We start from the raw sequence: 144,179 nt of genomic DNA, 5'->3' as shown, positions 1-144,179 counted from the left end.
GAGTAAAATACAAGTGGAGTGACATTATTACATCATAAACACGTAAGGGAATGTGTGAGATTTTTACCACTAACATTCTTTTCGTACAACACATTATGATGTCTTATAATAGTGACTCAACACCAAAAGGGAGGGCAGAGAATTCATTCTTTGTGTTGCAGTCCATGTAACAAAAGTTTGAAATTTTAAATTTGGCGTTGGGGGAAGTGAGGAATAGGATAGATCAACGAAGTGCATTGATTAGAAATCTGCAAAGTGGGAGATAGGAGGAGACGTGAGCCTAGTATTGAATATGAGTATAATAATGAGGAGTATGGCGAGTCTCTTATTGTCAGGCATGCTCTCGATACACAAAGTAAGATGGATGATACAGAGCAGCAAAGAGAACATTTTTCATACTAGATGCCACAATAACAATAAGGTATGTATGATCATTGATGAAGGGAGTTGTACTAATGTGGCTAGCACTACTTTAGTTGATAAATTGAATTTACCTACTTTGAAACATCCTAGACCATACAAGTTGCAATGGTTGAATGATTGTGAGAATGTTAGGGTAAATATGCAAGTGCTAGTTTCTTTTTCAAATGAGAAGTACAAGGATGATGTGCTGTGTGATATAGTGCCTATACATGTTGGCCATATTTTGTTGGGAAAGCTGTGGCAGTGTGATAGGAGAGTGATTCATGATGGGTTCAGGAACAAGTACAGCTTTGAAAAGGATGAAAAAACAATCAAACTTGCTCCTTTGACTCCAATAGAGGTCCATGAAGACCAACTAAATCTGAAAAATAAGGTTGATAAAAACAGAAAGAGTGAAAGTAAGCTTGATCAGAAAAGAAAGAGTGAAACTGAGGTCGATCAAAAAAAGAAAGAAAGTGAGATTGATAAAAAAAAGGAAGAGTAAAAGTGAGGTTGATCAAAAAAGAAAGAGAGAAACTAAGATTGATCAAAAAAGAGAGAGTATGTGATGAGCCGCTTTTACGTGTATTTTCACTGAAGGGTTGTTTTTAATTTAATTAATATATTGGCTATTTATTTCAAATTATTTTATTTTAATTTGTTTTTAATTTATTTGATGTTGTGTTTAATTTATTTAGTCGTTTTACGATTTTTAATATCGTTTTCGGCGGACCTGTTTTGGTTTTCGGAGTGAGGATTAGACCTCATTTCTTTTCCCTTATCTTTTCTTTTCTTTTCTCTTTTTTCTTTTTCTTTTTCCTTTTCTTTCTTTTTCCTTTTTTTTCTTCCTTTTCTTTTTCTTTCTTCTTCCTCCTCTCCCGCGTGCGCACAGCAGCCCCTTTTCTCTCCTTCCGTCGCCTCTGGTTTATCAGCCCGGTGTGCCGCCATCCGGCTGCCGTGTAGTGCACCACCCCCACCATTCTCTTCCCCTCCCACCAGAGATCATCCCCGCCAATTTTGAGAGCCATCGGACCAACCATTAGCCACCACGAGCCCCTGGAAGTCACGGCACCTGCCTGTTTTTCTCCCCTGTCACCGATTGCTTTCGCAGCCCAGAACCGCCGCTCACTGGTGGCGTGGCGTACACCACCCACCTAGTTTTCTTCCCCTCTCACCGGTGAACATCTCCACCAAGTTTCACCTCCATCCAAGCCACCGTTAGCCACCACAAGCTCCTCCTAGCCATATAGTTTTTCACCGATTTCGGCACCGTCGCACCACCTCCAGCCACCATCTCTTCACAGCTTCTTCCCCTACCTCTTGCCGACCTCAAACACCCATTTCCAGCCTTGATCCATTGTCGGAGCAGCTCCCACGAGCTCAATTTCGTTCAGCCCCTTTTTGGCCTTCGACGACCATTTTCGCCACCACCCACGGCCAAAACTCATTTCTTTTAGCTTCATAAATATCTCAAGACCATTCCCTATCAATTTCGTGCCTTGGTTTGTCCCCGTTCAAAAGTGGGTAATTTATTACCCACGGCCACAGTGTAAATTACACTGTTACGTTGTTTTTCTTCCGCCGTTTGCAACGCTGCGAGCTTTCAAAAAATACCGTATAGCGCTGTAAGTATTTTCCAAATTCTACATTTAGATTTAAATATATTTTGCTCATACAATAAATATTTGCTGTTGGTTGACTGATTCTGGACTGAGTCCGAGGAGTTCGGGGGTCGGATGGATTGAGGATGAAGTTGCTTGATGTGTTGATTTGGATTGGTTGGTTGTTTTATGCCTTGAGGTTGCTTTATATTGCATTTATGCGCATTTGATTTTAATTGAGAAAATCATGTTTTGTTGGCTTAAATGGTTTTCAGGTGCGTGTGTCTCACGAGCCCAAGCCGGGATGGGTTATTATCTCGGTGGAGCTCCTCTGGTCACTCAGGAGTGGATAATACTGAGTGACATCCCCTGGGTTGTTGCAGGGCGACGACTGGATCGCACGATACGGTAACGCTGTCGTGTTGACTCCGTGGTCCTTAAAGTGGCGGGGATTAGAGGATGGCCTGGCCAGGTACGCGCTGGGCGCGAGTCTGGATATCGCTCATTTAGGTGTCACATGCGTAGTCGTTACCTGTGGTGTGGCACAGAGTCAGGGTGTGCGGATGATCCCTAGGGGAGATCATGGTGCATGCATAATTGGATCATTTTTATGGTTTTCGGATGCGGGTCATTTTCTGAAAAAATGGCGAAGTTTAGTTTTGAGGCTTTTGATCCATTTTTTGGGAAAATGGTGGGTTGGGCCATTATCTAGGATAATGGTGAGGCTTGTTTTTAAGCGATATGTTTTTGGGTTAAAGGGGTTTTTGGCGTGCGTGGAAAAAATGGTTTTACGGGATGTGTGCATTGGTTTTTCTTTTATGCATATTATTTGATTTTTATATGTTTTTATTTAGTGGTGTTTGGATTTTACTTACCTGCGGCACCATTTTTGGTTCCGTAGATTTTGGTGCAGGGTTCGAGGAAGAGAGGAGGCTGAGCCCGAGGATGCGGCTCCGCCGGAGTTCTAAGTTAAAGTTTAAGCTTTGTTGTTTGGTTTAAAACTATATTTGTGATTTGTAATATTTTATTATGTATGTTTTAAACGACTTTGTATTAACTTAAGAAAAATTCTAGTACATAGTTATTGACTTTGCTTTCCGCTGCGTGTTTCTCGTACACATTTGTTGCACACACACACACTTGGCACACGTCGATAGGGTGGTGACCTGTGATGTCATCATCCAGACGTCTCGATTTTTCTGTGTCCGTGCGTGGAGATTTGGGGGCGTCACATGTGGTATCAGAGCGGTTTGGCTTTGGGTAAAACCATATGTCCCGTAGGTAGTACCAGTATGTTTTTTAAAGTTGTGTTTTAAAAATTATGTTAAGTAAAGTTGCTATTTGATTTGTTTGAACTTGTTTGCTTGTTTTTTTTATTTATTTAGTTATGTTATTGCATGCTAGTTTCTTTTGTTTCTTGCTATGTGGTGTTGGTTTTGATTTTTGGTTTTATGTTGGTTTTTTTTTTCTTAATGGGGGTCAGAGGTTGTGTTGTGGCAGGAAAAAAAATGGTGAGATCAAGGAAATCTACTCAGGAGCCACAGGACGATACATCGAGAGATGACTCCATAGCCTAAGCAATACGGCAGATGACGGAATTCATGCAGCAGAATTTTAGGCCAGAGCAGGCAGGGCCTTGGCCACAACAAGGAGGACCTTGGCCACAACAAAGGGGTCCCTGGCCACAACAAGGAGGGCCTTGTCCACAACAAGTAGGGCTTTGGCCACAACCAGGAGGTCCTTGGCCACATCAGGGAGGGCCTTGGCTATAGTGGATCAAAGACTTGGAAAGAACTTTTGAGGTGTGTGGTTGCACCGAGGCACAACAAGTACTCTATGCTAGCTATCTGTTGCAAGGCAACACTTCTGATTGGTGGGATACCAAGAGGGTAATGCTGGAATCAGAATTGGGATCTTTCGCCGCTGTGACCTGGTAGCGCTTCAAGAAAGAGTTTAATGATCGCTTCTTTCCTGCTTCTATAAGGAAGCAAAAGGCAAGAGAGTTCTCAAGTTTGGTCCAAGGGAGCATGACAGTGGAACAATAAGCCCGAAGATTTATAGAACTTGGGCGATTTGCTCCCCACCTCATCGCCACAGAGGAAATGAGAGCTGAGCGTTTCTAGGAGGGACTACGTCCTGATATACGCCATATGGTGGTCAGTCACCGGATATCCACTTTTTAGGACTTAGTGGATGTGGCCACCCTTGTGGAGCGAGAGAATAATCTGAGTATGGGCTCCCTTCCGGGACATAAGAGGCGGAGTTTTTCTGGTGAAGGAAGCAGCTCGGGTTCACCTCATAAATTTGTTCAGCGGACCGGAACTCGACCGCAAGCATCCTCAGGTGTTCGTAGGGGAGGACGTGTGCCAGTTTGCGGAGTTTGTAATAGAGCCCATGTGGGTGAGTGCCCTTCTAGTGGGGCTCGATGCTATAATTATGGCTAGCAAGGTCACTTTGCCTGTGAGTGTCTGGGGCCAGTTCAAGGAAGCCGTGGAGGTAGACGCAGTGGAAGAACAACTCCAAGACAAGCAGTGCAAGCCCGGGTTTATGCTGTCACACCCGGAGATGTGGATGATGAGGCACCAGTGACCCATGATGCTAGAGTAATTACAGGTATGGATTTAATTTAATTTTATGTTGGATTTGATTTTTGGTGTGTTTTGATTTCTTTGTGTATTTGGATTTCATCAGTTTATGTGTTTGGTTCAGGGAGAGTTCGTTTATATGAGTTTTATGCTTACACTTTGTTTGATTCAATGCTTCACAGTCATTTGTATCTTCCATGTTTGCTTGGATGTGTAATTTGGTCATGAAACCTTTGCCGAAGTCATTGGTAGTGGCTCTACCCAATAGTCAAAGGGTGTGGTGTTTCAAGGTTGCTTTGGGATGCCCATTAAATTTTGATGAAAGGTTCTTGGATGCTAATTTGGTGGTGTTTAAGCTGTTGGGTTTTGATATCATCCTCGGGATGGATTGGCTATATCGATATTCTGCGAGTATTAATTGCAGAAGTCAGGTAGTTAGCTTTCAGCTTCCAGATGGTGATTGTCTGGAATTTGCAGGGTGTAAGCTAAAAGAAAAGCCGGTAATTGTATCGGCAATTTAAGCAAAAAGAGAGATTGCATGGGGAGCGGAAGCCTTCTTAGTTCAGATGGTGTCTACACCATCTGAGAAGAAGTCTTTGGTAGACATTCCCGTTGTGGAAGAATTTTTAGACGTGTTTGTTGATGACTTGCCTGGGCTACCCCCTGTTCGAGAAATGGAGTTTGTTATAGACTTGGAACCTGGAGCAGCTCCTGTACATAAAGCTCCTTACCGCATGGCACCGACTAAATTAAAAGAGTTGAAGACTCAGTTGCAAGAGTTGGTAGATAAGGGGTTCATTCAACCAAGTACTTCACCATGGGGTGCGCCAGTTCTGTTTGTTAAAAAGAAAGATGGAACCCTCCGTATGTGCATTGATTATCAGGAATTAAATAAGGTGACCATCAAAAATAAATATCCTCTCCCATGGATCAATGATTTGTTTGATCAGCTTCAAGGAGCAGCTGTGTTCTCGAAGATAGATTTGAGGTCGGGATACTACCAGTTGAGGATAAGGGACAAGGATGTGCCCAAAACTGCTTTCAAGTCGAGATATGGGCATTATGAATTTAAAGTGATGCCGTTTGGATTAGCCAATGCCCCTGCTGCTTTCATGGATTTAATGAATCGAGCATTTCGACCTTATCTAGATTCCTTTGTGGTAGTATTCATTGATGATATTTTGATTTATTCCCGAGATGTTGAAGAGCATGTGTATCATTTTCGTCTAGCTCTTGGGAAATTGAGAGAACACCAATTGTATGCCAAGCTCAGCAAGTGTGAATTCTGGTTGGAGGAAGTCAGATTTCTTGGGCATGTGGTTTCTCGAGACGGAGTGGCTGTTGATCCTAGTAAGGTGGAAGCCATTTTGTCATGGCAGTGTCCGACTACGGTGCACGAGATCCGGAGTTTCTTGGGACTTGCCAAATATTACCGAAGATTTGTGGAGGGATTTGCTCGCCTATTCGGACCTCTCACAGCTTTGACTCGGAAGAATGCAGAATTTGTTTGGTCAAATAAGTGTGAGAGAAGCTTCCAAGAGTTAAAGAACAGGTTGACGACAGCACCAATGTTAGCGCTTCTAGAACTGCATAAGCCATTCGTAGTCTTCAGTGATGCGTCTAAATTTGGAATGGGTTGTGTCCTTATGCAGGAAGGACGGGTTGTTGCCTATGCATCTCGTCAGCTAAAGGACCATGAGAAGAATTATCCGACGCACGATTTGGAATTGGCTGCGATCGCTTTTGCTCTTAAGATCTGGTGGCACTTTTTGTATGGGGAAGCTTGCGAAGTATACACTGATCACAAGTGCTTGAAACACTTGTTTTGTCAAAAGAATTTGAACATGAGGCAGAGATGATGGCTGGAGTGAATTAGTGACTACCAGTGCAAGATCAAGTATCATACGGGGAAGGCAAATATAGTTGCTGATGCTTTGAGCTGAAAATCGCACTTGAAAGATGAAGCCGAGCCGTCAGAATTGGATTCTTTGCTTTATGGGATGAGAAGGCTCTTTATTGAAAGTTCACAGCAAGAAGAGATTTTATCTTCAGTTCTTGATATTTGGGTAACTGATTTTGAGGAATTGAAGACTTTTCAAAGGAAGGATCAGAAGCTGCTGGATATTAGAAAAAGATTCAGAAAATCTCGAGGGCCATCTATAGTATGGATAAAGATGGAATTCTTCGATTCCGAGATTGTAGGGTGGTCCCCAAAGATTCAGAATTCAAGGAGCGGATCTTGGCAGAAGCTCATGCGGCCCCTTATTCAGTTCATCCCAGCAGTACAAAGATGTACTGGGACTTGAAGAAAAATTATTGGTGGGATGGAATGAAGAGGGATATTGCCTTGTATGTTGAGAAATGTCACACATGCCGTCAAGTCAAGGCCGAGCATCAAAGACTTGCAGGTATGCTCCAACCCCTTCCTATTCCTGAGTGGAAGTGGGATGACATCACGATGGACTTTGTAGTGGGCTTGTCGAGGACGCCTAGTGGAAAAAATTCTGTTTGGGTGATTGTTGACCGGTTAACGAAGAGTGCTCATTTCTTGCCTGTTAATAACACCGATTCCTTGGGTAGGTTGACCCTTTTGTACATCAAGGAGATAGTGCGGTTGCATGGTATACCGAAGAGTATAGTGTTGGATCGAGACCCAAGGTTCACGTCTCAGTTCTGGAAGAGTTTGCAGGCAGCATTGGGTACTAAGTTGAAGTTCAGTACTGCATATGACCCGCAGACAGACGGCCAATCAGAGCGCACCATTCAGACCCTTGAAGACATGTTGCGAGCATGTGTCATGGAATTTCAAGGGAGTTGGGAAAACCATTTGCCGCTCATAGAGTTTGCACATAATAATAGCTTCCATGCGACCATTTAGATGGCTCCCTATAAAGCTCCTTATGGGAGGAAGTGCAGATCGCCTTTGTGTTGAGATGAAGTCGGGGAGAGTAGGATAATTGGACCCAAAATAATTTAAGAGATGCAAAGCCAAGTTCGGATCATCAGGGATAAAAGGGCGGCAGCTCAGAGTCACCAGAAAAGCTACACTGATACCAGGAGGAGAGAGTTATCTTTTGAAGAAGGTGATTGGGTTGATCTCAAAGTCTCTCCCATGAAAGGAGTTAAGCGTTTTGGTAAGAAGAGGAAACTGGATCCGAGGTATGTCGGCCATTTTCAGATTTTGGAGAAGGTAGGGTCCGTCGCCTATAGAGTTGCTTTACCAGAATATTTTGAGGATATTCATGATGTCTTCCACGTATCATCCTTGAAGAAGAGCTTTGGACAACAAGAGCCACGCTTTGTCGACCTAGAGAGTATTCAGTTACAACCGGATCTTACTTATGAGGTTGTTCTGTCACAGATCATGGATTGGAAGGAGCAACAGTTGAGGTCCAAGACGATACCTTTGGTTAAGGTGGCATGGGGAGATCCGTTAGCTCAAGATTTCTCTTGAGAGCGAGTAGTGGATATGAGGGAGCAGTACCCATACTTTTTTGTAATGACGGTATGTTTCTTAATCTTGGTCATAGGTGGTTTTATGTGATATTATGTGACTTGTTTCAAGTTGGTGTTTGATCTTGCAAATTTCGAGGACGAAATTTGTTTTTAAGGGGGGAGGATGTGATGACCCGCTTTTACGTATATTTTTACTGAAGGGTTATTTTGAATTTAATTAATATATTGGTTATTTATTTTAAATTATTGTATTTTAATTGTTCTTAATTTATTTGATATTGTGTTTAATTTATTTAGTCATTTTACGGTTTTTAATATCGTTTTCGGCGGACCTGTTTTTGTTTCCGGAGTGAGGACTGGACCTCATTTCTTTTCCCTTATCTTTTCTTTTCTTTTCTCCTTTTTCTTTTTCTTTTTCCTTTTTCTTTCTTTTTCCTTCTTTTTCTTCCTTTTCTTTTTCTTTCTTCTTCCTTCTCTCCTGCGTGCTCACAGCAGCCCCTGGAAGTCACAGCACCTGCCTGTTTTTCTCCCCTGTCGCCGGTTGCTTTCACAGCCTAGAACCGCCGCTCGCCAGCGGCGTGGCCTACACCACCCACCCAGTTTTCTTCCCCTCTCACCAGTGAACATTCCCACCAAGTTTCACCTCCATCTGAGCCACCGTTAGCCACCACAAGCTCCTCTAAGCCATATGGTTTTTCACCGATTCCGGCACTGTCGCACCACCTCCGGCCACCATCTCTTCACAGCTTCTTCCCCTACCTCTTGCCGACCTAAACCACCCATTTTCGGCCCCATTAGCCGCCATGCTCAGCTGAAGTCCACACCTCATGGCCAGATCTGGCTCCAAGATAGACCGAGTCTTAAAGATCCCTTACAAGTTAAAAATGGGGCAATCACAAGATCTAGAGGTAAGAAGAGCAAGGAAGCAATGCAAGGATTGGTGCAATTTGAGACATGTCTTGCAAGAGCCCAACTTTCAAGATGGACTTGAAGAATGAAGATCTAGTTTTAATTATTTTGATATAAGCTATGGAAGAGGGCAATGACATGACTCAAAAGCTTTGTGCACTTTAAGGCGTTCAACTTGTTTAATTCATTTAAATGACTTATTTTATTAGTTTAGAATAATTAGGTTTATTATGGGAAGGACATAAGGGCATGTTGGGAAAGTTATTATTTTGTTGAACTAGGGTTTCAAGAGAGTTACTGTAGCTGAGTTACTGTAGTATGGTACTGTAGCTGTGACACTATTCACTCAGAAGACTTTTTGGAAGATAGGCTTTATTTTACCTAGGATTTTGTGAGGTTTTGGTTTAAATACTCTTTGTAGCCTCATTTTAATAGATATATGAAAGCTTATGAAATTGATGAATTTTATTCATTGTGAGTTGAGTTTATCTCCTCTTATTTTTAATTGAATTTTTGAACTTGTCAAAGGTAAATCACAACCTTTATGGCGTTCCTCCTTTGTAATCTGGGTTCTTGAGACAGGTTCTTCAACGGGTATAGATTTTAATATAATCTAGGTTTTTGAAATGAGTTCTTTAATGGGTCCAGATTTTCTATCAATAGACTTGATTTTAGCTATCTTGGGTGAGTTTTCAAATTGATTGTGGGTTCAACGGATTCTAATTCTACAGGTTCACACCATTTGGTATTCAAAGCTCGATTTCCAATCAGGTCTGATTCTATATTTTAATTTTTACATTACTATTAAAAAAAAAGGGCAGAAATTCCATCTTGTTAAGGCTGCTATGATCTTCATCATCAAGTGTTTCATTATTCCCTTATATTTCTTTGTCAATTTTTATGTGTTTGAAAAGAAAGGAGATGAAAAGAAAAGAAAAGGAAAAAAATCTGATTTTTTTCTTATTATTGAGCCTTATCATCAAAGGGGCTGCATACATCATTATAGTTAGTATCTTGTCTTATAGTTACTCTTCCATTCCTATTGTTCCCTTGCGATGGGTCTCAAGGTGGACCAAGTCATAAATATCCTTTACAAGTTTCAGATGGGGCAATTACAAGATCAAGAGATAGGAAGATAAAGGAAGCTATGCAAAGGATGGGTGAAATCCACTTAAGACGTATTTAGCAAGAGCCCAACATTTAAGATGAGCTTGAGAGGAGGAGATCTAGTTTTCATCCATGTGATACACTATGGAAGACAAGAATTGGGCCTATTGTTATTGAAGGCCTTGGATTTATTTATTTCATTGAAAGAGCTTATTTTATTAGTTTAGAATAAGTGAGCTTAAGGATGCTTAGCCCATATATGTCTTACTTCTAATGAACTAGGGTTTTAGGGAAGGCCTTGTATTTTGGCCAATGGCTTATTTGGAAAGTTATTATTTTATTTGAACTAGAGTTTTAGAAGTTATTGTAGTGTGGCACTGTTTACGCTACAGTACCCGCAGCACTATTCACCTAGGATTTTGGGGGATTATTTATTTAAACCACTTATAGCCTCATTTAAGGATTCTAGACAATATTGAATTTTTACTGTGAGTTGAGTTTACTCCTCTTGTTTTTTATTGAACTTTTGAACTTATGAAAGGTAAATCACAACCTTTGTGGCGTTCCTCATTTGTAATCCAGGTTCTTGAGATGGGTTCTTCAATGGGTCTAGATTTTAATATAATCTATGTTCTTAAAACGAGTTCTCAACAGGTCTAGATTCTCCATCCATAGACTTGATTTTGGCTTTCTTGAGTTGGTTTTCCAATATTGTTGTTGGGTCTCAAAGCGAGTTGATTGGGGTTCATATCATTTAGTATTCAGAGCAAGGTTTTCAATCAAGTCTGAATCTATCTTTTATTTCTTGCATCTTAAATTCTAGGGCTTCATTGTTCTAGGGTTGCAAAAAAATAAAATAAAATAAGCGCAGAAATTCATTTTTCCTAGGGCTGCCTAAATTTGCACCATCTAGGATTTCATTGATTCTGTTTTATTTCCTTGTCAATTTTTATGTGTTTGAGTTCAATTATTTGATTGTTATAATTGAATATTACTGTTTGTGACTGAATTGGTGAGAAAAGAAAAGAAAAGAAAAGAAAAAAGAAAAGAAAAGAAAGGAAAAGAAAAAAAAAATCGAAAAAAATTTGAATTTATTTATTTTATTTTATTGAGCCTTTATCATCAAAGAGGCTGCATATATCATTATAGTTGGTATCTTGTCTTATAGTTACCCTTCCATTCCAATAATTCCCTTGATTCCCTTGTCGTTTTATTCCTTTCGTATTTTTCTTGTTCTTGTTTCTAGAACCTAATTACTAGTTGGGATAAAACAAGGTTGTATTGTCTTGATTGAGTTTAATTTGGTTCTTAAAGACCTTGAGCGGGAAAACTCTTAAGGTAAAAGGCAAGAGAGTGCGAGATCATTATCAAAAAAAGCCAATTAAGAGTGAAACACGAGTGGAGTGCCATTATTCAAGTGTAAATATGTAAGGGAGTGTGTAAGGTCTTTTTCTACTAGTAGTCTTTTTATGCAGTGCATATGATGTCTCATAAAAGTGACTCATCACCAAAGGGGATGGGAGATAACTCATTTGTGTTGTAGGCCATGCAACAACAATTTGAGCGGTTGAACATGGTGTTAGGGGAAGTGAGGGATACGACAGATCATCAAGAAATAGTGAGTAGAAATCTGCAAGATGGGAAAGATAGGAGAGGATGTGAGCCTAGTATTGAACATGAGTATAAGAATGAAGAGTGTGGTGAGTCCCTTGTTATCAGACGTGCTCTCAATACACAATTTAAGATGGATGATACGGAGCATCAGAGAGAGAATATTTTTCATACTAGATGCCACATCAACAATAAGGTATGTAGTATGATCATTGATGGAGGGAGTTGTACTAATGTGGCTAGCACAACTTTAGTTGAGAAATTGAATTTGCTTACCTTGAAACACCCTAGACCATACAAGTTACAGTGGTTGAATGAATGTGGGGGAGATTAGAGTAAATAAGCAAGTGTTAGTTTCTTTTTAAATTAGGAAGTACAAGTATACGATGCTTTGTGATGTAGTGCCTATGCATGCTGGCCATATTTTGTTGGAGATGCCGTGACAGTGTGATAGGAGAGTGATCCATGATGGGTTTAGGAACATGTACATTTTTTAAAAGGATGGAAAAACAATCAAACTCACTCCTTTAATTCCAACACAGGTCCATGAGGACCAACTGAAGTTGAAAAGTAAGGTTGATAAAAAAAAAAAGAGTAAAAGTGAGGTTGAAAGAAAAAGAAAAAGTGGGAATGAGATTGAGGAAGAAAAAAATAGTGAGATCGAAAATGAGAGAAAAGAAATAGGGGTGAGGCTAAAACCTCAAGAGAAAAAGAGAGTGAAAAGAAAAGTGAGAGTGAAGAAAGTGAGAGAAAAACAAAGAGAGAAGTGAGTTTTTATGCTAAGGCAAATTTTACTACTAACAAACTTAACAGACCTTTGCCTAGTGTTGTCTCTTTGTTGCAGAGCTAAGAGAACAAGATTCCTAGTGGTGTGTTTAGTGAATTGCCACCTATTAAAGAGATAGAGCATTACATTAATTTTATGCCAGGTGCGAGAATTACTAACTAACCTCTCTTTGAAGAACATGAGTCCTTGACACAGTTGAAGGAACAAGGTAAGTTGTTGACTAGAATGGATGCTAAGTGGGAGAAATGTATTGAGATTTTTCCGAATGTAATCAAATACAAACATGGTAAGGAAAATCTTGTGGTTGATGCATTATCAAGAAGGTATGTCATTGTCTTCATTTTAGATGCAAAGTTATTGAGATATGAATATGATAAGAAATTACATGCTAATGATGATGGCTTGACTAGCGTGTATGGAGTACATGAGAAAGGACTGTTTGGTAAGTGCTATAGACTAGATTAGTATTTGTTTCGAGAGAATAGACTTTGTGAGCCTCCTAGTCTTATGCTTGAGTTGTTTGTGCAAGGGTGTGGTTTGTTGGGACATTTTGGTGTAAAGAGGACTTTAGACGTGTTGCATGACCATTGGTAGGAGTATTACTTGTCATTCAATGAGTTTGCATATAGTTGGAATGGTCACTTTGGTGTAAAGAAGAGTTTAGGCGTATTGCATGAACACTTTTGGGAGTACGGTTTGCCATTCATTGAGGTCGCATATAGTTGGAGTGGTCATTTTGGTGTAAGGAATATTTTACATGTGTTTCAAGAACGTTTGTTGGAGTATCATTTTCCTTTCATTAACTTGTTGCATGAACATTTGCGGGACTATTGTTTGCCCTTGTTAGAGTTTGCATATAATAGAACCATGCACGCTGCCATTTTTTATTCTCAACTTGAGAATGTATATGGTTTTAATCCACTTACTCCTTTAGTATTGATGTTTTTGCTTGTTGATGGCAGGAGTGGCTTGGATAGACCTTTTCACATTCTTGAGAAAATTAATGATAATTCATATCAAGTGGATCTTCAAGGTAAGTACCATATTTCTACTACTTTCAATGTTTCTAATATTTTTTCCTTTGATCCAGGTGGAGATTAGAGGTCGAATCCTTTTGAGGATAGGGGGAATGATGGGCCTCAAGGTGGACCAAGTCATAAAGATCCTTTGCAAGTTTCAGATGTGGCAATTACAAGATCAAGAGCTAGGAAGATAAAGGAAGCTATGCAAAGAATGGGTGAAATCCACTTGAAACGTGTTTAGCAAGAGCCCAACATTCAATATGGGCTTGAGATGAGAAGATCTAGTTTTCATCCATGTGATATGCTATGGAAGACACGAATTGGGCCTATTGTTATTGAAGGCCTTGAATTTATTTATTTCATTGAAAAAGCTTATTTTATTAGTTTAGAATAAGTGGGCTTGAGGATGCTTAGCCCACATGTCTTATTTCTAATGAACTAGGGTTTTAGGGGAGGCCTTGTATTTTGGCCAAGGGCTTATTTGGAACGTTATTATTTTATTTAAACCAGGATTTTAGAAGTTACTATAGCGTGAACAGGTGACACTATTCACGTTATAGTACTCTCGATACTATTCACTTAGTTTTGGGGGATTGTTTATTTAACCCACTTGTAGCCTTATTTAAGAAGGTTAGACAATTTTGAATTTTCATTGTGAGTTGAGTTTGCTTCTCTTGTTCTTGATTGAACTTTTGAACTTATCAAAGGCAAATCACAATCTTTGTGATGTTCTTCCTTTGTAATCCGGGTTCTTGAGATGAGTTCTTCGACGGGTCTAGATTTTAATATAATCTAGCTTCTTGAAACGAGTTCTCAATGGGTCTAGATTCTCCATCCATAGACTTGATTTTGGCTTTCTTGAGTTGGTTTTCCAATATTGTTGTTGGGTCTCAAAGATAGTCGATTGGGGTTCACATCACCTTGATTCTCATATCGTTTTATTCCTTTAGTGTTTCTCTTGTTCTTGTTTCTTAGACCTATTTACTAGTTGGGATAAAACAAGGTTGTATTGTCTTGATTAAGTTCAATTGGATCTTAAAGAATTTGAATGGGAAAACTCTTGAGATAAAAGGCAAGAGAGTATGAGATCATTATCGGGAAAAAGTCAATTTAGAGTGAAACATGAGTGGAGTGCCATTATTCTAGTGTAAACACGTAAGGGAGCGTGTGAGGTCTGTTTCCACTAACATTTTTTTGTACAGCGCATACGATGTCTCCTATAAGTGACTCATCACCAAAGGGGATGGCAGATAACTCCTTCGTGTTGTAGGCCATGCAACAAATGTTTGAACGGTCGAATTTGGAATTGGGGGAAGTAAGGAATAAGATGAATCAACGAGATGCATTGATTAGAAATCTACAAAGTGAGAGAGATAGGAGGAGACAAAAGCCTAGTAATGAAAATGAATATAAGAATAAGGAGTATGGTGAGTCTCTTGTTGTCAGGTGTACTCTCAATACACAAAATAAGATTGATGATATAGAGTAGCAGAGAGAGAAAATTTTTCATACTAGATGCCACATCAACAATAAGGTATGTAGTATGATCATTGATGCAGGGAGTTGTATTAATGTGGCTAGCACTAATCTAGTTGAGAAATTGAATTTACCTACCTTGAAACACCCTATACCGTATAAGTTTCAGTGGTTGAATAATTTTGGGGAGGTTAGGGTAAATAAGCAAGTGCTAATATCTTTTTCAATTGGAAAGTATCAGGATGAGGTGCTTTGTGATGTTGTATCTATACATGCTGGCCATATTTTGTTGGGGAGGCCATGGCAGTGTGATAGGAGAGTGATCCATGATAGGTTCAGAAGCATGTACAGCTTTGAAAATGATGGAAAAACAATCAAACTTGCTCCTTTAACTCCAACACAAGCCTATGAGGACCAACTGAAGTTGAAAAGTAAGGTTGATCAAAAAAGAAAGAGAAACTGAGATTGATCAAAAAGGAGAAATTCATTGGGGGGTGTATTGTTTCCCATTCATTGAGTTTGCATATAGTTGGAGTGATCACTTTGGTGTAAAGAGTAGTTTAGGCATACTGCATGAACACTTTTGGGAGTATGGTTTGTTATTCATTGAGGTAGCATATAATTGGAGTGGTGATTTTGGTGTAAGGAAGACTTTAGATGTGTTTTATGAACGTTTGTGGAAGTATTATTTTCCATTCATTGAATTGTTGTTTGAACATTTGCGAGAGTATCATTTGTCATTATCAGAGTTTGCATATAATAGGACAATGCATACTACTATTTCTTATTCTCCTTTTGAAATCATTTATGGTTTTGATCCACTTACTCTTTTAGCTTTGATACTTTTGACTGTCGATGACAGAAGTAGCTTGGATGTGCTTTTCCAAATTCTTGAGAAAATTAATGATAATTCATATCAAGTGGATCTCCCAGGTAAGTATCATGTCTTTGCTATTTTCAATATTACTGATCTTTTTCCCTTTAATGCAAGTGGAGTAGATTCGAGGTTGAATCCTTTTGAGAAAATGGGGGAATGATGGCCCCAAGGTGGACCAAGCCTTAGAAGATCGATAGCTAAGTAGAACAAGGATGCAATGTAAGAATTGATGCAATCCACTTGGGATGAAGCTAGCAAGTGCCCAACACTCAAGATGGACTCAAAAGAATGAGAACCAATTTTGATCCATTTGATACAAGCTATGGAAGAAGCAACATGACTTTAAAGGTTTTGGACACTTGAAGGCTTTCAACTTGTTTAATTCATTTAAAAGACTTATTTTATTAGTTTAGAATAATTGGGTTTATTATTAGAAGAACTTAAAGGCATGTTGGAAAAGTTATTATTTTGTTGAGCTAGGGTTTAAAGGAGTTACCGTAGCGTGACACTATTCACGATACTATAGTGCAGCACTGTTCACTTGAGGGTATTTTTGGGAATGGGCCTTATTTTGGCCTAGGGTTATTTTTGTTAGGGAGTATTTAAACATCTTTGGTTGTTCACTTCAAGGTTAGACAATATTAAATTTTCATTGTGAGCTAAGTTTATTTCTCTTATTCTTGATTGAACTTTTGAACTTATCAAATCTAAATTACAACCTTTGGAGCATTCCTCCTTTGTAATCTAGGTTCTTAAGATGGGTCTTTCAACAGGTCTAGATTTTAATATAATCTAAGTTCTTGAAACAAGTTCTTGACGGGTCTAGATTCTCCATCCATTGACTTGATTTTGGCTTTCTTAGGTGAGTTTTCAAATTGATTGTAGGTTCAAGGGATTACCATCCAGTAGGTTCATATCAAACTCAGCTTGTACAAGAAGCCTCTTATGTCTATAATATGGAGAGGATGCCAAAAACACTATTCTTTTTAGCTACTTGGAGGATTTTCTCTTGAAGCTTTAGTCCCAACTTTTCTCTCCACTTTCCATAACTTTCTCACCATCCAAACCCCATCCACACTACACTTCTTTCTTGCAAACACCATTTTAAGTGCAAGCAAAGTTGAAGAATACTTTCTAAGGAGGGAGTCACCTATGGTATGAAGCAAAAATAACCTTTCTTTACACCACACATATAGCCATGTGAAGCAAGTTTCAGACTTGAAAAAGTTAACCATGAACTCATGCACAAGCATACTCATGCACGACCAAGAGAAAGTTTTTGAGTTTGTGGAGTTTCCCACATGAGCTTACACATATACACACGGCTAGATTAGGGTTTTTTTTTTAAAGGGATGTGGACTCAACCTTACTTGATTTAAGCTTATAAGCATGATATTTTGAGCAAAGAGGGCCATGACTTTAGTTTTTGTTTGACCTAGGGTTTTAGTTTATGCATGATTCATACTTAAGAGAAATCTGAATATTGGGAGCTCTTTTCTTGGAAAAATGTCCAGACCACAACACTAACTCACATGGGTTACTTTTTGAATAACTGATCCTAGTGATTGTTATATATATATATTTTCAGCTTGCTCACTTATCAATTGTGGATTTTTGTATGTATATTTCTCAATTGTACTTGATATTTTATGTATATTTCATGTGAACTCTCTTGTTGCTTGATAGTATGATGGTACTTGGAAATAATGATATTCTTCTATGTGATATAATATGTTCCTTGTACGATTGCTAAACATATGATTGAAAGGATTTATTAATGTAAGTTTATACTACAAAATGGGAATGAGAGGCCATATTTAGGGTTCAGATTGCATAATTCTTAACATGTTCATAGAGTTTTGTTGCATTACTGAATCTTTTATAGGATTAAACCCAAGAAATACTTGCTTTTCCATAAGTATGCTCACTTGTATGTTTTCGGCTACACATGTAGGTTCATTGATAAAGTTTTATTAAACAATAAGAAGATTCTAAGTTCATGAAAGTTGGTGTAATTCATATTCAAGAAAGGTAGGTTTCGGCCATGACCATAGATGAGGGGTTTGCATGATGTGATTAAAGTTTTAAAGGTACAAAACAAATTCTCATATATGCTAGTGTTTATATGTTTCAACCATTGCATAATACATGTGAAGTTGTAAATGTTTGCTTCTTGCTTGTTAATCAAATGCCTTAGAATTTAAAGAACATGGTCGCATGTTCTAATATTTTCAAGCCGTAATATGAAATGTTTATGGTTTTGCATGATTTCTTGATATATGATTATGATTAAGTCTCGGCATTAGTATGTGTCTCATGAAAGCATAGTCCATATTACATTCATTGAGTTTTGTGAAATTTTTCTAAAAAGAAAAGAGTCTTTTAAAGTTTTTCATGATCCCAAATGCAAGGGTAGAGGAATGCCTTAGTGGAACTCTTTTGTCCACTAAGGAGTGATTAAAATAGAGTGGTAACCCCTAGGTCAATACAGTATAGTCAGCAGACCTCGAATGGTTCCTAAAAGAAAGGATACCGAAGTAAGGTTGCTCCAAAAACTAGTGGGTGCCCTATGGTGAAGGCGAAAGGCAAACTACCATAATAAGTATAATTAAAAGTAAGACTTAGTCACTTTGGTCAAAGTGGGCCAACGGTTGATGCGATAACTAGTGGGGAACAAAGGGTGCATAGGGGAGCCGTGAGGTATCCAATTATATGTTTAAAGTCAAAAGAATAAGGCATTGTGCTCTAAGACAAGTTATGTTGTGTTATATGAACAAGAACCCGAGCTTATATGTATGTTTTAAATGTACAAGAATTAAATGATGAAAATACATTTTATGAAAAAGTTTATAAAAGTTCTAATGCATGTGGTATTTTCAAAAGTCAAATGCATAAGTAAAAGTTCATGTTCATGCATTCATTTGGTTTGCTTTCATATGCTTATGATATATGTTATACATTAATTGTTTACTTACTGAGATTTCTCGAAATCTCATTGTGGTAGTTTCGACTACCATTCCCTAACCCAAAATGGTAGAAGTTATGATAGGAACTCAAGAGGAAAGTCATGGGGAAGCACAAGAGACTAGCGAGACTAGCTCCCCAAATCCCTAAAGAGACTCTAAAAAGACATGGGGTCTCTTCAGAGCCATCCATTTTGGAGAAGCTGGAAGCCGTTGTGAGAACCTAGACTTTGCCAAGTCCCCATTACTATTTTTATTTGGAGATGTATTTTAGTTATTGGAAGATTATTAGTGTTGGAAGGAAAAGCCTTGGAGTATATTGTATTTTTGAACCCTAAGAGTTCTGGAAAAAAAAAAAAAATAGAAAGTCCATAAGAGATGGGAGAAGGAAAACCCAACAAGCTCATGTGAATTTCGGCCAACTAGGTTGAACTTAGGGCTTGGAAGCCCAAATGTGATTTTTGGGTCTAGGTGCCACATGGCACAAGAAGGGCCATTTAGTCTTTTCTAGAAAGAAACCTAGGGAAGAGGCAAGGAGTGATACTTGTCCAACTTGCAGGGGGTTCTAGAGGGGATAGATGATACCTACATCCAAGAGCTTCAAGACTTCATTTTTGACCACCTCCTTCATTGTAGGATTCAACCTCCTTTGCATCTCTCGAGTTGGTGACGAATTCTCCTCCAAGAAAATTCGATGTGTGCAAATGGTGGGGTTGATTCCTTTGATGTCGGCAATCGACCATCCAAGTGCTCCTTTATGTTGCTTAATAACCCGTAGGAGTTGCTCCTCTTGCTCAACTGACAAAGAAGATGAGATAATACATGGAAAAGTGTTAGTTGGCCCAAGAAAAACATATTTCAGCGATTCAGGTAGTGGTTTCAAAACCGGTGATGGAGGAACTTCATCCGATGGTTGTTAGTGTATGGATTGAAGTGGCAGATCTTCGAACTTAAATTGCCACAATGAGTCCATTTTGCTACGTGCACCAGAATTTACTGCATTAGTATCCAACAATTCACTATTTTCCAGGTAAAACAAGTTCCATTTGACTCTCTTGCTCTAAAAAAAATTCTTCAGCAAGTAAAGATTCCAAACAATTCATTTCCTGGAGTTCTTTCAAATCTTGTGGTTGCCTACAAGTGTTGAACACATTTAACTCCAACATCATATTGCCAAAAGTCAATTTAAGGATGCCACTTTGACAATTTATCAAAGCATTGGAAGTAGCCAAAAATGGCCTCCCTAGAATGACGGGTGCCTGAAAAACAGAATGACGAGTTAGTTGAACATCTAAGACAACAAAATCAACGGGATAATAAAATTTATCCACTTGCACCAACACATCTTCTACCACTCCCCTAGGCTTTTTAATTGAACGGTCGGCCAATTGCAAGATAATAGAAGTTGGTTTCAACTCTCCTAAACCAAGTTGTTCCTAGGTGTTATGAGGAAGCAAATTGACACTAGAACCTAAGTCTAGTAGTGCTTGGCCTATTTTGGAGCTTCCTATAACACAAGCTATTGTTGGAGAACCCGAATCTTTATACTTAGGAGGAGTATTGGATTGGATAATGGTGCTGACTTGTTCCGTGAGAAATGCCTTCTTTTTCACATTAAGTCTTCTTTTAACCGTACACAAATCTTTCAAAAATTTGGCATATGTGGGGATTTGCTCAATGGCATCAAGAAGAGGAATGTTATACGCACTTGTCTAAAAATGTCCAAAATCTCAGCATGATGTTTATCTTTATGTAAAGGAACCAATCTTTGAGGAAAGGGTGCCGGAGGAGTTACCTTTGGTTCCAAAGAAACATCAACATCAGAATTTTTACCTTGTGCATTAGAAATGGAACTTTCACCTTTCTTGCCAGCTTCATTACCCAATGTTTCAACTTCTTTGCCACTTCGGAGAGTTATTACGGCCTTGCAAGTCCTGACATTTGCTTCTGAAGAAGATGAAGACTCTATGGCAGCAATTTGGACTTGAGGATTTGGTTGGGGTTGAGACGGGAATTTTCCTTCTCTTACACACTCAAGGTTGTGTTCAGCTTAGTCAAATTATTCCTTACGTCATTGATGGCTTGAGAAGTTTGGTTATTTATGGTAGTTTGACTTTGCATGAACTGCTGAAGAGTAGAAGCCATTTATTGAAATGGGTCATCCATGGGTCTTCTAGGGGCTGGAATTAGTGCATTTTGCTGGGTATGAACTGGATATTGAGGTGCACCAGCTCCCGGATGTGCTGAATTTGTGGGATGATCATTTCTCCAACTGAAATTAGGATGATTTCTCCAACCTGTATTATAAGTGTTAGAATATGGTGCAGGAAAAGGTTTAGAAATCATGTTAACAGGATAAGAAGCATCACACAAAACTTCTTTAAAAGCTGGAATAGTAGGACATTCAGATGTTACATGGCTAATATCCTCACAAATGTTACATTTTCCTTGTTTTGGAATGCCCTGAATTTCATGCACTTTCTTCAACTCAATTGCCTCCAATTTTTTTGACAATAAGGCAAATTTAGCTTTCAAATCATCCTCCTCATTTAAAACATATTTACCCCCCCACTTATGGTCCTCAATGGTTCAGCTCTATCATAGACACAAGAAGTGTCCCATGATTGAGCATTTTCAGCCAAGTAATCAAAATATGCAAATGCTTCTTCCAGTTCCTTATTAAAGAACTCTCCATTACACATGGTTTCAACAAATTGTTGCATCTTAGGTACCAAAGCTTCATAAAAAAAACTAATAATGTGCCAATTCTCGTAACCATGGTGTGAACAAGCAATTAAGAGATCTTTGAATCTTTCCCAACTTTGATAAAAAGTTTCATTTTCCTTTTGAGAAAAATTCTTGATTTGTCTCTTTAAAGCATTGGTGCGATGCATTGGAAAATTTTTTTTAGAAATTCAGCTTGCATTTCTTGCCATGTTCCAATGGATCTTGGCCTCAATGTATTCAACCATGTTTTTGCTTTGTCCTTAAGAGAAAAAGGAAACAACTTCAATCCAACAATCTCCTCAATACAGTTTTGATCCAAAAATGTGAAGCATACTTCCTCAAACTCCTTGAGGTGCAAGTAGGGATTTTCAGAATCCATTCCATGAAAATGAGGCAATAATGGTATCATTCCAGGTTTAAAATTGAAAATATGAGCATTCAAAGGTGTGATGATGCATGATGGAGTGGTGGTCCTAATAGGATGCAAATATTCTCCAAGTGTCCTGTTGGGATTTTCCATCTCCCTATTATTGTGTTCTTCTTCTTCAGCCATGTTACTATGAGTGTCAAATGATGATTCAAATACTGAATTAAGAGAAACAGATGATGCACTCGATGATGAGGTCGATGATTCAGTCCTAGCAAGTCTATATGTGCTATCTCTAGCCCAACCAGACATGCAACTTCAGCACAAAACAAGATAAAAGTAAATAAGTAAAATGAGAGATAAAGATATCACATAGGTTGTGAAGAGGTTCACAGCTCCACAAATGTCCTCTCAGGAAAAAGAGAATGCTTTGACAAACACCCTTGTCCCCGGCAACGGCGCCAAAAACTTGGTCAGCTTATAATTTTGTCTTCCAAGCGTAGAAGTTGTCAAGGTAATACAAGGATAAGTCCAGGATCGTATTCCACAAGGACAAAGAGTTATCAAAGTGTTCGTGAGATTTCTTTTGTGTAAAAGATGTATCGATTATAAAAAAAATGAAAATGGATGTGAATCTATGTTTTTAAAGTTACCAAAACTAAGAAGTTTAGAAAAAATGTGTAGCAAATGAATTAAACTTGTAAGAAACAATAAAACAAACACTTCGGATACAATTTTCACCCACTGATTTGGAAATAGATTTACTTCTTTTTTCACATTCTCTTAACCATCATCCTATTCCTATAAGTCATGGTCGGATAATATAGCAATGAACCACAATTCTTGGCTTAATAAAAATACTTGACAGATTATATAACAATTGTAAAATAGTGAAAGAAAACCATCAAAGTCTTGTTACTTGTTCAAGTATTAATTGTGCTTTTACGTCTACAACTAATCTAAACTAAGAACAAAGAACTTCGATCCTTTCTAAAAGTAAATTGAAATATCATCTACCAAGTTAATCATTGAAATCACATAGCATTGAAGAAAATCCACGCCAAAATAGTTATAGGTTACTCATTGAATCCCAAGCTCAAAATCTAGCCTATAATCTCTAAATTAATAAAATGCTCAAAAATAATAAATCCTAACATTTCAAGTTACTGTATGAAAATAAATATAGGAGAATAAATAAAACAAGCTGAATGAACAACTAAGAAATAAAACTGAGGAACTAAAAAAATAAAAGCTAAATGCGAGAGAGTTCTGTCCAAATTAATCAGATTGAAAACGTAAAGCTATGAAAAAAATAATATTAATACTAGCCGACTTCACTCCAAACGAAAAAAAGTAAAGTAAAACTAAGCTATAAAACCAACACTAGCCGCCCCTGTCCTCAACGAAAAAGAAAAGAAATAGAACTAAACTACTCTACTGCTAGGTCTAAATGAAAAAGTAAAGAGAATAAAATATATTCAGCTGCCTCCCATCTAAACGAAAAAGTAAAGTGCAAGAAAAAAAAAACAAAAACAGCCGCCTACGTCTAAAATGAAAAAGAAAGAAATAAGACTAAGGACTACTCCTTTGCTGCTGCTTCCAGTTACCCGAACCAAAACAAGAAGTAAAAGAAAATATAACAATCAGCCGCTTTCTACTGTCTAAATGAAAAGGAAAGAAAAATTAAAACCAACACTAGCCGCCCAAGGTAACCAAGAACTACCTTGCTGCTCCTCTAGCTTAAACAAAAAAGAATGAAAATAAAGTTGTAGCCGAACGAAAACCAAAAGAAAACAACAAGAAAGATAAACTGGCCGCCCAGCGTCTTAAACCAAAGAAAAAGAAAATAAAACGAAGCACCACCCTACTGCTACCAGGTCTAGAACGAAAACAAAGTAAAAACTCCCTCTCCTCTACTGTTGCTACTAGCTAAATAAATAACTTATCTCCTGCATGTCCAGCTACCCGAAAAAGAAAGAAATAAGATAAAACTCTGCTACTGCTGCACGTCCGAGTGGTCCCCAGGTGTAGAACCGAAAAGCACTCCAGCATGTTCTTCTTTGAGTGAAGTCCAGCTCTGTCAAAGTTGAGGGCCAGCAATTTTATTCTTCTGCTGACCTGCTGCACGTCTGAGTGCTTCCATGTGATCTCCTGCAACGTGCCTAGTGCTAAGTCTGTAACGCAATTCACATGCCAAAAGCTGAAACCGAATAATCCTCTATTGTCTGAGTGCCCCATACTTTGTCATCAGGATCTACACTTTGGCTCCCATCTGGATGAAAGTAGCGACGCATGGGTGGGCCTGTACCCTTCCAGTAAGGATCAAGATTTTGCCAATCATAGTGCTCCCTAATTTTGCTTTGCCAACAATGCTAGTGACAGTCAAGAATGTCCCTCTATTATAACATTTCTCTATACTTAAAAAGGAATGTCAGCAACTCATGTATTTCTTTCTAAAAAGAAATAATTACCCTGCACCGTATAAACATGATATGAGAAGAGTAAAATTAAGATATTTATTTTGATGTGAAACAATTGCATTATCAATCTTTTTAAGCACAAAAAAATATCAGAATTTATTAATGGACTCAAGTATCATGATCTACTACATAATTAAGTACTTAAATCATTTTTGGTTAAACAATTTATTCACTTAAGTATCTTAATTATGTAGTTTTATCATTTCATGAGATTGCTATAGGTGGATTGATCTTGATGGGTTATTGGATTTCTTAGATTGTTTTGATATGTAAATCTGAAAAATGTGACTTGATGGCCTTTATGTGTAATTTTCTTTGGTATCTTTCATTGTTTTGACATGAAAATTGTTAGGGACTAGCAATGAGTGAGTTGGGGAGTGTGATGAGTGTGCGAAAGTGCACTCTAAATACCCTATTATTAGACTAAAATGCTAAAATATGAATAGAAATCATAAGAATTCATGTGTATTTTTAAATGGAATTTCTATTTACGTTGGGATACTCCTAAACAGTTTTTTTATATTTAATTTCATAGTTTCTAAAAGAGCAAGTCAAGCCAGTCAAATTCAAAGGAGGACATTCATGGGGTTTGAGAGTAATTTGGAAGAAAAGAAAAAGAAAAAAAATCATAAAATGAAACCACAAGAAGTCTAAGTCCGAAATTCGCTAGGAGACAGTCTGGACATACTTTAGTCTTTTAACTGTATCTTTTTACTCACATATCAGTTTGATGCAATTCTTAATGCATTAGAAAGCTATATTAACGAGCTATAACTTTTTCTATAATAAGGATTTCCAAATTCAAACTCCTGAAGGCCGTACGTGGTTGCCAAGATAAGTCCTAAAATTTAGGCAATTTTTTTATGCGAAAATTAAGACGACATTAGAGTTTCTTTCCTACCCTATATGTGATGACCCGCTTTTGAGTGTATTTTCGCTGAAATAATTGTTTTTATTTTAATTAATATATTAGTTTATTATTTTAATTTCTTTACGTTTTAAAATTGATTTTTAATTTATTTGATGTTGTGTTTTATTTCTTTTAGTTGTTTTGTGAGTTTTAATCTCTTTTTGGCGGTTTAGTTTCGTTTCCCGGAATGAGGATTGGACCTCATCTCTTCCCTACATCTTTTTCCTTTTTCTCTTCTTTTTCCTTTTTCTTTTTTTTTTTTCTTTTTCCTTCTTTCTTTTTCCTTTCTTTTCTTTTTTCTTTCTTTTCTTTTTTTTCTTTTTCCTCTTCCCGCTCGAGCACCCCCCGGTTTCTCTCTCTCCTCTCTCCCTCACGCCGGATCGTTTCTCAGCCCAGACCCACCGCCGCCGGCCACCGTGTGGCACACCACCCCCACCATCCTCTTCGTCTCCCTCCGGCGCACCTCCCCACCGGTTTCCACCCCCATCTGGCCGGCCGTTTGGCCGGAAAAGCTCTCCAAAGCCTCCACGGTTTTTCCTCCGATCCGCCGCCGTCGCTCCACCTCCGGCCACCATTTCTTCACCACTTCATCACCGGTCCCTTGCCATCCTAACCCACCCATTTCCGGCCTCCAACGACCACCGGAATAGCTCCTACGAGCTAGCTTTCCTTTTTGGGAAATCCGGCCTATTTCCGGCGATTCCGCCGCCACCCACGGCCAACCACCACTTCCAATAGCTTCACAACCATCCCTAGACCATTCCCTATCAATCCCAAGCCCTAGTTTGTCCCCGTTCAAAAGTGGGTTTTTCACAACCCACGGCCACAGTGAATTTTCACTGTGACGTTGCTTTTTCGCCGCCGTTTGCAACGCCTCGTGTTTTCTAAAATTGCCATATAGCGCTGTAAGTATTTTCCAAACCCTATTTTCAGATTTAAATATATATTGCTCTTTCAATTATTTAATTTGCTGGTTGGTTGATTCCGGACTGAGTCCGAGGAGTTCGGGGGTCAGATGGATGGAGGACGGAGTTGCTTGTTTTTTTGTGTTATGTTGTTGGATTATCTTATTATGCTTTGTTATGGCATTACATGGTTCATGCACGTGTGTTTTTGTTTATGTGTAAAAAGCCTGTGTATTGGCGTAAGTGGTCTTACGGGTGAATGTGTATCACGACCCCAAGCCGGGATGGGGTATTATCCCGGTGGAGCTCCTCTGGTCACTCTGGAGCGGAATAAACTGAGTGATGTCCCCTGAGTTGTCGCTAGACGACGGGAGCGGGGGCTAGGGGTTGCTTGGCTACGAACGCGCCGGGCGCGGAACCGGGCATCACTCTACGCACTGACTCCGTGGCCCTTCGCTGGTGAGGGCTAGAGGATGCTTGGCTACGAACGTGCGGGGCACGAAACTGGGCATCGCTCGTTAGGTGTCACATGCGTGGTGGTACTCTGCGGTGTGGCACTAGAGCCAGGGTATGCGGATGACCCCTAGGGGAGGTCATGGTGCATACGGATAAAATGTGACTTTGGCGTGTTTTCCGGAAAGGATGTGTTTTTGGGCCAAATAGGTTTTTGGCGTGTGTGGAAAACTGTGTCTTTGGGTTTTGTGCATTGGGCATGTTTCATGCATATTGTTTGAGTTCTATGTGTTTTATCTGGTAGTGTTTGGGTTTTACTTACCTGCGGTACCATTTTTTGGTTCCGTAGCTTTTGGTGCAGAGTTAGAGGATGAAGAGGAGGAGGCTGAGCCCGAGGATGCGGCTCCGCCGGGTTGCTGATGCTATGTTTTATATTTGTTTAAAACTGTATTTGTGTTTTTGTAATATTTTATTTATGTATGTTTTAAACAGCTTATATTACGTTAAGAAAATTCTGGTACTTAGTTATGACTTTCGTTATCCACTGCGTGTTTCTTCGTGCTCATATGTTGCTTTTACACACCCTTGGCACCCATCGATGGGATGGTGACCCGGGCTGTCACCATCCGGACGTCTCGATTTCCCCGTGTTCAGGCGTGGGGATTTGGGGGCGTCACAGGTGGTATCAGAGCGGTTTGGCTCTGGGTAAAACCACATGTCCCGTAGGCAGTACTAGAATGTTTTTTTTTTAAGTTGTGTTCTAAAAATTATGTTAAGTACAGTTGTTTTATTTGTTTTATTTGTTTGAGCTTGTTTGTTTGTTTGTATTTATTTGGTTATGTTTTTGCAAGCTGGTTTCTTTTGTTTCTTGCTGTGTGGTGTTGGTTTTGTTTTTGTTGGTTTTATGATGGTTTTATTTGTTTTCTTAAAGGAGGGTCAAGAGTGGTGTTGTGGCAGGAAAATGGGGAGACCGAGGAAATCTACCCAGGAACCACGGGACAATACCTCCAGGGATGACTCCCTAGCCGAAGCAATACGGCAGATGACAGAATTTATGCAGCAGAGTGTGAGGTCTCAACAGACAGGGCCTTGGCCACAACAAGGACCTTGGCCACAACAAGGGGGTCCTTGGCCACCATCAGGAGGGCCTTATCCACCATCAGGAGAGCCTTGTCCGCAACAAGGAGGGTATTGGCCACAACTAGAAGGTCCTTGGCCATATCAGGGAGGGCCTTGGATGTATCCAGGAGGGTCCAGTAGCATGGTGCAAGCCGGATGCACCTATGAGCGCTTCCTGACGCATAGGACTCCACACTTCACGGGAAATGAGGATCCACTTCAGGCTGGAAAATGGATCAAAGATCTGGAGAAAACGTTTGAGGTGTGTGGATGCACTGAGGCACAGCAAGTACTCTACGCCAGCTATCTCTTGCAATGTACGGCTTCTGATTGGTGGGATACCAAGAGGGTGCTGTTGGAATCTGAACTGGGATCTTTCGCTGCGGTGACCTGGCAGCGTTTCAAGAAGGAGTTCAATGACCGCTTCTTTCCCACATCGGTAAGGAAGCAAAAGGCAAGAGAGTTCTCCAATCTGGTCCAAGGGGGGCGCGACAGTGGAACAGTACGCCCGGAGGTTCATAGAACTTGAGCGGTTTGCTCCTCACCTTGTCGCCACTGAGGAGATGCGAGCAGATCGTTTCCAGGAGGGGCTGCGTCATGACATACGCCGTATGGTGGTCAGCCATCGGATATCCACTTTTCAGGAATTAGTGGATGTGGCTACCCTTGTGGAGCGGGAAAATAATCTGAGTGTGGGTTCCCCTCCAGGGCATAAGAGGCGGAGTTTTTCTGGTGAAGGAAGCAGCTCGGGTTCGCCCCAAAAGTTTGTTCAGCGGACCGGAACACGACCTCCAACGTCCTCAGGTGTTTGTATGGGAGGACGGGTGCCTATTTGTGGAGCTTGTAATAGAGCTCATGAGGGCGAGTGTCGGATGAGTAGCGGACCCCAGTGTTACCGGTGCGGCCAAGTGGGACATATCGCTCGGGATTGCTCCGTCAGAGTTCAAGAAAGCCGTGGAGGTAGACACGGTGGAAGAACCAACCCGAGACAAGCAGTACAAGCTCGGGTTTACGCTGTCACACCCAGAGAGGTGGATGATGAAGCACCAGCGACCCATGATGCTAGAGTAATTACAGGAAGAGTCCGTTTGTATGAGTTTTATGCTTGTACTTTGTTTGATTCCGGTGCTTCACGATCGTTTGTATCTTCCACGTTTGCTCGGGTGTGTAATTTGGTCACGGAGCCGTTGCCGAAGTCTATGGTAGTGGCTCTACCCGATGGTGAGATGGTGTGGTGTTCCAAGGTTGCGTTGGGATGCCCGTTAAATTTTGAGGGAAGGTTCTTGGATGCTGATTTGGTGGTGTTCAAGCTGTTGGGCTTCGATATCATCCTCGGGATGGATTGGCTATACCGATATTCTGCGAGTATTAATTGCAGAAGTCGGATAATTAGCTTTCAGCTTCCAGATGGTGATTGTCTGGAATTTGTGGGGAGTAGATTAAAAGAAAAACCGATAATTATATCGGCGATTCAGGCAAGACTAGAGATTGCTTGGGGAGCGGATGCATTCTTGGTGCAGATGGTGTCCACGCCATCTGAGAAGAAGTCTTTGGCAGACATTCCAGTTGTGGAAGAATTCCCTGATGTGTTTGTGGATGACTTGCCGGGACTACCCCCTGTTCGGGAGATGGAGTTTGTCATAGACTTGGAACCTGGAGCGGCTCCTGTGCATAAAGCTCCTTATCGCATGGCACCGGCTGAATTGAAAGAGTTGAAGACTCAGTTGCAAGAACTGGTAGAGAAGGGATTTATTCAGCCTAGTACGTCGCTGTGGGGTGCACCAGTTTTATTTGTTAAAAAGAAAGATGGAACCCTCCGTATGTGCATTGATTATCGGGAATTGAACAAGGTGACCATCAAAAATAAATACCCTCTCCCGCGGATTGATGATTTGTTTGATCAGCTTCAAGGAGCAGCCGTGTTCTCTAAGATTGATCTGAGGTCGGGATACTACCAGCTGAGAATCAGAGACCAGGATGTGCCTAAAACTGCTTTCAGGTCGAGGTATGGGCATTATGAATTTAAGGTGATGCCGTTTGGGTTAGCTAATGCCCTTGCAGCTTTCATGGATTTGATGAATCGAGTGTTTCGACCTTATCTGGATTCCTTTGTGGTAGTATTTATTGATGATATATTGATTTATTCCCGAGATGTTGAAGAGCATGTGTATCACCTTAGTCTAGTACTTGAGAGATTGAGAGAACACCAGCTATACGCCAAGCTCAGCAAGTGTGAATTCTGGTTGGAAGAAGTTAAATTTCTTGGGCATGTAATTTCCCGGGGCGGAGTGGCAGTTGATCCTAGTAAGGTAGAAGCCATTTTGTCATGGCAGCGCCCGACTACAGTGCGCGAGGTCAGGAGTTTCTTGGGGCTCGCCGGATACTACCGAAGATTTGTAGAGGGTTTTGCTCGCCTATCCGGACCTTTCATAGCTTTGACTCGGAAGAATACAGAATTTGTTTGGTCAGAGAAATGTGAGAGAAGCTTCCAGGAATTAAAGAACAGGTTGACAACGGCACCAGTGTTAGCGCTCCCAGAACCGCATAAGCCATTCGTAGTCTTCAGTGATGCATCTAAGTTTGGTTTGGGTTGTGTCCTTATGTAGGAAGGACGGGTTGTAGCCTATGCATCTCGTCAGCTAAAGGACCATGAGAAGAATTATCCAACGCACGATCTAGAATTGGCTGCGATTGTTTTTGCTCTCAAAATCTGGCGGCACTTCTTGTATGGGGAAGCTTGCGAGGTATTTACTGATCACAAGAGTTTGAAGCATTTGTTTTCCCAGAAAAATCTGAATATGAGGCAGAGGTGATGGCTGGAGCTAATCAGTGACTATCAATGTGAGATCAAGTACCATCCGGGGAAGGCTAATATAGTTGCTGATGCTTTGAGCTGGAAGTCACATTTGGAAGATGAAGCCGAGCCGTCAGAATTGGAACCGTTGCTTTGTGGGATGAGAAGGCTCCTTATAGAGAGTTCGCAGGAAGTAGAGATTTTGTCTTCAGTTCTTGATATTCGGGTAACTGATTTTGAAGAATTGAAAACTCTCCAAAGAAAGGATCTGAAGCTGCTGAACATCAGGAAAAGAGTCCGAAAATCTCGAGGGCCATTGCATTATAGCATGGATAATGATGGGATACTTCGGTTCCGAGATCGCAGAGTGGTCCCTAAGGACTCAGATTTCAAAGAACGGATCATGGCGGAAGCTCATGCGGCCTCGTATTCAGTTCATCCCGGCAGTACAAAGATGTATCGAGACTTGAAAAAAAATTACTGGTGAGATGGAATGAAGAAAGACGTTGCCTTATATGTGGAGAAATGCCACACGTGCCGTCAAGTGAAGGCCGAGCATCAGAGACCTGCAGGTATGCTCCAACCCCTCCCTATTCCTGAGTGGAAGTGGGATGACATCACGATGGACTTCGTAGTGGGATTGCCGAGAACGCCTAGTGGGAAGAATTCTGTTTGGGTGATTGTGGACCAGTTAACGAAGAGTGCTCATTTTCTGCCTGTTAATAACACCGACTCTTTGGGTAAGTTGACCCGTTTGTATGTCAAAGAGATAGTGCGGCTGCACGGCGTACCAAAGAGTATAGTGTCGGATCGAGACCCGAGGTTTACGTCGCAGTTCTGGAAGAGTTTGCAGGCAGCTTTGGGTACTAAGTTGAAGTTCAGTACTGCTTATCACCCGCAGATAGACGGCCAGTCAGAGCGCACCATTCAGACCCTGGAAGACATGTTGTGAGCATGTGTCATGAAATTCCAAGGGAGTTGGGAAAACCATTTGCCGCTCATCGAGTTTGCATACAATAACAGCTTCCATGCGACCATTCAGATGGCTCCCTATGAAGCTCTTTATGGGAGAAAGTGCAGGTCGCCCTTGTGTTGGGATGAAGTTGGGGAGAGTAGGATAATTGGACCCGAAATAATTCAAGAGATGCAAAGCCAAGTCCGGATCATCAGAGATAAAATGGCGGCAGCTCAGAGTCGCCAGAAGAGTTACGCTGATACCAGGAGGAGAGAGTTGTCGTTTGAAGTTGGTGATTGGGTTTACCTTAAAGTCTCTCCCATGAGAGGTGTTAAGCGTTTTGGTAAGAAGAGGAAGCTAGATCCGAGGTACATCGGCCCTTTTCAGATTCTGGAGAGAGTAGGGTCTGTCGCCTATAGAGTTGCTTTGCCAGATTATTTTGGGGATGTTCATGATGTCTTCCACGTATCATCCCTAAAGAATAGCTTTGGACAGCAAGAACCACGCTTCGTCGACCCAGCGGGTATTCAGTTGCAACCGGATCTCACTTATGAAGTTGTTCCGTCGCAGATTTTGGATTGGAAGGAGCAACAGTTGAGGTCCAAGACGATACCTTTGGTTAAAGTGGCTTGGGGAGATCCGTTAGCTCAAGACTTCTCTTGGGAGCGAGCAGCGGACATGAGGGAGCAGTACCCGTACTTGTTCGAATAGAGAAGGTATGTATCTTAACCTTGATCGCAGATGGTTTATGTGCTTTCTTGTGGCTTGTTTTGAGTTGGTGGTTGATCTGCAATTTTGAGGACGAAATTGTTTTTAAGGAGGGGAGGATGTGATGATCCGCTTTTGAGTGTATTTTCACTGAAATAATTGTTTTTATTTTAACTAATATATTAGTTTATTATTTTAATTTATTTGCGTTTTAAAATTGGTTTTTAATTTATTTGATGTTGTGTTTTATTTCTTTTAGTTGTTTTGTGAGTTTTAATCTCTTTTTGGCGGTTTAGTTTCGTTTCCCGGAATGAGGATTGGACCTCATCTCTTACCTACATCTTTTTCCTTTTTCTCTTCTTTTTCCTTTTTCTTTTTTTTCTTTTTCCTTCTTTCTTTTTCCTTTCTTTTCTTTTTTCTTTCTTTTCTTTTTTTTCTTTTTCCTCTTCCCGCTCGAGCACCCCCCGGTTTCTCTCTCTCCTCTCTCCCTCACGCCGGATCGTTTCTCAGCCCAGACCCACCGCCGCTGGCCACCGTGTGGCACACCACCCCCACCATCCTCTTCGTCTCCCTCCGGCGCACCTCCCCACCGGTTTCCACCCCCATCCGGCCGGCCGTTTGGCCGGAAAAGCTCTCCAAAGCCTCCACGGTTTTTCCTCCGATCCGCCGCCGTCGCTCCACCTCCGGCCACCATTTCTTCATCACTTCATCACCGGTCCCTTGCCATCCTAACCCACCCATTTCCGGCCTCCAACGACCACCGGAATAGCTCCTACGAGCTAGCTTTCCTTTTTGGGAAATCCAGCCTATTTTCGGCGATTCCGCCGCCACCCACGGCCAACCACCACTTCCAATAGCTTCACAACCATCCCTAGACCATTCCCTATCAATCCCAAGCCCTAGTTTGTCCCCGTTCAAAAGTGGGTTTTTCCCAACCCACGGCCACAGTGAATTTTCACTGTGACGTTGCTTTTTCGCCTCCATTTGCAACGCCTCGTGTTTTCTAAAATTGCCATATAGCGCTGTAAGTATTTTCCAAACCCTATTTTCAGATTTAAATATATATTGCTCTTTCAATTATTTAATTTGCTGGTTGGTTGATTCCGGACTGAGTCCGACGAGTTCGGGGGTCAGATGGATGGAGGACGGAGTTGCTTTTTTTTTGTGTTATGTTGTTGGATTATCTTATTATGCTTTGTTATGGCATTACATGGTGCATGCACGTGTGTTTTTGTTTATGTGTGAAAAGCCTGTGTATTGGCGTAAGTGGTCTTACGGGTGCGTGTGTATCACGACCCCAAGCCGGGATGGGGTATTATCCCGGTGGAGCTTCTCTGGTCACTCGGGAGTGGAATAAACTGAGTGATGTCCCCTGAGTTGTCGCTAGACGACGGGAGCGGGGGCTAGGGGTTGCTTGGCTACGAACGCACCGGGCGCGGAACTGGTAATCGCTCTACGCACCGACTCCGTGGCCCTTCGCTGGTGAGGGCTAGAGGATGCTTGGCTACGAACGTGCGGGGCACGGAACTGGGCATCGCTCGTTAGGTGTCACATGCGTGGTGGTACTCTGCGGTGTGGCACTAGAGCCAGGGTATGCGGATGACCCCTAGGGGAGGTCATGGTGCATACGGATAAAATGTGACTTTGGCGTGTTTTTCGGAAAGGATGTGTTTTTGGGCCAAATGGGTTTTTGGCGTGTGTGGAAAACTGTGTCTTTGGGTTTTGTGCATTGGGAATGTTTCATGCATATTGTTTGAGTTCTATGTGTTTTATCTGGTAGTGTTTGGGTTTTACTTACCTGCGGTACCATTTTTTGGTTCCGTAGCTTTTGGTGCAGAGTTAGAGGACGAAGATGAGGAGGCTGAGCCCGAGGATGCGGCTCCGCCGGGTTGCTGATGCTATGTTTTATATTTGTTTAAAACTGTATTTGTGTTTTTGTAATATTTTATTTATGTATGTTTTAAACAGCTTGTATTACGTTAAGAAAATTTTGGTACTTAGTTATGACTTTCGTTATCCGCTGCGTGTTTCTTCGTGCTCATATGTTGCTTTTACACACACTTGGCACCCGTCGATGGGATGGTGACCCGGGCTGTCACCATCCGGACGTCTCGATTTCTCCGTATTCGGGCGTGGGGATTTAGGGGCGTCACACTATATAAGCATATCATTAGCACGAAATGGAGGGAGGTGGAAGAGGCACAAGAGGCAGATCTGAAGAGAGGAGAAAATCACTTCCATGGCCACCGTTTGCTTCAGTTTTCTCTGAAGATTTTTGTTGTCCAGTATATTTATGGGTAACTAAATTCTCAAGTAGGGTTAGGGATGAACTTCCACATTAGATGGTATTTCTAATTTATTTTTAATTCATGTTGTTGAACCCAAGGTTTCAAGTTTCATGTGATTATAAATCTACACATAGATTTTGATGATAACAAATGAATTCAAAGAATAAAGGAGTTTCAAGCTCAAGTTGTCCACACAATGGAGTCAAGCGCATCAAAGAACCAAGCATGAGCAAGAAGGAAACAAGTTCACATTAAAGTCATAGAATAATGTTGTAAATCTCTTAAAATTCAAAATTAGGATTAATGCTCAAAATTAATATTTTATCATAAAGCATTAAAATACATTTTCCACATGTGCATGAATAATTTTGAGAATTAAATTTGAAAATTTTTAAAGATGATTGATTGTCATCTTTTACATGTGCATGCCTTGATTAAAGGGTTGAACTTTGAAAATATTAAAGATGATTGATTGTTGTCTTTTAAATGTGCATGCCTTGATTAAAGGGTTGAACTTTGAAAATATTAAAGATGATTGATTGTCATATTTCACATGTGTATGTTTTATTTGAATATTTTCAACAGTGATTCATGCTTTTTTAGACTTATACAAAAAGTAGATGATTTTATTTGAAAAATTTGAAAAGTAAAGTGTGCTCCTTTTGTCATATACAAAAAGTAAAAGATTAGGTTTGAATTTTTTGAAAAGGAAAGTGTGCTCCTTTTGTCATATGCAAAAAGTAAAAGATTAGGTTTGACTTTTTTGAAAAGGAAAGTGTGTTGCTTTTGTCATATGTCAAAAGTAAAATATTAGGTTTGATTTTTTTGAAAAAGTGAATGATGTTGTCTTTGACAATTGAAAAAGAGAACCTTTTATTTGAATTTTTTGAAAAAGTGAATGATGTTGTTTTTGACATGTGAATCTTTTTTAATTTGAATATGAAGTCTCATATGCTTATAAATAGATCATTGAGAGCTTCACATTTACAACACCAAGAGCATACAACATTCATTCAAAGCTTTCATTCTCTCTTCTCTAAGCATTGAGCCTTAATCCTTGTTCATTTTGAAAGATATAGTTTGCGCTATTGTTCTTATTTCACTCATTGAGGAGTGTTTTCTGATAACCTATCCACTATCAGCTCTTGTATAAGAAAAAGGGTGTGTATAACCCTTATGCGTGTAGAAAGTATTCTACATGGGGAATAGTTGAATCACCACGTGTAAGGTGATTGCAAGTGTAGAGGGTGTTCTACACGGATCCTTTGTAGCGGTGTTGTTCAAAGGTGTAATAGGTTTCTGTGACACCCCATTTTTATGTGTATTTTCACTGAAGGAATATTTTAATTTAATTAATATAATATTTCTTTTATTTTAAATTATCGGCTTTTAATTAGATTTTAATTGCTGTTGAATTTAAATTGCTGTTTAATTTATTTTTGCTTGTCTTTGGATTTAAAATTAAATAGTTTGTTTTTACTAATTAATTATTATATTTTAGCTTTACGTTGCGTTTAAAATATTTTCTTAGTTTTATTGCTTTTAAACTTATTTTCGTTGGATCAATTGTTGGACTCCAGAGATGAGGATTGGACCTCATTTCTTTTCTTTTCTTTTTCTTTTTCCCTTTTTCCTTTTCTTTTCTTCTTTTCTTTCTTTTCTTCTTTTTTTCTTCTTCTTTTTCTTCCAGTTTTCCCCCTTTCCCCATGCGCAGCTCCTCTCTTTTCTCCTTCCCGTCGCCTCCACTTTGACCGCCCAGTTCTCCGCCGTCCGGCCACCGTTTAGTGCACTGCCACCACCATTCTCTTCCCCTTCCACTAGAGATCATCCCCACCAATTTTTAGAGCCATCACACCAACTGTTAGCCTTCGAGAGCCGCCGGAAGTCGTTGCACTTGCTCTATTTTTGCCCCTATCGCCGGTTGCTTTCGCAACCCGGAACCTCCGTTCGCCGGCGGCATGGCCTATACCACCCATCCAGTTTTCTTCCCCCCTCACCGGTGAACATCCCCACCAAGTTTCACCTCCATGCATATGGTTTGAAACGACTGTTGTATTCATCTTGAGAATTAATTGCGACTTGAAGTCATAGGAATTTAAATTGGTGAGGCTATACTTTTCTTTGGAGATCAAGTATTCAATTGGGAGAATTGGGGATATGGTTATTTAACTTGAAAGAGATCGTTAGGTCACCATGTGTGGTGTATGAATTAATAAAGCAGTAGGATCCATGAGTGTTGTTTAATAGTTTTTGATGGATTGAAGATTTAAACAGTATGGCCTGTCTTGAGATTTATTTGTGAAGTGCTATGAAGAAATTAGTTGTGCTAAAACTAGAGTTTTTGAGAGTACAAGTAGGTGGGTGAGTTACCAAGAGCGTTTCGATTATGTCTAGGTGAAGTCAATGGTAGTTTATGGTGAGTTAGTTATTGCAAGATTAGATGTTATTCAAAATATAGGAAATGAGCTTGAAGTGTGGGATATCGGATAGAGGTTATAGGCGCTCTCGTTGGTTGGCTGGGAAGGATTTAGGCCTTTTGGAGATGTTCCTTATCTTTAGAAGAGATAGGTGTATTTTGGGATGATGTTATATGTTTGCAAATTGGGGCCTGGAGGTTGATTAGTACTGGTTTCCATCATCAATCAATGGATGTATTTTTGCGGAATGTTGGTTTTCGTTTAGGGCAGCGATGGCCAACTGAGGAATGAGTGGAGATTTGTGGTTTTTGGAAGTATATGATTTTCTATGAAAATGTGGTAAACGTTTTCTTGTGGTTAGGTGTGGATTGAGCTCGTACTTCATGATATTAATTTTTAAGGTTATAGCCTTTATGTATGTTGGTGAGTTATCAGAGTGCGCGCGAAAGCATGATTTTTGGAGATTCTTAGAAGTTCAATATTTTGTGTTGATTTTGAAGGATTAGTAGTGATTTGAAGTTTTAATGGGAGATTAATCTTTTGATCGTGCAATTTGGTTTATGGATGGTTAACTTTGGAAGTGGCTATTAAGTTACCAAAGTTGGAATGGGATGAAAGTTTGGAAGGTAAAGCAGAGACGTCGTGGATATTAGTAATTTATGGTGTGAAGATAATAACCATTGGATTTATTGCGAGTTGTCGATGATATGTATCTCTCAGTTATATTCAGAGTTGTATCCTGTATCTTTTTGGCGCTGGTGGTTGATCTTGCAAATTTCGAGGACGAAATTTGTTTTTAAGGGGGGGAGGATGTGATGACCCCTTTTTACGTGTATTTTCACTGAAGGGTTGTTTTTAATTTAATTAATATATTGGTTTATTTATTTTAAATTAATGTATTTTAAATTGGTTTTAATTTATTTGATGTTGTGTTTAATTTATTTTAATCGTTTTACGGTTTTTAATATCGTTTTCGGCAGATCGGTTTTTGGTCTCCGGAGTGAGGATTGGACCTCATTTCTTTTCTTTCCTCTTTTTCTTTTTCCCTTTTTCCTTTTCTTTTTCCTTCTTTTTCTTTCTTTTTCTTTCTTTTCTTCTTCTTTCTTCTCCTTTCTCTCCCGCGTACGCCGAACAACCTGTTTTTCTCCTTCCCGTCGCCGCCCCTTTGACCACCCAGTTCTCTGCCGTCTAGCCACCGTTTGGTGCACCGTTAACACCATTCTCTTCCCCTTCCACCAGAGATCATCCCCACCAATTTTCAGAGCCATCGGACCAGCCGTTAGCTTTCGAGAGCCGCCGGAAGTCGCTGCACCTGCTCTGTTTTTGCCCCTGTCGCCAGTTGCTTTCGCAGCCCAGAACCGCCGCTCACCGGCGGCGTGGCCTACACCACCCACCCAGTTTTCTTCCCCTCTCACCGGTGAACATCCCCACCAAGTTTCACCTCCATCCGAGCCACCGTTAGCCACCATGAGCTCCTCCAAGCCATACGGTTTTTCACCGATTCCGGCGCCGTCGCACCACCTCTGGCCACTATCTTTTCACAGCTTCTTCCCCTACCTCTTGTCAACCTAAACCACTCATTTCCGGCCTTGATCCGTTGCCGGAGCAGCTCCCACGAGCTCAACTCCGTTCAGCCCCTTTTTGACCTTCGACCGCCATTTCCACCACCACCCACGGCCAAAACTCATTTCCTTTAGCTTCATAAATATCTCATGACCATTCCCTATCAATTTCGTGCCTTGGTTTGTCCCCGTTCGAAAATGGGTAATTTATTACCCACGGCAACAGTGTAAATTACACTGTTACGTTGCTTTTCTTCCGTCGTTTGCAACGCCGCAAGCTTTCTAAAAATACCATATAGCGCTGTAAGTATTTTTCAAACCCTATTTTCAGATTTAAATATATATCGCTCATTCAATTTATTTTATCTACTGGTTGGTTGATTCCAGACTGAGTCCGAGGAGTTCGGGGGTCGGATGGATGGAGGACAGAGTTGCTTGATTTATTGTTTTATGGTTGTTTGTTTGTTTTGTGCATTGATAATTGCATTTTCATGGTGCATGCACGTGTGTTTTATTTTATTTGAGAAATCCTGTTTTGCTGGCGTGAATGGATTTTCGGGTGCGTGTGTCTCACGAGCCCAAGTCGGGATGGGTTATTATCTCGGTGGAACTCCTCTGGTCACTCGGGAGTGGGTAATACTGAGTGACGTCCCCTGAGTTGTCGCTGGGCGACGACGGGAGCGGGGCTAGAGGATGGCCCGGCCAGGTACGTACGGGGCGCGAGTCTGGGCATCGCTCTACTCACCGACTCCGTGGCCCTTCGCTGGCAAAGGCTAGAGGATGGCCTGGCCAGGTACGCACGGGGCGCGAGTCTGGGCATCGCTCGTTTAGGTGTCACATGCGTAGTCGTTACCTGGGGTGTGGCACAGAGCCAGGGTGTGCAGATGATCCCTAGGGGAGATCATGGTGCATGCATAACCGGTTTGTTTTTATGGTGTTCGAATGTGGGCCATTTTCTGGGAAAATGGCGATGTTGGTTTTTCGAGACTTTTGATCAATTTTCTGGGAAAATGGTGGTTTGGGCCATTATCTGGGATAATGGCAAGGCGTGGTTTTTAAGGATATGTTTTTATTGGGCCAAATGGGTTTTTTTGGCGTGCGTGGTAAAAATGTGGTTTTGCGGGACATGTGCATTGGCTTTTCTTGCATCTATGTTGCTTGAGTTCTATGTGTTTTTATCTGGTGGTGTTTGGGTTTTACTTACCTGTGGTACCATTTTTGGTTCCGTAGCTTTTGGTGCAGAGTTCGAGGATGAGGAGGAGGAGGCTGAGCCCGAGGATGCGGCTCCGCCGGGTTGCTGATGTTATGCTTTGTATTTGATATTATATTATATGCATGTTTTGTAATATTTTATTTATGTACGTTTTGGAATAGCTTTGTATTAAACAAGAAAAATTCTGGTACTTAGTTATTGACTTGCTTTTCGCTGCATTTTTCTCGTGCACTTTGTTGCTTTTGCACACACTTGGCACACGTCGTTAGGGTGGTGACCCGTGATGTCATCATCCGGACATCTCGATTTCCCCGTGTCCATGCGTGGGGATTTGGGGCGTCACATACTCTGAGTTGCGTAGTGTACCCTACTTGGCGCTGATATTGATCTCACAAATTTGGAAGGATGTGACACCCCGTTTTTATGTGTATTTTCACTGAAGGAATATTTTAATTTAATTAATATAATATTTCTTTTATTTTAAATTATCGAATTTTAATTGGATTTTAATTGCTATTGAATTTAAATTGTTGTTTAATTTATTTCAGCTTGTCTTTGGATTTAAAATTAAATAGTTTGTTTTTACTAGTTAATTATTATATTTTAGCTTTACGTTGCGTTTAAAATATTTTCTTAGTTTTATTGCTTTTAAACTTATTTTCGTTGGATCAGTTGTTGGACTCAGGAGATGAGGATTGGACCTCATTTCTTTTCTTTTCTTTTTCTTTTTCCCTTTTTCCTTTTCTTTTCTTCTTTTCTTTCTTTTCTTCTTTTTTTCTTCTTCTTTTTCTTCCCGTTTTCCCCCTCTCCCCATGCGCAGCTCCTCTCTTTTCTCCTTCCCGTCGCCTCCACTTTGACCGCCCAGTTCTCCGCCGTCCGGCCACTGTTTAGTGCACTGCCACCACCATTCTCTTCCCCTTCCACCAGAGATCATCCCTACCAATTTTCAGAGCCATCGGACCAGCTGTTAGCCTTCGAGAGCCGTTGGAAGTCGTTGCACCTGCTCTGTTTTTGCCCCTGTCGCCGGTTGCTTTCGCAGCCTAGAACCACCGTTCGCCGGCGGCGTGTGACTCACTCAAAAATGAGTAGCACTAATGCTATCCCAAGTGCAAGAGGATGTCGTGTAATAATTAGGAATAAATTCCTAGATCGTCTCCTCAGGGAAAAGTTGCTTAAAATTAAACTTGTTGAAAAAATGTGAAAAACTTCACAAAGAGAAAATAATATGATGGTATATGCAATGGATGAAAAAAGGTACTAGTCATGGACTAGATTCATGTCTTTTGAATTTTTGTTTGTTGGATTGGAATGTAAAGAACTAATAAATTAAACTAAGAAACTAATAAAACTAAATTAAGCATTAAACTAAATTAGAAAATAATTGACAAAACTTAAAGAAGTAAGAAAAATAAATAACACGAAATAAGTAAACAGAAACTCAAAAGTATTCTATAAACTTTAAACTGAAGTTAAATGAAATAGGGAACGAAAAGTCTAAACGAAAACGTCCTTTCACGATTCAATTGAAATTCGAAACGAAAAGGAACAATTTCTTATGTATAAAAACTCTAGAACAATTCCTTTTATTGTATGAAACAAACTAGTAATGAAACAAACTAATAATGAAACAAATTAGAAATGAAACAAACTAGAAATGAAACAATTTAGAAATGAAACAAACTAGAAATGAAACAATTTAGAAATGAAACAAACTAAAAATGAAACAAACTAGTAACTTAATGGAAATTAAGGTATTACACTCAATGAAATACAATTCTAGAACAAATATTAATGCAGTAAAAAAAATATGCTAAAACAACAAAGCTTTGAAACTTAAAAGAGAAACAAAATTTCTTAAAACAAAAGGAGCTAATTCTTTTAAAGTAAATAGCAGAAAATTTGTGTGTTGACAAGTGTTTTTCTAAGATTGAGTTGTCCTCAATTGTACTCAATTGTACTCTAAAATTATTCTCTTAAAATTCGGTTGTGCACCTCCTTTTATAGCCAAAAATCTTGGCTACTTCATCATTCAATTGGTTTTGCATTCACACCCAACAACCAAGTCTTCAATCTTGCTTTCACACTCATTTTTGGCCACTTGCTTCCTCTTTCTTTTGCCGTGTCTTCCATTCCATTCCTCTTCAATTATTTTATTCAATTGGTTTAGTAATTCAAACCAAACAACAAAGTCCAACATGCCTAACTCTTTATTCAACTCTTGCCTAACTCTTGCCTAACTTTTTGTTCAATTTCTTCATTGCCGACTTCCTCATTTTATTTCTTCAATTTGTTATTCAATTTAAGCACATGTTCCTTCATTCACCTACTGCTTTGACCGGTCCAAATTCCCTCACAATTCAGCACATGTCTCCATTCCATCCATCAATATATATATGTTAAGTAGGCGCCAAACTCCCTTTGATTTCTTCATGGTTAGGCACGGCTTCTTCCTTTGATTTCTTCATGGTTAGGCACGGCTTCTTCCTTTGATTTCTTCATCCAGCAATATATATATAAATAGCTGCCCCAAGTTGCAAATTCATTCCTCCAATCAATTTCAGCCGAAATTCATCACATGTTCTTCATTGATTTACACGGCTACTTCCTTTCAATTTGTCACATGTTTTCTTCTCTTTCTTCCTTCATTTCGATTTGTCTAATTCAATGGAAATGAAGCAGCCTTTTGTGACTTCTTTAATGTTTAATTTGGTGGAGAGTAGCAGCCTTCTTCTTCATATAATTTCGGTGGACACAAAAGCTTCTTGTTGGATTTGATTAAACTTGGTCTCTTGAAGCTCTAAGCCTATATTCATCACCATATATGCTTGGATCCATGATATCTTCATTAAATCACCTTTTTTTGTTGTAGAACAAAGGCCTGGAATAGGCATTGCATGAACAAATGGAAATGAAAAGTAGAGAATCAATAGGAGAGAAAGACATAACCAAACATGCAAGATGAACAAAATAAACATTTATTTGAAGTATGTGAACTCATAACTCATGCACAAAGAGCAAAAATATGTGTCCAATGAACTTTGATCACGAAAATGAAGACATGTGAAGCTATTCCAATATCGACCTAGTTCAGTTTATTTTGTTTCTCAATTCTAGAGGAAAAGATCAGAATGCATAGTAATCAATAGTTGGTAGAATTCAAGCATAAATTCATGCTTTTAATCAATTAAAATCACAACTTTGATTTATTCATTTTAACCATTTTCACATTTAAAACCAATAATAATGTCATGATGAATTTAAAATACATTGGTTTTAAATAGTAAAAATGTGCAATATTCCAGCTCAATCACACCCCCCAACTAGCATTTTGCTAATCCTTGAGCAAAATAGTGAAAATTAATTGAGATGAATATTGCATAAAGCTCGAAATTCAAACAAAAACAATCAAACATAATTCTGAATTCTCACAAAATAATTGATTCGTGACTACTCAACACCATGAGTTGTATCCACAAGGAAAGTTTCAGTAATTGTTCACATAGAATTGGGGCAAATGTCTTAGAACTCAGATATGTGTGTGTGGCTAAACCTCTGTATGTTCCTCACTAATAAACATGATTTATCATAGGATTTTTCAACCTTAAGATTAATCATTATTGATTCTAACTACCTCAAAGCCTAAGGGACTAGCAGTTTTCACGCCAACTCTGTTTAAAGGTTGATCATTCAACCCCCAAAGTTTTGGGTAACTGTTTCTAGCCCTTTATTTAGGAAAACTTACACAATTTTTTTCGTTTTCTTTTCTTTTCGTTTTCTTTTCTTTTTCGTTTTCTTCTCTTTTTTTTTTTTTTTTTTTTTTTTTATATATATATATATATAAGGCTCGGTAGTCCTGCAGTTTACTTCTCCTGTTTTAAATCAATAAACATTAATGAGGAACACTACAAGTGTAAGCATGTGCAAAATGTTCTTTCAAAACTTGCCCTTCATTCTATATAAATTATATTAATTCTCATTTTTGTAAATATCGCATCCCAGTGTTTCAAGTCATTCCTCAACAAAATATGATGCATCATAAGTCATGTTCTATGCTTAAGGTTGAAAATAAATCTTCATAAAATAATTCCGCTCAACTACTCTACCAAGATACTCAAATTTCACAAAAATGCCAGAAGTGTGTGTTAATCATTTTTGTTTCAATGTCCCTCACAATTTTTTTTTTTTTTTTTTTTTTTTATGTATATTATCAGGTACTACTAAATTTTCAACAGAAAACCCTCCCCCCAACTAAATGTGACATTGTCCTCAATGTTCAGCAATGAATATTCGATGATGTATGTTATACAGACATGAATTTGAGCAAGATAAACACTGTAGAACATATATTGAGACGAAATGATTAAACAGAGAGGAAACAAATTCACCTGAGATATTCAAGCGTACACAAGGAGTAGATTTCTGTCAAAGTTAAAAATACAAAAAGCAAAAGAAAGAAAAACAAAACAAACAATGCAAAAACAAGTAAGCAAGTAAAAGAATTTTTTTTTTTTTTTTTTTTTTTTTTTACATAAACTTGAGGTTTTTAGCCTCAAGTTTGAGACGCTCATGCTCTTCATACAGCATCAGGTCATCCTTAGCCATGGGAGCTGGCAAGCGGAATGAAGAATCTAAAAGAGACTTCAAATGTCTATTCTTCTGCCGTTCGATTCCTTCCCTTATGTGAGCCTCTTGAGAAATTCGTTGAAGTACAACGATTTGTTCTTTCAGCCTTTCAACCTCATTGTTTTTGGCTTGTACCCTTTGGGAAAAAGCCACAATGGAGGATGAGTAGCGAGTCCCAAGACTCACCAGGTCGTAGATAGCATCTGAATCCGACCTATTAGCCATACTATTGTTTTCTAGTTGCAGCACGGCACTTATGGTGGCTGCAGAAAGAACAGGCTGTTGGGATGCAGAAGGTCTCATGGATTGATCTAGGGGAATGCTTGAGGAATGAGCCATTTGCTAGAAGAATAGAAAGCTTAAAAATGAGAAAGTTGGAAGAATGCAGATGAGTTTATGGAGATGAGAATGAAAACTTGATGCGGATTTGATGAAGTTCAGGACTGATTTTATAGAGGTAGTACAATGAACCAGACGAGCTATCATCCACGTCAGAAAGCAATGTGATTTCGGTGAAATGACAACTCGGAGCCTCAAATCCCGTTTTTCAACAACATCAGGTGATTTCAAATCTCCAGACACTCTTGTCAGATCACGGACGGATCCAACTATTCTTTTAACTTTCAAATCTCCAGCCACTTGTCAGATCACGGACGGATTATTATTCTTTTCAACTATCTACAGTCACACTTGTCGGATCACGGACGGATCCAACTATTATTATTATTTTTTTTTTATTTTTTTATTTTTATTTTTTATTTTTTTATTAAACTATCTACAGTGTCTACTAACGCACCGTTTTATTCATTCCACACCCCCCAACTAGTGAGAGACATAGTTCTCAATGAATCGAACGAAGTGCACAGAACTAAGCAAGCAAAACAAACATTCAACATGAAATATAAAATCAAAGCAAAAGAACAAATAAAAACAAAGCAAGTAAAGAAAACTGTAAAGAAGGAAAAGGAAATCAAGATACTTCCCTGGGGTCTTGCACAAGCAAGATCTCTTCATGTGGATCAAAGACCTTCAGAAATGACTTTAGACGTTGTCCGTTGACAGTGAAGCTATTACCATTCTTCGGATTGACAATGTCTACCGCGCCATGAGGATGAACGGTCTTTACAATGTACGGCCCACTCCATCGGGATTTCAACTTTCCAGGAAAAATATGCAAGCGAGAGTTGTAAAGAAGAACTTCCTGGCCAAGTGTGAAATGCTTTGGATGAATTTTCTGATCATGCAGAATTTTCATGCGCTCCTTTGCCATTTGCGCGTTGTCATAAGCATTCCGACGAGCTTCATCCAATTCATTGATCTGTAATTTTCTCAGCCCTGAAGCTTTATCAAGTGACATGTTAACATGCTTTATGGCCCAAAGAGCTCGATGCTGAATATCAACAGGTAAATGACAAGCTTTACCATAAACTAATCGATAGGGAGACATCCCTAGATTTGTTTTAAAGGCTGTCCTATAAGCCCACAAAGCATCAAGAAGCTTAATCGACCAATCTTTCCTACTAGGATTTACTGTTTTCTCCAGAATGATTTTTATTTCTCTGTTTGCCAATTCAGCTTGCCCATTAGTTTGTGGGTGATAAGGGGTAGAAACTTTGTGTGTGATACCATATTTCTTCACAAGTGTAGAAAATGGTTTATTGCAAAAATGAGAACCCCCGTCACTAACGATAACCTTGGGCATGCCAAATCGAGCAAACAAAGATTGTAAAAAATTTAGTACAACATGATGGTCATTGGTTTTGCAAGCGATGGCCTCAACCCACTTTGAAACATAATCCACAGCCAACAAAATATATGTGTTTCCAAAGGAAACCGGAAAAGGTCCCATGAAGTCTATTCCCCAACAATCAAAGATTTCTAAAGTAAGAATGGGGGAAAGGGGCATCATGTTTCTTTTGCTAATGGCTCCCAATTTTTGACAAGACTCACATGCTTTACAAAAATTGTAAGCATCCTTAAACATGGAAGGCCAATAAAAACCGCTTTGCAAAATTTTTGCCACTGTTTTATTTGCTGAAAAATGACCACCACATGCACCCGTATGACAAAATCTCAAGACTGAAGAAAACTCATCATTAGGAATGCATCTCCGAATCAATTGATCCGAACAATACTTGAAAAGATAAGGGTCATCAAAGTAGAAATGTTTTACCTCAGATAGAAACCTACGCTTATCTTGGTTTGACCATTCAGAAGGCATTTGCTCAGTAACTAGATAATTGACTATATCAGCATACCAGGGAGCTCCATCAACCACAAACAGCTGCTCATCCGGGAAACTATCATCAAGAGGAAGGTTGACATTTGAAGAAGGAGATGATGACAATCTAGAGAGGTGGTAAGCTACCACATTTTCAACTCCTTTTTTATCCTTTATGTTGATGTTGAACTCTTGAAGTAATAGAATCCATCGAATTAAGCGTGGTTTTGCATCTTTCTTGGCCAACAAATACTTAAGAGCAGAGTGGTCAGTGAAAATAGTAACAGGAGAACCAAGAATATAAGCCCGGAATTTATCAAGTGCAAAAACAACTGCAAGCAATTCTTTTTCAGTAGTGGTATAATTTTTCTGGGCATCATTCAAAGTTCTACTGGCATAATAAATCACAAATGGTCTGTTATCCACTCGCTGCCCCAAAATAGCTCCTAAGGCATAGTCACTAGCATCTGTCATAATCTCAAAGGGAAGGTCCCAATGCGGAGGTTGCACAATAGGAGCAGTGGTAAGCGACTTTTTCAAGGTATCAAAAGCTTTTTGGCACTCATCACTCCAAACAAATTCAATATCATTTTGTAAAAGAGTGCACAAAGGTTTTGCAATGGAACTAAACCCTTGAATAAACCACCTATAAAAGCCAGCATGACCAAGAAAAGAGCGAATATCCCTAACTGTCCTAGGGATAGGAAGTTTAGATATTAATTCAATCTTTGCCTTGTCGACCTTTATACCCTCAGAAGAAACAATATGCCCTAATACAATGCCCTGAGTAACCATAAATTGGCATTTCTCCCAATTAAGTAAAAGATTTTTTTCTTCACATCTCTGGAGAATACGTGCCAAATTATGCAAACAACTCTCAAAGGATTTTCCAAAAACAGAGAAATCATCCATGAATATTTCACAAATATCATCAATCATGTCAGAAAAAATACTCATCATGCATCTCTGAAAAGTAGCTGGAGCATTACACAAACCAAAAGGCATTCTAGTAAAAGCAAAAGTGCCAAAAGGACAGGTGAAAGTGGTTTTCTCCTGATCCTCAGGTGCTACAGCAATTTGATAATAACCAGAATAGCCATCCAATAAACAATAGTATGCATTACCAGCTACTCTTTCCAAAATTTGATCCAAGAATGGTAAAGGAAAATGATCCTTCCTACTGGCTGAATTAAGTTTTCTATAATCAATGCACATTCTCCAGCCAGTAACCATTCTAGTTGGAATCAACTCATTTTTTTCATTTTTTATGACAGTCAAACCAGATTTCTTTGGTACCACTTGAGTTGGACTTACCCACTTACTGTCTGAGATGGGATAAATGATTCCCACTGCGAGTAGCTTAAGCACTTCCTTTTTCACGACTTCCTTCATGGTAGGATTGAGCCTACGTTGAGCATCACGAACTGGTTTAGCATCGTCTTCAAGATGGATTCTGTGGGTACATACAGCGGCATCAATGCCTTTGATGTCGGCTATTGTCCAACCAATTGCGCCTCGATGCTTTCTTAATACTTCAATCAACTGGGTTTCATCCTTCTGATTTAGCTTTGAGGAAATCACCACCGGAAAAGTTCCTTCTTCAGGTCCAAGAAATGCATACTTTAAATCTTGAGGAAGTGGTTTCAGTTCCAACTGAGGAACTTCTTCCTCTGAAGATCTAAGTATGTCTGGTGGTGGTAAAGCTTCGAACTGGGGTTTCCATCTTGCTCCCGCAAATTGTACTTCAAGTGGTAAAGATGAATCTGTAAAACAATCAAAAAAATCATAGTCATCTTCATCAATATGATCAATTTTCTCATCAAGTAAAAATTCAGGTGTCTGAAAAATATAATCATCATCAGAAAAAGGAGAAGTTGAGCAAATAAAATCTGTCGGTGTCAAACTCTCCACAGCATCCAAATCACTTGTGTCATCCAAATGTGCTGGCATCTTGCAAGCGTTGAAAACGTTCAACTCAAGTGCCATGTTCCCAAAGGTAAGCTTCAAAACTCCACTTCTGCAATTGATCAAAGCATTTGATGTAGCTAGAAATGGTCTTCCTAGGATGACAGGAGCTTGGTAAATAGTGGAGACTGGTTGCTGCATGTCAAGAACCACAAAATCTACTGGGTAGTAGAATTTGTCCACCTGGACCAACACGTCTTCTACAATACCCCTCGGTACCTTAACTGATCTGTCGGCCAGCTGTAGCATGATGGAGCTCTTTTTCAGCTCACCCAATCCCAACTGCTCATATACTGAGAACGGTAGCAAGTTCACACTACTCCCCAAATCAAGTAAAGCTCTCCCAATTCGTGATTCACCAATCATAATGGAGATGTTGGGAGAGCCGGGATCTCCAAACTTCTGAGGAGTCTCGCTCAATATCAATGCACTAACTTGCTCCGTTAGGAAGGCTTTCTTCTTCACATTCAGCTTCCTCTTCACCGTGCACAAGTCCTTCAAAAATTTTGCATATGAAGGCACTTGTTGTATGGCATCCAAGAGTGGAATATTGATTTTCACTTGCTTGAAAATCTCTTGAATTTCCGTGTGATACTTATTCTTTTTGCCAGCTGCCAATCTCTGAGGATAGGGTACCACAGGTTGGTATCCCTTACTGGTTTCAACATCTGCATTCACAGGCTTCTTCTGTTCTGGTCTTGCCACCTCTGGTTCTTTTTCAGCTTCATCCGTCTCTACTGCATCTTTAGGTATAGGAGCAATTACCTCTGTGTCTATGGTCATCTTAGGTCGGGAAATTTCCTTCCCACTTCTCAAAGTAAGAACAGCTTTTGCTGTCTCAATAACGTCTCCTGAGACATTATGCACTTGATGTTGTTGTTGTCTGTATACTTGAGGATTAGGCTGAGGCTGTGCAGGAAATTTCCCTTTCTCTAGGGTGCTCAAGGTTGTGCTCATCTTATTAACAGTGCCACGCAACTCATTTATGGCCTGAGTATTTTGATTATTTGTGGTGGCCTGAATCTGCATGAATTGCTGAAGTGTATTGGCCATCTGTGCCATACTGTCATCTAGAGTCTTCTTTGCAGATGATGAAGGCTGAGGACCTTGTGCAGCTACTTGAGGCTGAAATCCAGGAGGAGCTACATAAGGATAGCTCTGAGGAGTTTGATATGGCGGATATTGTTGCTGAGGAGCACCTTGATTAAATGGCTGCTGCTGAGGTGGTGGGGACCGACCAGGCTGATCATTTCTCCATGAGAAATTTGGGTGATTTCTCCACCCTGGATTATATGTGTTGGAGAAAGGTTGATTCTGTGCTCGATTGACCCAGTTGGTTGATTGTATTGGCTCAGACCCACCTTCTTGAAATACTGGCATAATCGGGCAGTCTTGGGTCTTATGGTTTGAATCAGCACATATAGAACATGCCTCTGCTACTTTCGCAGCCTTTACCTTTTCCATCTCCATGACCTCCATTCTTCTAGTCAATGCAGATATTCGGGCTTGAACATCCGTGTCTCCTTTGAGCTCATATCTGCCCCCTCCAGAAATAGCCCTCAGTGGCTGTGCTGTTAATGGAACTCGATCAGTACGAGTGTTCCATTGTTGTGCGCTCTCAGCAAGGTAGTCGAAAAATGATAATGCTTCATCGGGTTCTTTGCTGAAGAACTCCCCATTGCACATTGTTTGAACAAATTGCTTGCATTCCGGAGTGAGGCCAGTGTAAAAGTAGCTCACCAGCCTCCAGGATTCAAAACCATGATGTGGACAAATGTTCACCAAATCCTTAAATTTCTCCCAACTGGCCTGAAATGTCTCATCAGGTCTTTGATTGAACTGGCTGATCTGCTCCTGCAAAAATTGAGTTCTCTGAAAAGGAAAAAATTTCTGTAAGAATTCACGTTGCATGTCAGACCAACTAGAAATGGAATTAGGTCTCAAAGAGTTAAACCATATCTTCGCTTTATCCTTTAAAGAAAAAGGAAATAAACGAAGTCTAATGAATTCATCAGTAACAGCCCTAGTGATAAAAGTAGCACAAGCCAGCTCAAAATCCGTCAAGTGCTGGTAAGGACTCTCAGAATCCATCCCGTGGAACTGAGGTATCACCGACATCATGCCATGCTTGATAGAGAAATTAGGTGCATTTTCAGGTAAAATTATGCATGAAGGTGTAGTGGTACGAGTGGGTTGCAGATAGTCCTTAAGCGTGCGTGGTGCAGGGGCAGCCATGTTTTCTGATTCAATTTCAATTTCGTCACCTGGCTCACTCAAAGAAAAGACAGACGAGCTATCGATCTCCAAGCTGTGTATACTACTCTCAACACTCGATGTGACTCTAAGCAACCTATTTGAAGTGTCTCTTACCCATGACATGAAACATCAATCTAATATGGTAGAGATGAGTGGTTGATGCAGATGAGATGAGTAACCAGAGATAATATGATAAAAAAAAAAAAAATAACAAGTTTAAATTTAAGTTAGACAACTTATTCCCCGGCAACGGCGCCAAAAACTTGACTCACTCAAAAATGAGTAGCACTAATGCTATCCCAAGTGCAAGAGGATGTCGTGTAATAATTAGGAATAAATTCCTAGATCGTCTCCTCAGGGAAAAGTTGCTTAAAATTAAACTTGTTGAAAAAATGTGAAAAACTTCACAAAGAGAAAATAATATGATGGTATATGCAATGGATGAAAAAAGGTACTAGTCATGGACTAGATTCATGTCTTTTGAATTTTTGTTTGTTGGATTGGAATGTAAAGAACTAATAAATTAAACTAAGAAACTAATAAAACTAAATTTAGCATTAAACTAAATTAGAAAATAATTGACAAAACTTAAAGAAGTAAGAAAAATAAATAACACGAAATAAGTAAACAGAAACTCAAAAGTATTCTATAAACTTTAAACTGAAGTTAAATGAAATAGGGAACGAAAAGTCTAAACGAAAACGTCCTTTCACGATTCAATTGAAATTTGAAATGAAAAGGAACAATTTCTTATGTATAAAAACTCTAGAACAATTCCTTTTATTGTATGAAACAAACTAGTAATGAAACAAACTAATAATGAAACAAATTAGAAATGAAACAAACTAGAAATGAAACAATTTAGAAATGAAACAAACTAGAAATGAAACAATTTAGAAATGAAACAAACTAAAAATGAAACAAACTAGTAACTTAATGGAAATTAAGGTATTACACTCAATGAAATACAATTCTAGAACAAATATTAATGCAGTAAAAAAAATATGCTAAAACAACAAAGCTTTGAAACTTAAAAGAGAAACAAAATTTCTTAAAACAAAAGGAGCTAATTCTTTTAAAGTAAATAGCAGAAAATTTGTGTGTTGACAAGTGTTTTTCTAAGATTGAGTTGTCCTCAATTGTACTCAATTGTACTCTAAAATTATTCTCTTAAAATTCGGTTGTGCACCTCCTTTTATAGCCAAAAATCTTGGCTACTTCATCATTCAATTGGTTTTGCATTCACACCCAACAACCAAGTCTTCAATCTTGCTTTCACACTCATTTTTGGCCACTTGCTTCCTCTTTCTTTTGCCGTGTCTTCCATTCCATTCCTCTTCAATTATTTTATTCAATTGGTTTAGTAATTCAAACCAAACAACAAAGTCCAACATGCCTAACTCTTTATTCAACTCTTGCCTAACTCTTGCCTAACTTTTTGTTCAATTTCTTCATTGCCGACTTCCTCATTTTATTTCTTCAATTTGTTATTCAATTTAAGCACATGTTCCTTCATTCACCTACTGCTTTGACCGGTCCAAATTCCCTCACAATTCAGCACATGTCTCCATTCCATCCATCAATATATATATGTTAAGTAGGCGCCAAACTCCCTTTGATTTCTTCATGGTTAGGCACGGCTTCTTCCTTTGATTTCTTCATGGTTAGGCACGGCTTCTTCCTTTGATTTCTTCATCCAGCAATATATATATATAAATAGCTGCCCCAAGTTGCAAATTCATTCCTCCAATCAATTTCAGCCGAAATTCATCACATGTTCTTCATTGATTTACACGGCTACTTCCTTTCAATTTGTCACATGTTTTCTTCTCTTTCTTCCTTCATTTCGATTTGTCTAATTCAATGGAAATGAAGCAGCCTTTTGTGACTTCTTTAATGTTTAATTTGGTGGAGAGTAGCAGCCTTCTTCTTCATATAATTTCGGTGGACACAAAAGCTTCTTGTTGGATTTGATTAAACTTGGTCTCTTGAAGCTCTAAGCCTATATTCATCACCATATATGCTTGGATCCATGATATCTTCATTAAATCACCTTTTTTTGTTGTAGAACAAAGGCCTGGAATAGGCATTGCATGAACAAATGGAAATGAAAAGTAGAGAATCAATAGGAGAGAAAGACATAACCAAACATGCAAGTAAACATTTATTTGAAGTATGTGAACTCATAACTCATGCACAAAGAGCAAAAATATGTGTCCAATGAACTTTGATCACGAAAATGAAGACATGTGAAGCTATTCCAATATCGACCTAGTTCAGTTTATTTTGTTTCTCAATTCTAGAGGAAAAGATCAGAATGCATAGTAATCAATAGTTGGTAGAATTCAAGCATAAATTCATGCTTTTAATCAATTAAAATCACAACTTTGATTTATTCATTTTAACCATTTTCACATTTAAAACCAATAATAATGTCATGATGAATTTAAAATACATTGGTTTTAAATAGTAAAAATGTGCAATATTCCAGCTCAATCACACCCCCCAACTAGCATTTTGCTAATCCTTGAGCAAAATAGTGAAAATTAATTGAGATGAATATTGCATAAAGCTCGAAATTCAAACAAAAACAATCAAACATAATTCTGAATTCTCACAAAATAATTGATTCGTGACTACTCAACACCATGAGTTGTATCCACAAGGAAAGTTTCAGTAATTGTTCACATAGAATTGGGGCAAATGTCTTAGAACTCAGATATGTGTGTGTGGCTAAACCTCTGTATGTTCCTCACTAATAAACATGATTTATCATAGGATTTTTCAACCTTAAGATTAATCATTATTGATTCTAACTACCTCAAAGCCTAAGGGACTAGCAGTTTTCACGCCAACTCTGTTTAAAGGTTGATCATTCAACCCCCAAAGTTTTGGGTAACTGTTTCTAGCCCTTTATTTAGGAAAACTTACACAATTTTTTTCGTTTTCTTTTCTTTTCGTTTTCTTTTCTTTTTCGTTTTCTTCTCTTTTTTTTTTTTTTTTTTTTTTTTTATATATATATATATATAAGGCTCGGTAGTCCTGCAGTTTACTTCTCCTGTTTTAAATCAATAAACATTAATGAGGAACACTACAAGTGTAAGCATGTGCAAAATGTTCTTTCAAAACTTGCCCTTCATTCTATATAAATTATATTAATTCTCATTTTTGTAAATATCGCATCCCAGTGTTTCAAGTCATTCCTCAACAAAATATGATGCATCATAAGTCATGTTCTATGCTTAAGGTTGAAAATAAATCTTCATAAAATAATTCCGCTCAACTACTCTACCAAGATACTCAAATTTCACAAAAATGCCAGAAGTGTGTGTTAATCATTTTTGTTTCAATGTCCCTCACAATTTTTTTTTTTTTTTTTTTTTTTATGTATATTATCAGGTACTACTAAATTTTCAACAGAAAACCCTCCCCCCAACTAAATGTGACATTGTCCTCAATGTTCAGCAATGAATATTCGATGATGTATGTTATACAGACATGAATTTGAGCAAGATAAACACTGTAGAACATATATTGAGACGAAATGATTAAACAGAGAGGAAACAAATTCACCTGAGATATTCAAGCGTACACAAGGAGTAGATTTCTGTCAAAGTTAAAAATACAAAAAGCAAAAGAAAGAAAAACAAAACAAACAATGCAAAAACAAGTAAGCAAGTAAAAGAATTTTTTTTTTTTTTTTTTTTTTTTTTTACATAAACTTGAGGTTTTTAGCCTCAAGTTTGAGACGCTCATGCTCTTCATACAGCATCAGGTCATCCTTAGCCATGGGAGCTGGCAAGCGGAATGAAGAATCTAAAAGAGACTTCAAATGTCTATTCTTCTGCCGTTCGATTCCTTCCCTTATGTGAGCCTCTTGAGAAATTCGTTGAAGTACAACAATTTGTTCTTTCAGCCTTTCAACCTCATTGTTTTTGGCTTGTACCCTTTGGGAAAAAGCCACAATGGAGGATGAGTAGCGAGTCCCAAGACTCACCAGGTCGTAGATAGCATCTGAATCCGACCTATTAGCCATACTATTGTTTTCTAGTTGCAGCACGGCACTTATGGTGGCTGCAGAAAGAACAGGCTGTTGGGATGCAGAAGGTCTCATGGATTGATCTAGGGGAATGCTTGAGGAATGAGCCATTTGCTAGAAGAATAGAAAGCTTAAAAATGAGAAAGTTGGAAGAATGCAGATGAGTTTATGGAGATGAGAATGAAAACTTGATGCGGATTTGATGAAGTTCAGGACTGATTTTATAGAGGTAGTACAATGAACCAGACGAGCTATCATCCACGTCAGAAAGCAATGTGATTTCGGTGAAATGACAACTCGGAGCCTCAAATCCCGTTTTTCAACAACATCAGGTGATTTCAAATCTCCAGACACTCTTGTCAGATCACGGACGGATCCAACTATTCTTTTAACTTTCAAATCTCCAGCCACTTGTCAGATCACGGACGGATTATTATTCTTTTCAACTATCTACAGTCACACTTGTCGGATCACGGACGGATCCAACTATTATTATTATTTTTTTTTTATTTTTTTATTTTTATTTTTTATTTTTTTATTAAACTATCTACAGTGTCTACTAACGCACCGTTTTATTCATTCCACACCCCCCAACTAGTGAGAGACATAGTTCTCAATGAATCGAACGAAGTGCACAGAACTAAGCAAGCAAAACAAACATTCAACATGAAATATAAAATCAAAGCAAAAGAACAAATAAAAACAAAGCAAGTAAAGAAAACTGTAAAGAAGGAAAAGGAAATCAAGATACTTCCCTGGGGTCTTGCACAAGCAAGATCTCTTCATGTGGATCAAAGACCTTCAGAAATGACTTTAGACGTTGTCCGTTGACAGTGAAGCTATTACCATTCTTCGGATTGACAATGTCTACCGCGCCATGAGGATGAACGGTCTTTACAATGTACGGCCCACTCCATCGGGATTTCAACTTTCCAGGAAAAATATGCAAGCGAGAGTTGTAAAGAAGAACTTCCTGGCCAAGTGTGAAATGCTTTGGATGAATTTTCTGATCATGCAGAATTTTCATGCGCTCCTTTGCCATTTGCGCGTTGTCATAAGCATTCCGACGAGCTTCATCCAATTCATTGATCTGTAATTTTCTCAGCCCTGAAGCTTTATCAAGTGACATGTTAACATGCTTTATGGCCCAAAGAGCTCGATGCTGAATATCAACAGGTAAATGACAAGCTTTACCATAAACTAATCGATAGGGAGACATCCCTAGATTTGTTTTAAAGGCTGTCCTATAAGCCCACAAAGCATCAAGAAGCTTAATCGACCAATCTTTCCTACTAGGATTTACTGTTTTCTCCAGAATGATTTTTATTTCTCTGTTTGCCAATTCAGCTTGCCCATTAGTTTGTGGGTGATAAGGGGTAGAAACTTTGTGTGTGATACCATATTTCTTCACAAGTGTAGAAAATGGTTTATTGCAAAAATGAGAACCCCCGTCACTAACGATAACCTTGGGCATGCCAAATCGAGCAAACAAAGATTGTAAAAAATTTAGTACAACATGATGGTCATTGGTTTTGCAAGCGATGGCCTCAACCCACTTTGAAACATAATCCATAGCCAACAAAATATATGTGTTTCCAAAGGAAACCGGAAAAGGTCCCATGAAGTCTATTCCCCAACAATCAAAGATTTCTAAAGTAAGAATGGGGGAAAGGGGCATCATGTTTCTTTTGCTAATGGCTCCCAATTTTTGACAAGACTCACATGCTTTACAAAAATTGTAAGCATCCTTAAACATGGAAGGCCAATAAAAACCGCTTTGCAAAATTTTTGCCACTGTTTTATTTGCTGAAAAATGACCACCACATGCACCCGTATGACAAAATCTCAAGACTGAAGAAAACTCATCATTAGGAATGCATCTCCGAATCAATTGATCCGAACAATACTTGAAAAGATAAGGGTCATCAAAGTAGAAATGTTTTACCTCAGATAGAAACCTACGCTTATCTTGGTTTGACCATTCAGAAGGCATTTGCTCAGTAACTAGATAATTGACTATATCAGCATACCAGGGAGCTCCATCAACCACAAACAGCTGCTCATCCGGGAAACTATCATCAAGAGGAAGGTTGACATTTGAAGAAGGAGATGATGACAATCTAGAGAGGTGGTAAGCTACCACATTTTCAACTCCTTTTTTATCCTTTATGTTGATGTTGAACTCTTGAAGTAATAGAATCCATCGAATTAAGCGTGGTTTTGCATCTTTCTTGGCCAACAAATACTTAAGAGCAGAGTGGTCAGTGAAAATAGTAACAGGAGAACCAAGAATATAAGCCCGGAATTTATCAAGTGCAAAAACAACTGCAAGCAATTCTTTTTCAGTAGTGGTATAATTTTTCTGGGCATCATTCAAAGTTCTACTGGCATAATAAATCACAAATGGTCTGTTATCCACTCGCTGCCCCAAAATAGCTCCTAAGGCATAGTCACTAGCATCTGTCATAATCTCAAAGGGAAGGTCCCAATGCGGAGGTTGCACAATAGGAGCAGTGGTAAGCGACTTTTTCAAGGTATCAAAAGCTTTTTGGCACTCATCACTCCAAACAAATTCAATATCATTTTGTAAAAGAGTGCACAAAGGTTTTGCAATGGAACTAAACCCTTGAATAAACCGCCTATAAAAGCCAGCATGACCAAGAAAAGAGCGAATATCCCTAACTGTCCTAGGGATAGGAAGTTTAGATATTAATTCAATCTTTGCCTTGTCGACCTTTATACCCTCAGAAGAAACAATATGCCCTAATACAATGCCCTGAGTAACCATAAATTGGCATTTCTCCCAATTAAGTAAAAGATTTTTTTCTTCACATCTCTGGAGAATACGTGCCAAATTATGCAAACAACTCTCAAAGGATTTTCCAAAAACAGAGAAATCATCCATGAATATTTCACAAATATCATCAATCATGTCAGAAAAAATACTCATCATGCATCTCTGAAAAGTAGCTGGAGCATTACACAAACCAAAAGGCATTCTAGTAAAAGCAAAAGTGCCAAAAGGACAGGTGAAAGTGGTTTTCTCCTGATCCTCAGGTGCTACAGCAATTTGATAATAACCAGAATAGCCATCCAATAAACAATAGTATGCATTACCAGCTACTCTTTCCAAAATTTGATCCAAGAATGGTAAAGGAAAATGATCCTTCCTACTGGCTGAATTAAGTTTTCTATAATCAATGCACATTCTCCAGCCAGTAACCATTCTAGTTGGAATCAACTCATTTTTTTCATTTTTTATGACAGTCAAACCAGATTTCTTTGGTACCACTTGAGTTGGACTTACCCACTTACTGTCTGAGATGGGATAAATGATTCCCACTGCGAGTAGCTTAAGCACTTCCTTTTTCACGACTTCCTTCATGGTAGGATTGAGCCTACGTTGAGCATCACGAACTGGTTTAGCATCGTCTTCAAGATGGATTCTGTGGGTACATACAGCGGCATCAATGCCTTTGATGTCGGCTATTGTCCAACCAATTGCGCCTCGATGCTTTCTTAATACTTCAATCAACTGGGTTTCATCCTTCTGATTTAGCTTTGAGGAAATCACCACCGGAAAAGTTCCTTCTTCAGGTCCAAGAAATGCATACTTTAAATCTTGAGGAAGTGGTTTCAGTTCCAACTGAGGAACTTCTTCCTCTGAAGATCTAAGTATGTCTGGTGGTGGTAAAGCTTCGAACTGGGGTTTCCATCTTGCTCCCGCAAATTGTACTTCAAGTGGTAAAGATGAATCTGTAAAACAATCAAAAAAATCATAGTCATCTTCATCAATATGATCAATTTTCTCATCAAGTAAAAATTCAGGTGTCTGAAAAATATAATCATCATCAGAAAAAGGAGAAGTTGAGCAAATAAAATCTGTCGGTGTCAAACTCTCCACAGCATCCAAATCACTTGTGTCATCCAAATGTGCTGGCATCTTGCAAGCGTTGAAAACGTTCAACTCAAGTGCCATGTTCCCAAAGGTAAGCTTCAAAACTCCACTTCTGCAATTGATCAAAGCATTTGATGTAGCTAGAAATGGTCTTCCTAGGATGACAGGAGCTTGGTAAATAGTGGAGACTGGTTGCTGCATGTCAAGAACCACAAAATCTACTGGGTAGTAGAATTTGTCCACCTGGACCAACACGTCTTCTACAATACCCCTCGGTACCTTAACTGATCTGTCGGCCAGCTGTAGCATGATGGAGCTCTTTTTCAGCTCACCCAATCCCAACTGCTCATATACTGAGAACGGTAGCAAGTTCACACTACTCCCCAAATCAAGTAAAGCTCTCCCAATTCGTGATTCACCAATCATAATGGAGATGTTGGGAGAGCCGGGATCTCCAAACTTCTGAGGAGTCTCGCTCAATATCAATGCACTAACTTGCTCCGTTAGGAAGGCTTTCTTCTTCACATTCAGCTTCCTCTTCACCGTGCACAAGTCCTTCAAAAATTTTGCATATGAAGGCACTTGTTGTATGGCATCCAAGAGTGGAATATTGATTTTCACTTGCTTGAAAATCTCTTGAATTTCCGTGTGATACTTATTCTTTTTGCCAGCTGCCAATCTCTGAGGATAGGGTACCACAGGTTGGTATCCCTTACTGGTTTCAACATCTGCATTCACAGGCTTCTTCTGTTCTGGTCTTGCCACCTCTGGTTCTTTTTCAGCTTCATCCGTCTCTACTGCATCTTTAGGTATAGGAGCAATTACCTCTGTGTCTATGGTCATCTTAGGTCGGGAAATTTCCTTCCCACTTCTCAAAGTAAGAACAGCTTTTGCTGTCTCAATAACGTCTCCTGAGACATTATGCACTTGATGTTGTTGTTGTCTGTATACTTGAGGATTAGGCTGAGGCTGTGCAGGAAATTTCCCTTTCTCTAGGGTGCTCAAGGTTGTGCTCATCTTATTAACAGTGCCACGCAACTCATTTATGGCCTGAGTATTTTGATTATTTGTGGTGGCCTGAATCTGCATGAATTGCTGAAGTGTATTGGCCATCTGTGCCATACTGTCATCTAGAGTCTTCTTTGCAGATGATGAAGGCTGAGGACCTTGTGCAGCTACTTGAGGCTGAAATCCAGGAGGAGCTACATAAGGATAGCTCTGAGGAGTTTGATATGGCGGATATTGTTGCTGAGGAGCACCTTGATTAAATGGCTGCTGCTGAGGTGGTGGGGACCGACCAGGCTGATCATTTCTCCATGAGAAATTTGGGTGATTTCTCCACCCTGGATTATATGTGTTGGAGAAAGGTTGATTCTGTGCTCGATTGACCCAGTTGGTTGATTGTATTGGCTCAGACCCACCTTCTTGAAATACTGGCATAATCGGGCAGTCTTGGGTCTTATGGTTTGAATCAGCACATATAGAACATGCCTCTGCTACTTTCGCAGCCTTTACCTTTTCCATCTCCATGACCTCCATTCTTCTAGTCAATGCAGATATTCGGGCTTGAACATCCGTGTCTCCTTTGAGCTCATATCTGCCCCCTCCAGAAATAGCCCTCAGTGGCTGTGCTGTTAATGGAACTCGATCAGTACGAGTGTTCCATTGTTGTGCGCTCTCAGCAAGGTAGTCGAAAAATGATAATGCTTCATCGGGTTCTTTGCTGAAGAACTCCCCATTGCACATTGTTTGAACAAATTGCTTGCATTCCGGAGTGAGGCCAGTGTAAAAGTAGCTCACCAGCCTCCAGGATTCAAAACCATGATGTGGACAAATGTTCACCAAATCCTTAAATTTCTCCCAACTGGCCTGAAATGTCTCATCAGGTCTTTGATTGAACTGGCTGATCTGCTCCTGCAAAAATTGAGTTCTCTGAAAAGGAAAAAATTTCTGTAAGAATTCACGTTGCATGTCAGACCAACTAGAAATGGAATTAGGTCTCAAAGAGTTAAACCATATCTTCGCTTTATCCTTTAAAGAAAAAGGAAATAAACGAAGTCTAATGAATTCATCAGTAACAGCCCTAGTGATAAAAGTAGCACAAGCCAGCTCAAAATCCGTCAAGTGCTGGTAAGGACTCTCAGAATCCATCCCGTGGAACTGAGGTATCACCGACATCATGCCATGCTTGATAGAGAAATTAGGTGCATTTTCAGGTAAAATTATGCATGAAGGTGTAGTGGTACGAGTGGGTTGCAGATAGTCCTTAAGCGTGCGTGGTGCAGGGGCAGCCATGTTTTCTGATTCAATTTCAATTTCGTCACCTGGCTCACTCAAAGAAAAGACAGACGAGCTATCGATCTCCAAGCTGTGTATACTACTCTCAACACTCGATGTGACTCTAAGCAACCTATTTGAAGTGTCTCTTACCCATGACATGAAACATCAATCTAATATGGTAGAGATGAGTGGTTGATGCAGATGAGATGAGTAACCAGAGATAATATGATAAAAAAAAAAAAAAAAATAACAAGTTTAAATTTAAGTTAGACAACTTATTCCCCGGCAACGGCGCCAAAAACTTGACTCACTCAAAAATGAGTAGCACTAATGCTATCCCAAGTGCAAGAGGATGTCGTGTAATAATTAGGAATAAATTCCTAGATCGTCTCCTCAGGGAAAAGTTGCTTAAAATTAAACTTGTTGAAAAAATGTGAAAAACTTCACAAAGAGAAAATAATATGATGGTATATGCAATGGATGAAAAAAGGTACTAGTCATGGACTAGATTCATGTCTTTTGAATTTTTGTTTGTTGGATTGGAATGTAAAGAACTAATAAATTAAACTAAGAAACTAATAAAACTAAATTTAGCATTAAACTAAATTAGAAAATAATTGACAAAACTTAAAGAAGTAAGAAAAATAAATAACACGAAATAAGTAAACAGAAACTCAAAAGTATTCTATAAACTTTAAACTGAAGTTAAATGAAATAGGGAACGAAAAGTCTAAACGAAAACGTCCTTTCACGATTCAATTGAAATTTGAAATGAAAAGGAACAATTTCTTATGTATAAAAACTCTAGAACAATTCCTTTTATTGTATGAAACAAACTAGTAATGAAACAAACTAATAATGAAACAAATTAGAAATGAAACAAACTAGAAATGAAACAATTTAGAAATGAAACAAACTAGAAATGAAACAATTTAGAAATGAAACAAACTAAAAATGAAACAAACTAGTAACTTAATGGAAATTAAGGTATTACACTCAATGAAATACAATTCTAGAACAAATATTAATGCAGTAAAAAAAATATGCTAAAACAACAAAGCTTTGAAACTTAAAAGAGAAACAAAATTTCTTAAAACAAAAGGAGCTAATTCTTTTAAAGTAAATAGCAGAAAATTTGTGTGTTGACAAGTGTTTTTCTAAGATTGAGTTGTCCTCAATTGTACTCAATTGTACTCTAAAATTATTCTCTTAAAATTCGGTTGTGCACCTCCTTTTATAGCCAAAAATCTTGGCTACTTCATCATTCAATTGGTTTTGCATTCACACCCAACAACCAAGTCTTCAATCTTGCTTTCACACTCATTTTTGGCCACTTGCTTCCTCTTTCTTTTGCCGTGTCTTCCATTCCATTCCTCTTCAATTATTTTATTCAATTGGTTTAGTAATTCAAACCAAACAACAAAGTCCAACATGCCTAACTCTTTATTCAACTCTTGCCTAACTCTTGCCTAACTTTTTGTTCAATTTCTTCATTGCCGACTTCCTCATTTTATTTCTTCAATTTGTTATTCAATTTAAGCACATGTTCCTTCATTCACCTACTGCTTTGACCGGTCCAAATTCCCTCACAATTCAGCACATGTCTCCATTCCATCCATCAATATATATATGTTAAGTAGGCGCCAAACTCCCTTTGATTTCTTCATGGTTAGGCACGGCTTCTTCCTTTGATTTCTTCATGGTTAGGCACGGCTTCTTCCTTTGATTTCTTCATCCAGCAATATATATATATAAATAGCTGCCCCAAGTTGCAAATTCATTCCTCCAATCAATTTCAGCCGAAATTCATCACATGTTCTTCATTGATTTACACGGCTACTTCCTTTCAATTTGTCACATGTTTTCTTCTCTTTCTTCCTTCATTTCGATTTGTCTAATTCAATGGAAATGAAGCAGCCTTTTGTGACTTCTTTAATGTTTAATTTGGTGGAGAGTAGCAGCCTTCTTCTTCATATAATTTCGGTGGACACAAAAGCTTCTTGTTGGATTTGATTAAACTTGGTCTCTTGAAGCTCTAAGCCTATATTCATCACCATATATGCTTGGATCCATGATATCTTCATTAAATCACCTTTTTTTGTTGTAGAACAAAGGCCTGGAATAGGCATTGCATGAACAAATGGAAATGAAAAGTAGAGAATCAATAGGAGAGAAAGACATAACCAAACATGCAAGATAAACAAAATAAACATTTATTTGAAGTATGTGAACTCATAACTCATGCACAAAGAGCAAAAATATGTGTCCAATGAACTTTGATCACGAAAATGAAGACATGTGAAGCTATTCCAATATCGACCTAGTTCAGTTTATTTTGTTCTCAATTCTAGAGGAAAAGATCAGAATGCACAGTAATCAATAGTTGGTAGAATTCAAGCATAAATTCATGCTTTTAATCAATTAAAATCACAACTTTGATTTATTCATTTTAACCATTTTCACATTTAAAACCAATAATAATGTCATGATGAATTTAAAATACATTGGTTTTAAATAGTAAAAATGTGCAATATTCCAGCTCAATCAGCGTGGCCTACACATCCCACCCAGTTTTCTTCCCCTCTCACCGGTGAACATCCCCACCAAGTTTCACCTCCATCCGAGCCACCATTAGCCACCACAAGCTCCTTCAAGCCATACGGTTTTTCACCGTTTCCGGCGCCGTCACACCACCTCCGGCCACCATCTCTTCACAGCTTCTTCCCCTACCTCTTGTCGACCTAAACCACCCATTTCGGCCTCGATCCGTTGCCTGAGTAGCTCCCACGAGCTCAACTCCGTTCAGCCCCTTTTTGGCCTTCGACCGCCATTTCCACCACCACCCACGGTCAAAAGTCATTTCCCTTAGCTTCATAAATATTTCAAGGCCATTCCCTATCAATCCCGAGCCTTGTTTTGTCCCCGTTCAAAAGTGGGTATTTTACAACCCACGACCACAGTGAATTTGCACTGTTACGTTGCTTTCCTTCCGCCGTTTGCAACGCCGAATGTTTTCTAAAAATACCATATAGCGCTGTAAGTATTTTCCAAACTCTACTTTTAGATTTAAATATATTTTGCTCATTCAATAAATATTTATCTGTTGGTTGACTGAGTCCGAGGAGTTCGGGGGTCGGATGGGTTGTGGACAGAGTGCTTGGTTTTGTTGATTTATGGATGGTTGATTATTTTGTGCATTAATATCGCATTTACATGGTGCATGCACATGCATTTTTATTTAATTGAGAAAAGCCTATTTTATTGGCGTAAGTGGATTTTCGGGTGCGTGTGTATCACGACCCCAAGCCGGGATGGGGTATTATCTCGATGGAGCTCCTCTGGTCACTCGGGAGCGAAATAAACTGAGTGACGTCCCCTAAGTTGTCGCTGGGCGACGACGGGAGCGGGGGCTAGGGGATGCTTGGCTACAAACGCGCCGGGCGCGGAACCGGGCATCGCTCTATGCACCGACTCCGTGGCCCTTCGCTGGCGAGGGCTAGAGGATGCTTGGCTACGAACGCGCGGGGCGCGGAACTGGGCATCGCTCGTTAGGTGTCACATGCATGGTCGTAACCTGCGGTGTGGCACTGGAGCCAGGGTGTGCGGATGACCCCTAGGGGAGGTCATGGTGCATACGGATTAATTGGATAATGGTTTGAGATGGAAATGGGTCAAATGTGACTTTTGGCGTGATATTTGGAAAGGATATGTTTTTGGGCCAAATGGGATTTTTGGCGTGCGTGGTAAAAATATGATTTTATAGGTTTTGCGCATTAATATCACTTCATGCATATTGTTTGAGTTCTATATGTTTTTATCTGGTGGTGTTTGGATTTTACTTACCTGCGGCATCATTTTTGGTTCCGTAGATTTTGGTGCAGAGATCGAGGATGAGGAGGAGGAGGCTGAGCCCAATGACGCGGCTCCACCGGGATGCTAATGTTATGTTTTGTATTTGATTTAAAATTATATTTGTGTCTTGTAATATTTATTTATGTCGATTTTGAATAGTTTTGTATTAAACAAGAAAAATTCTGGTACTTAGTTATTGACTTGCTTTTCGCTGCGTAATTCTCGTGCACTTTCGTCGTTTTTTTTTCACACACTTGGCACACGATGATAGGATGATGACCCGTAATGTCATCATCCGGACGTCTCGATTTTCCCGTGTTCGTGCGTGGGGATTTGGGGGCATCACAGTTTCTATCTCCACCTGAAGGAGGTTGAATAGTAAATTTGGGAATCCTCAAGGGGTAGCTTGAGGCGAGGACGTAGGCAGTGGGGCCGAACCTCGTTAACATACTGAATTTGCTTCTCTCTTACCCTTACTCTTTATATTTATTGTTATTTCATATTTTGTTTATATTTTATATTATATATTTGATTTATAATTGTTATTTTTTTAATACAACTCAATTCACCCCCCCTCTTGTGTTAGTCATCTGGGCAACAATTGGTATCAAAGCTAAGAGCTCTATTATAAAATTAACTATCTTTTGAGTTAAGATCTTATGGCTAACATTTCAGCTTCATTTGGTGAAGGTCAATCTAACAGTCGGCCTCCACTCTTTTGTGGAGATAATTACTCATTCTGAAAAGTTAAAATGAGAATATTCCTTCAGGCTCAAGGTCGAGAAATCTAGAAATGTATTGTAAATGGACCTTATATTCCAACAAAAGTGGTTGATGGGGTAAAGGTCAAAAAGGAAGAAGAAGAGTTTGATTGTGAAGACGATAGACTTTATACTTTGAATTTAACTGCTATGAATTTATTATTTAATACTCTCAATGGAAATGAGTTTAATAGAATAATGATTTGTGCTACGGCAAAAGAAATTTGGGATAACTTGGAAGTTACTTATGAAGGAACTTCGCAAGTCAAGGAATCAAAAATTTATATTCTTACTCATGAATATGAAATGTTTAAGATGAATGATGATGAATCTATTTCTAGTATGCACACTCGTTTTACTAACATCATAAACAGCTTGACAGCTCTTGGCAAAGTTTATTCCAAGGTGGAGATAGTAAGAAAAATTCTCAACTCTCTAGCAAAACACTGGGAATCAAAAGTGACAGCGATTCTTGAAGCTAGGGACCTCAAAAAGCTCGAAGTGAATGAACTCATCGGGTTACTTATCACCCATGAGTACACATTGAAAACAGGGGAAGAAGAAGGAAAGCCAAAGAAGAGCTTAGCACTTAAAGCTGTTCCTCATGAAAGTGAAAGTGATGAAGATGAGGAAAATGAAGACAAAGATGAAGAAATTGCGATGATAACAAGAAGAATTCAGAGGTTCTTAAAGAAAAATAAAATTCCTCCAAGGAAATCCTTCAAAAAGTTTTCCAAGAAAGATTCAGGTAAAAATGACACTTTAATTTGTTATAAATGTAATAAGCCTGGTCATATCAAGCCACAGATTATCCTCTGCTAAAGAAAGATCGAAACAAGGGCAAAAAAGTAATGAAAGCTACATGGGATGATGATTCAAGTAGCTCAGATAGTGAAGTAAGCAATGGAGAATCAGCAAATTTTTGTCTTATGGCTAAAGATGACATTGAGGTAATAAATCTTGATAATATTGAAGATCCTTCATATGAAGAATTGTAAAATATTTTAGAAGAGGTTTATGAGGAATTTGAAAAATTAGGTATCAAATATACTGCTTTGAAAAAGAAAAATTTTTCTTTAACAAATGAAATTGATATTTTAAGAAAAGAAAATATCATTTTGAAAGATGAAAATCTTGAATTGAATGAGAAGAAAACCGATTTAGAAAATATTGTTGAAAACTTTACGAATGGAAAAAGAAATTTTGAAAAACTTCTTGGTAGTCAAAGATGTGGTTTTGACAAGGCAGGCTTAGGATATATGCCAAAACAAAAATACAAACCTTATAAAAATTTCTTTGATAATCCTTCTATATCAAAGACCAACCAATAATCAAAATTCTTTTCATAAAAATAATTTTGTCAAAAAAAGATATTATTATAATCATTCAAGTTCTTCATATATGTCACATGCTATTTGCAATTTCTGTAATAGAAATGGTCATAATTATCATACTTGTCCTATTAGAAGAAATCATACAATGACTGTTAGGGCCATATGGGCACCTAAAAATCTTGTTTCTTCTCATACTAATAAATAAAGGACTCAAAGAACTTGGGTACCAAGAAAAATCATTTTAATTGTTTTTATAGGTATGCATGAAGTCATCCACAAGCAAAAACAAGTGGTTTTTAGATAGTGGAGGTTCAAGACACATGATGGGAGACAAGACTAAGTTCTTTGATCTTAGATCTAAAGAAGAAGGACACGTGACATTTGGAGACAACTCGAAAGGGAAGATCGTGGGAATAGGTAAAATTGGTAATGAATCTTCTCTCATAATTGAAGATGTTCTACTTGTTGAAGGTCTAAAACATAATCTTTTGAGCATAAGTCAATTATGTGATAAAGGATTTATAGTTACTTTCAAAATGGATAAGTGCATTATTTTGAATGATCATGATTGTAATATTTGCTTTATTGCTTTTAGAAACAATAATGTTTATACAATCAATTTTAAAGAAATTACCTCACAAGATGCTATTTGCTTTTCAGCTCAAAATGAAACTAGTTGGTTATGACATAGAAGATTAGGTCATGCCAACATGGAACTTATTTCCAAACTTTTAAAAAATGATCTTGTGAGAGGTTTACCAAAAACAAATTTTCTTAAAGACAAAATTTGTGATCCATGTCAATTTGGTAAACAAACAAAAACTTTTTTTAAAACTAAGAAACATATTTCCACTACTAGACCATTGCAACTGATACACATGGATCTTTTTAGACCAAATAGAGTTGTAAGTCTAGAAGGAAAATATTATGCATTTGTTATTGTTGATGATTTCTCTAGATATACTTGGGTCATCTTTCGTGCTCATAAAGATGAGGCACATAATGCCTTTACCAAGTTATGCAAGAGAATTCAAAATGAAAAGGGCTATACTATTTCAAGTATCCGAAGTGATAGGGGAGAAGAGTTTGTTAATAAAAATATTGAAACATTTTGTGATGAAAATGGTTTTGTACATAATTTTTTTGCTCCTCGAACTCCTCAACAAAATGGGGTAATAGAGAGGAAAAATAGATCTCTTCAAGAGATGGCAAGAACAATGCTCAATGAGAACAACTTGCCTAGTTATTTTTGGGCCAAAGCGGTAAGTACTGCATGTTATGTTATAAATAGAGTTATGCTAAGGTCTAAGTTAGATAAAACCCCCAATGAGCTTTGGAATGAGAAAAAACCCAACATTGGTTACTTTCATGTATTTGAATGCAAATGTTTTATTTTGAATGACAGGGATAATTTAGGCAAGTTTGATGTAAAATCTGATGAAGGTATCTTTCTTGGGTATTCTACTAATAGTAAAGCTTATAGAGTATTCAATAAAAAGACTTTGACTGTACAAGAATCTATGCATGTAGTATTTGATAAATCTAATTCTCCACTCTCCAAGAAATCTATTGATGAAGAAACAGGAGGTATAAATAACAAGGAAAGTCTCAATATCAACAAAGAGAAAACAATAGAGGAAGTTCAACATGGAGCCATCAGGAAAGATCATCAAAATTTAATACAAGATGCAACCAAACAGTGGAAATTTGTGAAAGATCATCCAGTGGAACAAATTTTGGGAGAACCTTCACAAGGTGTAAGTACTCAATCATCTCTTAGAAATATTTGCAATCATACTGCTTTTCTATCTCAAATTGAACCCAAAAATATTGATGACACACTTCTTGATGAATCTTGGATTCTAGCTATGCAAGAAGAGTTGAATCAATTTGAAAGAAATGATATTTGGACACTTGTTCCTAGACCCAAAAATCATACTATTATTGGAACAAAATGGGTTTTTAGAAACAAGAAAGTTGAGTCCGGAGTCATTACTAGAAATAAGACTCGACTTGTAGCCCAAGGTTTTAATCAAGAAGAAGGAATCGATTATGATGAGACATATGCACCTGTCACAAGATTAGAAGCTATTCGAATGCTACTTGCATATGCTTATTATAAAGATTTCAAACTTTTTCAAATGGATGTTAAAAGTGCATTCTTAAATGGTTTTATAAATGAAGAGGTATATGTTGAGCAACCTCCAGGTTTTGAATATCATATTTCCCCAAATCATGTTTTCAAACTCACAAAAGCACTATATGGACTTAAACAAGCTCCTAGAGCTTGGTACGAGAGACTCAGTAGTTTCTTGATTGAAAAAAGTTTTTCAAGAGGAAAAATTGACACAACTCTTTTCATTAAATATGAAAATGATGATATTCTTTTGATTCAGATTTATGTTGATGATATAATATTCGGTGCTACTAATGAAAATATGTGTCAAGTTTTTGCTAAGACTATGCAGGAAGAATTTGAGATGAGCATGATGGGACAACTTACATTCTTTCTCGGATTGCAAATTAAGCAAGCAAAAAGTGGGACATCCATCAATCAATCAAAATATATTAAGGAATTACTGAAGAAGTTTGGAATGGAAAATGCTAAGGAAATTGGAACGCCAATGAGCCCATCAACTAAACTTGATAAAGATGAATCCGGTAAGCCAGTTGACTCGAAGATATATCGAGGTATGATTGGTAGCTTATTATATTTAACAGCCAGTAGACCAGATATTATGTTTAGTGTGTGCTTATGTACACGCTTTCAATCATTTCCAAAAGAATCACATTTTATTGCAGTTAAGCGCATTCTTAGATATCTTAGTGGTACAATTAACCTAGGGTTATGGTACCCTAAGCATACATCTTTCGATCTAATCAGCTACACAGATGCAGATTATGCTGGCTGTAAAATAGATCGAAAAAGCAATAGTGGAGCATACCATTTCTTAGGTCATGCACTAGTTTCCTGGTTTAGTAGAAAACAAAATTCTGTTGCACTATCTACTGCTGAGGCAGAATATGTTGCTGCGAGTAGTTGTTGTACTCAAGTTCTCTACATGAAGCAACAACTTGAAGATTTTAAACTCATGTATAATCACATTCTAATCAAATGTGATAATACAAGTGCTATAAATCTTTCCAAGAACCCAATACAACATTCTAGAACTAAGCATATTGAAATAAGATATCATTTTCTTCGAGATCATGTGTAGAAAGGCGATATAGTACTAGAATTCACAAACACACACGATCAGTTAGCAGATATTTTCACAAAGCCTTTACCAGAAGATAGATTATGTATGATCAGAAGAGAAATAGGTATGATGCATGCTATGAATATCTCTTAAAAGATAGACTAGAGTCAATAAAAATAGAGATGGATTTTTTAAATATTTTTACATAAACTTGAGATTCTTAGCCTTATGTTTGAGACGTTCATTCTCTTCATACAATATCATGTCATTCTTATTCATGGGAACCGGCAAGCGGAATGAAGAATCTAATAAAGATTTCAACTGTTTATTTTTCTGCCGAATGATTCCTTCCCTTGTGTGAGACTCTTGAACAATTCGTTGAAGTACAACAATTTGTTCTTTGAGTTTTTCAACTTCATGATTTTTGGCTTGTAGCCGCTGAGAAAAAGCAACAATAGAGGAAGAGTAGCGAGTCCCAAGACTCACCAAGTCATAAATAGCATCAGAATCTGACTTATTAGTTAGATTATTATTTTCCTGCTGCAACATGGCACCAATGGCAGCTGCAGAAAGGACAGGAGGTTGAGATGCAGAATGCCTCATGGATGGATCTAGAGAAATGTTAGAAGAATGAGCCATTGAGAAAAGAATAGAAGGCTTAAAACGAGAATGTTGAAGGAATGCAGATGAGTTACAGAGATGAGAAGAAAACTTGATGCGGATTGGATGAACTTCAGGATTGATTTTATAAAGATAGCATAAAGAATAAGACAAACTATTGTCTCTTCAAATCTTATTTAGTCAAAAGAAATACAAGATATGCTGGACACACATTGTCAAAAGTTTTCTTACTAAGCCAGCGAGATTAACAGTAGATTGTCCCTATTTTTCTAGTAAACGATGAACCTCTACTGTTATCTGCCGATGTTAACCTTGTATCTGAACCCTTTCTCATTCCAGCTCCTCTATTCGTGGTTGCAGATCATAAGCATACCAATCTGTAAATTTTTTCAACTCTTGGTTTTCTTTCTTTAGCCTTTTATTTTCACTATCCTTATTAGCAAGCTTCTGTCGTAACTCAGATATTTGCATGTTAAGATGATCAATCTCACTCACCCTCGCCATTAACCTCCGAGACATGATCGTAACAGAGGCAGCATATTGACTACTGAGCATTCTTGATTCTGCAATAATCTCAAAATCAGTCTTACTAGAAAAACGGTTCTTTGCTCCTATCATGGTATTGATGGCCTCAGGAGAGAAGATTGATGATTGATGCGTCAAGGGTTCCTACTGAGCATTCTTGATTCTGCAATAATCTTAGAATCAGCCTTACTAGAAAAACGGTTCTCTGCTCCTATCATGGTATTGATGGCCTCATGAGAGAAGATTGATGATTGATGCGTCAAGGGTTCCTAATTCAAGTCTGGAACATTAGTGGAAGAGAATTGCTCAGCCATTCTATCGTTGTGGAAAAACAGAACTCAGGTCAAGAAGCGATGTATTTTTTTGGCATCCGATAGATGAAAATGCTCATTTTTTTTTTATAGAAACTCAGAGCCTTCAATCACGTTTGTCAACAACATCAGGCGATTGTTTAAATCTCCAGCCGCACTAAATGCATAGAGTTAGGCCTCGAGACTTTGCAGTATTTGTCGAGTCACGGATGGCTCCTCTTTCAACTATCTACAGTGACTATTAAACACATCATTTTCTTCAGTCCATTTACTTGTTGCCGATCCTTTTTAATGATGCCAAAAGAGGGAGAAGTTTTAGACTAGAACATTAACATTGTTTAAATTGCTAAACTTGTTATATATGCTTGGAATTATATTTATACTTTTGCTTGAAAAGCTAACGCATATTTTCAGGGGGAGCTTAAGTATTAATACAGGTTTTAAGTTCTATCAAGTATTTGTCATCATCAAAAAGGGGGAGATTGTTGAACCCAAGGTTTCAAGTTTCATGTGATTATAAATCTACACATGGATTTTGATGATAACAAATGAATTCAAAGAATAAAGGAGTTTCAAGCTCAAGTTGTCCACACAATGGAGTCAAGCACATCAAAGAACCAAGCATGAGCAAGAAGGAAACAAGTTCACATTAAAGTCATAGAGTAATGTTGTAAATCTCTTAAAATTCGAAATTAGAATTAATGCTCAAAATTAATATTTTATCATAAAGCATTAAAATACATTTTCCACATGTGCATGAATAATTTTGAAAATTAAATTTTAAAATTTTAAAAGATGATTGATTATCATCTTTTACATGTGCATGCCTTGATTAAAGGGCTGAACTTTGAAAATATTAAAGATGATTGATTGTCGTCTTTTACATGTGCATGCCTTGATTAAAGGGTTGAACTTTGAAAATATTAAAGATGATTGATTGTCATCTTTCACATGTGCATGTTTTATTTGAATATTTTCAAAAGTGATTGATGCTTTTTTAGACTTATACAAAAGGTAGATAATTTTGTTTGAAAATTTTGAAAAGTAAAGTGTGCTCCTTTTGTCATATACAAAAAATAAAAGATTAGGTTTGAATTTTTTGAAAAGGAAAGTGTGCTTCTTTTATCATATGCAAAAAGTAAAAGATTAGGTTTGAATTTTTTGAAAATGAAAGTGTGCTCCTTTTATCATATGTCAAAAGTAAAATATTAGGTTTCATTTTTTTGAAAAAGTGAATGATGTTGTTTTTGACATGTGAATCTTTTTTAATTTGAATATGAAGTCTCATATGCCTATAAATAGATCATTTGAGAGCTTCACATTTACAACACCAAAAGCATACAACATTCATTCAAAGTTTTCGTTCTCTCTTCTCTAAGCATTGAGCCTTAATCCTTGTTCATTTTGAGAGATATAGTTTGCGCTGTATTGTTCTTATTTCACTCATTGAGGAGTGTTTTCTGATAACCTACCCACTATCAGCTCTTGTATCAAAAAAAGGGTGTGTATAACCCTTGTGCGTGTAGAAAGTATTCTACACGGGGAATAATTGAATCACCACGTGTAAGGTGATTACAAGTGTAGAGGGTGTTCTACACGGATCCTTTTGTAGCGGTGTTGTTCAAAGGTATAATAGGTATCTATCTCCATCTGAAAGAGGTTGAATAGTGAATTTGGGAATCTTCAAGGGGTAGCTTGAGGTGAGAACGTAGGCAGTGGGGCCGAACCTCGTTAACATACTGAGTTTGCTTCTCTCTTACCCTTACTCTTTATATTTATTGTTATTTCATATTTTGTTTATATTTTATATCATATATTTGATTTATAGTTATTATTTTTTTAATACAACTCAATTCACCCCCTCTCTTGTGTTAGTCATCTGGGCAACACATGTATTTGATTTTTAATTGTCAAAACTCTTTTGTTTTATCATTCTCAATTTATTGTTGATGTTTTTTTATCTGAATAATCATAGAATTTATTCTGTTTATGGATTCGGTCATGCTTTTTCTATTGAATGGATTAGTTCTCTGATTATGTTTGAATCTATTATTTATCTATATTGATTTAGTTTTTTGCTGCAATATTGCTCCAAGAGTATATTGTTGTCATTGGATTTTCTCAATAAGGGTAGTAATTTACGTATTTTAAAAGTGGTGAATGATTTTTCAAAAGGTTAAATTTGATTTAATTTTGGTTTATAAATCTGTACTTTCCGATTGGAAATTTAAGGAATTGAGTTCCTAATTAAGTTATCTAATGAATTAAGAATAATTAAAATACCGAATTTGTGCAAGGGATTCCCAACGCTCTACTGTTCGTCAAATTTGAGTACTTTTTCCATTAATCACTTTGCTTCACTTTATTTTACATTTAAAATTAATCTTTGTTCTCCATTACTTATTTAATATTTTTCTTTAGTTTCTTTGTTTCTCTTACTATTCTTTTAATTTGTCTCCCTGTGGAATCGACATCCCAAAGCTGTGCTACAACTACCACGTTATTCTTTGGGCGTAATCAATGCCACAAACATAGCAAACTTATTTTTCAGGGTGATAGTGCGACTTCATGGTGTACCTAGGAGTATTGTTTCTAATACTCAGCTCTTATGCACTATTCTTCATAAGAATCTAAAAACTTGGGAGGATTGTTTGCCATTTAAAGAGTTTGCATAAAACAGGACCTTGCATACTACTACTTCATATTCTCATTTCGAAGTTGTTTATGATTTTAATCCACTTACTCATTTAACTCTGATACTTTTGTTTGTAGATGACAGAAGTAGCTTGGATGGACATTTCCAAATTGTTGATAAAATTAATGATATTTCATATCTAGTGGATCTTCCGGGTATGTATCATGTGTTTACTATTTTCAATATTACTGATCTTTTTCCCTTTGATCCAGGTGGAGATTCGAGGTCGAATCCTTTTGAGGAGAGGGGGAATGATGGGCCCCAAGGCGGACCAAGTCTTACGGATCAATTACAAGATTAAGAGCCACAAAGATCAAGGGAGTAATGCAAGAATTGGTACAATTCAATTGGGATGAAGCTGGCAAGAGCCCGATCCTCATGATGGGCTTGAAAGAATGAGAACCATTTTTGATCTACTTGATCCAAGCTATGGAAGACATGACTTGGGCCTATTGTTATTGAAGGCCTTTGACTTATTCATTTCATTAAAAGAGCTTATTTTGTTAGTTTAGAGTAAGTGGGCTTGAGGATGTCAGCCCATACATATGTCTTATTTTTAATGAACTAGGGTTTTTGGAAAGGCCTTGTATTTTGGCCAAGGGCATATTTGAAAAGTTATTATTTTATTTGAACTAGGGTTTTAGATGTTACTGTAGTGTGGCACTATTCATGCTGCAGTACCTGCGGCACTATTCCTTTAAGGTTTTGGTGATTATTTATTTAAAACACTTGTAGCCTCATTTGAAGAGGTAAGATATTTTTTATTGAATTTTCATTGTGAGTGAGTTTTCTCCTATTGTTCTTAATTGAACTCTTGAATTTATCAAAAGTAAATCACAACCTTTATGACATTCCTCCTTGTAATTTGGGTTCTTGAAACGAGATCTCAATAGGTCTAAATTCTCCATCCATAGACTTGAGTTTGGCATTCTTGGGTTTATTTTTCCAATATTGTTGTTGTGTCTCAAAGCTAGTCGATTGGGGTTCACATCACTAGGTGCGCCTTCAAGTGCATTCATACAATTCCGCTCTTAGCCTTGTCCTTTCTGACCTTTTCCTCAAGGGAAACTTCTTCATTTACATACCTCCCTGACCCTCGAAATTAGGTCTAGGTTTGAACGAATTGGCACTAAGAAATCTATCTTTCACTTCATTCATCGTATTGAAGCCTGCATGTGACGCCCCCAAATCCCCACGCACGGACACGGGAAAATTGAGACGTCCGGATGGTGACATCGCGGGTCACCATCCTATCGACGAGTGCCAAGTGTGTGCATAAGCAACAAATGTGCACGAAGAAACATGCAGCGGATAGCAAAGTCATACAACTACGTACCAGAATTTTTTCTTAGTTTAATACAAAGCTGTTCAAAACATACATAATAAAATATTACAAACTACAAATATTGTTCAAACCAACAACAAGCTTAAACTTCAACTCAATACTCTGGCAGAGCCGCAACCTCGGGCTCAGCCTCCTCCTCCTCATCGAACTCTGCATCAAAATCTACGGAATAAAAAATGGTGCCGCAAGTAAGTAAAATACAAACACCAATAGATAAAAACATATTAACTCAAACAACATGCATGAAAGAAAAGCCAATGCACATGACCCGTAAAGCCATATTTTTCCACGCACGCCAGAAACCCATTTGGCCCAAAAACATAACGTTTAAAATCAAGTCTCGCCATTATCCCAGATAATGGCGCAAACCACCATTTTCCCAGAAAATTGATCACAAAGCCTCAACACATCCTCACCATTTTCTCAGAAAATGGCCTGTATCCAAAAACCATAAAACCAATCCAATTATGCATGCACCATGATCTCCCCTAGGGATCATCCGCACACTCTAGCTTTGTGTCACACCGCAGGTAACGACTACGCGTGTGACACCTAAACGAGCAATGCCCAGACTCGTGCCAAGCGCGTCCCTGGCCAGGCCATCCTCTAGTCCCCGCCACTCTAAGGACCACGGAGTTGACACGACAGCCTTACCGTATCGTGCGATTTAGTCATTGCCCTGTGACAACCCAGGGGATGTCACTCAGTATTATTCACTCCCGAGTGACCAGAGGAGCTCCACCAAGATAATAACCTATCCCGGCTTGGGCTCATGAGACACACGCACCCGAAATTCCATTTGCGCCAATAAAACAGGATTTTCTCAATTTAAATAAAATGCACGTGAATGCAATATGTAATGCACGCCTCAAGGCATGAACCAACCAACCCATCACAACTCAACAAACCAAGCAACTCCGTCCTCAATCCATCTGACCCCCGAACTCCTCGGACTCAGTTCGAAATCAACCAACCAATAGATAAATATTTATTGTAAGAGCAAAATATATTTAAATCTAAAAGTAGAGTTTGAAAAATACTTACAGGGCTATACGGTATTTTTTGAAAGCTCGCGGCGTTGCAAACGGTGGAGAAAAAGTAACGTAACAATGTATTTTACACTGTGGCCTTGGGTAATAAATTACCCACTTTCGAACGGGGACAAACAAAGGTATGAAATTGATAGGGAATGGTCTTGAGATATTTATGAAGTTAAAGGAAGTGAGTTTTAGCTGTGGGTGGTGGTGGAAACGACGGTGGAAGCGGAAAAAGCCCAAATCAGAGTTGAGCTCTTGGGAGCTGCTCTGGCAACGGATCGAAGCCGGAATTGGGTGGGTTAGGTCAGCAAGAGGTAGGGGAAGAAGCTGTGAAGAGATGGTGGCCGGAGGAGGTGCGACGGCGCCGAAATCGGTGAAAGTCCGTGTGGCTTGGAGGAGCTTGTGGGGCTAACGATGACTCGGATGGAGGTGAAACTTGGCGGGGATGTTCATCGATGGAAGGGAAAGAAAACTGGGTGGGTGGTGTAGGCCACACAGCTGGCGAGAGGTGGTTCTAGGCTACTAAAGCAACCGGCGACAGAGAGGAAAAACAGGGTTCGTGCCGTGACTTCCAGCCGTGCGTGGCGGCTAACGGCTGGTCGGGTGGTCCTGAAAATTGGTGGAGATGATCTCTGTTGGGAGGAAAAAATTTTGGTGGGGGTGGTGCACTACACGGCGGCCGGACGGCGGCGCACTGGGCAGTCAAAAAGGCGGCAACGGGAAGGAGAAAAGAGAGCTTTGTGCGGGGAGAGAGAGAAACCAGGGAAGAAAAGAAAAAGGGACAGAAAGAAGGGAAAGAAAGAAGGGAAATAAAAGAAGAAAAAGGAAAAGGAAAAGGGAAAAAGAAAAGGAGAAAAGAGAAGAAATGAGGTCCAATCCTCACTCCCGGAAACCAAAAACTGATCTGCCGAAAACGATTTTAAAACTGTAAAACGACTAAAATAAATTAAACACAATATCAAATAAATTAAAACCAATTTAAAATAAATAAACCAATATATTAATTAAATTAAAAACAACCCTTCAGTGAAAATACATGTAAAAGCTGGTCATCACACCGCACACACCATTCCATTGGTTTCCCTCAAGCTCAAGAAGTCCCACATGTGCCTAATGTGCTCATCTAGCCATTGTTAAGTTTTGAACTAAACTTAAGCGCATTAATCAACTTAAAGATCATTAGTAATCTCTAAACTATGTATTGAGCTTTATTTCCCTTTCGATCTGCACCTTTTTGATATTATTGTTGTTTTACATCATTCTTACATTGATTAAGAAGATTAGCCTTGATCTATCACAGGTCACAAGAACCAAAGCCATGTCAATATCCAACTCACACTGAATCGAAAGCTAGGTGCACCTTCAAGTGCATTCATACAATTCCACCCTTCCTATTGAAGCCCGCACACAACATTCCATTGGTTTCCCTCATGCCCAAGAAGTGCCACACACGCCCAAGGTTCTCGTCTAGCCATTCTTATGTTTCTAACTTGCCTTAAGGGCATTAATCAACTTAAAGATGATTAGTCATTTGTAAACCATGTTTTAAGCTTAATTTGCTTTTTAATTCTTTCTAGCCATTTCGATCAGCACTTTATTGCTGTTATTCTTTTGTGTTTCATCATTCTTAGATTGAATTAGAAGATTAGTCCATGTCAATCAATGCAAAGCCATGTCGTTGCGCAAATCACAGCGAATCGGAACCTGGGGTCACCTTCATGTGCCTTGTTACAAATCTGCCCCTAACCGGGGCCTTTTAGACCAATTCTCAGGGGAAAATTCCTCATTTACACTCTACTTGGACCATCCCAATTTAGTTCTAGCTTTGGACTGAATTGGTTCCAAGAAATCCGTCTTTTATTTCATTTTTCCTATTGAAGCCTGCATACACCGTTCCATTGATTTCTCTCAAGCCCAAGTAGTGCCACATTCCACTAAAGTGCTTCTTATCTAAAGCCATTGTTAAGCTTCTAACTTGAGTTAAGGTCATTAATCAAGTTAAAGGTTATTAGTCATCTCTAAATCATGTTTTGAGCTAAATTTCATTTTAAAGTATTCTAGCCCATTCGATCTGGACCTTTTTGATATTATTCTTGTCCTACATCATTCTTAGACTGATTTAGAAGATTAGCATTGATCCATCACATGTCAATAGAACTTAAGCCATGTCAATTCCCAAGTCATCGCCAATCAGAACCTTGGGGCGCCACCATGTGCATTTTAGACCATTTTCTCAAGGGAAACTTCTTCATTTACACCCCAAGCCCAAGAAGCGCCAGAGGTGCTCATCTAGCCATTGTTAAGTTTCTAACCAGACTTAAGCACATAGATCAAGTTAAAGATGATTAGTAATCTCTAAACGACGTTTTGAGCTTAATTTCCCTATAAATTCATTCTTTTCCTTTCAATCTGCACCTTTTTCATGTTGTTGTTGTTTTACATCATTCTTATATTGATTTAAAAGATTAGCCTTGATGTGTCGCATGTCACTAGAACCAAAGCCAAGTCAATTTCCAATTCACAGAGAATCGGAAGCTAGGTGCACCTTCAAGTGCATTCGTACAATTCCGCCCTTAGCCTTGTCCATTTTGACCTTTTCCTCAAGGGAAACTTCTTTGTGTAAGGTCCCTGACCCTCGTAGTTCAGTTCTAGGTTTGGACGAATTGGCACTAAAAAATCTGTCTTTCACTTCATTCATCGTATGGAAGCCTGCACACACCACTCCATTGTGATGGGCCCCACATCACATTGGTTTCCCTCAAGCCTAAGAAGTTCCGCATGCGCCTAATGTGCATCTAGCCATTGTTAAGTTTCTACCTTAACTTAAGGGCATTATTCAACTCAAAGACTAGTAGTCATCTCAAATCCATGTTTCAAACTTAAAGATGATTAGTAATCTCAAAACCATGTTTTGAGCTTAATTTCCCTTTAAATTCATTGTTTCCATTTCGATCTTCACCTTTTTGATATTTATTTTGTTTTACGTCATTCTTAGATTGATTTAGAAGATTAGTCTTGATCTATCACACATCACTAGAACCAAAGCCATTTCAATTTCCAATTCACAGCAAGTTGGAAGCTAGGTGCACCTTCTTGTACGTTCGTACAATTCGGCCCCTAGCCGTGTCCTTTTTTACCATTTCCTCAAGGGAAACTTCTTCCTTTACAACCCTCATTGACCCTTGATGAGTGTGCGAAAGTGCACTCTAAATATCCTATTATTGGACTAAAATGCTAAAATGTGAATAGAAATCATAGGAATTAATGTGTATTCTTTAATTGAATTTCTATTTACGTTGGGATACTCCTAAGCAGTTTTTTTTATGTTTAATTTCAAAGTTTATAAAAGAGCAAGTCAAGCCCAGTCAAATTCAAAGGAGGACATTCATGGGGTTTGAGAGCAAATTAGAAGAAAAGAAAAAGAAAAAAAATCACAAAATGAAACCACAAGAAGTCCAAGTCTGAAATTCGCTAGGAGATAGTCTGGACATACTTTAGTCTTTTGACTGTATCTTTTTACTCACATATCGGATTGATACAATTCTTGATGTATTGGAAATCTATCTTACGGGGCTATAACTTTGCCTCGAACAAGGATTTCCAAATTTGAACTCCTGAAGGCCATACATGGCTGCCAAGATAAGTCCGAAAATTTAAGCGATTTTTTTATGCGGAAATTAAAAGAACATTAGGGTTTCTTTCCTACCCTATATAAGAATATCATTAGCACGAAATGGGGGGGAGGAGGCACAAGAGGCATATCTGAAGAGAGGAGAAAATTACTTCCATGGCCACCATTCGCTTCAGTTTTCTCTGGAGATTTTTGTTGTCCAATATATTTATGGGTAACTAAATTCTCAAGTAGGGTTAGGGATGAACTTGCACATTAGATGGTATTTCTAATTTATTTTTAATTCATGTATTTGATTTTCAATTGCTAAAACACTTTTGTTTTATCATTCTCAATTCATTGTTGATGTTTTCTTCACCGAATAATCATAGAATTTATTCTGTTTATGAATTCAGTCATGCTTTTTCTATTGAATGGATTAGTTCTTTGATTATGTTTGGATCAATTATTTATCTATATTGATTTAGTTTTTTGCTGCAATATCGCTCCCTGAGTAAATTGTCGTCTTTGGATTTTCTCGATAGGGGTAGTAATTTACGTATTTTAAAAGTGGTGAATGATTTTTCAAAAGGTTAAATTTGATTTAATTTTGGTTTATAAATCTATACCTTCCAATGGGGAATTTTGTAAATTGAGTTCCTAATTGAGTTATCCAATGAATTAAGAATAATTAAAATACAGGATTTGTCCAAGGGATTCCCAACGCTCTACTGTTCGTCAAATTTGAGTACTTTTTCCGTTAATTACATTGCTTCACTTAAATTTACATTTAAAATTAATCTTTGTTCTCCATTATTTATTTAATATTTTTCTTCCGTTTCTTTGTTTCTCTTGCTTTTCTTTTAATTTGTCTCCCTGTGGAGTCGACACCCCAAAGCTGTGCTACAACTATTGTATTATTCTTTGAGTGTAATCAAGTTTTGGCGCCGTTGCCGGGGAGACGGTAGAAGAATTGTGAGATAGTTTTTCTTTTCAACAGTTTGTCTCCAGCCACACCATCATGCATCATGTTTCCAGCTAATATTCGCCAATTGGATTTTAAAATAGGGATGATACAGTTACTCCCTACTTTTCATGGTTTGGAAAATGAAAATCCATATCTTCACATTAGGGAGTTTGAGGAAGTAGTTACAACTTTTCATAGTCAAAATGCAACTGATGACATTGTGAGACTTAAGTTCTTTCCTTTCTCTTTGAAGGATAGAGCTAAGAGTTGGCTATATTCATTAAGACCACGATCTATTGGGTCATGGAATGAGATGACTTAGGTCTTCTTTAATAAATACTTTCCCCCACATAAGACCAATACTTTAAAAAGGTAAATCTCCACCTTTGTCCAAAAGGACAATGAGACTTTGTATCAGTCTTGGGAGAGATTTAAGGAGCTATTGAGTATGTGTCCTCACCATGGGTATGAGAATTGGCACTTAGTGAGCTATTTTTATGAGGGACTTATACCTAGAGAACGTCAATTTGTGGAGATGATCTGTAATAGTGAGTTCTTATAGAAAGATCCTGATGAGGCCATAGAATACCTCAATGAGCTTCCTGAAAAAGTGCATACTTGGACTGGACCTAGTGCTACTGAGAGCACAAATAGGTCACAACTTGCAAGAAACCTGAATGGTGGTGGAATTTACCATCTCATGGAAGAAGATAACCTAAAGGCTAAGGTTTAGATGCTCACTAGGGAGCTAGAGGTGTTAAAGAATAAAGACTTAAAGCCAACACACGTGGCTAATCCTGCAGAGTCTTTTGGATCATGTTTTGCGTGTGGCAGGGTAGATCACGTTGCCCAAGAGTTTCCCACATTTGCTAAGATGAGAGGGATGTATGAGGAACAATGTAATGCCTTAGGTGTGTAGATGAAGCCTGTTGCACCTTTCTCCGATACCTACAATCCTAGGTGGCGTAATCACCCCAATTTTAGCTGGAAATCTAAAAACCAGTAGCCTACACAACCCTCTAGATCATATCCTACACATTCATCTTCTAGGAGCCCCTTAGAAGATACTTTACATGCTTTTATTGAGGCACAGAGTAAAACTAATCAAAAGTTTGAATCTTTGATTATGCAGGTTGTTGAAGAAAACAAAGAGATAAAGAGTCATATATCCAAGATAATGAGCTCCTTGAGTGTGAATGAGCGTGGCAAGTTTCCTTCCCAAGCTCATTTTGCACCCCAAGGTCATTATATGGCACAAAAAATTTGAAAGAGGTCAATGCTATTGTGACAAGAAGTGGTAAGTCCCTACACATCCAAACAACTGATAAACCAAAGGATGTTGAAGAGGAACAAAGCAATGATAGTACCGAGTTCCCCAAGGATGTCGAGGTAATCCAGAGTCCAGTTAAGGTACCATTTCCTCAAGCTTTAAAATCTGGTATGCGAACTTTGGATCCTAGTAATGAAATCTTGGAGAACCTCAGGCAGGTAAAGATTAACCTTACTCTTTTGCATATTATGAAACAAGTTCCCACTTATGCAAAAGTTCTTAAAGATTTATATACAGTTAAGAGGAAGCACCATGTTAAGAAGACAACATTTCTAACAAAGAAAATTGTGCTCTAATTGAACAGAGAATTCCTCCAAAGTACAAGGATCCTGGTTGTCCAACCATTGCATATAATATTGGAAATCATGAGTTTGGGTAAGCCTTGCCAGATCTAGGAGCTAGTGTTAATTTGATGCCTTATTCCATTTATTTGCAGCTTGGTTTGGGTGGAATTAAGCCTACTTCTGTTATGCTTCAGTTGGTTAATCGTTCAGTTAAGAAATCAAGAGGGATAGTTGAGGATGTTTTGATCCAAATTGACAAGTTTTATTATCCTGTTGATTTCTTAATTTTAGACACTCAATCAATTGTTGAATCAAACTCTAAGGTTTCTCTCATATTAGGTAGATCTTTCCTTGCTACGGCTAATGCACTTATAAATTGTAGGAATGGATTGATGAAGATATCTTTTGGAAACATGACCATGGAGGTCAACATTTTCCATATTGAGAAACAACCAACAGATGAAGAGTGCCACCAAACGTATATGATTGACGCACTCACAGACAAGGGAGTTCATACAACTCATGATTTTGTTCCCCTTGAATATTCCCTTGTGAATTCTGATTTTGATACTATTAGTGATTCATCTGATGTTATTGATATTTGTACTGTTTTTTATGAAACTCATGATTATGGCACACAGGCTTGGCAACAGAAATTTGAGGAGTTGCATAAGAAAGGTGGAAAACAAATTCCTGTAAGCATGAAAGCACCAAGAGTTAAATTGAAACCTCTGCCTAAGTCTAAAGTCTATAAGGTTAAAATGAAAACGTTTTATGATAAAAATATTCTTAGGAAGAGGTTTAAACTCAATGACCGAATATACTTATATGATTTTAGATTTCACAAGCACCCAGGAAAACTTCGGTCTAGGTGGACTGGCCCCTTTTTAGTAAGGAATTTTTTGTAAATAGGGTGGTAGAAATAGAAGATCCTACGGATGGTCAGATCTTTAAAGTAAATGGTCAACGCCTTAAAGTATTAATTGATAGGCAAGTTCCGGAAGTGGAAGACACTCCACTTGTGGATCCAGTGTATCAACCTTGACCACACCACCCAGGTATGTTTTTCTTTATTTATTTTGTTTTGCTTTGTTTTATTTTTGTTTTCTCTTATTTTCTTTCTTTTCCTTTTTGTTTGCTGTTTTTTATTGCAGGATAATTTCACAAGAGGCAGATCTGAAGAGAGGAGAAAATTACTTCCATGGCCACTATTCGCTTTAGTTTTCTCTGGAGATTTTTGTTGTCCAGTATATTTATGGGTAACTAAATTCTCAAGTAGGGTTAGGGATGAACTTGCACATTAGATGGTATTTCTAATTTATTTTTAATTCATGTATTTGATTTTCAATTGCTAAAACACTTTTGTTTTATCATTCTCAATTCATCGTTAATGTTTTCGCCTCCGAATAATCATAGAATTTATTCTGTTTATGGATTCAGTCATGCTTTTTCTATTGAATGGATTAGTTCTTTGATTATGTTTGGATCAGTTATTTATCTATATTGATTTAGTTTTTTGCTGCAATATTACTCCCTGAGTATATTGTTGTTTTTGGATTTTCTCAATAGGGGTAGTAATTTACGTATTTTAAAAGTGGTGAATAATTTTTTAAAGGGTTAAATTTGATTTAATTTTGGTTTATAAATCTATACCTTCCGATTGGAAATTTCGTAAATTGAGTTCCTAATTGAGTTATCCAATGAATTAAGAATAATTAAAATACCGGATTTGTGCAAGGGCTTCACGACGCTCTTCTGTTCGTCAAATTTGAGTACTTTTTCTGTTAATCACATTGCCTCACTTAAATTTACATTTAAAATTAATCTTTGTTCTCCATTACTTATTTAATATTTTTCTTCAGTTTCTTTGTTCCTCTTGCTTTTTTTTTTAAGTTGTCTCCCTGTGGAATCGACACCCAAAAGCTGTGCTACAACTACCGCATTATCTACTGTTCATCAAATTTAAGTACTTTTTTCGTTAATCACATTGCTTCACTTAAATTTACATTTAAAATTAATTTTTATTGTCCATTACTTATTTAATATTTTTCTTCAGTTTCTTTGTTCCTCATGCTTTTTTTTTTAATTTGTCTCCCTGTAGAATCGACACCCCAAAGCTGTGCTACAACTACCAAATTATTCTTTGGGCGTAATCAACCCTCCTAGTTTAGTTCTAGTTTTGGACGAATTGGCACCAAGAAATCTGTCTTTTACTTCATTCTTCCTATTGAATCTCGCACACACCATTCCATTGGTTTGCCTCAAGCCCAAGAAGCGCCTAAGGTGCTCATTTAACCATTGTTAAGTTTCTAACCAGACTTAAGTGCATAGATCAAGTTAAAGATGATTAGTAATTTCTAAACCACGTTTTGAGCTTAATTTCCCTATAAATTCATTCTTTCCCTTTCGATCTACACCTTTTTTATATTATTGTTGTTTTACATCATTCTTACATTGATTAAGAAGATTACCCTTGATCTATCATAGGTCACAAGAACCAAAGCCATGTCAATATCCAACTCACACTGAATGGAAAGCTAGGTGCACCTTCAAGTGCATTCATACAATTCCGCCTTAGCCTTGTCCTTTTTGACCTTTTCCTAAGGGAAACTTCTTCATTTACACACCTCCCTGACCCTTGTAGTTCAGTTCTAGTTTTGGACGAATTGGCACCAAGAAATCCATCTTTCACTTCATTCTTCCTATTGAAGACCGCACACAACATTCCATTGGTTTCCGTTATGCCCAACAAGTGCCGCACAAGCCTAAGGTTCTCATCTAGCCATTCATATGTTTCTAACCTGACTTAAGGGCATTAATCAACTCAAAGATGCTTAGTCATCTGTAAACCATGTTTTGAGCTTAATTTTTATTTTAATTCTTTCTAGCCATTTCGAACAACACTGTTATTCTTTTGTTTTTCATCATTCTTAGATTGAGTTAGAAGATTAGTCCATTTCAATCAAAGCAAAGCAATGTCGTTGCCCAAATCACAGCGAATCGGAACCTGGGTTCACCTTCATGTGCCTTGTTACAAAACTGCCCCTAACCGGGGCCTTTTAGACCAATTCTCAAGGGAAAATTCCTCATTTACACTCTACTTGGACCATCCCAATTTAGTTCTAGCTTCGGACTGAATTGGCTCCAAGAAACCCATCTTTTATTTCATTCTTCCTACTGAAGCCTGCATACACTGTTCCATTGATTTCTCTCAAGCCCAAGTAGTGCCACATTCCACTAAGGTGCTTATCTAAAGCCATTGTTTGGCTTTTAACTTGAGTTAAGGTCATTAATCAAGTTAATGGTTATTAGTCATCTCTAAACCATATTTTGAGCTAAATTTCATTTTAAAGTATTCTAGCCCATTCGATCTGGACCTTTTTGATATTATTGTTGTCTTACATCATTCTTAGATAGATTTAGAAGATTAGGCTTGATCCATCACATGTCAATAAAGCCAAAGCCATCTCAATTCCCAAGTCATCGCCAATCGGAACCTTGGCGCACCACCATGTGCATTTTAGACCATTTTCTCAAGGGAAAATTCTTCATTTACACCCCTCATTGACCCTCCCAGTTCAGTTCTAGCTTTGGAGGAATTGGCACCAAGAAATTTGTCGTTTACTCCATTCTTCCTATTGAACCCCGCACACACCATTCCATTGGTTTGCCTCAAGACCAAGAAGCGCCTAAGGAGCTCATCTAGCCATTGGTAAGTTTATAACTAGACTTAGGTGCATTAATCAACTTAAAGATGATTAGTAATCTCTAAACCATGTTTTAAGCTTAATTTCCCTTTAAATTCATTCTTTCCCTTTCAATCTGCACATTTTTTATATTATTTTTGTTTTACATCATTCTTATATTGATTTAGAAGATTAGCCTTGATCTATCACAGATCACAAGAACAAAAGCCATGTAAATTTCCAATTCACACCGAATTGGAAGCTAGGTACACCTTCAAATCCATTCGTACCGTTCCACCCTTAGCCGTGTCCTTTTTGACCTTTTCCTCAAGGGAAATTTTTCATTTACACCCGCTCCTTGACCCTCATAGTTTAGCTCTAGTTTTGGATGAATTGGCACCAAGAAATCCGTCTTTCACTTCACCCTTCCTATTGAAGCCCGCACACAACATTCCATTGGTTTCCCTCATGCCCAAGAAGTGCCACACGTGCCTAAGGTTCTCGTCTAGCCATTCTTATGTTTCTAACTTGCCTTAAGGGCATTAATCAACTTAAAGATGATTATTCATCTGTAAACCATGTTTTAAGCTTAATTTGCTTTTTAATTCTTTCTAGCCATTTCAATCAGCACTTTATTGCTGTTATTCTTTTGTGTTTCATCATTCTTAGATTGAATTAGAAGATTAGTCCATGTCAATCAATCCAAAGCCATGTCGTTGCGCAAATCACAGCGAATCGGAACCTGGGGTCACCTTCATGTGCCTTGTTACAAATCTGCCCCTAACCCGGGCCTTTTAGACCAATTCTCAAGGGAAAATTCCACATTTACACTCTACTTGGACCATCCCGATTTAGTTCTAGCTTTGGACTGAATTGGCTCCAAGAAATCTGTCTTTTATTTCATTCTTCCTATTGAAGCTTGCATACACCGTTCCATTGATTTCTCTCAAGCCCAAGTAGTGCCACATTCCACTAAGGTGCTTCTTATCTAAAGCCATTGTTAGGCTTCTAACTTGAGTTAAGGTCATTAATCAAGTTAAAGGTTATTAGTCATCTCTAAATAATGTTTTGAGCTAAATTTCATTTTAAAGTATTCTATCACATTCGATCTGGACCTTTTTGATATTATTCTTGTCCTACATCATTCTTAGACTAATTTAGAAGATTAGCATTGATCCATCACATGTCAATAGAACTTAAGCCATGTCAATTCCCAAGTCATCGCCAATCAGAACCTTGGGGCGCCACCATGTGCATTTTAGACCATTTTCTCAAGGGAAAATTCTTCATTTACACCCCTCATTGACCCTCCCAGTTCAGTTCTAGCTTTGGAGGAATTGGCACCAAGAAATTTGTCGTTTACTCCATTCTTCCTATTGAACCCCGCACACACCATTCCATTGGTTTGCCTCAAGACCAAGAAGCGCCTAAGGAGCTCATCTAGCCATTGGTAAGTTTATAACTAGACTTAGGTGCATTAATCAACTTAAAGATGATTAGTAATCTCTAAACCATGTTTTAAGCTTAATTTCCCTTTAAATTCATTCTTTCCCTTTCAATCTGCACATTTTTTATATTATTTTTGTTTTACATCATTCTTATATTGATTTAGAAGATTAGCCTTGATCTATCACAGATCACAAGAACAAAAGCCATGTAAATTTCCAATTCACACCGAATTGGAAGCTAGGTACACCTTCAAATCCATTCGTACCGTTCCACCCTTAGCCGTGTCCTTTTTGACCTTTTCCTCAAGGGAAATTTTTCATTTACACCCGCTCCTTGACCCTCATAGTTTAGCTCTAGTTTTGGATGAATTGGCACCAAGAAATCCGTCTTTCACTTCACCCTTTCTATTGAAGCCCGCACACAACATTCCATTGGTTTCCCTCATGCCCAAGAAGTGCCACACGTGCCTAAGGTTCTCGTCTAGCCATTCTTATGTTTCTAACTTGCCTTAAGGGCATTAATCAACTTAAAGATGATTATTCATCTGTAAACCATGTTTTAAGCTTAATTTGCTTTTTAATTCTTTCTAGCCATTTCAATCAGCACTTTATTGCTGTTATTCTTTTGTGTTTCATCATTCTTAGATTGAATTAGAAGATTAGTCCATGTCAATCAATCCAAAGCCATGTCGTTGCGCAAATCACAGCGAATCGGAACCTGGGGTCACCTTCATGTGCCTTGTTACAAATCTGCCCCTAACCCGGGCCTTTTAGACCAATTCTCAAGGGAAAATTCCACATTTACACTCTACTTGGACCATCCCGATTTAGTTCTAGCTTTGGACTGAATTGGCTCCAAGAAATCTGTCTTTTATTTCATTCTTCCTATTGAAGCTTGCATACACCGTTCCATTGATTTCTCTCAAGCCCAAGTAGTGCCACATTCCACTAAGGTGCTTCTTATCTAAAGCCATTGTTAGGCTTCTAACTTGAGTTAAGGTCATTAATCAAGTTAAAGGTTATTAGTCATCTCTAAATAATGTTTTGAGCTAAATTTCATTTTAAAGTATTCTATCACATTCGATCTGGACCTTTTTGATATTATTCTTGTCCTACATCATTCTTAGACTAATTTAGAAGATTAGCATTGATCCATCACATGTCAATAGAACTTAAGCCATGTCAATTCCCAAGTCATCGCCAATCAGAACCTTGGGGCGCCACCATGTGCATTTTAGACCATTTTCTCAAGGGAAAATTCTTCATTTACACCCCTCATTGACCCTCCCAGTTCAGTTCTAGCTTTGGAGGAATTGGCACCAAGAAATTTGTCGTTTACTCCATTCTTCCTATTGAACCCCGCACACACCATTCCATTGGTTTGCCTCAAGACCAAGAAGCGCCTAAGGAGCTCATCTAGCCATTGGTAAGTTTATAACTAGACTTGGGTGCATTAATCAACTTAAAGATGATTAGTAATCTCTAAACCATGTTTTAAGCTTAATTTCCCTTTAAATTCATTCTTTCCCTTTCAATCTGCACATTTTTTATATTATTTTTGTTTTACATCATTCTTATATTGATTTAGAAGATTAGCCTTGATCTATCACAGATCACAAGAACAAAAGCCATGTAAATTTCCAATTCACACCGAATTGGAAGCTAGGTACACCTTCAAATGCATTCGTACCGTTCCACCCTTAGCCGTGTCCTTTTTGACCTTTTCCTCAAGGGAAATTTTTCATTTACACCCGCTCCTTGACCCTCATAGTTTAGCTCTAGTTTTGGATGAATTGGCACCAAGAAATCCGTCTTTCACTTCACCCTTCCTATTGAAGCCCGCACACAACATTCCATTGGTTTCCCTCATGCCCAAGAAGTGCCACACGTGCCTAAGGTTCTCGTCTAGCCATTCTTATGTTTCTAACTTGCCTTAAGGGCATTAATCAACTTAAAGATGATTATTCATCTGTAAACCATGTTTTAAGCTTAATTTGCTTTTTAATTCTTTCTAGCCATTTCAATCAGCACTTTATTGCTGTTATTCTTTTGTGTTTCATCATTCTTAGATTGAATTAGAAGATTAGTCCATGTCAATCAATCCAAAGCCATGTCGTTGCGCAAATCACAGCGAATCGGAACCTGGGGTCACCTTCATGTGCCTTGTTACAAATCTGCCCCTAACCCGGGCCTTTTAGACCAATTCTCAAGGGAAAATTCCACATTTACACTCTACTTGGACCATCCCGATTTAGTTCTAGCTTTGGACTGAATTGGCTCCAAGAAATCTGTCTTTTATTTCATTCTTCCTATTGAAGCTTGCATACACCGTTCCATTGATTTCTCTCAAGCCCAAGTAGTGCCACATTCCACTAAGGTGCTTCTTATCTAAAGCCATTGTTAGGCTTCTAACTTGAGTTAAGGTCATTAATCAAGTTAAAGGTTATTAGTCATCTCTAAATAATGTTTTGAGCTAAATTTCATTTTAAAGTATTCTATCACATTCGATCTGGACCTTTTTGATATTATTCTTGTCCTACATCATTCTTAGACTAATTTAGAAGATTAGCATTGATCCATCACATGTCAATAGAACTTAAGCCATGTCAATTCCCAAGTCATCGCCAATCAGAACCTTGGGGCGCCACCATGTGCATTTTAGACCATTTTCTCAAGGGAAAATTCTTCATTTACACCCCTCATTGACCCTCCCAGTTCAGTTCTAGCTTTGGAGGAATTGGCACCAAGAAATTTGTCGTTTACTCCATTCTTCCTATTGAACCCCGCACACACCATTCCATTGGTTTGCCTCAAGACCAAGAAGCGCCTAAGGAGCTCATCTAGCCATTGGTAAGTTTATAACTAGACTTGGGTGCATTAATCAACTTAAAGATGATTAGTAATCTCTAAACCATGTTTTAAGCTTAATTTCCCTTTAAATTCATTCTTTCCCTTTCAATCTGCACATTTTTTATATTATTTTTGTTTTACATCATTCTTATATTGATTTAGAAGATTAGCCTTGATCTATCACAGATCACAAGAACAAAAGCCATGTAAATTTCCAATTCACACCGAATTGGAAGCTAGGTACACCTTCAAATGCATTCGTACCGTTCCACCCTTAGCCGTGTCCTTTTTGACCTTTTCCTCAAGGGAAATTTTTCATTTACACCCGCTCCTTGACCCTCATAGTTTAGCTCTAGTTTTGGATGAATTGGCACCAAGAAATCCGTCTTTCACTTCACCCTTCCTATTGAAGCCCGCACACAACATTCCATTGGTTTCCCTCATGCCCAAGAAGTGCCACACGTGCCTAAGGTTCTCGTCTAGCCATTCTTATGTTTCTAACTTGCCTTAAGGGCATTAATCAACTTAAAGATGATTATTCATCTGTAAACCATGTTTTAAGCTTAATTTGCTTTTTAATTCTTTCTAGCCATTTCAATCAGCACTTTATTGCTGTTATTCTTTTGTGTTTCATCATTCTTAGATTGAATTAGAAGATTAGTCCATGTCAATCAATCCAAAGCCATGTCGTTGCGCAAATCACAGCGAATCGGAACCTGGGGTCACCTTCATGTGCCTTGTTACAAATCTGCCCCTAACCCGGGCCTTTTAGACCAATTCTCAAGGGAAAATTCCACATTTACACTCTACTTGGACCATCCCGATTTAGTTCTAGCTTTGGACTGAATTGGCTCCAAGAAATCTGTCTTTTATTTCATTCTTCCTATTGAAGCTTGCATACACCGTTCCATTGATTTCTCTCAAGCCCAAGTAGTGCCACATTCCACTAAGGTGCTTCTTATCTAAAGCCATTGTTAGGCTTCTAACTTGAGTTAAGGTCATTAATCAAGTTAAAGGTTATTAGTCATCTCTAAATAATGTTTTGAGCTAAATTTCATTTTAAAGTATTCTATCACATTCGATCTGGACCTTTTTGATATTATTCTTGTCCTACATCATTCTTAGACTAATTTAGAAGATTAGCATTGATCCATCACATGTCAATAGAACTTAAGCCATGTCAATTCCCAAGTCATCGCCAATCAGAACCTTGGGGCGCCACCATGTGCATTTTAGACCATTTTCTCAAGGGAAAATTCTTCATTTACACCCCTCATTGACCCTCCCAGTTCAGTTCTAGCTTTGGAGGAATTGGCACCAAGAAATTTGTCGTTTACTCCATTCTTCCTATTGAACCCCGCACACACCATTCCATTGGTTTGCCTCAAGACCAAGAAGCGCCTAAGGAGCTCATCTAGCCATTGGTAAGTTTATAACTAGACTTGGGTGCATTAATCAACTTAAAGATGATTAGTAATCTCTAAACCATGTTTTAAGCTTAATTTCCCTTTAAATTCATTCTTTCCCTTTCAATCTGCACATTTTTTATATTATTTTTGTTTTACATCATTCTTATATTGATTTAGAAGATTAGCCTTGATCTATCACAGATCACAAGAACAAAAGCCATGTAAATTTCCAATTCACACCGAATTGGAAGCTAGGTACACCTTCAAATGCATTCGTACCGTTCCACCCTTAGCCGTGTCCTTTTTGACCTTTTCCTCAAGGGAAATTTTTCATTTACACCCGCTCCTTGACCCTCATAGTTTAGCTCTAGTTTTGGATGAATTGGCACCAAGAAATCCGTCTTTCACTTCACCCTTCCTATTGAAGCCCGCACACAACATTCCATTGGTTTCCCTCATGCCCAAGAAGTGCCACACGTGCCTAAGGTTCTCGTCTAGCCATTCTTATGTTTCTAACTTGCCTTAAGGGCATTAATCAACTTAAAGATGATTATTCATCTGTAAACCATGTTTTAAGCTTAATTTGCTTTTTAATTCTTTCTAGCCATTTCAATCAGCACTTTATTGCTGTTATTCTTTTGTGTTTCATCATTCTTAGATTGAATTAGAAGATTAGTCCATGTCAATCAATCCAAAGCCATGTCGTTGCGCAAATCACAGCGAATCGGAACCTGGGGTCACCTTCATGTGCCTTGTTACAAATCTGCCCCTAACCCGGGCCTTTTAGACCAATTCTCAAGGGAAAATTCCACATTTACACTCTACTTGGACCATCCCGATTTAGTTCTAGCTTTGGACTGAATTGGCTCCAAGAAATCTGTCTTTTATTTCATTCTTCCTATTGAAGCTTGCATACACCGTTCCATTGATTTCTCTCAAGCCCAAGTAGTGCCACATTCCACTAAGGTGCTTCTTATCTAAAGCCATTGTTAGGCTTCTAACTTGAGTTAAGGTCATTAATCAAGTTAAAGGTTATTAGTCATCTCTAAATAATGTTTTGAGCTAAATTTCATTTTAAAGTATTCTATCACATTCGATCTGGACCTTTTTGATATTATTCTTGTCCTACATCATTCTTAGACTAATTTAGAAGATTAGCATTGATCCATCACATGTCAATAGAACTTAAGCCATGTCAATTCCCAAGTCATCGCCAATCAGAACCTTGGGGCGCCACCATGTGCATTTTAGACCATTTTCTCAAGGGAAAATTCTTCATTTACACCCCTCATTGACCCTCCCAGTTCAGTTCTAGCTTTGGAGGAATTGGCACCAAGAAATTTGTCGTTTACTCCATTCTTCCTATTGAACCCCGCACACACCATTCCATTGGTTTGCCTCAAGACCAAGAAGCGCCTAAGGAGCTCATCTAGCCATTGGTAAGTTTATAACTAGACTTAGGTGCATTAATCAACTTAAAGATGATTAGTAATCTCTAAACCATGTTTTAAGCTTAATTTCCCTTTAAATTCATTCTTTCCCTTTCAATCTGCACATTTTTTATATTATTTTTGTTTTACATCATTCTTATATTGATTTAGAAGATTAGCCTTGATCTATCACAGATCACAAGAACAAAAGCCATGTAAATTTCCAATTCACACCGAATTGGAAGCTAGGTACACCTTCAAATGCATTCGTACCGTTCCACCCTTAGCCGTGTCCTTTTTGACCTTTTCCTCAAGGGAAATTTTTCATTTACACCCGCTCCTTGACCCTCATAGTTTAGCTCTAGTTTTGGATGAATTGGCACCAAGAAATCCGTCTTTCACTTCACCCTTCCTATTGAAGCCCGCACACAACATTCCATTGGTTTCCCTCATGCCCAAGAAGTGCCACACGTGCCTAAGGTTCTCGTCTAGCCATTCTTATGTTTCTAACTTGCCTTAAGGGCATTAATCAACTTAAAGATGATTATTCATCTGTAAACCATGTTTTAAGCTTAATTTGCTTTTTAATTCTTTCTAGCCATTTCAATCAGCACTTTATTGCTGTTATTCTTTTGTGTTTCATCATTCTTAGATTGAATTAGAAGATTAGTCCATGTCAATCAATCCAAAGCCATGTCGTTGCGCAAATCACAGCGAATCGGAACCTGGGGTCACCTTCATGTGCCTTGTTACAAATCTGCCCCTAACCCGGGCCTTTTAGACCAATTCTCAAGGGAAAATTCCACATTTACACTCTACTTGGACCATCCCGATTTAGTTCTAGCTTTGGACTGAATTGGCTCCAAGAAATCTGTCTTTTATTTCATTCTTCCTATTGAAGCTTGCATACACCGTTCCATTGATTTCTCTCAAGCCCAAGTAGTGCCACATTCCACTAAGGTGCTTCTTATCTAAAGCCATTGTTAGGCTTCTAACTTGAGTTAAGGTCATTAATCAAGTTAAAGGTTATTAGTCATCTCTAAATAATGTTTTGAGCTAAATTTCATTTTAAAGTATTCTATCACATTCGATCTGGACCTTTTTGATATTATTCTTGTCCTACATCATTCTTAGACTAATTTAGAAGATTAGCATTGATCCATCACATGTCAATAGAACTTAAGCCATGTCAATTCCCAAGTCATCGCCAATCAGAACCTTGGGGCGCCACCATGTGCATTTTAGACCATTTTCTCAAGGGAAAATTCTTCATTTACACCCCTCATTGACCCTCCCAGTTCAGTTCTAGCTTTGGAGGAATTGGCACCAAGAAATTTGTCGTTTACTCCATTCTTCCTATTGAACCCCGCACACACCATTCCATTGGTTTGCCTCAAGACCAAGAAGCGCCTAAGGAGCTCATCTAGCCATTGGTAAGTTTATAACTAGACTTGGGTGCATTAATCAACTTAAAGATGATTAGTAATCTCTAAACCATGTTTTAAGCTTAATTTCCCTTTAAATTCATTCTTTCCCTTTCAATCTGCACATTTTTTATATTATTTTTGTTTTACATCATTCTTATATTGATTTAGAAGATTAGCCTTGATCTATCACAGATCACAAGAACAAAAGCCATGTAAATTTCCAATTCACACCGAATTGGAAGCTAGGTACACCTTCAAATGCATTCGTACCGTTCCACCCTTAGCCGTGTCCTTTTTGACCTTTTCCTCAAGGGAAATTTTTCATTTACACCCGCTCCTTGACCCTCATAGTTTAGCTCTAGTTTTGGATGAATTGGCACCAAGAAATCCGTCTTTCACTTCACCCTTCCTATTGAAGCCCGCACACAACATTCCATTGGTTTCCCTCATGCCCAAGAAGTGCCACACGTGCCTAAGGTTCTCGTCTAGCCATTCTTATGTTTCTAACTTGCCTTAAGGGCATTAATCAACTTAAAGATGATTATTCATCTGTAAACCATGTTTTAAGCTTAATTTGCTTTTTAATTCTTTCTAGCCATTTCAATCAGCACTTTATTGCTGTTATTCTTTTGTGTTTCATCATTCTTAGATTGAATTAGAAGATTAGTCCATGTCAATCAATCCAAAGCCATGTCGTTGCGCAAATCACAGCGAATCGGAACCTGGGGTCACCTTCATGTGCCTTGTTACAGATCTGCCCCTAACCCGGGCCTTTTAGACCAATTCTCAAGGGAAAATTCCACATTTACACTCTACTTGGACCATCCCGATTTAGTTCTAGCTTTGGACTGAATTGGCTCCAAGAAATCTGTCTTTTATTTCATTCTTCCTATTGAAGCTTGCATACACCGTTCCATTGATTTCTCTCAAGCCCAAGTAGTGCCACATTCCACTAAGGTGCTTCTTATCTAAAGCCATTGTTAGGCTTCTAACTTGAGTTAAGGTCATTAATCAAGTTAAAGGTTATTAGTCATCTCTAAATAATGTTTTGAGCTAAATTTCATTTTAAAGTATTCTATCACATTCGATCTGGACCTTTTTGATATTATTCTTGTCCTACATCATTCTTAGACTAATTTAGAAGATTAGCATTGATCCATCACATGTCAATAGAACTTAAGCCATGTCAATTCCCAAGTCATCGCCAATCAGAACCTTGGGGCGCCACCATGTGCATTTTAGACCATTTTCTCAAGGGAAAATTCTTCATTTACACCCCTCATTGACCCTCCCAGTTCAGTTCTAGCTTTGGAGGAATTGGCACCAAGAAATTTGTCGTTTACTCCATTCTTCCTATTGAACCCCGCACACACCATTCCATTGGTTTGCCTCAAGACCAAGAAGCGCCTAAGGAGCTCATCTAGCCATTGGTAAGTTTATAACTAGACTTAGGTGCATTAATCAACTTAAAGATGATTAGTAATCTCTAAACCATGTTTTAAGCTTAATTTCCCTTTAAATTCATTCTTTCCCTTTCAATCTGCACATTTTTTATATTATTTTTGTTTTACATCATTCTTATATTGATTTAGAAGATTAGCCTTGATCTATCACAGATCACAAGAACAAAAGCCATGTAAATTTCCAATTCACACCGAATTGGAAGCTAGGTACACCTTCAAATGCATTCGTACCGTTCCACCCTTAGCCGTGTCCTTTTTGACCTTTTCCTCAAGGGAAATTTTTCATTTACACCCGCTCCTTGACCCTCATAGTTTAGCTCTAGTTTTGGATGAATTGGCACCAAGAAATCCGTCTTTCACTTCACCCTTCCTATTGAAGCCCGCACACAACATTCCATTGGTTTCCCTCATGCCCAAGAAGTGCCACACGTGCCTAAGGTTCTCGTCTAGCCATTCTTATGTTTCTAACTTGCCTTAAGGGCATTAATCAACTTAAAGATGATTATTCATCTGTAAACCATGTTTTAAGCTTAATTTGCTTTTTAATTCTTTCTAGCCATTTCAATCAGCACTTTATTGCTGTTATTCTTTTGTGTTTCATCATTCTTAGATTGAATTAGAAGATTAGTCCATGTCAATCAATCCAAAGCCATGTCGTTGCGCAAATCACAGCGAATCGGAACCTGGGGTCACCTTCATGTGCCTTGTTACAAATCTGCCCCTAACCCGGGCCTTTTAGACCAATTCTCAAGGGAAAATTCCACATTTACACTCTACTTGGACCATCCCGATTTAGTTCTAGCTTTGGACTGAATTGGCTCCAAGAAATCTGTCTTTTATTTCATTCTTCCTATTGAAGCTTGCATACACCGTTCCATTGATTTCTCTCAAGCCCAAGTAGTGCCACATTCCACTAAGGTGCTTCTTATCTAAAGCCATTGTTAGGCTTCTAACTTGAGTTAAGGTCATTAATCAAGTTAAAGGTTATTAGTCATCTCTAAATAATGTTTTGAGCTAAATTTCATTTTAAAGTATTCTATCACATTCGATCTGGACCTTTTTGATATTATTCTTGTCCTACATCATTCTTAGACTAATTTAGAAGATTAGCATTGATCCATCACATGTCAATAGAACTTAAGCCATGTCAATTCCCAAGTCATCGCCAATCAGAACCTTGGGGCGCCACCATGTGCATTTTAGACCATTTTCTCAAGGGAAAATTCTTCATTTACACCCCTCATTGACCCTCCCAGTTCAGTTCTAGCTTTGGAGGAATTGGCACCAAGAAATTTGTCGTTTACTCCATTCTTCCTATTGAACCCCGCACACACCATTCCATTGGTTTGCCTCAAGACCAAGAAGCGCCTAAGGAGCTCATCTAGCCATTGGTAAGTTTATAACTAGACTTGGGTGCATTAATCAACTTAAAGATGATTAGTAATCTCTAAACCATGTTTTAAGCTTAATTTCCCTTTAAATTCATTCTTTCCCTTTCAATCTGCACATTTTTTATATTATTTTTGTTTTACATCATTCTTATATTGATTTAGAAGATTAGCCTTGATCTATCACAGATCACAAGAACAAAAGCCATGTAAATTTCCAATTCACACCGAATTGGAAGCTAGGTACACCTTCAAATGCATTCGTACCGTTCCACCCTTAGCCGTGTCCTTTTTGACCTTTTCCTCAAGGGAAATTTTTCATTTACACCCGCTCCTTGACCCTCATAGTTTAGCTCTAGTTTTGGATGAATTGGCACCAAGAAATCCGTCTTTCACTTCACCCTTCCTATTGAAGCCCGCACACAACATTCCATTGGTTTCCCTCATGCCCAAGAAGTGCCACACGTGCCTAAGGTTCTCGTCTAGCCATTCTTATGTTTCTAACTTGCCTTAAGGGCATTAATCAACTTAAAGATGATTATTCATCTGTAAACCATGTTTTAAGCTTAATTTGCTTTTTAATTCTTTCTAGCCATTTCAATCAGCACTTTATTGCTGTTATTCTTTTGTGTTTCATCATTCTTAGATTGAATTAGAAGATTAGTCCATGTCAATCAATCCAAAGCCATGTCGTTGCGCAAATCACAGCGAATCGGAACCTGGGGTCACCTTCATGTGCCTTGTTACAAATCTGCCCCTAACCCGGGCCTTTTAGACCAATTCTCAAGGGAAAATTCCACATTTACACTCTACTTGGACCATCCCGATTTAGTTCTAGCTTTGGACTGAATTGGCTCCAAGAAATCTGTCTTTTATTTCATTCTTCCTATTGAAGCTTGCATACACCGTTCCATTGATTTCTCTCAAGCCCAAGTAGTGCCACATTCCACTAAGGTGCTTCTTATCTAAAGCCATTGTTAGGCTTCTAACTTGAGTTAAGGTCATTAATCAAGTTAAAGGTTATTAGTCATCTCTAAATAATGTTTTGAGCTAAATTTCATTTTAAAGTATTCTATCACATTCGATCTGGACCTTTTTGATATTATTCTTGTCCTACATCATTCTTAGACTAATTTAGAAGATTAGCATTGATCCATCACATGTCAATAGAACTTAAGCCATGTCAATTCCCAAGTCATCGCCAATCAGAACCTTGGGGCGCCACCATGTGCATTTTAGACCATTTTCTCAAGGGAAAATTCTTCATTTACACCCCTCATTGACCCTCCCAGTTCAGTTCTAGCTTTGGAGGAATTGGCACCAAGAAATTTGTCGTTTACTCCATTCTTCCTATTGAACCCCGCACACACCATTCCATTGGTTTGCCTCAAGACCAAGAAGCGCCTAAGGAGCTCATCTAGCCATTGGTAAGTTTATAACTAGACTTGGGTGCATTAATCAACTTAAAGATGATTAGTAATCTCTAAACCATGTTTTAAGCTTAATTTCCCTTTAAATTCATTCTTTCCCTTTCAATCTGCACATTTTTTATATTATTTTTGTTTTACATCATTCTTATATTGATTTAGAAGATTAGCCTTGATCTATCACAGATCACAAGAACAAAAGCCATGTAAATTTCCAATTCACACCGAATTGGAAGCTAGGTACACCTTCAAATGCATTCGTACCGTTCCACCCTTAGCCGTGTCCTTTTTGACCTTTTCCTCAAGGGAAATTTTTCATTTACACCCGCTCCTTGACCCTCATAGTTTAGCTCTAGTTTTGGATGAATTGGCACCAAGAAATCCGTCTTTCACTTCACCCTTCCTATTGAAGCCCGCACACAACATTCCATTGGTTTCCCTCATGCCCAAGAAGTGCCACACGTGCCTAAGGTTCTCGTCTAGCCATTCTTATGTTTCTAACTTGCCTTAAGGGCATTAATCAACTTAAAGATGATTATTCATCTGTAAACCATGTTTTAAGCTTAATTTGCTTTTTAATTCTTTCTAGCCATTTCAATCAGCACTTTATTGCTGTTATTCTTTTGTGTTTCATCATTCTTAGATTGAATTAGAAGATTAGTCCATGTCAATCAATCCAAAGCCATGTCGTTGCGCAAATCACAGCGAATCGGAACCTGGGGTCACCTTCATGTGCCTTGTTACAAATCTGCCCCTAACCCGGGCCTTTTAGACCAATTCTCAAGGGAAAATTCCACATTTACACTCTACTTGGACCATCCCGATTTAGTTCTAGCTTTGGACTGAATTGGCTCCAAGAAATCTGTCTTTTATTTCATTCTTCCTATTGAAGCTTGCATACACCGTTCCATTGATTTCTCTCAAGCCCAAGTAGTGCCACATTCCACTAAGGTGCTTCTTATCTAAAGCCATTGTTAGGCTTCTAACTTGAGTTAAGGTCATTAATCAAGTTAAAGGTTATTAGTCATCTCTAAATAATGTTTTGAGCTAAATTTCATTTTAAAGTATTCTATCACATTCGATCTGGACCTTTTTGATATTATTCTTGTCCTACATCATTCTTAGACTAATTTAGAAGATTAGCATTGATCCATCACATGTCAATAGAACTTAAGCCATGTCAATTCCCAAGTCATCGCCAATCAGAACCTTGGGGCGCCACCATGTGCATTTTAGACCATTTTCTCAAGGGAAACTTCTTCATTTACACCCCAAGCCCAAGAAGCGCCAGAGGTGCTCATCTAGCCATTGTTAAGTTTCTAACCAGACTTAAGCACATAGATCAAGTTAAAGATGATTAGTAATCTGTAAACCACGTTTTGAGCTTAATTTCCCTACAAATTCCTTCTTTTCCTTTTGATCTGCACCTTTTTCATGTTGTTGTTGTTTTACGTCATTCTTAGATTGATTTAAAAGATTAGCCTTGATGTATCACATGTCACTAGAACCAAAGCCAAGTCAATTTCCAATTCACAGAGAATCGAAAGCCAGGTGCACCTTCAAGTGCATTCGTACAATTCCGCACTTAGCCTTGTCCTTTTCGACCTTTTCCTCAAGGGAAACTTCTTTGTGTAAGGTCCCTGAACCTCGTAGTTCAGTTCTAGGTTTGGACGAATTGGCACTAAGAAATCTGTCTTTCACTTCATTCATCGTATGGAAGCCTACACACACCACTCCATTGTGATGGGCCCCACATCACATTGGTTTCCCTCAAGCCTAAGAAGTTCCGCATGCGCCTATTGTGCATCTAGCCATTGTTAAGTTTCTACCTTAACTTAAGGCCATTAATCAACTTAAAGACTAGTAGTCATCTCAAATCCATGTTTCAAACTTAAAGATGATTAGTAATCTCAAAACCATGTTTTGAGCTTAATTTCCCTTTAAATTCATTGTTTCCATTTCGATCTTCAACTTTTTTATATTTATTTTGTTTTACGTCATTCTTAGATTGATTTAAAAGATTAGCCTTGATCTATCACACATCACTAGAACCAAAGCCATTTCAATTTCCAATTCACAGCAAGTCAGAAGTTAGGTGCGCCTTCTTGTGCATTCATACAATTCTGCCCTTAGTCGTGTCCTTTTTGACCATTTCCTCAAGGGAAACTTCTTCATGTACACCCCTCATTGACCCTTGATGAGTGTGCGAAAGTGAACTCTAAATATCCTATTATTGGACTAAAATGCTAAAATGTGAATAGAAATCATAGGAATTAATGTGTATTCTTTAATTGAATTTCTATTTACGTTGGGTACTCCTAAGCAGTTTTTTTTATGTTTAATTTCAGAGTTTATAAAAGAGCAAGTCAAGCCCAGTCAAATTCAAAGGAGAACATTCATGGGGTTTGAGAGCAAATTAGAGGAAAAGAAAAAGAAAAAAAATCACAAAATGAAACCACAAGAAGTCCGAGTCTGAAATTCGCTAGGAGATAGTCTGGATATACTTTAGTCTTTTGACTGTATCTTTTTACTCGCATATCGGATTGATACGATTCTTGATGTATTGGAAATCTATCTTAAGGGGCTATAACTTTGCCTCTAACAAGGATTTCCAAATTCGAACTCCTGAAGGCTGTACATGGCTGCCAAGATAAGTCCTAAAATTTAAGCAATTTTTTTATGCGGAAATTAAGAGAACATTAGGGTTTCTTTCCTACCCTATATAAGTATATCATTAGCACGAAATGGGGGGGAGGAGGCACAAGAGGCAGATCTGAAGAGAGGAGAAAATTACTTCCATGGCCACTATTCGCTTTAGTTTTCTCTGGAGATTTTTGTTGTCCAGTATATTTATGGGTAACTAAATTCTCAAGTAGGGTTAGGGATGAACTTGCACATTAGGTGGTATTTCTAATTTATTTTTAATTCATGTATTTGATTTTCAATTGCTAAAACACTTTTGTTTTATCATTCTCAATTCATCGTTGATGTTTTCTTCACCGAATAATCATAGAATTTATTCTGTTTATGGACTCAGTCATGCTTTTTCTATTGAATGGATTAGTTCTTTGATTATGTTTGGATCAATTATTTATCTATATTGATTTAGTTTTTTGTTGCAATATCGCTCCCTAAGTATATTGTCGTCTTTGGATTTTCTCAATAGGGGTAGTAATTTACGTATTTTAAAAGTGGTGAATGATTTTTCAAAGGGTTAAATTTGATTTAATTTTGGTTTATAAATCTATACCTTCCGATTGGGAATTTCGTAAATTGAGTTCCTAATTGAGTTATCCAATGAATTAAGAATAATTAAAATACCGGATTTGTGCAAGGGATTCCCGACGCTCTACTGTTCGTCAAATTTGAGTACTTTTTCCGTTAATCACATTGCTTCACTTAAATTTACATTTAAAATTAATCTTTGTTCTCCATTACTTATTTAATATTTTTCTTCAGTTTCTTTGTTCCTCTTGCTTTTCTTTTCATTTGTCTCCCTGTGGAATCGACACCCCAAAGCTGTGCTACAACTATTGTATTATTCTTTGAGTGTAATCAAATTTTGGTGCCGTTGCCGGGGAGACGGTAGAAGAATTGTGAGATAGTTTTTCTTTTCAACAATTTGTAAAGGCGGTAACTTCGTTCCCTCTTTTAGCTTGCTGCATTGTTTTTATTATTTTTTTTTCTTTTTGTAGTTTTTTTTAGTGTTGCATTTTTCTGTACTTTACATGCACAGGTATAGAGACGCCTTGGGTCGGTTTGCTTGTAGACCTGTGTTAGAGTTAGAGTTTAATTTTTTTGATCATTTGTTTGATAATTCTTCTAATTTTGAGAAAATGAGTGAACACGAAGATCAACCCACTAGGACCCTTCAGGATTACCTCCACCCTACACGCACAGCCACACCATCATGCATCATGTTTCCAGCTAATATTCGCCAATTGGATTTTAAAACAGGGATGATACAGTTACTACCTACTTTTCATGGTTTGGAAAATGAAAATCCATATGTGCACATTAGGGAGTTTGAGGAAGTAGTTACAACTTTTCATAGTCAAAATGCAACTGATGACATTGTGAGACTTAAGTTCTTTCCTTTCTCTCTGAAGGATAGCGCTAAGAGTTGGCTATATTCATTAAGACCACTATCTATTGGATCATGGAATGAGATGACTCAGGTCTTCTTTAAGAAATACTTTCCCCAACATAAGACCAATGCTTTAAAAAGGCAAATCTCCACCTTTGTCCAAAAGGACAATGAGACTTTGTATCAGTCTTGGGATAGATTTAAGGAGCTATTGAGTATGTGTCCTCACCATGGGTATGAGAATTGGCACTTAGTGAGTTATTTTTATGAGGGACTTACACCTAGAGAGCGTCAATTTGTGGAGATGATCTGTAATAGTGAGTTCTTATAGAAAGATCCTGATGAGACCATAGAATACCTCAATGAGCTTGCTGAAAAAGCGCATACTTGGACTGGACCTAGTGCTACTGAGAGCACAAATAGGTCACGACCTGCAAGAAACCTAAATGGTGGTAGAATTTACCATCTCATGGAAGAAGATAACCTAAAGGCTAAGGTTTAGATGCTCACTAGGGAGCTAGAGGTGTTAAAGAATAAAGACTTAAAGCCAACACACGTGGCTAATCGTGCAGAGTCTTTTGGATCATGTTTTGTGTGTAGCAGGGTAGATAACCTTGCCCAAGAGTGTCCCACATTTGCTGAGATGAGAGGGATGTATGAGGAACAATGTAATGCCTTAGGTGTGTACATGAAGCCTGTTGCACCTTTCTCTGATACCTACCTACAATCCTGGGTGGCGTAATCACCCCAATTTTAGTTGGAAATCTAAAAACCAGTAGCCTGCACAACCCTCTAGATCATATCCTACACATTCATCTTCTAGGAGCCCCGTAGAAGATACTTTACATGCTTTTATTGAGGCGCAGAGTAAAACTAATCAAAAGTTTGAATCTTTGATTATGCAGGTTGTTGAAGAAAACCTGCATAATCAAAGATTATGCAGGTTTTCTTCCAAGATAATGAGCTCCTTGAGTGTGAATGAGCGTGGCAAGTTTCCTTCCTAAGCTCAATCCGCACCCCAAGGTCATTATATGGCACAAAAAATTTGAAAGAGGTCAATGCCATTGTGACAAGAAGTGGTAAGTCCCTACACATCCAAACAACTGATAAACCAAAGGATGTTGAAGAGGAATAAAGCAATGATAGTACCAAGTTCCCCAAGGATGTCGAGGTAATCCAGAGTCCAGTTAAGGTACCATTTCCTCAAGCTTTAAAATCTGGTATGCGAACTTTGGATCCTAGTAATGAAATCTTGGAGAACCTCAGGCAGGTAAAGATTAACCTTCCTCTTTTGCATGTTATGAAACAAGTTCCCACTTATGCAAAAGTTCTTAAAGATTTATATACAGTTAAGAGGAAGCACCATGTTAAGAAGACAACATTTCTGACAAAGAAAATTGTGCTCTAATTGAACAGCGAATTCCTCCAAAGTACAAGGATCCTGGTTGTCCAACCTTTGCATATAATATTGGAAATCATGAGTTTGGGTAAGCCTTTCTAGATCTAGGAGCTAGTGTTAATTTGATGCCTTATTCCATTTATTTGCAGCTTGGTTTGGGTGGAATTAAGCCTACTTCTATTATGCTTCAGTTGGTTGGTCATTCAGTTAAGAAACGAAGAGGGATAGTTGAGGATGTTTTGATCCAAGTTGACAAGTTTTATTATCCTGTTGATTTCTTAATTTTAGACACTCAATCAATTGTTGAATCAAACTCTAAGGTTCCTCTCATATTAGGTAGATCTTTCCTTGCTACGGCTAATGCACTTATAAATTGTAGGAATGGGTTGATGAAGCTATCTTTTGGAAACATGACCATGGAGGTCAACATTTTCCATATTGAGAAACATCCAACAGATGACGAGTGCCACCAAACGTACATGATTGACGCACTCATAGACATGGGAGTTCATACACTCATGATTTTGATCCCCTTGAATATTCCCTTGTGAATTCTGATTTTGATACTATTAGTGATTCATTTGATGTTATTGATATTTGTGTTGTTTTTTATGAAACTCATGATTATGGCACACAGGCTTGGCAACAAAAATTTGAGGAGTTGCATAAGAAAGGTGGAAAACAGATTCCTGTAAGTATGAAAGCACCAAGAGTTAAATTGAAACCTTTGCCTAAGTCTAAAGTCTATAAGGTTAAAATGAAACGTTTTATGATAAAAATATTCTTAGGAAGAGGTTTAAACTTAGCGAGTTACCTTCGTCACTCATCAGGTGTATTCTATCATTTTCAGTTACTCCTCATTCAATTTTGATTTTTAAACATGGAGGACAATGTTTCATTTAAGTTGGGGGGTGGTGGTGCAAATTCAGTATTTAAAATGCTTGTTGAAACTCTGTGGCATATTTTTATGTGTCAATTTTTTTTTAATTTGCATCACACATGCATCATTTTCACATGTGTACTCATCGTCATTCATAGCCATCTTCGTGATTTCATCAAACCCACCATAATCATTTTTGCTGAAGCATTCACAGAACCCTTAATGCCCTTATCCAAGTTTTGTGGTAAGATGGTGGTTTGACACATGTAGCTAGAGAACTCTTTTGTTTAAGTATTCATGTGAGTTTGGAGAGAATTGAGAGGATGCAAATGCAGTAAATTGTGATAAGCATTCATTGATCTGTGAATGGGGCACTTCTTTCGAGAATATCATTACATGGTTTGTGGTACAATGGTGGATATACTTGGGATATGATGAAGGTCAACTTAGGATTAACGTTTGAGCCTTTCAAGCTATCCATTTCCATCATAGACCCCTAGTAGCCAACTTTGAGCCAATAAACACATATAGCTTTTTCTTTTTATATGCTCATATCATCCATGCCTCTCCACATTGGAGTGGAACCTATACACAGATTTTCTTACCCTTTTTACTTCCAAGTGTATATTAGGTGTGAAATTTGTATTTTCTTTCTTTAATTTTATCATTTTCAAATTAAAAAACAAAAAAAGAAGAAGATGACAGAAAAAAGAGAAGAGTACAAGTTGCAAAGTGTTCAATTGAGTGAGCTCAAAAAAAAAACAAAAAGAAGAAGAAGAAGAAAAAAAGTTGGTAGAGATGGAAAGAATGCAAAAGTGGCATGTGTTTGTCCATCAAATTGTTGAAAAAAAAAAAGAGGAAGAAGAAGGAAAAACATAATTATTTGATGATATGAAAAGTTAGAGAGTACATCAAGTAAGAAGTGTGGTCTATTGAGATATTTTATAAAATTCCCTTTGTATGTACTTGGAGGTTTTTGAATCCCTTTCATCCTTTTTTTTCATACAACCCCAAAACCAAGCCACATTACAACCTTTTGTGTTGACCGTTTTGATCCTAAGTAAGCTGTTGGAAAGACTGGTGGAAGTCTCATTTGTTAGCGTTCCTATCATAAGATCAATGTTTGCTTGTTGCTTGTACATAATTGCCTAATTTTCCATGAGAGTGTGTATACACCCATTGTCAACTCCATAGAGAGAGCCCTTACACGAAACATTATTATACCCGTGAGTTATGGAGTTGAACCTTTTGCTTGAGATGTTCTTGATGTTGCATGTGTCAAGGTTGGAAAGTGTGACTTGATGGCCTTTATGTGTGATTTTCTTTGATCTCTTTCGTCATTTTGACATCAAAATTGCTAGGGACTAGCAATGAGTAAGTTGGGGGGTGTGATGAGTGTGCGAAAGTGCACTCTAAATACCCTATTATTGGAATAAAATGCTAAAATGTGAATGAAATCATAGGAATTAATGTGTATTCTTTAATTGAATTTCTATCTACGTTAGGCTACTCCTAAGCAGTTTTTTTTTATGTTTAATTTCAGAGTTTATGAAAGAGTAAGTCAGGCCCAGTCAAATTCAAAGGACATTCATGGGGTTTGAGAACAATTTGGAAGAAAAGAAAACGAAAAAAATCACAAAATAAAACCACAAGAAGTCCAAGTCTGAAATTTGCTAGGAGACAGTCTGGATATATTTTATTCTTTTGACTGTATCCTTTTACTCATATATCTAATTAATGCGATTCTTGATGCATTGTAAATCTATCTTAAAGGGCTATAACTTTATCTCTAATAAGGATTTCTAAATTCAAACTCCTGAAGGCCGTACGTGGCTGCCAAGATAAATCATAAAATTTAGGCGATTTTTTTATGCGGAAATTAAGAGGACATTAGGGTTTCTTTCCTACCCTATATAAGTATATCATTAGCAGTAAATGGGGGGAGGAGGCACAAGAGGCAGATCTGAAGAGAGGAGAAAATCATTTCCATGGCCTTCATGTGCATTTGTACAATTCCGTCCTTAGTCGTGTCCTTTTTGACCATTCCCTCAAGGGAAACTTCTTCATTTACACCCCTCATTGACCCTCCTAGTTCAGTTCTAGTTTTGGACGAATTGGAACCAAGAAATCCGTCTTTTACTTCATTCTTCCTATTGAGCCCCCCACACACCGTTCCATTGGTTTGCCTCAAGCCCAAGAAGCACCTAAGGTGCTCATCTAGCCATTGCTAAGTTTCTAACTAGACTTAAGTGCAGAGGTCAACTTAAAGATGATTAGTAATCTCTAAACCATGTTTTGAGCTTAATTTCCCTTTAAATTTTTCGTTTCTCTTTCGATCTGCTCCTTTTTGATATCATTGTTTTTTTACATCATTCTTAGATTGATTTAGAAGATTAGCCTTGATCTATTACATGTCACTAGAACCAAAGCCATGCCAATTTCCAATTCACAACGAATTGGAAGCTAGGTGCACCTTCAAGTGCATTCGTACAATTTCGCCCTTAGCCTTGTCCTTTTTGACCTTTTCCTCTAGGGAAACTTCTTCGTGTACACACCTCCCTGACCATCGTAGTTCAGTTCTAGGTTTGGATGAATAGGTGCCAAGAAATCTATCTTTCACTTCATTCATCGTATTGAAGCCCGCACACGCCAATCCATTGGTTTCCCTCAAGCCCAAGAAGTTCCACATGAGCCTCATGCGCTCATCTAGCCATTGTTAAATTTCTAACTAGACTTTAGGGCATTCATCAACATAAAGATGATTACTAATCTCTAAACCATGTTTTGAGCTTAATTTCCCTCTAAATTCATTGTTTCCCTTTTGATCTGCACCTTTTTGATATTATTGTTGCTTTACTTCATACTTAGATTGATTTACAAGATTAGCCTTGATGTATCACACATCACTAGAACCAAAGCCATCTCAATTTCCAATTCACAGCGAATCGGAAGCTAGGTGCACCTTCATGTGCATTCGTACAATTCTGCCCATAGCCTTGTCCTTTATGACCTTTTCCACAAGGGAAATTTCTTCATTTACACCCCCTCCTTGACCCTCGAAGTTTAGTTCTTATTTTCGACGAATGGGCACCAAGAAATCAGTCTTTCACTTCATTCTTCCTATTGAATTCCGCACACACTGTTCCATTGGTTTGCCTCAAGCCCAAGAAGCACCTATTGTGCTCATCTAGCCATTGTTAAATCTGAGTGTGTAAAAGCTGAGTTAAAGTCTTATGAACAACAGTGTGTAAAAGCTGAGTTAAAGTCCTATTAACTACTTCAGTCTAACCATCAGTCTGCGGGTGACAAGTAGTGGAAAATAAGAGTTTAGTACCTAATTTCCCCCACAACACCTTCTAAAAGTACCTAAGAAATTTGACATCCCTATAAAAAAAAATGCTCCTGGGCACACCATGGAGTCGCACTATCTCCTTGAAAAACAAGTCAGCTATGCTTGTGGCATCATATGTTTTATGGCATGGAATGAAATGTGCCATCTTGCAAAATCTATCCACAACCATAAAAATAGAATCTCTACCCCTTTTTGTCCTAGGCAGCACCAAAACAAAGTCCATAGATATGTCTACCCATGGCTCACTAGGAACGGGTAAGGGTGTATATAACCCATGTGGCAAAACCTTAGATTTGGCCTTTATAGATGTGATGCACCTGCTACAAATGCGATTGATGTCTCTTTTCATCTTAGGCCAAAAGAAATGTTCATGCAATATGTCTAAGGTTTTCTTGACACCAAAGTGTCCCATTAATCCCCCGCCATGTGCCTCATACACCAATAACTCACGCATAGAACAACTAGGTACACACAGTTTATCTTCTTTAAACAAGTATCCATCATGCTTGTAAAACTTACCAAATGCCGCCATATCACATGCCATATGCACATCAGAAAAGTCAACATCATTGGCATACATATCTTTCACATGTTCAAACCCAAGCATTTTAGCACTCATAGAAGTAAGAAGTACATACCTCTGGGATAAAGCATCAGCAACAATATTCTCCTCACCTTTCCTGTAATGGATGACATATGGAAACGTCTCAATGTATTCCATCCATCTGGATGCTTCTTATTCAACTCAGCACACACCTTTCCATTGGTTTGCCTCAAGCCCAAGAAGCACCTATTGTGCTCATCTAGCCATTGCCAAGTTTCTAACTAGACTTAAGCGCATTAATCAACTTAAAGATGATTAGCAATCTCTAAACCATGTTTTGACCATAATTTCCATTTAAATTCATTATTTCCCTTTCGATCCGCACCTTTTTGATATTATTGTTGTTTTACATCATTCTTAGATTGATTTAGAAGATTAGCCTTGATGTATCACATGTCACTAGAACCAAAGCCATGTCAATTTCCAATTCACAGCGAATCGGAAGCTAGGTGCACCTTCAAGTGCATTCGTACAATTCCGCCCTTAGCCTTGCCCTTTTTGACCTTTTCCTCAAGGGAAACTTCTTCGTGTACACACCACCCTGACCCTCGTAGTTTAGTTCTAGGTTTGGACAAATTGGCACCAATAAATCTGTATTTTAGTTCATTCATCGTATTGAAACCCGCAAACCCCAATCCATTGGTTTCCCTCAAGCCCAAGAAGTTCCACATGTGCCTAATATACTCATCTAGCCAATGTTAAGTTTCTAACTAGACTTAAGTGCATTAATCAACTTAAAGATGATTAGTAATCTCTAAACCATGTTTTGAGCTTAATTTCCCTTTAAATTCATTCTTTCCCTTTCATCTGCACATTTTTTATGTTATTATTGTTTTACATTATTCTTAGATGGATTTAGAAGATTAGCCTTGATCTATCACACATCACTAGAACCAAAGCCATGTCAATTTCCAATGCACAGCGAATCGGAAGCTAGGTGCACCTTCAAGTGCATTCGTACAATTCCGCCCTTAGTGATTGACCTGAAATATTGCATGTTTTAGCTATTTAAAACCAATGTATTTTAAATTTTTCATGACACTATTATTGGTTTTAGATGAAAAAATAGTTAATAAGTATAAATATGAGTTGTGATTTTTAATTGATTGATATCATGTTTATGCTTAATTTTATAACTATGATTTAATGGGACAATATTTTCTCACATATATAGTCTGTTTTTGATAATTTATTTTTGAGTGTTATTTCTTTCTTCTTATTTTCAGTTTAAATAAAATTCAAATGAGATCCGGTTGGAACTTTTGATCAAAAATGCATACTAATTGAGAGGAAGGAAGGACGTACTTGGCAGCTGAAAAAGAAGACACAAAATGAAGAATCAGTGGTTATTTTCTTCCTTTGATTATTCAAGATGCATGTGATCCTCATGGTTGAACGAAACTCACGGAGGCTTGAGAATTTTTGGAGGTGCAACATTAAAGTCTAAAAATGGAGCTGAAACGTGAAGGCATGTGGGCTAAAAAAAATAAAAAAGGAAAGAAGGTTAGTGCAGCTAAAGTGGACGGAGAGAAGAGATAGGAGAGTGGGTGAGTAGAGAAGTGTCGTGCTTAATTTTTCAACCAAAGGAGCCGTGCTTGAGTTTTCAATCAAAGGAGGAGCCGTGTAAATCAATGGAGACGTGCTGGAATGAATTGTGATTGGAGGAGGACCGACTAGAAGCAGCTATATATATGTATATTGCTGGACGTAAAGGAGTGGTGGGAAGCAATCGGTGTAGGGGTTGAGGGGCAGATTACGTAAGAGAGGGAAGGTGAGTTGATAAATAGAGATAGAGACGTGTAGGGAGTTGTGTTGTGCTGGAAGGGTGTCGGTGCAGATTATTTAAGTGTGAGTTGAGAGATTATTTAAGTGTAAGCTGAGAGAGAGATGGGGTGCTGAGATGTTGTGTTGAACGTAAAAAGAAAAGGGGAGCAATCGGTTGGAATTGTGAGAGTAAGAGAGGTACGTGGAGAGATATTGAGAGAATTAGAGGTGGAGACGTGTGAGTGAAAGAAAGGAGAGTTGCTGGAAAGTAAAGAGAGGGGTCGGTGGGTGTTTGTATTTTGCTAAAATATGAAGTCGGTGAGACAGAATTAAGAGAAGTGAGATGTGTTGTGCTGTAATTGTTTGAGGGGTAGACGTGAAGGAATTTAATTGGCTGAGGTTAAGTTTGATTGAGAGTAAACAAAGGTGTCGGTGCATGAGTTTGGAGCTGGAGGGACGTGTAGAGAGAGTGCAAGTTTAGAGAGATAGTCGGTTTGTGCATGGTTAGAGAGAGAGGAGTTGAGGTCGGTTGAAGAGAGGGAGAGAGAGACGTGTAGGAAGTGAGAATTGATTAAAAGGAGTAGGCTGGGATTGATGTACGTGGAAGTCTATGGTGAGCAGGTCGGCTGGGATTAGTGTACGTGAAAAAGAATGAGGGAAAGTGGGGTGACTTTGTCGGTTTCATTGCCAGACCATTAGGCAGTGGGATTTTAATTTTATTTTGCTAGTTCTACTCTTTTACATTGGAAAGGGGACGTTTTCATTGTAGAGAAAATTGGGAGTTAGTGGCAGCTCTCTTCCTGCGTTTTCATTGTTGTATTTTTCGCAGCTTGCTTAGTTCTCTCTTAATGTTTTGTGATTCAGACCATTAATCAATTGGATTTCAGATTTTGTTGTTTTTAAGTTATTGCTTAGTATTTCTTGTGTTAGTTATTTAATGGAAAATACTTATTTGATTTCTATAGTATTTGTAATAAATATGTTTGGCTAAAATTTTCATACTAAGGTTAGAGGTGAAGTTTAATAATTTAAATATTGTTTTCGGATCTACGTAAAATTTATTCTATGAGTTTGATCGATTGAAAGATTTTATTATTGGATATTTTGATTATCTATATACTCGTCTTGATTCATTGTGATTTCCGAATACAGTGAATGCTTGAGGAATCCCTGTGGTATTCAAATAGATTTGTAAATGTTTTAATCATCAATCGTTCATGCTCAATCATAAGCGACTATTTTTCTTGATCTTAAATGCTAAATCTTCCAATTAAACGGAATCATTATTCTAGTTTAATTGAAGTAAATCGATCGGAAACAATATATAAATTATTAAACGGATCCTCGAAACCTTAGTCTTTCTCCATATCTTTATATTCGATTGTACGTTTCTTTTAATAACTTCGTTTCATAGTCTGAACTTATTTTCTTTATCACAAAAGTCAATCCCTGTGGATTCGATCCTGTAAGATACTACAACACCTGTATACTTGCAGGTAAAACTGCACTAAATTTTTGGTTCATTAATTTGAGTCAGAGTTTAGTCGCAACAAGTTTTTGGCGCCGTTGCCGGGGATTGCAATGTGTGATAATTTTTTTTTTAGAAAAGAAAAGAAAAAAAAAATTTTTAGTAATCTTTTGCTAATTGTTTTTCATATTCTTTATGCATGTACGATTTTTTTTTTTACGGAAACCAAGAGCATGTAACATTGCTTCCATATTCATACCATTTGGTAATCTCGTTCCAAAAATTTTTTCTTTTACTTTCTTGCTTGTTTTGCATTTTGTTTTTACTTTTTGAATGTACTCGATCTTCTATGATGAATGATCTTGTGGCAACGTGATCAAATGGGTAGATTGAGAAGAGAGGAAATTGTTTTAAAAGAATTGGATGATACTTTGTCAGGTGATTCTAAAAATTCTCATTCTAATACCATGGCTGACAATCGTAGTGTTCATGATGAACAAGAAAATGAAGAGGCACGAATATTTGCAGCCTACAAGGACAAGTACTCCATCTTGCATGATTTTTCCTATGAATATGGGAAATTTTGATTTAAAACCAGGAGTAATCCAATTACTTCCCAAGTTTCATGGCTTGGATTTAGAAAGTCCTTATTTGCATCTAAAAGAATTTGAAGAAGTTTGTGCAACTTTATAAAACCAAACTATCAATGATGATGTTGTTAGATTAAAGTTGTTTCCATTCTCTTTGAAAGAAAAAGCTAAGAATTGGTTGAACTCCTTGAGACCAAGATCTATTGGCACATGGCAAGAAATGCAAAGGGAATTTCTAAAAAAGTTTTTTCCTACTCATAGGACCAACACTCTTCGCAGAAATATTATGAATTTTTCTCGAAAAGAAAATGAAACATTTTTTCAGTGTTGGGAACGTTTTAAAGAATTGTTGCTAACTTGCCCACATCATGGTTACGAGACTTGGCGCACCATTAGTTTCTTCTATGAAGGTTTAACATCTCAAATGCGTCAGTTTGTAGAAATGATGTGTAACGGTGATTTTCTAAATAAAGATCTTGATGACGCTTGGGACTATTTTGACCAGTTAGCTGAAAATGCCCAATCTTGGGATAACACAGATCGTTCTGATCGGTCAAATAAGCCCAAAATCGGTGCCATGTCTCAAGAAGGTATGTATGTTCTTAAAGGAAATGATGATGTGAATGCTAGGATAGCAAGTCTGACAAGAAAAGTCGAAGCCATGGAGGTTAGGAAGGTAAATCTGGTTAAGGCCAGTGAAAAAGAAGAAGAAAATTGTAGCATTTGTGAGATTAGTGGACACCTAACTCAGGATTGTCCAACAATCCCTGCTTTTAAAGAGGTGTTACACGAACAAGCAAATGTCATGAATTCCTTTAGGAGACCATTTTCTTCTCCTTATTCAGAAACATATAATCCTGGATGGAGAAATCACCCCAATTTTAGTTGGAGGAATGAGTCCAATCAAAATCAAAATCCTCAAGGGCCATCTTCTTCTAGTCCTTATGTGCCTCTACATAAGAAAACCCTTGAGGAAACATTACAGGCTTTTATGCAGGGACAAGCAAATATCAACACTCAGACAATGCAGGCCATTACTGAGATGAGAAGTTCTATTAGCGACCTGACCTCTGCATTGCATGCTCAAGAGAAGGGTAAGTTTCCTGCTCAACCACAGCCGAATCCCAAAGGTAAATTTGAGGTAAGAAATTCAAATCCCTCTGATTCAAAATTTGAACATGCCAAGTCCATCACCACTCTACGCAGTGGAAAAATAATTGATAAGAGTATTTCAACAACGAAAGTTGATGAGACCAACAACTCTTTAAATTCTAAAAGTGATGGTGAACTTGAGAAGGTTGAATTGGATGTGCCTGTGAAAGCTCCAATACCTGCTCCATTTCCCCAAAGATTGCAGCATTCTCACAAGTTGGTTCAAAATGCTGATATTCTTGAAATTTTCAAACAGGTAAAAATCAACATTCCTTTGTTGGATGCAATCAAACAAATTCCATCGTATGCTAAGTTTTTGAAAGATTTATGCACAGTGAAGCGTACGATGAAGGTGCAGAAGAAGGCTTTTCTCACTGAGCAGGTAAGCGCCATCCTCCAGAACAATTCTTTTCCTAAGTACAAAGACCCGGGTTGTCCAACAATTTCCTGCGTGATTGGAAATTTTAAAATTGAAAAAACTTTACTTGACCTCGGAGCTAGTGTTAACCTCCTACCCTACTCGATATATGAGCAGTTGGGTCTTGGTGAACTTAAACCCACCAAGGTAACACTCCAACTTGCTGACCGTTCAATTAAAATACCTAGAGGGATAGTTGAGGATGTGCTAGTTCAAGTAGGCAAATTTTATTTCCCAGTGGATTTCATTGTTTTGGACACAGAACCTGTCTTTGATATTTGCACTCAAATTCCTATAATTTTGGGTAGGCCGTTCCTTGCGACCTCAAATGCTTTAATAAATTGTAGGAGTGGTGTGATGATAATATCTTTTGGCAACATGACTTTGAAGTTGAATATTTTCAATATTTGTAAACAACCTGGTGATGATGATGATGTGCATGAAGTAAATCTGATCCAAACTCTTGTTCAAAATAAATTTGATTTGTCAAGTTTTTCTGACCCACTTGAGGCTTGTTTGGTTCATGGTACAAATTTTGATGATGATTCTATGCTTGCATCTATGAATTTTTTGCTAGAATCTACTCCTATAATGGACACTGATAAATGGAGAACACGTTTTGAGGAATTACCACCTCATGATGTCGTGTCTCTCCCTTCAAGTGTGCAAACACCAAAACTCGACTTGAAACCTCTACCTGTTGATCTCAAATATGTATTTTTAGGTCAAGCAGAGACATTACCAGTGGTCATTTCATCAAAACTGGATGAAATTCAGGAGAGCAAATTGATTGGTGTTCTCATTGAACACAAAGAAGCAATAGGATGGACCATAGCTGATATCAAAGGTATTAGTCCTTTGATTTGTACCCACAGGATTTATCTAGAGGACAATTCTAAACCCTCTAGAGAAATGCAACGTAGACTGAACCCCAACATGAAAGAGGTTGTCAGAGCAGAGGTGTTAAAACTTCTGGATGTAGGGATCATTTACCCTATTTCTGACAGCAAATGGGTTAGTCCCACGCAGGTGGTACCCAAGAAATCTGGTGTGACTGTGGTTAAGAATGCTGATAATGAATTGATCCCAACTAGAGTTACTACTGGTTGGCGTGTGTGCATTGACTACAGAAACTGAATTCTGTCACCAGAAAGGATCATTTTCCCCTACCATTCATGGATCAAATCATTGAACGTGTAGCGGGCCATAAATTCTATTGCTTCCTAGATGGTTATTCTGGATATAACCAAATTGAGATTGCTCCTGAAGATCAAGAAAAGACCACTTTTACATGTCCATTTGGTACCTTCGCATATCGAAGGATGCCATTCGGACTTTGTAATGCTCCTGCTACATTTCAACGATGCATGATGAGCATATTCAATGACATGGTAGAGCGTTTCGTTGAAATATTCATGGATGATTTTTCTATTTTTGGTGATTCATTTGATGAATGTTTAACTCATTTGGAAAAAGTGCTGATTAGATGCAAAGAAAAGAATTTGATTTTAAACTGGGAGAAGTGTCATTTTATGGTCACTCAAGAGATTGTTCTTGGTCACATTGTTTCTTCTCGAGGTTTTGAAGTGGACAAGGCCAAAATTGAATTAATTTCTAAATCGCCCATCCCAAAGAACATCAGGGATATCAGATCTTTTCTAGGTCATGCAGGTTTTTACAGGAGGTTCATCAAAGGCTTTAGCACAATTTCTAGACCTTTGTGCAATTTATTGTCAAAGGAAAATTCTTTTGTGTGGACTGATGATTGTGAGTTAGCTTTTACAAAGCTAAAAAGTATGTTGATCTCAGCCCTAATTATGCGATCACCTAATTGGAATTTACCATTTGAGATTATGTGTGATGCTAGTGATTATGTTGTTGGAGCTGTGTTGGGTCAACGTAAGGACAAAAAGCCTTGTGTTATTTATTATGCAAGTAGAACTTTAAACAATGCTCAAATGAATTATTCAACAACTGAAAAAGAGCTACTTGCAGTAATTTTTGCACTTGACAAATTTCGCTCTTATTTGATCGGATCTCAAATTGTCATCTTTACTGATCATGCTGCGTTAAAGTACCTTTTAGCGAAAAAAGATGCAAAGCCCAGGTTGCTTAGATGGATCCTTTTGCTGTAAGACACATTTCCATTAAAGACACATTTCCAGATGAGCAACTTTTTGGTATATCTCAAGTGCCATGGTATGCTGACATTGCTAATTTTCTTGCTACAGGTGAAATTCCTCACATTTGGACTCAACAAGATAAGGGGAAATTTTTTGTGGATGTAAGAAAATTCTTTTGGGATGATCCATATCTGTTCAAGTATTGCCCAGATCAGATAATTAGACGATGTGTTCCCAATAACGAATTTCAAAGTGTGATATCTTTTTGTCACTTTGGGGCATGTGGTGGCCATTTTTCTGGAAAGAAAACTGCTTTTAAAATTTTGCAATGTGGTTTCTATTGGCCTACCATTTTCAAGGACACCCATGAATTTTGTAAAACTTGTGAGCGTTGTCAAAAATTGGGAAGTATTACCCGCCGGAGTATGATGCCATTAAATTCAATTTTGGTTGTTGAAATATTTGATTGTTGGGGCATCAACTTCATGGGACCCTTCCCAGTTTCTTTTGGCAATCTCTACATTTTGGTAGCTGTGGATTATGTGTCCAAATGGATTGAAGTTGTTCCATGCAAAAACAATGATCACAAAGTGGTACTGAAATTTTTGAAAGAAAATATTTTATCAAGATTTGGAACACCTCGAGCCATTATCAGTGATGGGGGTAAACATTTTTGTAATAAGCCTTTCGAGACCTTAATGCGAAAATATGGTATTACTCATAAGGTTGCTACCCTTTATCATCCACAAACAAGTGGCCAAGTTGAGGTATCTAATCGGGAGATCAAAAAAATTTTAGAAAAGACGGTTAACCCAAGTCGCAAAGATTGGTCTTTACGACTAACTGATGCACTTTGGGCATACCGTACTGCTTTTAAAACCCCGATTGGTATGTCTCCATATCAACTCATTTTTGGAAAGGCATGCCACTTACCTGTGGAATTGGAACACAAAGCTTATTGGGCAATCAAGAAATTTAATTTTGATGTGGATAAAGCTTGCTCTCTTCGTAAGTTTCAGCTTAATGAGTTAGAGGAAATCAAGAATGAAGCTTACGAAAACTCTCATATTGCCAAGGAGAGAATGAAAATTTTTCATGACAAAAATATTTTTCGAAAATCTTTTGAGCCTTCACAAAAAGTTTTGTTGTATAATTCAAGACTCCATTTGTTTCCTGGCAAACTTCGATCCCGATGGATTGGTCCCTTTGTTGTAAAAACTATTTATCCTTTTGGGACCATTGAGATAGAAAATCCAGAAAATGGTAATGTTTTTAAGGTTAATGGACAAAGGTTGAAACCATTTTTGGATGATTTTACTCCAGAGATTGAGTCCACTACTCTGGAGGATCCTGCGTATCAGAATTAATTTCTGATTCCTCATTGTATATACCGTATGTGTTTGTTTTGTTTTTCTTTCTTTTGTTTTCTTTTGTGTTTTTAACTTTGACAGAAATCTACTCCTTATGTGCACTCGAGTATCTCAGGTGAATTCTTTCCTCTCTGTTTAATCATTTTCGTCTCAATATGTTCTGCAGTGTTTATCTTGCTCCAATTCATACCTGTATAGCATACATAATCAAACACTCAATTACTAAACATTGAGGACAATGTCACATTTAGTTGGGGGGAGGGTTTTCTGTTGAAAAATTTATTAGTACCAAAAAAAAAAAAAAATTTGTGAGGTGCATTGAAACATAAATTATTAACACACACTTCTAGCATTTTTGTGAAATTTGAGTATCTTGGTGGAGTAGTTGAGTGGAATTATTTTGTAAAGATTTATTTTCAACCTTAAGCATAGAACATGACTTATGATGCATCATATTTTGTTGAGGAGTGACTTGAAACACCGGAATGCGATATTTACAAAAATGAGAATTAGTTTGATTTGTATAGAATGAAGGGCAAGTTTTGAAAGAACATTTTGCACATGTTTACACTTGTAGTGTTCCTCATTAATGTTCATTGATTTAAAACAAGAGAAGTAAACTGCAGGACTACCGAGCCTTATAAAAAAAAAAAAGAATGAAAGAAAGAAAGAAATTGACAAAAAAAAAATCATGTAATTTTTCCTGAATAAAGGGCTAGAAACAGTTACCCAAAACTTTGGGGGTTGAATGTTCAACCTTTAAACAGAGTTGGCGTGAAAACTGCTAGTCCCTTAGGCTTTGAGGTAGTTAGAATCAATAATGATTAATCCTAAGGTTGAAAAATCCTATGATAAATCATGTTTATTAGTGAGGAACATACAGAGGTTTAGCCACACACACATATCTGAGTTCTAAGACATTTGCCCTAGTTCTATGTGAACAATTGTTGAGACTTTCCTTGTGGATACAACTCCTGGTGTTGAGTAGTCACGAATCAATTTTTTGTGAGAATTCAGAATTATGTTTGATTGTTTTTGTTTGAATTTTGAGCTTTATGTAATGTTCATCTCAATTAATTTTCACTATTTTGCTCAAGGATTAGCAAAAAGCTAGTTGGGGGGTGTGATTGAGCTGAAATATTCCATGTTTTAGCTATTTAAAACCAATGTATTTTAAATTCTTCATGACACTATTATTGGTTTTAGATGGAAAAATAGTTAATAAGTATAAATACGAGTTGTGATTTTTAATTGATTGATATCATGTTTATGCTTAATTTTATAACTATGATTTAAGGGGACAATATTTCCCCACATATATAGTCTGTTTTTGATAATTTATTTTTGAGTGTTATTTCTTTCTTCTTATTTTCAGTTTAAATAAAATTCAAATGAGATCCGATTGGAACTTTTGATAAAAAATGCATACTAATTGAGAGGAAGGAAGGACGTACTTGGCAGCTGAAAAAGAAGACACAAAATGAAGAATCAGTGGTTATTTTCTTCCTTTGATTATTCAAGATGCATGTGATCCTCATGGTTGAACGAAACTCACGGAGGCTTGAGAATTTTTGGAGGTGCAACATTAAAGTCTAAAAATGGAGTTGAAACGTGAAGGCATGTGGGCTGAAAAAAATAAAAAAAGAAAGAAGGTTGGTGCAACTAAAGTGGACAGAGAGAAGAGATAGGAGAGTGGGTGAGTAGAGAAGTGTCGTGCTTAATTTTTCAACCAAAGGAGCCGTGCTTGAGTTTTCAATCAAGGGAGGAGCCGTGTAAATCAATGGAGACGTGCTAGAATGAATTGTGATTGGAGGAGGACCGACTAGAAGCAGCTATATATATGTATATTGCTGGACGTAAAGGAGTGGTGGGGAGCAATCAGTGTAGGGGTTGAGGGGCAGATTACGTAAGAGAGGGAAGGTGAGTTGATAAATAGAGATAGAGACGTGTAGGGAGTTGTGTTGTGCTGGAAGGGTGTCAGTGCAGATTATTTAAGTGTGAGTTGAGAGATTATTGAAGTATAAGCTGAGAGAGAGATGGGGTGCTGAGATGTTGTGTTGAACGTAAAAAGAAAAGGGGAGCAATCGGTTGGAATTGTGAGAGTAAGAGGGGTACGTGGAGAGATATTGAGAGAATTAGAGGTGGAGACGTGTGAGTGAAAGAAAGGAGAGTTGCTGGAAAGTAAAGAGAGGGGTCGGTGGGTGTTTGTATTTTGCTTAAATATGAAGTCGGTGAGAGAGAATTACGAGAAGTGAGATATGTTGTGCTGTAATTGTTTGAGGGGTAGACGTGAAGGAATTTAATTGGCTGAGGTTAAGTTTGATTGAGAGTAAACAAAGGTGTTGGTGCATGAGTTTGGAGCTGGAGGGACATGTAGTGAGAGTGCAAGTTTAGAGAGATAGTCGGTTTGTGCATGGTTAGAGAGAGAGGAGTTGAGGTCGGTTGAAGAGAGGGAGAGAGAGACGTGTAGGGAGTGAGAATTGATTAAAAGGAGTAGGCTGGGATTGATGTACGTGGAAGTCTATGGTGAGGAGGTCGGCTGGGATTAGTGTACGTGAAAAAGAATGAGGGAAAGTGGGGTGACTTTGTCAGTTTGATTGCCAGACCATTAGGCAGTGGGATTTTAATTTTATTTTGCTGGTTCTACTCTTTTACGTTGGAAAGGGGACGTTTTGATTTTAGAGAAAATTGGGAGTTAGTGGCAGCTCTCTTCCTGTATTTTCATTGTTGTATTTTTCGCAGCTTGCTTAGTTCTCTCTTAATGTTTTGTGATTCAGACCATTAATCAATTGGATTTCAGATTTTGTTGTTTTTAAGTTATTGCTTAGTATTTCTTGTGTTAGTTATTTAATGGAAAATACTTATGTGATTTCTATAGTATTTGTAATAAATATGTTTGGCTAAAATTTTCATATTAAGGTTAGAGGTGAAGTTTAATAATTTAAATATTATTTTCGGATCTACGTAAAATTTATTCTATGAGTTTGATCGATTGAAAGATTTTATTATTGGATATTTTGATTATCTATATACTCATCTTGATTCATTGTGATTTCCGAATACAGTGAATGCTTGAGGAATCCTTGTGGTATTCAAATAGATTTGTAAATGTTTTAATCATCAATCGTTCACGCTCAATCGTTCACAATTCCGCCCTTAGCATTGTCCTTTTTGACCTTTTCCTTGTGGGAAACTTTTTCGTATACGCACCTCCCGTACCCTCGTAGTTCAATTCTAGGTTTGGATGAATTGGCACCAAGAAATCTGTCTTTAACTTCATTCATCGTATTGAAGCCAGCACACACCAATCCATTGGTTTCCCTCAAGCCAAAGAAGTTCCACATGAGTCTAGGGTGCACATCTAGCCATTGTTAAGTTTCTAACAAGACATTAATCAACTTAAAGATGATTAGTTATCTCTAAACCATGTTTTGAGCTTAATTTCCCTTTAAATTCATTCTTTCTCTTTCATCTACACCTTTTTGATATTATTGTTGTTTTACATTATTCTTAGATTGATTTGGAAGATTAGCCTTGATCTATCACACATCACCAAAACAAAAGCCATGTCAATTTCCAATTCACAGCGAATCAGATGCTAGGTGCACCTTCAGGTGCATTCGGACAATTCCTCCCTTAGCCTTGTCCTTTCTGACCTTTTCCTCAAGTGAAATTTCTTCTCGTACACACCTCCCTGACCCTCGTCGTTCAGATCTAGGTTTGGACAAATTCTCACCAAAAAATCTGACTTTTAATTCATTCTTCCTATTGAACCCCGCACGCACCATTCCATTGGTTTGCCTCAAGCCGAAGAAGCGCCTAGGGTGCTCATCTATCCATTGTTAAGTTTCTAAGTAGACTTAAGTGCATAGATCAACTTAAAGATGATTAGTAATCTATAAAGCATGTTTTGAGCTTAATGTCCCTTTAAATTCTTTGTTTCCCTTTCGATTCGCACCTTTTTGATATTATTGTTGTTTTACATCATTCTTAGATGATTAGTAATCTATAAAGCATGTTTTGAGCTTAATGTCCCTTTAAATTCTTTGTTTCCCTTTCGATCCGCACCTTTTTGATATTATTGTTGTTTTACATCATTCTTAGATTGATCTAGAAGATTAGCCTTGATGTATCACATGTCACCAGAACCAAAGCCAAGTCAATTTCAAATTGACAGCGAATCGGAAGGTAGGTGCACTTTCAAGTGCATTCGTACAATTCTGCCCTTAGCCTTGTCCTTTTTGACCTTTTCCTCAAGGGAAACTTCTTCGTGTACACACCTCCCTGACCCTCGTAGTTTAGTTCTAGGTTTGGATGAATTGGCACCAATAAATCTATATTTTAGTTCATTCATCGTATTGAAGCCCGCAAACACCAATCCATTAGTTTCCCTCAAGCCCAAGAAGTTCCAAATGCGCCTAATATGCTCATCCAGCCATTGTTAAGTTTCTAACTAGTCATAAGCGCATTAATCAAATTAAAGATCATTAGTAATCTCTAAACCATGTTTTGAGTTTAGTTTCCCTTTAAATTCATTCTTTTCCTTTCATCTGCAGTTTTTTGATATTAGTGATGTTTTACATTATTCTTAGATTGATTTAGAAGATTAGCCTTGATCTATCACACATCACTAGAACCAAAACCATGTCAATTTCCAATTCACTGCGAATCAGAAGCTATGTGCACCTTCACATGCATTCGTACAATTTCGCCCATAGCCTTGTCCTTTTTGACCTTTTCCTCATGGAAATTTCTTCTCGTACACACCTCCCTGACCCTTGTAGTTCAATTCTAGGTTTGGACGAATTGGCACCAAGAAATCTGTCTTTAACTTCATTCATCGTATTGAAGCCCGCACAGACCAATCCATTGGTTTCCCTGAAGCCCAAGAAGTTCCACAAGTGCCTAATGTGCTCATCTAGCCATTGTTAAGTTTCTAACTAGACTTAAGCGCATTAATCAACTTAAAGATGAATAGTCATCTCTAAACTATGTTTTGAGCTTAATTTTCCTTTAAATTCATTCTTTCCCTTTCATCTGCACGTTTTTGATATTAATGTCTTTTACATTATTCTTAGATTGATTTAGAAAATTAGCCTTGATCTATCACGCAACACTAGAACCAAAGCCATGTCAATTTCCAATTCACAGCGAATCGGAGGCTATGTGCACCTTCACATGCATTCGTACAATTCCACCCTTAGCCTTGTCCGTTTTGATCTTTTCCTCAAGGGAAACTTCTTCGTGTACACAGCTCCCTGACCCTCGTAGTTCAGTTCTAGGTTTGGACGAATTGGGACCAAGAAATCTGTCTTTCAGTTCACTCATCGTATTGAAGTTCGTAAACACCAATCCATTGGTTTCCCTCAGGCCCAAGAAGTTCCACATGCGCCTAATATGCTCATCTAGCCATTGTTAAGTTTCTAACTAGACTTTAGGGCATTCATCAACTTAAAGATGATTACTAATCTCTAAACCATGTTTTGAGCTTAATTGCCCTTTAAATTCATTGTTTCCCTTTCAATCGGCACCTTTTTTATATTATTTTTGTTTTACATCATTCTTGGATTGATTTTACAAGATTAGCCTTGATGTATCACATGTTACTAGAACCAAAGCCATGTGAATTTCTAATTCACAGCGAATTGGAAGCTAGGTGTACCTTCAAGTACATTCGCACAATTCCGCCTTTAGCGTTGTCCTTTTTGACCTTTCCCTTTAGGCAAACTTCTTCATGTACACACCTCCATGACCCTCATAGTTCAATTCTTGGTTTGGATGAATTGGCACCAAGAATTCTGTCTTTAACTTCATTCATCGTATTGAAGCCCGCACACACCAATCCATTGGTTTCCCTCAAGCCCAAGAAGTTCCACAAGAGTCTAGTGTGCTCATCTAGCCATTGTTAACTTTTTAACAAGATATTAATCAACTTAAAGATGATTAGTAATCTCTATACCAGGTTTTGAGCTTAATTTCTCTTTAAATTCATTCTTTCCCCTTCATCTACACCTTTTTGATATTATTGTTGTTAATGTTATTCTTAGATTGACTTAGAAGATTAGCCTTGATCTATCAGACATCACTACAACCAAAGCCATGTTAATTACCAATTCACATAAAATCGGAAGCGAGGTGCATCTTCAGGTGCATTCATACAATTCCGCCCTTAGCCTTGTCCTTTTTGACCATTTCCTCATGGGAAATTTCTTCTCGTACACACCTCCCTAACCCTAGTAGTTCGGATTAGGTTTGGACGAATTGACACCAAAAAATCCATCTTTTAATTCATTCTTCCTATTGAACCCCGCACACACAATTCCATTGGTTTGTCTCAAGCCGAAGAAGCGCCTAAGGTGCTCATCTAGCCATTGTTAAGTTTCTAACTAGACTTAAGTGCATAGATCAACTTAAAGATGATTAGTAATCTCTAAACCATGTTTTGAGCTTAATTTCCCTTTAAATTCTTTGTTTCCCTTTCGATCCGCACCTTTTTTATATTATTGTTGTTTTACATCATTCTTAGATTGATTTAGAATATTAGCCTTGATGTATCACACGTCACTAGAAACCAAAGCCATGTCAATTTTCAATTCACAGCGAATGGGAAGCTAGGTGCACCTTAAAGTGCATTCGTACAATTCCGCCCTTAGCCTTGTCCTTTTTGACCTTTTCCTCAAGGGAAACTTCTTCATGTACACACCTCCCTGACCCTCGTAGTTCAGTTATCGGTTTGGACGAATTGGCACCAAGAAATCTGTCTTTAACTTCATTCATCGTAGTGAAGCCCGCACACAACATTCCATTGGTTTCCCTCAAGCCCAAGAAGTTCCACATGAGCCTAATGTGCTCATCTAGACATTGTTAAGTTTCTAACTAGACTTTGGGGCATTCATCAACTTAAAGTTGATTACTAATCTCTAAACCATGTTTTGAGCTTAATTTTCCTTTAATTCTTTGTTTCCCTTTCGATCTGCACCATTTTGATATTATTTTTGTTTTACATCATTCTTAGATTGATTTACAGGATTAGCCTTGATGTATCATACGACTAGAACCAAAGGCATGTGAATTTCTAATTCACAGCGAATCGGAAGCTAGGTGTACCTTCAAGTGCATTCGTACAATTCTGCCCTTAGCCTTGTCCTTTTTGACCTTTTCCTCAAGGGAAACTTTTTCGTGTACACACCTCCCTGACCCTCGTAGTTCAGTTCTAGGTTTGGACAAATTGTCACCAATAAATCTGTATTTCAGTTCATTCATCGTATTGAAGCCCGCAAACACCAATCCATTGGTTTCCTTCAAGGCCAGGAAGTTTCACATGCGCCTTATTTGCTCATCTAGCCATTGTTAAGTTTCTAACTAGACTTAAGTGCATTAATCAACTTAAAGATGATTTGTAATCTCTAAGCCATGTTTTGAGCTTAATTTACCTTAAAATTCATTCTTTCCCGTTCATCTAAACCGTTTTGATATTATTGTTCTTTTACATTATTCTTAGATTGATTTAGAAGATTAGCCTTGATCTATCACACATCACTAGAACCAAAGCCATGTCAATTTTCAATTTAAAGCGATTCGGAAGCTAGGTCCACCTTCAAGTGCATTTGTACAATTCCGCCCTTAGCCTTGTCCTTTTTGACCTTTTCCTCTAGGGAAACTTCATCGTGTACACACCTCACTGACCCTCGTGGTTCAATTCTAGGTTTGGATGAATTGGCACCAAGAAATATGTCTTTAACTTCATTCATCGTATTGAAGCCCGCACACACCAATTCATTGGTTTCCCTCAAGCCCATGAAGTTCCACATGAGTCTAGTGTCCTCATCTCGCCATTGTTAAGTTTCTAACAAGACATTAATCAACTTAAAGATGATTAGTAATCTCTAAACCATGTTTTGACCTTAATTTCCCTTTAAATTCGTTCTTTCCCTTTCATCTACACCTTTTTGATATTATTGTTGTTTTACATTATACTTAGATTGATTTAGAAGATTAGCCTTGAGCTATCACACATCACTAGAACCAAAGCCATCTCAATTTCCAATTCACAGTGAATCGGAAGCTATGTGCACCGTCAAGTGCATTCATACCATTCCACCCTTGGCCATGTCCCTTTTGACCTTTTCCTCAAAGGAAACTTCTTCGTGTACACACCTCCCTGACCCTCGTAGTTCAGTTATAGGTTTGGATGAATTGATAGTAAGAAATCTATCTTTAACTTCATTCATCGTAGTGAAGCCCGCACACAACAATCCATTGGTTTCCCTCAAGTCCAAGAAGTTCCACATGAGCCTAATGTGCTCATCTAGACATTGTTAAGTTTCTAACTAGACTTTAGGGCATTCATCAACTTAAAGATGAATTCTAATCTCTAAACCATGTTTTGAGCTTAATTTCCCTTTAAATTCATTGTTTCCCTTCCGATCCTTTTTTATATTATTTTTGTTTTACATCATTCTTAGATCGATTTACAGGATTAGCCTTGATGTATCACTTGTTACTAGAACCAAAGCCATCTGAATTTCCAATTCACAGCGAATCGGAAGCTAGGTCTACCTTCAAGTGCATTCGTAGAATTGCACCCTTAGTGTTGTCCTTTTGGACCTTTTCCTTAGAGAAACTTCTTCGTGTACACACCACCCTGACCCTCGTAGTTCAGTTCTAGGTTTGGATGAGTTGGTGACTCGTGCTCGAATGTGCTTCCAAGTGTAGAAGTGTCAAATTGTATCAAGGATAAGTCCAGGATTGTATTCCACAGGGACAATGGGTTATCAAAGTGTATAAGAGATTTGTGAGTAACAAATGAATCAAGTATGAGAGATGAAAATAAAATTCAAATGCAATGCAAAAAGATAATCGAAGTTGAAATTAGAGTTTCTAAAAAAAAAACAAATTAACAAACACTTGGGTTGGGTATGAGACTCTCTTTATTTCGGATTCTAGATAATTTTCTCGATTAACAATCCAATCAAGGTAGTGCTAATCGGAAGATAAAAAGTTAAGCTCAAGTTTTGCAATATTTTTTCTAAAGGGTTCTCTACTTTACTAGCCAAACACACATTAACAAACAATCGAGAGAAGCCTTGATAATTTTCAAGCTTTTGTTGTGCCTTACGTCAACAACAAAACAAGAGCAAGAGATGCAATCTATTTTCAGTTTAGATCCAACTAGTAATATAGTGAAATCAACGTTCAATCACAAAATATTGCATTAAACTAGAATCCAAAACAAATCACGTCCCTTTCCACAACCCAAGTTTTAGAAATTAGCTATACATGATATTTCTAACTACAAAAATAAGTCTAAGATGAGTCATGAAAAAATCTGAAAGCAAAAGCAAATGAAAAATAAGTCTAAGATGAGTTGATTGCTATCCTGCATGTGTGAGCTGGTTTGCATGTTTATTGCATGTGTGATTCCGGCTGTGTGTTGTCAGAATGAGTGCTTTGCTGGTTTGCATGTGTGAGTGTTCTGCATGTGTGAGTTGGTGTCACTTTTCTGTATGTGTGAGCTGGTGTGAGTGCAGTCCGAGTGAGTGCTTTGCTGGTCTGCATGTGTGAGTGTTCTGCATGTGTGAGTTGGTGTCACTTTTCTGCATGTCTGAGCTGGTGTGAGTGCAGTTCGAGTGAGTGCTTTTTTCTGCTACTGTACAGCGTCTGCAATGTCCAGGTTGTGTGCTGTCCGAATGAGTTTGTTTTGCATGTGTTTTGCATGTGTGATGTGCTCCTGCTCCACTCTGCTGTTGCGCCAAACGAAAACCAAAAGAAAGCAATAAAAACTCTATTGCTTTGTCCAGCTAAATGAAAAAGAAAGAAAAAAAAGCTGTGTCCGGAACCAAAAAAATGAAAATAAAACTCCAACTTGACCATAATCAATTCTTTTATTTCTTTATAGGTCCCACTCTTTCTTTCCTTCCATAAATGCCCTATAATATATAAATGAAATGATATTATAGTTTAAGTATTTCAAGAGCAAATATGAGACTTTGATGTGCAAAATATTATCATCAATAAATTTTCCATTAGGTGTTAAAATTTTGATGCATAATTAAGTGTTCAACCATTCTTTGATGTAATAAATCACTCACTAAAACAGCTTAATTATGCATTTCTAACACTTCATCACACCCCCCAACTAGCTCTTTACTAGTCTCTAGAAAAAAGAGTGAAAGAATTCATGCAAAGGTGAGATTACCAAATACAATTTCAGAAAATCCAAGAATCACATGCTATGAAATAGACTTGTTGAGTTTAAGACTACTGGAGATAGATTAATATGAATTTTGTATCAACTGAGAGATTTATACACCATTTAGTTAATCAACCAAGGAAATTACATGTAACAAAGCTTGCTTTCTTTCAAGTGCATGGAAATGGGGTTAGAATTTCAAGATCGACTACCAAGAGACATTAACAGTTTCAATCACAACAACTAATCTGAGAAAACCACATGGTCATACTCTAATTCAAAACCATTGTAGTGGCTGCTTTACACTTTGAAAGGTGCCTACTTTTTTTTTTGTAAGGACCCCGGTAATAGGCAGCCTTTTCCACTACACAGATGTAATTTATGTTTTTAGATTTCCTAGTGGGGGAATTGGACCTATGAATGTGCGTCTGCCCACACTTTCACAAGTCAGGCCTTACTACTAGTCTACCTAAAGGATTTTTTTTTGTTGTTTTGGATCCCTGGCTTGTCCCTTTTCTCATTTAATTCATTTTAGATTTCTTCCTAAACCATTAGGATATGGTTCATTAGAGTCTCAAACAATTGAAGTGTAAATCAACCAACAATGACTCAATGTAATCTTTCTAGGCCTTCCAAGTATGTGTTGTGTGCGTTTTAGCAAAACTTTTAACATCTTTCCCTTGGTTTAACAACTAAATAAATGGATAAGTCCCTCTTTTAACATATACTCATATTTGCACTGCATTCCACATGTTCCATGACCTCAACAAATCTTTTTCTTTTATCTTTTTTTTTTTTTTTTTTTTTTTTTGTTTTGTTTTTTGAATCACTTTCCAGCGTGTAAACTTCAAGAATGAGGGATTTAATCTGCTTTCAACTCATTACTAACACTCCTCCAAAGTGGACCAAAATATATGTCTAAGGCATGTAAACAGAGAAATAAATTCTCTTCCACCCCCCAACTAGATTGTAGCATTGTCCTCAATGATGCAAGAGAAACGAAAGAATTTACACAAAGAGAGCAATTAAGGGGCAAAACCACTAAAAGAAGAACCAAAAATTCAAAGGAAAACTAAAGGAAAGAGGAAAAAGAAGTACCTGGATAGCTTTGAAAGGAATGCAGCCAAAATAAAAATAAAAACTGAAGAATAAAAGAAAACAATTAGGATCAAGCAAATGTAGAGTAGATTCCTTAGGTGCAAAGTTAGAAATAAAAGGCTTGAGCCTTTGACCGTTAACCTTAAAAATGTTACCATTGATAGATAGGATTCATTATCTCTATAGCACCATGAGGAAAAACAGTTTGTACCACATAAGGCCCACTCCATCGAGACCTTAACTTACCAGGGAACAAGTGTAACCGAGAGTTGTACAATAACACTTTTTGATTAGACTCAAAAGTCTTACGTTGGATGTGTTTGTCATGGAAGTTCTTCATTCTTTCTTTGGACAACTTAGAGTTGTTGTAGGCATCCATCCTCAACTCATCCAACTCAGACAGCTGCAATTTTCTCACACAACCAGCTTATCAATGTTAAAATTGCATTGCTTAATGGCCCAATACGCTCTATGTTCCAACTCTACAGGCAAATGGCAAGTCTTACCATACACTAGTCTATATGGAGACATGCCCAAAATGGTTTTAAAAGCTCTTCTATAAGCCCACAAGGCATCAGACAATCTTAAAGACCAATCCTTCCTGTTTGGGTTAACTGTTTTTTCAAGAATGTTTTTAATCTCCCTATTTGCTAGTTCAGCTTGTCCATTGGTTTGAGGATGATAGGGAGTAGATATTTTGTGATGGATACCATACTTCTTTATTAAGGCCGAGAAATGCTTGTTACAAAAGTGGGTGCCATTATCACTGATTATGGCTTTAAGCATGCCAAACCTTGCAAAAATGTTTTCTTTCAAAAATTTTAAAACAACTTGATGATCATTAGATTTGTAAGGGACTACCTCAACCCACTTAGAAACATAGTCAACAGCAAGCAAAATGTATAAATAGCCAAAAGAAGAAGGAAATGGTCCCATAAAATCTATCCCCCAACAATAAAAAATTTCAATCACTAGTATGGGTTGCATAGGCATCATATTTCTCCTAGTGATTCCTCCTAATTTCTGACAAGGTTCACAAGTTTTACAAAAACTAAAGGCATCCTTGAACATGGTTGGCCAATAAAATCCACTTTGAAGAATTTTGGCCACTGTTTTGTGGGCTGAAAAATGCCCACCACAAGCTTCCGTATGGCAAAAATTTAAGACACCAGAAATTTCATCATTGGGCACACACTTCCTAATGATTTGATCTAAACAATACTTGAAAAGGTAATGATCATCATAGAAGAACGATCTCACCTCATGCGTGAATTTCCGTATATCTTGAGCATTCCAATGAGGTGGTGTTTGTCCTGTCACCAAGAAATTTACTATATCAGCAAACCAAGGCAAATTTTCAACTAACATAAGATGTTCATCAGGAAAAGAATCAAGAACAGGTGTCGGTTGTTCAGTTTCAGCAACTGTGAGCCTAGACAAATGGTCAGCTACCACATTCTCTACTCCTTTCTTGTCCTTGATGATAATATTGAACTCTTGGAGTAAAAGTATTCATCTAATCAACCTTGGTTTTGCATCTTTCTTTGTCAATAAATACTTGAGAGCTGCATGGTCAGTAAAGATGACTATAGGAGAACCAAGAATACATGCACGAAACTTCTCTAAAGCAAATACCACAGCAAGTAATTCTTTTTCAGTAGTAGAATAATTTTTTTGAGCAAAATTCAAAGTTTTACTTGCATAGTAAATGACATAAGGAAGTTTGTTCCTACGCTATCCAAAAACAGCTCCTATTGCAAAATCACTTGCATCACACATGATTTCAAAACAAAGTGACCAATCAGGAGGTTGAAGAATAGGAGCAGTGGTTAGCAAAGTTTTAAGCCGACAAAAAGCTTCTTGACACTCGGGTGTCCAATCAAATTTTACATCATTCATCAATAGCTTACATAGAGGCTTAGAAGTAGAGCTAAAGTCTTTGATAAATCTCCTATAAAAACCTGCATGCCCAAGAAAAGATCTAATGTCTTTTATTGACTTAGGTGTAGGAAGTTTAGAAATCAACTCAATTTTTGCTCTATCTACTTCAAGTCCTCTAGATGAAACAATATGTCCCAGAACAATGCCCTATTGTACCATGAAATGGCACTTCTCCCAATTAAGTAGCAATTGCTTCTCTTCACACCTGGCCAAAACAACTTGTAAATTGGTTAAACAACTCTCAAATGAATCACCAAATACAGAAAAATCATCCATAAACACTTCTAGGGTGTTCTCAATCATGTCATTAAAAATGCTAAGCATGCATCTTTGAGAAGTTGCTGGTGCATTGCATAAACTAAAAGGCATTCTCCTAAAAGCAAAAGTACCAAAAGGACAAGTAAAGGTGGTCTTTTCTTGATCCTCTGGTGCTATTTCTAATTGATAGTAACTGGAGAATCCATCTAAGAAGCAATAAAAAGCATGTCCAGCAACATTTTCTAACACTTGATCAAGAAAAGGCAAAGGAAAATGATCTTTCCTAGTGGTGGCATTCAACTTCCTATAATCTATACACATGCGCCAACCAGTAGGAATTCTGGTGGGAATCGATTCATTTTGCTCATTTTTAACAATGGTAAGCCCAAATTTTTTTGGAACTACATGAATAGGACTTACCCACTTGCTATCCGAGATGGGGTAAATGATACCCACATCAAGCAATTTCAACACCTCACCTTTAAGCACTTCCTTCATTGTGGGATTCAACCTTCTTTGCATTTCCCTAGAAGGCTTTGCATCATCTTCTAAATAAATCCTATGGGTACACTCCAAGGGACTTATACCTTTTATTTCAGCCATTGTCCACCCAATAGACTTTTTATGCTTCTTAAGGACCTCTAGCAATTTATCTTCTTGTTCACTAGTTAAGTGAGAAGAAATTACCACAGGGAAGGTGCTTTGTGGTCCTAAGAAAGCATACTTCAACTCCAATGGAAGAGGTTTGAAGTCCACAGTTGGGGATTGCTCTTTCGAAGGCTTGAGGGTTGATGTCAATGGTGGAAGTTGCTCAAATTTTGGCCTCCATGGTGGTGTAACTTGCTGACCTATTGAGGAAACAAGAGATGAGTTTTTAACATTATCAAATTTCAAATCTTCTTCAAATTCCTCTAGAGAATCAATGAGTTGAAAGTAATGTGCAGAATTTTCATCAACGAAATTTTCCAGCAAATTCACTTCATGAACTTCCTCAACTTCTTGCGGCTGCCTGCAAGGATTGAAAATATTTAGCTCCAAAGTCATATTTCCATAACTCAAATTTAAAACTCCACTTCTACAATTTATGAGTGCATTAGAAGTAGCCAAGAAGGGTCTTCCTAAGATAACAGGTGCTTGGAAACTAGAATGATTAGTCAATTGCATGTCGAGTACGACAAAGTCTACTGGATAGTAGAATTTGTCTACTTGAACCAAAACATCTTCCACAACACCCCTAGGAATCTTAATAGACCTATCAGCCAACTGCAATGTGATAGAAGTAGATTTCAACTCACCCAATCCAAGCTGAACATAAACATTATAAGGCAATAAGTTCACACTTGAACCTAAGTCTAATAATGCTTGGCCTATTTTTGAGCTCCCTATCATGCAAGCTATGGTAGGGGATCCTGGGTCCTTGTATTTGGGAGGAGTGTTGGTTTGGATAATAGCACTAACCTGCTCAATAAGAAAAGCTTTCTTTTGCACATTCAATTTTCCTTTTACGGTACATAAATCCTTTAAAAATTTAGCATTGGTAGGAATATGTTGAATAACATCTAACAATGGTATATTAATCCTAACTTGCTTAAAAATTTCAAGAATTTCAGCGTGATGCTTATCTTTGTGCAAAGGGGCTAACCTTTGAGGAAAAGGTGCAAGTGTAGTGCTTGGGACACTTTCAGATTCCAAAGGATCATGTGCCTCATTTTCAGAAGGAGGTTTAGAAGTGTTACCATTCTTTTCTACCTCTTTAGCTGGAATGCCAATCACCTTATCACTTCTCAAGGTTGTAATAGCCTTGACTTGCTTGACATTTGAATCTCCTGCCATACTTTGAAATTGGTGGTTTTGGCCTTGGGGATTAGGCTGAGATTGTGCAGGGAACTTCCCTTTCTCTTGAGCACTCATGGTTGTAGTTAACCTTGTGACTGACCCTCGAATCTCAACAATGGCTTGTGAATTTTGACTATTGATAGCAGCTTGGCTTTGCATGAATTGCTGAAAATTGGTGGAGAGCTGCTGGAATTTGGTGGATAATTGCTGGAAATTGTCTTCAAGGTTCTTTTTCTGAGCTGGGACCATGTGGTTGGCATATTGAGATGGTCCTGGACCTCCTGGGCTAGTGTAGGGTACAATTTGTGAAGGACCAGCTATGTTGGGTGCAGGTAAAGCTGCTTGATCACCTCTCCAACTGAAATTAGGGTGATTTCTCCATCCCGAATTGTAGGTGTTGGAATAAGGACCTAAAAAAGATTTAGCAACCATATTAACAGCATTAGATTGATCCAAAAGAACTTCTTTAAAAGCTGGAATGGTTGGGCAATTATTAGTTGAATGCCCTTGGCCTTCACAAATATTACAGCTCAAGGTAATCTGAGATACAACTTGTAGTTCATTCACTTTCTTCAGTTCTATGGTTTCTAATTTCTTAGGAATCATAGCCAACCTAGCATTCAAATCATCTACTTCTCTCAGATTATATTTGCCACCCCCTGAAATTGTCCTTGAACTTTCCGACCTATCATGAACATCAGATGTATCCTATGATTGTGTATTTTCAGCTAGATAATCAAAATATTCAAAAGCTTCCTCAGGTTCTTTGTTAAAAAACGCTCCATTACACATGGTCTCCACAAATTGTCTCATTTTTTGTTGCAATCCCTCATAAAAAAAACTAATGACCCTCCAATTCTCATATCCATGATGAGGACATGCATTTAAAAGGTCTTTGAATCGTTTCCAACAATGATAAAATGTTTCCACATCCTTTTGGCAAAAATTCATGATCTGTCTTTTCAAGGCATTGGTTTTATGAATGGGAAAAAATTTCTTTAAAAATTCAGTTTGCATTTCTTGCCAAGTCCCAATGGATCTTGGTCTTAAGGAATTCAACCATGTCTTAGCCTTGTCTTTTAAGGAAAATGGAAACAGTTTCAATCTTATGACCTCATCAGTGCATGTTCTATCCACGAATGTGGAACACACTTCTTCAAACTCTTTGATATGCAAATAGGGGTTTTCAGATTTCATACCATGAAAGTGTGGTAACAATGGAATCATCCCGGGTTTGAAATTAAAAGCATTTGCATTAATAGGTAAAATGATGCAAGAAGGTGTGCTAGTCCTAACAGGCTGAAGATATTCTCTAAGAGTCCTGTTTGGATTCTCCACTTCCCTATCATGATGCTCATTTCAGCCATGATGCTATCAGTGTCTGATGATGATTCAATAGAAGATGATGCAGAGCTAAAAGATGTCAATGATTCTGTCCTAAACAGTCGAGATGTATGGTCTCTAGTCCAACCAGTCATACAAACAAGAGCAGATAATCAAAGACCATGAAAAATAAACAGAGAGAAGGAAAAAAGATTCAATGCCACCCAGGCTGTGAAAAGGTTCACAGCTCCACAACGTCCTCTCAGCAGTAGAGGAATGCTCTAATAAGCACCAGTTGTCCTCGGCAACGGCGCCAAAAACTTGACTCGTGGTCGAATGTGCTTCCAAGTGTAAAAGTGTCAAGTTGTATCAAGGATAAGTCCAGGATCATATTCCACAGGGACAATGGGTTATCAAAGAGTATAAGAGATTTGTGAGTAACAAATGAATCAAGTATGAGAGATGAAAATAAAATTCAAATGCAATGCAAAAAGATAATCGAAATTAAAATTAGAGTTTCTAAAAAAAAACAAATTAACGAACACTTGGGTTGGGTATGAGACTCTCTTTATTTTGGATTCTAGATAATTTTCTTGATTAACAATCCAATCAAGGCAGTGCTAATCGGAAGATAAAAAGTTAAGCTCAAGTTTTGCAATATTTTTTCTAAAGGGTTCTCTACTTTACTAGCCAAACACACATTAACAAACAATCGAGAGAAGCCTTGATAATTTTCAAGCTTTTGTTGTGCCTTACGTCAACAACAAAACAAGAGCAAGAGCTGCAATCTATTTTCAGTTTAGATCCGACTAGTAATATAGTGAAATCAACGTTCAATCACAAAATATTGCATTAAACTAGAATCCAAAACAAATCACGTCCCTTTCCACAACCCAAGTTTTAGAAATTAGCTACACATGATATTTCTAACTACAAAAATAAGTCTAAGATGAGTCATGAAAAAATCTGAAAGCAAAAGAAATCTAAAAATAAAAATGAGCCAAAAGCCAAAAATTAACCAAGAAGAAAGCCACCTCCAAGATGCTAGTCGAAAGAAAAACGTAAAGAAGAAGAACAAAGACTTCGAACTGCTAAACGAAAATTAAATGCATGAAGACAAAGCAAACCGCCTTCCGTCCAAATGAAAAAGAAGAGAAAATAATTAAACTTCAGACTACTCTACTCTCTAGAGCTAAACGAAAAGAAGAATGAAAATAAAAACAAAACCAGCCGCTTCTTTAGTCTGAAAATGAAAAGAAGATTAATGAAAACTCAAAGCTACTCTAATGCTACCTCCAGCTTAAATGAGAGAAAGTAACAAACTCCAAGCTAAGCTACTGCTGTAGCCGAATGAAAATGAAAGAAACAATAAAAACCAAGCTAAGCTACTGCTGTAGCCGAATGAAAATAAAAGAAACAATAACTGCCGCCTGTGTCTAAATCAAAAGAAAAGAAAATAAAATAAAACTCAAAGCTATGAACTAATCTACTGCTGCCGCTAGCTTCTAAACGAAAAGAAAATAAGTAAAACTCCCCTTTTCTGTTGCTGCCTCCAGCCAAATAAATATTGATCTCCTGCTGCTGCTGCACGTCTGAATGTTCCATGCGATCTCCTTCTGCTCCAGCTGCTTTCCGTCCGTGTGAGTTGATTGTTGTCCTGCATGTGTGAGCTGGTTTGCATGTTTATTATTGCATGTGTGAGTCCGGCTGTGTGTTGTCCGAATGAGTGCTTTGCTGGTCTGCATGTGTGAGTGTTCTGCATGTGTGAGCTGGTGTGAGTGCAGTCCGAGTGAGTGCTTTGCTGGTCTGCATGTGTGAGTGTTCTGCATGTGTGAGTTGGTGTCAATTTTCTGCATATTTGAGCTGGTGTGAGTGCAGTCTGAGTGAGGGCTTTTTTCTGCTGCTGTACAGCGTCTGCAACGTCCAGGTTGTGTGCTGTCCGAATGAGTTTTTTTTGCATGTGTTTTGCATGTGTGATGTGCTCCTGCTCCACTCTGCTGTTGCGCCAAACGAAAACCAAAAGAAAGCAATAAAAACTCTGCTGCTGTGTCCAGCTAAATGAGAAAGAAAGAAAATAAAGCTGTGTCCAGAACAAAAAAAATGAAAATAAAACTCCAACTTGACCATAATCAATTCTTTTATTTCTTTATAGGTCCCACTCTTTCCTTCCTTCCATAAATGCCCTATAATATATAAATGAAATGATATTATAGTTTAAGTATTTCAAGAGCAAATATGAGACTTTGATGTGCAAAATATTATCATCAATAAATTTTCCATTAAATGTTAAAATTTTGATGCATAATTAAGTGTTCAACCATTCTTTGATGTAATAAATCACTCACTAAAACAGCTTAATTATGCATTTCTAACACTTCATCAGTTGGCACCAAGAAGTCTGTGTTTAACTTCACTCATCATATTGAAGCCTGCACACACTAATCCATTAGTTTACCTCAAGCCCAAGAAGTTCCACATGAGTCTAGTGTGCCCATCTGGCCATTGTTAAGTTTCTAACAAGACATGAATCAACTTAAAGATGATTAGTAATCTCTAAACCATGTTTTGAGCTTAATTTCCCTTTAAATTCATTCTTTCCCTTTCATCTACAACTTTGTGATATTAATGTTGTTTTACATTATTCTTAGATTGATTTAGCAGATTAACCTTGATCTATCACACATCACTGAACCAAAGCTATGTCAATTTCCAATTCATAGCGAATTGGAAGCTAGGTGCACCTTCAGGTGCATTCGTATAATTCCGCCACTAGACTTGTCCTTTTTTACCTTTTCCTCGAGGAAAATTTCTTCTCGTACACACCTCCCTGACCCTCGTAGTTCAGATTTAGGTTTGGACGAATTGGCACCAAAAAATCCGTCCTTTAATTCATGCTTCCTATTGAACCCTGCACACACCATTCCATTGGTTTGCCTCAAGCCAAAGAAGCGCCTAAGGTGCTCATCTAGCCATTGTTAAGTTTCTAACTAGACTTAAGTGCATATATCAACTTAAAGATGATTAGTAATCTCTAAACCATGTTTGAGCATAATTTCCCTTTAAATTCTTTGTTTCCCTTTCGATCCGCACCTTTTTGATATTATTGTTGTTTTACATAATTCTTAGATTTAGTTAGAAGATTAGCCTTGTTGTATCACACGTCACTAGAACCAAATCCATTTGAATTCCCAATTCACAGCGAATCGGAAGCTAGGTGTACCTTCAAGTGCATTTGTACAACTGCGCCCTTACCGTTGTCCTTTTTGACCTTTTCCTCTAGGTTTGGATGAGTTGCCACCAATAAATATGTCTTTCAGTTCATTCATCGTATTGAAGCCCGCAAACACCAATCCATTGGTTTCCCTCAAGCCCAAGAAGTTCCACCTAACGTGCTCATCTAGCCATTATTAAGTTTCTAACTAGACTTAAGCTCATTAATCAACTTAAAGATGATTAGTAATCTCTAAACCATGTTTTGAGCTTAATTTCCCTTTAAATTCATTCTTTCGCTTTCATCTACACCTTTTTGATATTATTGTTATTTTACATTTTTCTTAGATTGATTTAGAAGATTAGCCTTCAGCTATCACACATCACCAGAACCAAAGCCATGTCAATTTCCAATTCACACTCAATCGTAAGCTATGTGCACCGTCAAGTGCATTCGTACCATTCCACCCTTAGCCATGTCCTTTTTGACCTTTTCCTCAAGGGAAACTTCTTCGTGTACACATCTCCCTGACCCTCGCTCGTAATTCAGTTCTAGGTTTGGACAAATTGGCACCAAGAAATCTGTCTTTAACTTCATTCATCGTATTGAAGCCGGCACATACCAATCCATTGGTTTCCCTCAAGCCAAAGTTCCACATGCGCCTAATGTGCTCATCTAGCCATTGTTAAGTTTCTAACTAGATTTAAGCTCATTAATCAACTTAAAGATGATTAGTAATCTCTAAACCATGTTTTGAGCTTAATTTCCCTTTAAATTCATTCTTTAGCTTTCATCTGCACCTTTTTGATATTATTATTGTTTTACATTATTCTTAGATTGATTTAGAAGATTAGCCTTGATCTATAACACATCACTACAACCAAAGCCATGTCAATTTCCAATTCACAGCGAATCGGAAGCTAGGTGCACCTTCAAGTGCATTCGTACAATTCCGCCCTTTGCCCTGTCCTTTTTGACCTTTTCCTCAAGGGAAACATCTTCTTGTACACACCTCCCAGACCTTCGTAGTTCAGTTCTAGGTTTGGACAAATTGGCACCAAAAAATTTGTCTTTAACTTCATTTATCGTATTGAAGCCCGCACACAACAATCCATTGGTTTCCCTCAAGCCTAAGAAGTTTCACATGTGCCTAATGTGCTCATCTAGCCATTGTTAAGTTTCCAACTAGACATAAGCGCATTAATCAACTTAAAGATGATTAGTAATCTCTAAACCATGTTTTGAGCATAATTTCCCTTTAAATTCATTCTTTAGCTTTCATCTGCACCTTTTTGATATTATTGTTGTTTTACATTATTCTTAGATTGATTTAGAAGATTAGCCTTGATCTATCACACATCACTAGAACCAAAGCCATGTCAATTTCCACTTCACAGTGAATCGGAAGCTAGGTGGACCTTCAGGTGCATTCGTACAATTCCGCCATTAGCCTTGTCCTTTCTGACCTTTTCCTCAAGGGAAACTTCTTCATGTACACACCTCCCTAAGCGTCGTAGTTCAGTTCTAGGTTTGGACGAATTGGCACCAATAAATCTGTCTTTAACTTCATTCTTCGTATTGAAGCCCGGACAAACCAATCCATTAGTTTCCCTCAAGCCTAAGAAGATCCACATGCGCCTAATGTGCTCATGTAGCCATTGTTAAGTTTCTAACTAGACTTAAGTGCATTAATCAACTTAAAGATGACAAGTAATCTCTAAACCATGTTTTGAGGTTAATTTCCCTTTAAATTCATTATTTACATTTCATCTGCACCTTTTTGAAATTATTGTTGTTTTACACTATTCTTAGATTGATTTAGAAGATTAGCCTTGATCTATCACACATCACTGGAACCAAAGCCATGTGAATTTTCAATTCACAACGATTCGGAAGCTAGGTGTACCTTCAAGTGCATTCGTACAATTCTGCCCTAAGCGTTGTCCTTTTTGACCTTTTCCTTTAGGGAAACTTCTTCGTGTATGCACCACCCTGACCCTCGTAGTTCAGTTCTAGGTTTGGACGAATTGGCACCAAGAAATCTGCCTTTAACTTCATTCATCGTATTGAAGCCCGCACACACCAATCCATTGGTTTCCCTGAAGCCCAAGAAGTTCCACATGCGCCTAATTTGCTCATCTAGCCATTGTTAAGTTTCTAACTAGACTTAAGTGCATTAATCAACTTAAAGATGATTAGTAATCTCTAAACCATGTTTTGAGCTTAATTTCGCTTTAAATTTATTTTTTAGCTTTCATCTGCACCTTTTTAATATTATTGTTGTCTTATATTATTCTTAGATTGATTTAGAAGATTGGCCTTGATCTATCACACATCACTAGAACCAAAGCCATGTCAATTACCAATTGACAATGAATCGAAAGCTAGGTGCACCTTTAGGTGCATTCGTACAATTCCGCCCTTTGCCTTATCCTTTTTGACCTTTTCCTCAAGGGAAACTTTTTCTTGAAAACATCTGCCGGACCCTCGTAATTCAGGTCTAGGTTTGGACGAATTGGCGCCAGGAAATCTATTTTTAACTTCATTCATCATATTGAAGCCCGCACACAACAATCCATTGGTTTTCCTCAAGCCCAAGAAGTTCCACATGAGCCTAATGTGCTCATCTAGACATTGTTAAGTTTCTAACTCGACTGTAGGGCATTCATCAACTTAAAGATGATCACTAACCTCTAAACCATGTTTTGAACTTAATTTCCCTTTAAATTCATTGTGTCCCTTTCGATCTGCACCTTTTTGATATTATTTTTGTTTTACATCACTCTTAGACTGATTTACCGGATTAGCCTTGATGTATCACATGTTACTAGAACCAAAGCCTTGTGAATTTCAAATTCACAGCGAATCGGAAGCAAGGTGTACCTTCAAGTGCATTCGTACAATTCCACCCTTAGCCTTGTCCTTTTTGACCTTTTCCTTTAGGGAAACTTCTTTGTGTACACACCTCCCTGACTCTCGTAGTTCAATTCTTGGTTTGGATGAGTTGGCACCAAGAAGTCTGTGTTTAACTTCATTCATCGTATTGAAGCCCGCATACACCAATCCATTTGTTTCCCTCAACCCCAAGAAGTTCCACTTGAGTCTAGTGTGCCCATCTGGCCATGGTTAAGTTTCTAACAAGACATGAATCAACTTAAAGATGATTAGTAATCTCTAAACCATGTTTTCAGCTTAATTTCCCTTGAAATTCATTCTTTCCCTTTCATCTACAACTTTTTGATATTATTGTTGTTTTACATTATTTTTAGATTGATTTAGAAGATTAACTTTGATCTATCACACATCACTAGAACCAAAGCCATGTCAATTTCCAATTCACAGCGAATTGGAAGTTAGGTGCACCTTCAAATGCCTTCGCACAATCCTGCCATTAGCCTTGTCCTTTTTGACCTTTTACTCAAGGGAGATTTCTTCACGTACACACCTCCCTGACTCTCGTAGTTCAGATTTAGGTTTGGACGAATTGGCACCAAAAAATCCGTGTTTTAATTCATTCTTCCTATTGAACCCCAGACACACCATTCCATTGGTTTGCCTCAAGCCAAAGAAGCACCTAAGGGGCTCATCTAGCCATTCTTAAGTTTCTAACTAGACTTAAGTGCATAGATCAACTTAAAGATGATTAGTAATCTCTAAACCATGTTTTCAGCTTAATTTCCCTTTAAATTTATTCTTTCCCTTTCATCTACACCTTTTTGATATTATTGTTGTTTTACATTATTCTTAGATTGATTTAGAAGATTAGCCTTGAGCCATCACACATCACCAGAACCAAAGCCATGTCAATTTCCAATTCACAGTCAATCGGAAGCTATGTGCACCGTCAAGTGCATTCGTACCATTCCACCCTTAGCCATGTCCTTTTTGACCTTTTCCTCAAGGGAAACTTCTTCGTTTACACATCTCCCAGACCCTCGCTCGTAATTCAGTTCTAGGTTTGGACAAATTGGCACCAAGAAATCTGTCTTTAACTTCATTCATCGTATTGAAGCCGGCACATACCAATCCATTGGTTTCCCTCAAGCCTAAGTTCCACATGTGCCTAATGTGCTCATCTAGCCATTGTTATGTTTCTAACTAGACATAAGCGCATTAATCAACTTAAAGATGATTAGTAATCTCTAAACCATGTTTTGAGCTTAATTTCCCTTTAAATTCATTCTTTAGCTTTCATCTGCACCTTTTTGATATTATTGTTGTTTTACATTATTCTTAGATTGATTTAGAAGATTAGCCTTGATCTATCACGCATCACTAGAACCAAAGCCATGTCAATTTCCAATTCACAGTGAATCGGAAGCTAGGTGAACCTTTAGGTGCATTCATACAATTCTGCCGCTAGCCTTGTCCTTTTTGACCTTTTCCTCAAGGGAAATTTCTTCTCGTACACACCTCCCTGACCCTCGTAGTTCAGATCTAGGTTTGGACGAACTGGCACCAATAAATCTGTATTTCAGTTCATTCATCGTATTGAAGCCCGCATACACCAATCCATTGGTTTCCCTCAAGCCCAAAAAGTTCCACATGCACTGAGTATGCTGATCTAGCCATTGTTAAGCTTCTAACTAGACTTAAACTTAAAGATCATTTGTAATCTCTAAGCCATGTTTTGAGCTTAATTTACCTTTAAATTCATTCTTTCCCTTTCATCTAAACCTTTTTGATATTATTGTTGTTTTACATTATTCTTAGATTGATTTAGAAGATTAGCCTTGATCTATCACACATCACTAGAACCAAAGCCATGTCAATTTCCAATTCAAAGCAAATCGGAAGCTAGGTCCACCTTCAAGTGCATTTGTACAATTCCGCCCTTACCCTTCTCCTTTTTGACCTTTTCCTCAAGCGAAACTTCTTCGTGTACACACCTCCTGACCCTCCTAGTTCAGTTTTAGGTGTGGACGAATTGGCACCAAGAAATTTGTCTTTAACTTCATTCATCGTATTGAAGCCCGCACACACCAATCCATTGGTTTCCCTGAAGCCCAAGAAGTTCCACATGCGCCTAATTTGCTCATCTAGCCATTGTTAAGTTTCTAACTAGACTTAAGCGCATTAATCAACTTAAAGATGATTAGTAATCTCTAAACGATGTTTTGAGCTTAATTTCACTTTAAAATCATTTTTTAGCTTTCATCTGCACCTTTTTGATATTATTGTTGTCTTACATTATTCTTAGATTGATTTAGAAGATTAGCCTTGATCTATCACACATCACTAGAACCAAAGCCATGTCAATTTCCAATTCACAGCGAATCGGAAGCTAGGTCCACCTTCAAGTGCATTTGTACAATTCCCCCCTTAGCCTTATCCTTTTTGACCTTTTCCTCAAGGGAAACTTCTTCGTGTACTCACCTCCTGACCCTCCTAGTTTAGTTTTAGGTTTGGACGAATTGGCACCAAGAAATCTGTCTTTAACTTCATTCATCGTATTGAAGCCCGCACACACCAATCCATTGGTTTCCCTGAAGCCCAAGAAGTTTCACATGCGCCTAATTTGCACATCTAGCCATTGTTAAGTTTCTAACTAGACTTAAGTGCATTAATCAACTTAATGATGATTAGTAATCTCTAAACCATGTTTTGAGCTTAATTTCCCTTTAAATTTATTTTTTAGCTTTCATCTGCACCTTTTTAATATTATTGTTGTCTTATATTATTCTTAGATTGATTTAGAAGATTGGCCTTGATCTATCACACATCACTAGAACCAAAG

The 144,179-nt window shown here is 37.9% G+C and overlaps 3 non-coding genes and 1 pseudogene across 3 annotated transcripts; 1 reads left to right on the top strand and 3 right to left on the bottom strand.

Annotated features, from left to right (window-relative positions):
• Nucleotides 1-46,760: 46,760 nt before the first annotated feature.
• On the bottom strand, nt 46,761-134,001 carry LOC122293684 (annotated as a pseudogene).
• LOC122295263 lies at nt 81,595-81,702 on the bottom strand. Its single transcript, XR_006237923.1, has one exon. It is a non-coding gene; the product is annotated as a small nucleolar RNA R71 (small nucleolar RNA).
• LOC122295265 lies at nt 113,792-113,895 on the bottom strand. The gene has a single exon (XR_006237926.1). It is a non-coding gene; the product is annotated as a small nucleolar RNA R71 (small nucleolar RNA).
• A 769-nt stretch (nt 134,002-134,770) lies between the features above and the next one.
• Nucleotides 134,771-134,878, top strand: LOC122295247. The gene has a single exon (XR_006237909.1). It is a non-coding gene; the product is annotated as a small nucleolar RNA R71 (small nucleolar RNA).
• The last annotated feature ends 9,301 nt before the right edge of the window (nt 134,879-144,179 follow it).

This window comes from Carya illinoinensis, chromosome 14 (assembly GCF_018687715.1).
Source record: "Carya illinoinensis cultivar Pawnee chromosome 14, C.illinoinensisPawnee_v1, whole genome shotgun sequence".
Lineage (NCBI taxonomy): Eukaryota > Viridiplantae > Streptophyta > Magnoliopsida > Fagales > Juglandaceae > Carya > Carya illinoinensis.
This window is presented reverse-complemented; position numbering and strand designations above follow the sequence as displayed.